This window comes from Pleurodeles waltl, chromosome 10 (genome assembly GCF_031143425.1).
Source record: "Pleurodeles waltl isolate 20211129_DDA chromosome 10, aPleWal1.hap1.20221129, whole genome shotgun sequence".
Lineage (NCBI taxonomy): Eukaryota > Metazoa > Chordata > Amphibia > Caudata > Salamandridae > Pleurodeles > Pleurodeles waltl.
This window is the reverse complement of record NC_090449.1, coordinates 112,639,207-112,783,385: the sequence shown is the minus strand read 5'-3', so window position 1 is coordinate 112,783,385 and position 144,179 is coordinate 112,639,207.

Here is a 144,179-nt window from a genome sequence, read left to right as displayed (position 1 = left end):
TGTACTAGATGGAAAACATATAGAAACAACAGCATCATTGTAAGTTTTAAAGTACCAAATACCTCAGAAACTTCAAGGTCAGGAAATATCTGGCATGCACTTCTGACTATTGTATTTAATACATTAAGGCCCTGATTTATACTTTTTTTGCGTCACATAAGTGTCATTTATTGACGCAAATGCACCACAAACTTACAAAATACAATTGTTGGTAATGCAGCACAGAAAAAAGTATAAATCAGGGCCTAAGTGTCTCTGTGGTAAACTATACATTGGTAGTACTATTCACATGGCAAAAAAGTGTCTCCTTGAAGATATGCAGGCTATCCAGCATATGGATAGACAATATCTGGTTGCCAGGAATTTTTATGGCCTACATTATTAAAACAGCAATCTGTTACAATTATTGTGATTGACAGGATTGAGATCAATATCACGGGTGGCAAAAGAATTGGCAATCTACGCAGAGTAGAATCCAAATGCATTGTAGATTGTGATACTTGGATTCTGAATGGTTTAAATTCTGAAGAATTGATGGCTATACTTCTGGGATGAATACGTAAAAACAACTTTATAAAGTCATTTATTCAGCAATGGATTTCCCTATATGCTATGTGTAGTATTGATGCTCATGTATCAGATTTTAGAAAATTTATTTTGTTTTGTTTTTATTCGCACAGGAACATTGGGATTTCTGCAAGTCAGATTTGAAGTTGGTTGAGCTAAGGAATATTACAATTTGTTTATTTATTGTGATTGTAATTGTAATTGTATTTATATAGCGCTCACTACGCCCTGACAAGCGTTGAAAGCTTTTCATCGAGTAGCGTGCTACTCCTGAACCCAAAAGGATGAGTAGTGGATTAGTATAGGGAAATATGAGTACAGTATTAGTATTAGGAGGAGTTAATTTGAGTGGAGGATATGTGAGTTTGTTAGTAGGTTTGACTAGAGTAATGGAAGGATAGAGGAGGGAAGAATCCAGAAGTGTTAATTGAGGGTTTATAGTAACAGGATGAGGCTTGGGATGAGGATGGAGGAGGAAAGAGTCTGTAGAAAGGTGATATGTAGATCATAGTAGTAGAAGGGGTTTTGGATGAGTCAAAAGTGAGGTAAGTGAGGCAGGATTTAGTAGGGTTGCTTGGGAGATCATAGTAGTAAACTGAGGTTTGGGGTTCGCCAGGAGCAATAAAGTGGAAAGAGTCTAGGTAAGGCTATTCTGGAGATCACAGTAGTAGAATGGGCTTGGGATGAGTCAGAGCGTGGGGATGGAGGATTTAATTGATAGAGGTATAGGGTGATGGGGAGACAGAGCAAAGCTTATGGGAGAGTAATTTTTCCCCCCTCTTGTACAGTAGGACTAAAGTTATAAAAAGTAATAAATAAATAGCTAAGTAAATATATAGTAAGGACATATATGTGTGAACAATATAATTATGGATATAATATTTTGAGATTTAAAGTTGTGTTGGATAAACATAGACTTTCAAGATTTGCAGTATTTGAAGTTCATTTATCTATGTACTTCTCTAACATTATTTTATCTTTACTCAGTTTTCAATAGCGAAATGCTTTCTGATAAAATAGTTAAGATAACATTTTCTCATTGAGATAGATAAAAATGAAAGCAGGGATTCATAAGTATCTAATCTAACAACGTATCTAGGAACCATGCAATGACTCATGAACATGTTAAGCATAGAATAATATACATATATATATATCTATATACATGCACATACATTGTATACACACTTATATATACATGTGTGCACACATATACACATACACACACATATACACACATGCATACACACATATATACATTTAACCATGAGTAAATATACATTTGTTAAACATGGTTAAAGAGCATGTATATATTTTATTTTTATGAATTAGTAATTATACATATTGCTTAAAGAAATACACATATCTAGATATTTACACAGAACCAGATTATAAATGTTTACCAACACAGGCATATGCAGTCCCCTGCAGTTTGGATATGGTGGTTATGAAGGAAAGAGCCAACTCTTAAGAAGTCTTCTGAAGACAAGATAGTTATCCATGGATCTTAAATTTAGGGGTAATGAATTCCATAGTTTGGTCGCTTGAACAGAGAAAGATGCACCACTTTTTGTCTCTTTCTTGTATGGTGGTGCTTTATGGCGGGCTGCCAATCTTGTGTGCAGGTTTCTTTGTTGAATGTATTTTCTGATTTGTTTCCTGATGAAAAGCGGTCATGTTCCATGTATTTGCGGGTGATACAAAGCAGCTTGAAGGTGGATCTTTTGGCAACTGTAACCAATGTAGTGCCCTCAAGGTAGGGTAGATGTGGGCTTGTGGCTTTACATATATCAGTAGTCTGGCAGCTGAATTATGAACGCATTGTAGTTTTTTCATAGTAGATAGAGGATAGTACAATAGAGATAGTAGCCTGGACCTTGTGTGGAAATCCAAGGAGGGGGAAGATTCAGCGCAGAGTTTCAAGGTAATGAAGCTTGATCGTTCTAATTTGTCCACTTGGGCATTCATTGTTAACTTGGAGTCCATGATAATTCCAAGGTTTTTAACTTCCTTAGATACCTAAGAAGGGGGGCCCAGATTGTCAGGCCAGGCACAGAGTGGGTCATAATTTTTCCAGTTTCCAGTAACTATTTCCGTTTTGGAAGCATTCAGTTTGAGTTGGCTCCAAGTCATCCACTGATCAACGACTCTGAGGCACTTGAAGGCTTGTGAGTTTCAAATGCCTTTTCAGCATTCCAATTTAAGGAGTATTTGTGTGCCATCTGCATAGATGTAACAGGTGATTTGAAATTCATTGATCAATTCTGGTAATGACATCATGAAGATGTTGAAAAACATAGGTGAAATGATTGATCCTTGAGGGACCACTGGTTTTGCAAAGTAGGGTTTGGATGAGAAAGGGGGTGAATATATGACATTTGTTGTGTTGTGAAGGTAGGATGTGATCCAATTGAGGGCAGTCCCTTTTATGCGGGCTTCGTGGAGTCTTTGAATTTGGGTTTCATGGTCAACATTGGCAAAGACAGCTGAGAGGTCCAAGAGAAGTAGTGCAGCAACTCCATTGTGGCCGACTGTGTTTTTATGATCATCCCAGGTTGCGATGAGTGCAGATTCAGTGCCTCTTCCTGGGTGGAATCCAGTTTGGTAGTCTGAAAGTATGGAGTTATCTTCATTGAATTGTGACATCTGGGTGAATGCTGCTCTTTATATCAGTGTTCCGAGGACAGGTCCATTTGTAATTGGTCTGTAGTTGTTGGGGTCATGTAGGTCCAGGCTTGTTTCCTTTAATAACGAGCATAAGTATGCCAATTCAAGGTCGTAAGGAAAGGTTTACTGGTGTGGTAGCAGAAGTAAATAAAATAATGTTTTTGAAGATGTGTGCTGGACAAGGGTCTGAAGGGCAGCCAGAAGGCCTACTTTCTTTGACCAAGTCCAGAAATTAACTTTGTGATATTTGTTTGAAGGAGTGCAGAGGCTGTGTCGGCTTACTCTTGGAGGGGATTTTAGGAAACAGGTTGCCAGTTTGTTTGTGTATTCTTGAGTAATGGGATGAGTTCCTTCCATGCTTTTAGGTTTTCGAAATTCGTTGAGAATTTTATAAAATTCATTGTTTGCAGATTTACCATTTTGAATTCTATTTGAGTAGTACCTTTTTTAGATTTTTTGATTGATGATTTGCATTATCTGTTAAGTTTGTGTAGGTGAAGTTTTTCTTAGATGTTGTTTGTTTTGTGCCAGGTTTGTTGCAGTCTTCTAATTTGTTGTTTTATCTTTTTTAGTTTTGCATTTCTCCAAGGTGTTGGTTTTCGTTTGTCTTGTTTAGTTTTTTTTAGTGGTAAGAGGATATTGAAAGCTTCCTGTAGCCACTCATAAAGTGTTTGAAAATAATTTATTGTGGCTAGATCCATGTTGGCTGTTAGTTATGTTTCTAAGTCTTTTCACAAATGAGTTGTTCCATGGTTGATAGATGGATCTAGGTATGGTGATCTTGGGTGTGTTGATTTGTGGTGTTTTATATTGTACAGTTACTAAATGGTGGTGTGACCATGCGACTGGCGTGATGCTTTGAACGGTAACTAGTTCTGGGTTTGCCAAAATGACTTCTAGGATGTGTACATCTATATGTGAGGGACTGTGTGCAATCTGATGTAGGTTCAATGTGACTCGGCCGGTGGTGATAGTTTTTGGATGTGGCATATTGGGTTTGTCAAACCAAATGTTTAGGTCCCTAAGAATGCTGAGGTTGGAGTATAATGTTACCAGGTTTGAAACTATGCCTATAAATGTGCCTGGGAATGTTGAATTGTTAGGCAGAGGTCTGTAAAGGGGGAGAGATTTACAGGAAGAAGTTGATGTAGGGTTGCACCTGATGATGAGGGTCTCACAACCTTGTATGGAAATGTTTTCTGTTTTGCTGGGATTTATTGTTTGTTTGAATATAATAGCTAGTCCACCTCCTCTTTTGCCTACACGTTTTTGTGTGATGGTTTGATAGCCTGGATGAACGGCTTCATGCAACACTGGGGCCATGTCATCTCCCAACTGTAATTGTGTTATGAATAGTAAATCAGGTTGCGTGTCAGTGATAGATAGTGATAGTCAGTCGTAGATGTGGTGCGCTTTTTTTGAGAATGAACTATACACTAACCAATTACCACTCTTTATGTCAATTGTTTAGGTGCAAGGAACAGTGCAGTCGCTGCCGTGCACACATTTCAGCACACTACTACAGTAAATAAGACGCTGTTATTGAAGACCTGTGTCATTGTGTAATTAGTCACCCATCATTTCCTACTTCCATTTCCAAAGACATGGCATCTTCTTACTCGAAGTGGTGCACATACACAGATCAGATTGAGCTGCATGTGAAATACACCTTTGCTATCGACTGTCAGTCTTCAGTCTCTGTAAACAGCTAGAAAATGAGGGAGCGATGCAAGCAAGGTGTATACAGTTTGACCAGTGCTTTAACATGTGAGTCCAATTTAAGAACTGAATGCCCATTTCTCACATGTTGGAAAATGAACTGGCATCAAATGAGTGACCAACTGCTTTTATCTGCCAAGCCAGGCTTTCAAAAGAAAAGCTGAATATGTCCAGGTCCATCACCATTTGTCATTGTCACAAAATACCAGGGCAGACAAATATGCATTTTACAGAGAACTCTTCATTCAAAGAGCTATTCAGAACATTGCAATCAAGGCTATAAGGCTTTGGAGGTAAAGCCATTATATTCTATGATGTATTCAAAATAAACCAGCATGGCACATGGCATGGAATGAAATAGCAACGTGTTAGATGCGTAGTAGAATGGGAAGTTTACCTAATTGGACATGTTTTTTGAGATATGCAAGAGCTGATGAAAAAGAGGACCCCCACAGGCACATGTGAAGTTTGGCTAGTGGCACCAAGATCCTTTTGTAGATATTAATTCATGAGAAATACGATCTTTGTTTGGTGCAAATCGTAAAAGCAGCAACACCTCGCACTGGCTTTAAAATCAGTTCTCACTGAGAGCCAGATAAAAAGATAAAGTGCCTTTTTATAAGTGAATAAATGTTATTGTCATCATTTTCAAGCTCTCTTAAGCCAGCTCTGAGGTAGAGCAACGAATATTCCAGACGGCCACAAGCTGTGGAATGTTCAGTGTGAGGTAGGAGTGATAAATGCAAAGAAACAAATCAACACCAATGTAAGATGAACAGATGTGGAAAGAGATATGTTATTAGCAACACACGCCTTTCCCATAAGATGAATTTAACCCACAAAGTGTCACTTTGGAAGATGACGAGATCTGGTGTTGGATGAACATAGGTTTTTTTGTTTCCCGTCATCCATACCTGCAAGTGATGAATCTTGAGTGGACTTTAGTACAAAAGGACAATTAGCCAGCCTGTCCATTCTCCACGTTTGCCCAATGTCCACGATAATCACATTAAGGCCCTCATTACAACCCTGGCGGTAAAGTAAGCTGACCGCCGTGCTGATGGCCGCCAACATACCATTCCCGCAGCGGAAATCCGCTACAGGTGTTATGACCTACACTTAGAAATCCTTCACAATACAGACACCCACACAAGTCCGCCACACCAAAAGTCAGTGATAAACTGGCGATAGCAAAACCCACACCGTTACGCCAACATGAATACACCCACACTATCACGACCCATGAATCAACGCGGCGGTCATTTAACCGAGGTAATCCATTGGCGGGACACACTGCTGCGCTTAAAATACACACACACCTACAAAACCACACCACATTGGACAATTCAAAATACACACACCTGATACACATACACACACCACACCCACACACTCATACCACTACAAAGTACACACCCACACTACCCACAACCCCTTACAACGACATTTGTGAAAGAAGCAGAGAGACAGAAAAGCTACGACAACACCAGCATCCAGAGGCACACAACTCCATCACTCATACACCAACCACGCACATCAAAGAACACACCCCAACACATCACCCCACACATCACATCAATCATCACCTCACACATCACCCACACCACATTATGGCACCTCAAAGACACCTCAGGTTTTCTGAGGATGAGCTCAGGGTCATGGTGGAGGAAATCATCCGGGTGGAGCCACAGCTATTCGGATCACAGGTGCAGCAGACGTCCATTGCAAAAAAGATGGAGATATGGCGGAGAATTGTCGACAGGGTCAACGCAGTGGGACAGCATCCAAGAACACGGGATGACATCAGGAAGAGGTGGAACGACATACGGGGGAAGGTACGTTCCGTGGTATCCAGGCACCAGGTAGCCATACAGAGGACTGGCTTGGACCCCCCCAACTCCTCCCCACCAACTTACAACATGGGAGGAGCAAGTCTTGGCGATCATGCATCCTGAGGCCCTCGCAGGAGTAGCAGGAGGACTGGACTCTGGTAAGTCATAGCTTTACTATTATATCCCCCCCACCCCACCTGCATGCCATCACCCCAACACTTCACAGATGCCCCACTATCACAACCCACACATCCCAATACCAAGCCGTGCATGTGACAACAATGCATGGACACCAATCACAGACCTGCAAGGGCACCCATCACCACAGCATGTCCAGTAGAGAGACTCAGCCAGGGCACACAATCACCACTCACACAAGGGCCTAGGCGATAATGCAAGCACAGGAGTAGAGGGAAACTCACCCACTGCACAAGATGGCACACACAGATACAATAACTATGCATTTACACCCCAACAGGACCCCTACACAACATCACCGGACAGGAGGTGCCAGTCATATCTAGCCCCCCACAGAAGAGGCCCACACTGACGTCAGCAGCTCTGCACGACTGGAGATGACCAGCCCGGCCCATCAGGGACCTCTGGACAGTCGTTCCCCATCCACAGTCCCAAACCACCACTGAACCTCCCCCTCAGGAAACACCACCACAGCACCCACCCAGCGGGCCCATGCCACTGTCCCCAGGACACGCCAATCAGCAGTGTGTCCACCACTGCAGGGACCCCAGGCAACCCCACTAACACAGGACAATCAGGGACCTGGGGTCTGTGGCAGTGGGCACACGGTTCAGGGGACAGAGGCACAGGACAACATGAAGCTGGGAGGACTGCTGTGCGACAGGGGGAGGACAGGCCCAGGGAACCCACTCTCCAGGAGGCACTCTCCAACATCATGGGAGCATACCACCATTCCCAGGAGACGGTGGGCAAGTTACTGGCCAAGTTTGAGGAGATCCAGCGGCTGCAGGAGGAACAGTACCTGGGGATCAGGGAGGACTTGAAGTCCATTAACACCACCCTGGTCACCATTGCAGGGGTGCTGGCAGACATGGTAAACACCATGAGGAAGACAGTGGCATACCACCGGGCTCCAGACAACAGCCCGAACGATGAACAGCCCTCCACATCTGCTGGCGCTAGTGGACAGGAGGTCCCGCCACAGGACCACCAGGCCACCAGCACCCCAACCCCTGTAGAAGGAGAACCACCCCACAAACAGTCCCTGCGATCCGGGCACAAGACAGAGAACATTGCCAAGACCCCCACCAGGAAATAACACTCTCCTGATTGTCACCCTTCGGTCCCATTATGTCACCCTGACCACCTTGAAGTGCCATTGCTCCACTTCCTATGCCCCATTGAACAATGCACCTGTGATAAAAAGAGACTGGCCTCAACCATGGATATTCCTCCAACATCACCCCAGCCCACTGCACATCCCCCTCCACTTATTAGCACTTAAATAAACACCCTTGAATCACAAAACAATCTGAGTCAGTCTGTACTTTCCCAAATGTGTTATTACAACCTCTTTGACAAATAGCATTGTAAATGTTCATTTGCACATACCAAAGTATGGCAGTTGTTGGGCAGCAATAAACATAGCAGAAGGCAGAATGTGGAATCCAGATCTGTGAAAAGGAAAGCCAAAGTGAACTGTCAGGGTCCATGCACAGAGGTAATAAGGCAGAATCATACAATGTCCTACAGTAGTCTGATATGAGATGAGCAGTGCCGGCCTCTTACCTGTGTCTCACTGGACGTACTGCATGATGATGTTGTTTCTGTTGTCAATATCTTCTTCTTCCGCCTCCTCTTCCTCACTGTCCACAGGCTCCACAGCTGTCACAAGACCAACATCAGGCCCATCCTCCTACAGAAAAGGCACCTGGCATCGCAAAGCCAGGTTGTGCAACATTCAGCATGCCACGATGATCTGGCACACCTTTTTCGGTGAGTAGTATAGGGAGCCACCTGTTAGATGGAGGCACCGGAATCTGGCCTTCAGGAGGCTGAAAGTCCGCTCAATAATCCTCCTAGTTCGCCCATGTGCCTCATTGTAGCGTTCCTCTGCCCTTGTCCTGGCATTCCTCACTGGGGTCAGTAGCCATGACAGGTTGGGGTAACCAGAGTAACCTGCTAATGTAGAGGGATATCTGTTAGACATACACCAACCCTTTGGGACTATCCCATACCCAGACACCTATTCATACTGTGTGGGGACCTTGGCCTCACCTATTAGCCACACACAGTGCCTCTGGAGTTGCCCCATCACATAAGGGATGCTGCTATTCCTCAAAATGTAAGCATCATGCACAGAGCCAGGATACTTGGCATTCACGTGAGAGATGTACTGGTCTGCCAAACACACCATCTGCACATTCATTGAGTGGTAGCTTTTACGATTTCTGTACACCTGTTCATTCCTGCGGGGGGTGACAAATGCCACATGTGTACCATCAATGGCACCAATGATGTTGGGATATGTCCCAGGGCATAGAAGTCAGCTTTCACTGTGGGCAAATCCTCCACCTGTGGGAAAACGATGTAGCTGTGCATGTGTTTCAGCAGGGCAGATAACACTCTGGACAACACGTTCGTGAAAATTGGCTGTGACATCCCTGATGCCATGGCCACTGTTGTTTGAAAGGAACCACTGGCCAGGAAATGGAGTACTGACAGGACCTGCACTAGAGGGGGGATAAGTGTGGGATGGCGGATAGCTGACATCAGGTCTGGCTCCAATTGGGCACACAGTTCTTGGATTGTGGCACGATCAAATCTGCAGGTGATAATGATGTGTCTGTATTCCAATGTCAACAGGTCCACCAGGGGTCTGTACACCGGAGGATGACGCCATCTCATCATCAGCACCAGTGGATTGGCCCTATGGAGGAAATGGTGAGCAGAGGGTCATGTACCACCTAGGTTGCACAAGGGCTTTGCACAAATTTGATATAATCGGTGTGTGCCGTTGTCTGTCCGTGTTCCTACCCAAATGTGCTGTGATGCAGTTAGGTGCCCTTCCATGTGCCACCCTGAAATGGCAGCTGCCTAACCTGTAAGGAGGGACAAGGGGAAATGAGGTAACTGCGCTGGCATTGTGCAGCGTAGCGGTAGGCGGTCAAAGACCACTGCGCAATTCAGCATTGGTTGTCATTGGGCCCTATGGGTTCCAGGAGCCAATGACGATGTACGCCGACGGTGACGGTATGCACCGCCGCGGATGTGACTTCCATTTTCTATCTATTCACTCACTTGATACCTGACCTTCAACAGGAGAGGACCTACACTGCAAGTGCTGCTGTGATCTCAGTCTGGAAGCGACAATGGCTCAAGTGTCTGGGGAAAGGGCCCCTGCCTTCACTTCGGAGGAGTTGGAGAGACTAGTGGATGGGGTCCTCCCCCAGTACACGCTACTCTACGGTCCTCCAGACAAACAGGGGAGTAAACTGTGAGCATGATGCATGGGACATGAATGTATGGAGTGGTGTGGATGGAAGATGCATGTTGGGGGGCTAAGGCCTGCATGTGAGGATGGTCAGTGTATGTGTGAGTCAGGGCTTGGGCAGGAACTGTTGGCCAATGAGTATGAAGAACCGGACGGGGGAGTAAGTTCCATTCTTACTTTACCTTTCCTCTAGGTCAGCGCCCACCAGAAGAAGGGTATTTGGCGTGCCATTGCCAAGGAAGTGCGGACCCTGAGGGTCTATCATAGACGGAGCACCCACTGCTGCAAGAGATGGGAGGACCTGCGCCGCTGGAGCAAGAAGACGGCGGAGGCCCAGCTGGGGATGGCCTCTCAACGTGGAAGGGGTGCCTGTCGCACCATGACCACCCTGATGTTCCGGATCCTGGCGGTGGCATGTCCGGAGTTGGATGGGCGCTTGAGGGCATCACAGCAGCCTCAAGGGGGTGAGTTCAGTCTCAGTCAGCTGACTCTGCGCGCTTTACGAGGTGTCTGGGTGGGAGATGTGGGCTGTGGGTTCACCTAGGCCAGGGCGAACTTGCTATGGTAGCTCCATTGTTAGGCAGGCTCTGTGGCACTCCAACCCCAATAGTGGTAGTGGCCATCTACAAACAGTCAGGCTCCTGTGGGTTCCAGGTGTGCAGCAAATGGGGTTAGGCATAATCCCCCATGGGCAGGTGATTTTCCTAAGAGCTGTTAGTGCATGGGCTAGTGCATAGGGCTGCTCCCTGTGTGTTGTGTCCGCCAACGGTAGTGGTGGTGCTGGCATTGACCATGTGTCTCCTCTGTCTCCCCCCCTTTTTGTTTTGTCACCCTGTCCTTGTGTGCATTAGCATCATCTGGCAGAGGAGCAGTGGCATCGGAGCAGGAGGGAACTTTAACCCACATGGCCCAGGAGGGTGAATGTACGGAGTCTGAAGGCACCAGTGGGACGGAGGGTGAGTGTAGCTCCACGACGGGGACAGAAGGGGACACCAGCGACAGCGACTCCTCCTCTGATGGGAGCTCCCTTCCGGTGGCAGGCACTTCTGTGCCCACCGCAACAACAGGTACAGCCGCCACCCCCCCTACCAGCACTGCCATCCCAGCAGCCCCTCAGCGTGTTTCCCGTGCCCGCTCACCGAGGAGGGTGGGCATTTCATTCGCCCCAGGCACCTCAGGCCCTGCCCCAGTCAGCCCTGCTGCCCTCAGGAGGCTATTGACCTCCTGAGATCCCTCACTGTTGGGCAGTCAACCATTTTGAATGCCATCCAGGGTGTCGAGAAGCATTTGCAACAAACAAATGCATACCTGGAGGGCATTCATTCTGGCGTGGCGGCCCAACAGAGAGCGTTTCAGGCTCTGGCCTCAGCACTGATGGCAGCCATTGTCCCTGTGTCCAGCCTCCCCCCTCCAACCACCACTACCCAGACTTAATCCCCTCAACCTCAGCCTATCCCACGCACACCATCAGACCAGCATGCAAACACATCAACACACAAAAGTGGCTCAGGCAAACATAAGCACCACACATCCCACAGGCACTCACTCAAGCACCATACCCATGCAGACACACCAACATCCACTGCCTCCACTGTGTCCCCCTCCTCCACGTCCTCCACCTCCCTCCCAGTCTCGTCTCCACTCACACCTGCATGCACTACGTCCTCAGCCACTACCTCCATCACGAGCATGCCCATCACCACACACCGCTCACGTGCAATCACCACCCCCACTACCATTCACACGTCCCCTGTGTCTTCTCTCAGTGTGTCTGTGAGGCCTCCTCCCAAAGTACAAAAACGCCGGCACACACCCGCTCAACAGCCATCCACCTCACAACAGCCTCCAACCCATGCACCTTCACCCAAACTCAGCAGAAGTACACTCCCTCTTCCTCCACTCCAAAACCCCCTCCATCTTCCCGTCCCAGTGTGTCTAAAAAAACTTTTTGTGGCTACCATTGACCTCTTCCCCACCCCCCCCCCGTCCTTCCCCTAGGGCCAGGTTGTCTAGAGCCCTGACCAGCACCTCAGCCACCAAATCCTCATCCAGTGTGGTCCCTGCAAGTCCGGGAGCATAGAAGGGAGCACCCATCAGGGCTACCAGTGTGCCACCTACTGAAGCCAAGGACCACCTGCCAAGGTAAAGAATAGGCCAGCGTGCAGAAGAGAAAAGCTGCACCACCCACCCAGCAAGGCCTCATCCAGAACCAAAGAGGACAGTGCCTAGGTCCCAGCAGCGACTTCCAAGGTGGGGAAGGGACACAGGAGCAAAGGGAAGTCACCTCAGGGCACGGAGCCTCTAGATGAGGGACTGGTGCCCCCCTTTCGCAAGACAGGCCAGCTACCTGTACAGCGGTAAGCACCGCCGTAATGCCTGCCACCTGCACCGCCATCTGCACCGCCACCTGCACGGCAGCTGCCTCAACTACAGTCACCAACATCATCCCCAGTGGGCAGCCTTCCGAGGCTGCAGGAGACGGCCTGGTGTCTCCCTCCACAAGTGCAGACACCTGCACCGCCCGCAGCATCTCCACCGCCACCTGCCCCGCAACGTGCCCAGCCAGTGCCACTACAGCGGCCATCAGCACCATCCCCAGTGGTCAGCTGTCTGAGGCTGCAGGAGACGTCCTGGACCCTGCACACAATACATGAGGCACCAGCACTGGCACTACCAGCAGTTTGCAGCCTAATTCGTCGCAAGGAGGAGTGTGGCTCTGCCTCCATGGAGTATCATGCTACCTGTTGCCTGAAAATCTCGTGGCTTAGACACCCAGGTGAGGGAATGGGAACTGCCACACCCATGGTGCAGCACCACTGGGCACCAAGCCCCCTCCAGAACCAGTGGAGAACAGCATCCACTACCCCAGTCCTTGGCAGGATGAAGCACTCTGGGCACCAGGCCCCCTCCAGAACCAGCTGAGAACAGCATCCACTACCCCAGTCCTTGGCTGGATGAAGCACTTTGGGCACCAGACCCCCTCCTGAACCAGTGGAGAACAGCATCCACTTGAGAGACTGTGGCTTTGCACTCCCCAGGACCAAGCAGTGGGCAGTGAATCCACTTGAGAGACTGTGGCTTTGCACTCCCCAAGACCAAGCAGTGGGCAGTGAACCCACTTGAGAGACTTGAGAGACTGTGGCTTTGCACTCCCCAGGACCAAGCAGTGGGCAGTGAACCCACTTGAGAGACTTGAGAGACTGTGGCTTTGCACTCCCCAGGACCAATCATGGAGCCCCCTCAAGGAGCAGGGGCGTCATCCCATGATCCAGCTGAGGTGCCCCCCCTCCCCTTCCCCCTGAGGTGCCTGTTTTTTTTCGACCTGATGCCCCTGCAGTGTTCTTTCCATTTTGAGGCAGGTGTTATGTGTGGGCTTCGCCCATGCTTTTTGGGACCACTGGTCCACGAACATTTAATGGACTGTGTACGGACTTGTGTACTTGCTGTAAATATTTGTATACACTGATGATTTAAAGTTATCTTGGGCTATCTGACTGTTCGATTATTACACTCGTTAAACTCATTTTGTTTGGTCCTTGCGTTCTTCCAGGGGGTGACGGGGTGTATCTGTGATGTTATTGGATGTGTGTGTGTGTATGTTGTTGTGGGTGGGGGATGGCGGTGTTGCGTTTTGCATGTGTGTGTCACTCTCTTTTTCCTCCCCTCCTGTGTACTAGGTGCAGTACTCACCGTCATCGTCGCCCCCGTCTTTGATGTTCCTGGTAGATGAGGAGGTAAACCAGCATGGGCAGGACCTGTAAATCGGGCTCCATGGCGTCCTGGTTCCTCGTTGAGTGTCGAGAGGTGAGTGGTTTCCCTTCTGTGTCCTGTTTCCGCCATGCTTTTGATGGCGTTGGTACAGCCCCGGAAAAGCTGACGGATTGGTGCCTTCTAATAGTGTGGGCGGTACATTGTCTTCCGCCTGTCTGTTGGCGGATACCGGCGTGGTGTTTGTTTCTACCGCCGTGGCGGTCGGAGTGTTAAAGTGGCTGTCTGTGTTGGCGGTTTCCGCCATGGTCGTGATTCCATTTATTTTACCACCGGCCTGTTGGCGGTATTATCGCTGCTTTATCACCGACCGCCAGGGTTGTAATGAGGGCCTAAGTTTGACCCAAGATATTTGAATAGGTCTAGAGCACACTAACTAACTTTTCCTTTTTAATTCTCTGGTCTTTTTTATTACCACATAATCACACATCTTCCACTGTTTACATAATGCCATGAACTCTATCATACTTCATTGTAAGTGTTTTGAGAGATTTAAGACTTATTTGTTCATTTCTGTTGATCCATATGGCTTCCCAGCAATCAACCAACTGGGTGATAACTTCGTGCTCAGAAGGCCACTCTTCAAAGCGATAAAAAGAAATACCTGTAATACTGTTGGAACTGGTGGGACAAGGCCATAACATTTACAGAATAGCTGTATCAATAGGAAGTTTGGATACACAGGCCCTTTTGGATAGATTTTTTCAACATACTAGTCACTCTTTTGACTGGTCAATTTGACCTATATATTATTATAGGACAATGAAGTGCAGTTCTCCTGAAACTAATAGACATATCTAGGCTAGCAGATTTTAGGTTTAAAACTATAAAAACTGATGAAAGCCCTCCGAAAGGGAAACAGCCCTCAACTGTGTAAACATATAAACAGTGAGAAACACCTGCACAACCACAAACTAAAACGTCCTTCAAAGAAAAGAAAGTGAGAAGGAATGAGTTATTTTTATTTGGTTCTGCAGGGGTCAACGCAGTGTAACTTTGTTATACAAAATAGCAGCAAGAAAGACTGGTCTAATTTTATTCTGCTTGAGTTTTGTTATTTAGGGCTGTCACTATAATATTGTTTCTTCATTTTGTTTCCTCCAGTTTTATGTGCTTAGATTAAATGTGTAGGGCTTAGATGTATGTTTCAGTCCTGATGTAATTATATTATACACTCCTGAGAGCCTGGGAATATTAAAATAATATTTGATCTTTTGACAGTGTTTAATCCTTTCACTGATTTGTAAAATGCCTGGCTCAAAAGAATCTTAGGCGATATGTACTATCACATTTACCCACAGATACAGAATGGGTAAAACCCTTTGATACATCAGCCACCTTTCCTAATACGTTAGTATTGACAGCAGGTCACTAGCCAAACACCCTGAGGTTTAAACTTTCCAAGCAAGATGTGGTGATGGGTATCTGTTAAAAGGGTGCTGTCACCATGCACATGTGGTAGTGGTGAAAACTTGACAAGACTTTTCACATGCATACTCAATTGATTGATTCATAGATTCAAGGTAACCAACTGTTATGTCTCATACCTTCGGCTAATTCTGGCTTTCTACCCAACTGATCTTTACAATGCTATTAGCTACATTTCAAGTCCGAGAATACAACGCGTTATCTTTTAAAAGGTCAGGGTGATCTTGAAGTGAGGCATTCACCACAGGGACACTTAACATTTGTGAATGTCCACACAACAGTAGTATAGCCTTACTGTAGTCAGGACACACCAATGCAGAAAAGCAGTAGTGAGCATGCTCAACGCATCAGGTTTCAAGTGTCTTAAAATTCAGGGCTAGTGATTAATCTGGTGTAATTGAACGTTGTAAAGATTTCACAAGGTAATACGCTGTTGGCAGGATTGACTACCCGATAATGTCATAATATTCAGTAAGGAGTAAGTGAATGACCCCCTACTGTGTCTAGGAGTTTGTTTATTAAAACATTTGTAGAGAGCACTCATATTTTTTAAATCCATTACTAGTCCTGTAAACCAGACAGAGGCCTGACAGAGTGAGTGTAAGGAGACAAGATGTGTGAGGGGGTAATGAGATGTGAGTGGAAGTACAACACTCAGATTGTCTATGCTTAATACAGTCTAACATGAGCCCATTGGACACACTGCCAATGGAAAAAGACTACATGCCCTGCATTACTTTTCCCTTGAGTCAACTATGTGCCTTATAACAGTCACTGCAAAAAAAGCAACATTGGAAAAGACAGTTTCTGTCTATTATGGAGGTTAAACAGCTGAATAAACACTGCTTTCAAATGTTTTTGAAAACACTGAGAAAACATCACTTAAGCCCAGAAAACATAAACACTGAAAATAGGACAGCCTATACATATCTTCAGAGATGTACAACTTCCCATTCTCAGTAATGAGAGTTCCAGATACTTCTTCCGTATAAAATGTGTCACATACAAATGTAATCACATTATTTAACATGTTAAGTGACAATTCAAATTGAATGGTAATCTACCAGAACTAACATAAGTCTTGTGTGCATTAGAGATTCAGAGGTCTACTGCCAACTTGCCCAATGTTTTTTGGGGCATTTCAACTTTGAGCAAGTGGTGTTTTTCTCTAGCGAACTTGGTTTTGTCATTCTACGCACAGTGATACAATCCTTGACTAACCCTACTATTAATGGATCCATACCTGGGAAAGAATAGTGTGCTATTGCTTTTGATTGTCATACTTCTACCCATGTGCCTTTCGTGTAATATTTCTTTATTGTGGTCCCGTAAAACTACTGATCTTTTTTCTCACATCCCAAAAGCTTTTAATATCATTTGGAAACTGATTATATTTGTATCATCCATGCAAAATGTTTTCTTTAACTCCAAGGAACACTGCATCCTTTTGCATGCACATATCCAGTTTATCCTTCACAATGACTGGAATGCTCATACCCAAAACAGTATCTACTTCGTTGTACTCTTCTTCATTATCAGGATAACAATGTTATTTGGGACAGAAACTTGGCGGCATATTGCCTATCTCCAGGAAAAAATTCCAGAATGAAATTATACCATTCTAGACCCAGTATCCATTTAGCTATTCAAGGAGTGGCATGTTGAACTCCTCTGGTGGTAATTTTGTAAATTAAGGGCTTTTGCTCAGTTTTAAGATTGCATTTCAATTGCCACAGGAAAAAAGTGAAAATGACAAATGGCTCAAAAACATGCAAGACCTTCTCACTCCATAGCTGAGTAATTTTGCTCTGCACTTTGCAAGGAACATAGGGAAACACTACAATTTTAATTCCTTCTCCTCCACTTGGGATAGAGTGTTCCCTAACCCTATTACGCTAGCATATGTGGTCAATATAGCTCTCAGACTGATGTTGATGGTACCCAATAAGGGCACTTTGATAATGAATTATTTAAGTAGATCAAAAATTGGGTGGCCTTTATCAGTCCAAGAGAGGAAACACCTTTCTTGAGCAGCATTTTTAAGGGGGCAGCGAGATCTGAAAACTTGTTCATAAATTTAGACATGAACTCCACAAGGCCAATTAATGGTCTTAATTCCTTATTATTTAAGTGTTATGGGGCAATCTGGACAGCCTCTACCAGACTGATTTTAGATTTCACTCCATGCTTAGAGATAGTGTGACCCAAATCTACAAACCCTGTTCTAATCTGGTATTTAGCCTTTTCTGGAGCAGAACCTGCTTTGAAGAGATTGAATTATACTTTTCTAAGTATGGCATCAAGTTCACTTACAGTAACTCAGCTCACTAGGATATCAATCTGGAAATACAAAGTGTTCTTAGCATCTTTTAAAATTGTGCATTATTCTGCAGACTCCAATCCAATAGTTCTTTCATAATCCCCATACCCCTAATGGACTGATAAAAGAAAGAAAAGTGGTCTTGAATTGGAGTGTAATTCTACTTGATGAAATGCCATAGACAAGATTAAAAAAGCTGGCCTTCCCCATAGGGCTCAACATGTCATCTGTTCTATTAAGAGGTTATCTGTCTATCCATATGCTTGAGTTAAGATCATGCAGGTCCATGCATAAGTGTCAGCTTTTTTCAGTACAACTGGGGCCAACCATTCTGAGCAATCAAGAACTTCTATAACACCTTGCGCCAGTAAGTTCTGCAGTTCTTCCTCAAGGGATTCTCTTTTTGGACATGCAGTGGGTCATGGCTGATGAACCACAGGTATCGCAACAGTCGTGAGCTTTTTTTTACATTGGGAATTTTGTAGTAGACATAAATTCACTGTTGTTTCACCTATGTCAGTGAGAAGAGGTGGTTTTGACACGCTAGCATCTGTCATAACTTTTAAAATGTGCTTAAATTACTAGACATATTTGCAATATAATTATTGATTGTGTGTTTAAAATGTACTTAAATTACTAAATGTATTTTCAGTATAATTGTTGATTGTGTGAAGATATTTCCAGTGCACAATATTGTTTGTCATTTCTAACCTTTTGTGGTCAATGTTGGTCTAGAAATATAAATTATTTACATCCGTTGTTAATATAGCTATAAGTAAAATAAGTGAAGAATGTAGACTTTTGTTTGAGGCAAATGAATGAGGTATGAAACAAAAGAATTGTTGATCAATTACTAATTTGTACTTAATACACTTTTATACAATTCTAATTCATTACTATGAGTCTGAGGGCCAGATGTAGGAAGCCTTTTGCGTCTCGCAAACTGCGAAAAACACAGTTTGCGAGGCGCAAAAGGCTTCACGCGATGCACAACCTCAAATTGCGAGTCGGTACCGACTCGCAATTTGAGGCTGCGACTCGCAAATAGGAACGGTTGTTCCCTTCCTATTTGCGACCGCATCGCCATGCAGAGTTGCTTTGGGACCGCGAATGCGGTCGCAAACCAACTCGCAGTTACCATCCACTTGAAGTGGATGGTAACTCATTCGCAAAAGGGAAGGGGTCCCCATGGGACCCCTTCCCCTTTGTGAATGTCACTAAAAATGTTTTTTCAGAGCAGGCAGTGGTCCTATGGACCACTGCCTACTCTGAAAAAACCCAAACCAAATGGTTTCGGTATTTTTTCTTTTTGCAGCTCGTTTTCCTTTAAGGAAAACGGGCTGCAAAAAGAAGAAAAAAAACTGCTTTATTCAAAAAGCAGTCACGGACATGGTGGTCTGCTGTCTCCAGCAGGCCACCATCCCTGTGAGTGCCTACACTCGCTATGGGGTCGCAAACTGCGACCCACCTCATTAATATTCATGAGGTGGGCCTTTGCGACCCCATAGCGAGTCGCAGAAGGTGTCTGAGACACCTTTCTGCATACCAGTTTGCGAGTTGCAATTTGCGAGTCGGAATGACTCGCAATTTGCAAGTCGCAAATTATTTTGTACCTACATCTGGCCCTAAGTCACAATGAAACTCAAATGGCAAAGGTAGTTGACAAGAATATTTTTCAAAAGTGGTGCATGTGTCACCATACATTTCAACTTATACCTTTGCATGCGTCACCGTAGTGAAATGCTAACAATTAAGTTGTTTAATTTCAGCTTTTCAAATTTGTGGTGTGCATATCACTGTAGTGACAGACTTAAATACTTGAATTCAGTCAATTTTGTACACCAGTTGTTTTACTTCGTATTAAAATAAGCGGTGTGTGTGTGTCAACATTGAGAGAAATACTGTTTTATAAGCATGTCTAGTCTAGGCGATGCAAACTCTGTATTATGGTGATTAAAGCGGATAAAGTTCCTTTTGTGTCAAACTTGAAGAGAAAACGCAATTGAAGCAGGGTCATCAGGAACCTGCCTTTTGATGTCTTCTCAGAGTGCGCAGTTGCAAAGCGGATGGGGATTGGGGTGAGGAGAGACACTTCCCGTGGGGGAAGATCAGTGATATTTCTAGGCCCAGTAGACACCAGGGAAAGTTTATGTGTGTGTGTGAACTGGAGTTCAGTAGACTGTCTGTGTGTACTGGCATTTAGCTGGCTGTGTGAATACTGGTATTTGGCTTGTGGTTTGTGTGGACTGGCACTTGCCTGGCATTGTGTGTAAACTGACGCTTGCCTGGCAGTGTGTGCGGACTGGCGCTTGGCCAGCAGAGTGTTTGAAGTGGGGATTTCGCTGCTTGTGTGTGTTGACTGGCTTCTGCCTGGGATGTGTGTGACTGGTATTTGGGTGGTGATGGGCAGACAGAGCTTTATAATGTTAACTGTTGTATTTATTGTCATCATTTGCATTTGTGATTGTAATGTTTTATTTTTATTTTTTATTTGAGTGCAAAACTTTTGATTTCCTTTGTGGCAACTCTGGCTTGCGGTTTTGGCATGGGTAGATCTGCAGTTTGTGTAGCTGCATGTGTTTGGTAAGAAAAACTTTGTAGTTCTGTGTACTCCGAATGAGTATCATTGCCCTGCATGAATGTGTTTTTTGTAAATGGTGTAATAGCAGCAGCGTATTTAGATTCTGTTTTATTATGTGTGAAAGTCTCCTTGGATTTGTGTATGGTGTGTATTGTGCTGTCTTGTGTGTAATTCTCTTTCTTTCCCTTTCTAGTGGGATATCATTGGTGCTTGCTGTGTTTGTGCAGAGTAGGTGCAGGTGATCCTGACTCTAGCTGTCTCTGGCAAGTGAGTGGTATCGTTTTTGAGTATACGGGTCTACTGGGGCTTTGTATTGATTGACTTTTCCTTCCAGATTACAGTATGCGGTAGTTTTACTTTCTTTGTGACAAAGCCACACTACTACTTATTTTACACAGTGTTGGTTATTGTTGATTTGTCAAGTTACTTTTATTAGTAAGGATTATGGCTAGCCGCAGGAAAACTGCTCAACATTCACCATGTGGTATGCTTTCCGACTCTTCCTCTGACCATGGTTCTGAGACTGACTCTGCATCCGAGGCAGAGGAGAACTCCAGGAATTGTTCAGGAATTGTTCAAAGTGGACCCTGTTGCTTGTGGCACAGTCATCCTTAACTGTAGAGGTTACCCTAAAGAGCTTGTAAAAAGCTTCAGAGGGGAAAGTGCAGTGCATTGCATAGTGATGAATTTCTAGCTGTAAAATTTGCAGACAGGAGAGATGTCCACGTGTCGACAACCATTCATGATGAAAGTAGTTCACCTGTGACTGTTTGGGGTCAGGTTGCTGAACAGCGCAAACCTGTGTGCATTTTAAACTATAATAAGCACATGGGTGGTGTAGATACAGTAGATCGGATGTTTGAACCTTACACTGCTGTTCATAAGGCATACATCTGGTTCAAGAAGTTGCCTATCCATTTGTCCCATTTAGTAACCTTCAATGCATTTGTAGTATTAAAGGATAGTTTTACAGATTCAAAGATTACATTTAATCTGTTTCAGCAGTCTGTGGTAGGAAACTTTGCTATACTGGAAAAGGTAAGTGTTCCTAGAGTTGGAGTGGTAGAGGATGTGCCCGGATTGAAAGATCACCACTTCCCTGATTACATTCCTCACACGCCCAAAAACTAAACTTTTCCTGTAGGAGATGTAAAGTCTGTATCGGAAGAAGCTTGCAGAAGGAGAGTTGTATGTACTGCTCTGAATGACCTTCTAGTCCTGGGCTACGTGTGCCCACGGCTGACAGTGTGATAATCTTAAAATGTACTACATGCAATGGAATTAATGGGATCAACCGTGAGCGTAAAAGTGAGATTTCACTTGCATTAGCTTGATGTGTTTAGTTAGAGCTGTTGTGTTTGTAGTTATAGTTTTTTTATCTACTTCCAATTGGTTTGTGTTTTTTTTTTGTTAAAGGAAAATGAGATGGATGTGTGCATGGACTGGTGCTTGACTGGTGGTGTGCGAGGACTGACGCTTGGCTGGCTGTGTGTGTGAGAAACGGCACTTGGCTGGCAGTGAGCATGGACCGGCGCTTTGCCGGCCGTGTGTGACTGGTTACTTGCTGCAGGTCTATACACACACTGCAAGCCGAACACCAATCCACACACTCTGCCAGTCGGTGTGATTGCTGTGTCAATCTTGAGGGCGCATGAAAGTGATGGGCCCTTGAATAGCACTGTCTGTTGATGTGAGTTTTGTAATGTGCTGGGTCCACGGCTGACAGTGTGATAGTCTTGTGTGTATCATACATGAAAGGTGTGTGAATGGCCTGTGTAGGGGTTGGTGCCTTGTCACGGCTTTACAGCTCATGAGCTGTAATTCATTGGTTCAATTTTTTCAACTTTCAATTATTAAAAATGCATTTTTGTGAAATCTCTTGTTGATAAAATTTATATTTTGAATCTTTCACTCACTCTTGTGCCAAATCCAACCAGTATGAATATGTACTAGAGGAATAGGTGGTTATGCAATAATATTTGTCTTTTCTGTCTTTCTCTGCCTGGGTATGCATTGTCTCTAGGCATTGTCACAAACTAGACACCCGGGGGAGAACAGGGTGGTGTGCCTCTGGTAGATCCCATGAATTATTCCCATCCAAAATGCCCCACAAACCTTAAGATGTGACCAAAATCCCACATTTTCCATGCATCTCCATGCCATATTCTTCCAGAATCAGAAGGAAATCATAAAATTCCCACCACCCAGCACTTTCCCACATGTCCCATCAAAAATGCTGCCCTGCTTGTTTAGGCGGACCCAGTGCCTGCGACAGAAGCTGACCAAACCAACATCAACACGAGTCCTCACAAAAAGACCCTCATTGACCCCGGTTTGATACGCTCCATCACAGACACCAGGTCCAGCCACACAAGTGAGGCACCATTTTCAGACCTTGAAAAATCATAAAAATGTTACCAGACCTACAGGTTGAGTAACTTGAATAATTTACTTGACCTAACTGTAAGGTACTTAACCCATAAACAGGTCTCAAATTGTGTGATCCTAGGCAAATATTTTACTTTACAGAGTCACCTCTATCTTCATTCTCATATAATGAGTATACCTTCAAACATGTGAGCTCATTTCTTTGGTACAAATAACACCTCTTGTTTGATTAAACAGACTAAACGTTTGCTCCATGTATAATGACAATCTAGGCCAAATATAGGGGAAACATGATCCACTATGTGCCTCTTAGTTTACTAATAGCATTGCTATCAGCGCATGAGTATTTCTCAGTTTATGTTTAAACACTCATTTTTAATAAATATATTACCAAAGCATGATGTGGTAGCACATTGTCATTTACAGACAGTAGATGTCCAAGAAATGTCCGAAAACCATGACTTGCAGCTTTACTAACAAAACTATCTAGTGTACTAACAATAATCTGTGAAAATTGGGTTTCAGAACATATATCAATCTTTTGTACATCACCACGTAAAGTGTTCTGATTTGTTTTAATCCTATTTAAATAGTTTTTTCATCACAGATAAGTACAAAAAATGGGTTTTCACAATTACGGAAATATATTTTTTCATTTTTTTACATTTGACTTAGTTATTTAAGTGTTATGTGTTAAGAAAAACCGGACACTCTAAAGCCTTTCATTTCACACTCTTTATACAGCAGGTCAAGGAGTTCAATTTACAAAATCCTGATACTCTGCAGTCGGAGTGAAAATTTATTGTAAGAAGACAAACTGACTTTTGACCTCTGTCTCTGAACACAAACAAGATAAGAACAAGATTTTAAGGCGTCTTTATTGCTCCTTCACTTTATGACTGAATAGAAAACCTGTTCTTTGTCAACTCCCAGAAGGGGTGAGTAGGTTCTAAAAATAGCTCGACCTGATAAAATATGGCTCGCCATAGCAAGTGGGGGAGTAGATTTTTTTAGCCCTGATTTTTTTTAGAAGACGTGGGGGAACGCTAGGTGGAAATAAGTCTGTGCCTCCCCGCAGGCTCCAGAACTTTCCATCACAGAAATGCCAGAAAAATGTGTCCTCCAGTCATGGTCCAAGGCCTGCAAAACATTCTCGGCAAACAACCTAATGGAAACCTCACAAGTCAACCTATCCAGGACTCCCCTAGATGTCTAGTCTTAAAAAATGTTTAGGTTTGCTAGGTTTTCTTAGGTGCCAGCTGAGCAAGGTCCTAAAATCGACAGCTAGGCACATTGCAAAAAAAGAAGAGTCCGTTTTCAGTGGAAAAATGTGATGTGTCCATACTGAGTTTTGGGCAATTTCCTGTCATGGGCACTAAGCTTGGGTGGAAGAAAGTTTTAACTACAATGTAATGTCTGTGCCAGAAAGGAAATGCATATGATTCATGTAATGTCACCAACTTCACATTGGTTGGAAGGGTAAGCCATCTTGTAAAGATAGATAATGTTAGGCTAGGGCCATTGATAAACTTTGGGTATGTCCCCATGGGACAAGGGGTCCAATTACAATTTAGTACTACTTATGAGGGGGAGCATAGTCCAAGAAGTGTATATATATATATATATATATATATATATATATATCAGCAAAGCATTCCATGAGATTCTTCATGAACGACCGCACTCGGGGACCTCGTATTTCAATAGGTTCATTTATTTAGGCTCCATTAAATTCGTTTTCAAGCACCATATATATATATAATACACAAATATGTGTGACAATAGTAATATTAAATCCCACTAGTTTGGAAGAATATACCTATGCAATATATGGTGACACACATAGACTATGTATCCCGGTAAAGGTGATATAATTGATGAGATAACAAAGATAGAAAAGATAAAAAAGTGTTAAGAAGTGGACCCATATGTATCCATGGTGAACAAAGTGGGGAAATATATAGTAAAAATAATGCAAAGACTATCTAGTAGATGGCCACATTGACAGATTGAGAGAATAATTGTAACGCTAACTGTCAGCTGACATACGTTTAATGAGAAAGCCGTGTATAAAATATAAGGTGGGGAAGGAGAATATGAACATCAATATCGGAAAGATATGGGGTACTGCAAGAGTGGTATGCGAAATGGTTTTAGTTGTGTTTAGGTTGTACATTGTTTAGTTGCACTACATTTCCCAGAATGCTGCTTAAAGGCAGGGATTGGAAGTACATATAAATAGGCAACATAAACAACGCACTCACTTACCGTGATCAAGACTGTGATAGTCAAAACACGTTGGTGATGAGGATGGTTGTTCTGAAGAAGAATAAATATTGATACAAAGTCTTTTTGGAGTGCTGTGAATTATTTTTGGAAGGAATTAATTACAGGGAATTGGTCCTTCCCTAACGCAGCCACCAGTCGAGGAGCGCGCTGTGAGAGGACTGCTTTGCTTCGATATATATATATATATATATATATATATATATATATATATCTGTATATATATGTGTATGTATATATATATATATATATATAGATAGATAGATAGATAGATAGATAGATAGATAGATAGATAGATAGATAGATAGATAGATAGATAGATAGATAGATAGATAGATAGATAGATAGAGGAAACCATAGGTCACGCCCCCGCCATGCACAGTTTTCTCAATAATAATTTTGTTTGCAAATGTTTCAGTGATAATATCAATGATGCCATAGAAGATGTCATCAAGGATGTGATATGTGGGGTAATTAGCTGTGCATGGCGAGGGCACGAGTTATAGTCACCTTAGGGCAAGAGTTATAGTAACTTGAAATAAATCTAACTTTAACAACTGAATATCCATGGATTTGTGCATGTAAATTCAGAACCTAAATATAACTTCCCTCTCACCTTTGTTTTTTTTCAGTGAATTTCTATGATTTTTAAAATACTAATTCCTAACTACAACATCCCTGTAACCTTTGTTTTTTCAGTGAATTTCTAGTTTTTTTTAATGCAGTGGGTGGTAGGCCGCAGAGCCTGCGGCCAACCGCCGCATGAATCCAGCCCCTTGCTGTGCACAGCCTTGTGCATGGAGGCGGTTGACCGCAGGGCCTGGCCACAAGCCCAGGCCAGGCCCTGCGGCCAGGCATCCAAACCTGCATCACACACTGCCTTCAGCCATGCACAGTGGGGGTTGGCCTCAGGGCCTGGCCGACCAGCACCCTGTAGGCATCAAAAACGGTGCCAAGCATGGCCTTTGGCCGTACTCAGTGGGGTTGGCTGCAGGGCCTGTGGCCAACCTCCTTTAGGCATCCTACCCATGCAGGGGTTGTCCACAGGGCCCGATAGTGGAGCTTCAACCAAGGCACCTTCCTTGTTTATATTTGTAATTGTTTACTGTTCATGTTTAATTTCTGTGAAATAAGCATCAGTGCCAGAAAGCATCCTGACCTGCTAATTTATCCCTGAAGAGGCCACAGTTTTGCGCAAAGTGCCTATAGAAACGGAGTACTTTCATGTGGCTAATTAGTAAGTGCTACCTCGTTGGGTGAATGTACAGTGTATATTCTACTCCGCAGCCGCGTAAAGGATCATGAAGTAATGTCTCCTCCTCGCACAACTTCATACAGAAACCTGCAATAGCATGAATCCTTGTATAGAAAAAACGACAAGTCTACAAAGATTTGAATCTCCACCAAACAAGGGTAAATTATATGAAATACATGCTTATTTGTTTGGTGGAGTCCTGCTCATATTCCTCTGCTTTAGAAACGAATCAGAAAATTGACACGAAACATGCTGAGTGGGCCTTTTGGTAAGCTGTCCATCATCCTGGAAAAAGGCAGGAAGAAGTTGCATCCCACTACCGTATATGTGGTGAGGCCAATCGGGCAGGGCTTTGAGGTCATTTTGCATACTCGTAGCAGTTAAAAAGGGAGAACATTGAACTGTAGTCTAAACTGGTGATGACAAAAAAGGATCCACTTGTGAAATCACTACTTTCAGACCGCGGGTGAAGCCTCATTACTCCGCTTTCCCTGTCGGCTACCCTCCTACAGCAAGAGCCAGCATTGCTCCCACACTCAGGGAGCAATCCTTTCAGCTGTTTCCCTGCCCACTTTGAGGTGGGAGTCCCCAGGGCCATCGGTCACTTCAGGAGGGGAGCTGCAGGGTTCACCTCCTTCACTGTGAAGAGGGCAAGCCGTAGGGAGGTGGTGGTCCCCAGAGCTGAAAAGCAGCCCAGGAGGGGAGCCGTGCATCCCATCCCCCTTTCCTTTTTTTTGCCCTGTGGAGATGGTGGTCGCTCAAGGGCCAAGGAGTGGGGTCTGCGCCCTCCTCCAATTTAGTATTAAAGCCCCAGGGAGGTGGTGATCCCCGAGGCTCCTTAGAGCCTGAGGTGGGGAGTCTGCGTGGCCCCCTTCTATGTACTTTAAAAGCCCCAGGGAGGGGTTGGCCCCGGGTGCTCCTTAGAGCCAGAGGTGGGGAAGTCCATGCGGCCGCACTTTTCTTTAAAATAAAAGCCTGGGGGAGGTTGTGGTCCCCGGGACTCACTGAATTATGAGTAGGGGGCCACATGTGCCCCATCACAAAATATTACCAAATACAATGAACTGTCTCACCCGGGGGCTGAATGATAAACAAGCAAGGGAGACATGCTTGTTTTTAAAAAAATGTTGCCACAGATTCATGGATCCTCCATGATTTTGTACCAAAATTGGAAAAAAAAACATTTTTTGCTCCCAGCGGGGTCCCTAGGGCACCCCAGCACCAGAGATATGGGGTCTGGATATTTCTACCCTGCCCCCTTTCCTTTATTTTTTACTTTATTTTTGGGACTCGACTGAGTCTGGGTCCCAAATTGGCTGCCAACACTTCCTGGTTGGAGTGTTGACAGCCAATCAGATGTCATCACGGGGTATGTTGGATTCACGGATGATCTGTGGCCCTACATATCTATATTTCTTTTTCCTTAAGTTTCTCAAAAACTACTGAATGGATTTACAGCAAATAACAAAAAGGACTCTTTCCGGGCAAAGAGTTACCATTCTGCTAAATTTGATGTCATTTCATCCAGAGATTCAGGCTAAAGTTGTGTGAAAAATCACTATTGGAAATTTATAGTGGAAAAAGTGTTTTGAAACCCACCCCTCTTTTCTCTGCCCCAGCTTGACGAATCACGCTGAAATTTAGCAGCTGAACTGACTGTTTTACTAGTTTTTTAAATTTCGGGAAGATTTATCAAATTATGCCACAGTTATTGACAAAACAGAAAATGCTTTCCCCATGGAAACTAGGTCCTAACTATATGTAGGTTTTATATATATATATATATATATATATATATATATATATATATACATATATATATATATATATATTACCTGAATTCTATTGTTTGTTTGACAAAGGGACCAACTCATAAACCAATCAAGCCAAGTGGCTCACCTTCTAATTAGTAAAGCTAAGCATCTCCCACCCTCCCTCACTCCTAATTTTAAAAGTGTCATACACTTCAAGAGAGGACATGATGTCCTTGGACTTAACATTACTTTGTGTGCTCTATTTCATGGTGGCACATGTGTGTTTATGCAGGGATAATGTGTTTGGGTTACTAGCCACACTATGTACTACATGTGTGTCTTTATTTGGGAACATCCAGAAAATTACAAAAAAGCATCTGTGTCCTCTACCTTTAGGTCTCACACTATTGTGTGAACAGGCATGTAAAAATGTAAGACAATGTTTTTCGTTCTTTTGCCTGATCTCAACAGACATTCTAACTATAAGACTTTGGGGAGTATATAGAGAACTAGTTAGTGTTCGTACAAAAATAAATCCCTGTCCTGATAATCGCCCTCCACCATCTTGGGCCCATCGTATGGGGAGAAACATGTTTCATTCTATTCATACCCAGGATCTGCGTAGTAAACGACCTTTGTTAATCCTGTTTTAATTGATGCGACTGGAAAGCACCAATAAAATTCATTAGACTCCCCAGATGCATTTTCAACTCTTTTGGTTCCTATATCACCTGACCCAATGGCTAGCAACAAAATGATACACAAAAACAACACCTCAAAGCGCTCTGGGTGAAGCCCATCGGAGTACCCAGAATAGGGATCCGTGATGAAAATGGACCAGATGATGAAGTATGCCACCTTGGTTTTGGGTGAGGGTCTTCGTCTTTTTTTGCTCATAAATACACTCTGGAAACATATTTAGAAATGTAGACTGTCAGTAACTTCGTAATAATAAACCTTGACGCTAAATGAATTAATTACTCTTCGCAGAGCTCAAACACCACCTCGTGTATGCACTGATTTTGGTAGGGTGCATCTCAAAACCTTTCTCCTGCCACGCCCCCTTGTTAGTTTTCACCTTTTTCCTTACAGCTCTATGATGTTGCATATTCAGTTTGTTTATGTCCATCACTTTGCCCCAAATAATGAGTATTTGGAAGACAAAGGCGTTTTATTTTTAACATTAACTTGTATTGAGATTTTATGCTGAAGCTTGTACATTTTGCTGGGAACAGGCGGTTCTGTTGCAAAGCATGAAAATCAATATACAATTAGAATAGCCTATGACATTTTCTCCAAAAGAGCTACTTCAGAGGTAAACAGCCCTTTCCATTGCTACCTTGATAGTTTCAGCCTGTGCATAGTGTACATTCCTCACATTTTACTGTATCAGTGCCTTTGTTCATAATTGGAATGTGGCTCTACGGCTCTGGCAGGCTTTAGCTTTTCTGCTTTTAAAGGAGTAACTGAAAAACCTATGTCATGGTACTCAGAGTGAAATAGGAAAACAACTCATACATCCAAAAAGAAAGACAAAACTTTCTAAAGTTACCATAAACCGACCTTGACAAGTGGGCATTTGCTTTCCCTATCAATGACAAAATTCAGGTTTTCATCGCAGAAAACACTGTCCTTGAACTTCGCGCAGATGTAACATGTTATCTACTGATAACACGTGCAGTCTTCCTCTAAGGTATTTTTGCTACCAGCTTTTGTCGAGTGGCTGCACCCAGCACAAATCAGATTCATGCATCATATTACAAAACCCAAATGTGATTTCACTGGGACAACGTAGTATACACGTGCGCCCCCCCCCCCACCCCCCCAGTGCCTGGGGGGAGGGTGCCCTTAGTTGCTCCACGGGCAGGGGCCCTCTCCCCCCCTCACCCAGAGAAGAGGCGGTGAAAATGACGAAGGGGCAATGTCCAGCAGGAAGCGCGTCATTAAGAAGCGCAGGGGACCCGCGGCATGGAGGATACTTAAGCGGTTGGGACCCTCGCCTCGCCCTCCTTGCCCCCTGCTCTCCAGAGGTACCGGATGTCGCGCCCTACAATCCTCTGCTGACTGACTGAAAAAACCCGGGTGGCGGTGCGTGTTAGGGCCTGCTGGCACAATGCTCAATGCAGCCCAAGCGGCAAGAGACTGTCTCCACGAGTGCTGTAATCAATCTCCGGCTGCTGTCCTTGTAATAAAATTGTAAATGCTTGAAGGCATATCTCACATATCTTGATGCCTTTCATATTTGTCTGCGGAAACAAGACCACTGGTTCTGGAGGGGGCAACATGCCTTGTGCTTGGTCCTTGGGAGTGCAAGGCCACAGTCTCTGGAGTGGGTGACTTGCCCACTGGTTCTGGAGGGGCAATATGCCCTGTGCTTGGTCCTGGGGAGTGCACGGCCACAGTCTCTCAAGTGGGTGAGTTGCCCTCTGGTTCTTGTGGGGACAGGCCGCACAGCAGCCCATGGAGGCTGGATCGTATGGCGTCTGCCGGCAGTGACGGATGCACTGTGGTGGTAGTGGTAGTGGGAGGCATCTACTCAGACTCTGCACCCTCCGATGTCTACACTGTGGTGGGGGTAGTAGTGGGAGGCTCCTGCTCTCTCAGATGGCTGCACTGTGGTGGTGGTGGTAGTGGGAGGCTCCTGCTCATCCCCTGCACCCTTTGATGGCTGCACTGTGGTGGTAGTGGGAGGCTGCTGCTCAGCCCCTGCACCCTCAGATGGCTGCACTGTGGTGGTGGTGGTAGTGGGAGGCTCCTGCTCAGCCCCTGCACTCACTGATGGCTGCACAACCACTGCTGGTGTTGGGGGCTCTGTGACAGATGCTGGTGCAGGCTCCTTGCCCTTTTTCCTGGCTGGTGCAGGCTCTTTCCCTTTCTGCTGGCTGGTGCAGGCTCCTTTCCCTTTCTGCTGGCTGGTGGAGGCTCCTTCCCCTTTCTACTGGCTGGTGCAGGCTCCTTCCAATTTTTGATGGCTGGTGCAGGCTCCTTACCCTTCAGTATTTGTGGCCTGGAATCCTTTCCACCATAAGGAGGTGCTGATGGAACTGGGCCCGTGGACTGTTTGGCTGAGGTGCTTGACTGGGTTATTGATAACCTGGCCATACATGCAGAATATGGGGGGGATGGGTAGGGAAGAGGTCAATGGTGGAAAGGAAAAGCTTTTTAGGGACATTGGGGTGGGAAGAGGGAGAAGAAATGGGAGTGGAGGATGAGGGTGTGGTTGTTGGAGGTGTTTGTTTGCTGGATTTGGGTGCAAGTGAATGGGTTGTATGCTGTTGTGAGGTGGATGGCTTTTGTGTATCTGTGTTCTTGCGTTTGAGTACTTTAGGAGGGGGGGACAGACACGGTGGGAGAGGACACAATGGACGTGTACATGGATGTTGTGGAGGTGTCTGCCAGTGAGGTGTGTGTTCTGCTTGGTGTGGTGATGATGCAGGTAGTGGATGATGATGTAGTGCATGCAAGTGTGAGAGTGGACGTAACTGGGTGGGAGGTGGAGGAGGAGCAGGAGGAGGAGGAGACAGTGGAAATAGTGGATGTTGTTGTGTCTGCAACTGATTGGTGTTTGTGTGAGTGCCTGTGGGATGAAGTGTGGTGCTTGTATTTGCCTGTGACACTTTTAGGTGTTGTCCTGTGTGCATGCTCGTCTGGCTGTGTGCTTGGGATGGGTTGGGGTTGAGGAGAATGGGACTGTGAAGTGGTAGTTGGAGGGGGGGCAGTTGAAACAGGGACAATGGCTACCATCAGAGAGGAGGCCAGAGCCTGGATCAATCTCTGTTGGGCCACCAATCCACTGTGAATGCCCTCCAGGAATGCATTAGATTGCTGCATCTGGGCTGCCAGCCCCTGGATGGCATTCACAATGGTTAATTGCCGTACAGAGATGGATCTCAGGAGGTCAATAGCCTCCTTACTCGGGCAGCAGGGCTCACTGGAGCAGGGTCTGAGGTGCCTGGGGTGAAGGAGATGCCCACTCTCCTGGGTGTGCGGGCGCGGGCAATTCACTGAGGGGCTGCTGGGAGTGCGGTGCCGGTACGGGGGTGGCGGCTGTACCTATAGCTGGAGTGGTCACAGAGGTATCCACCACCACCAGGGAGCTCCCATCAGAGGAGGTATCTGAGTCGGTATTGTCCTCTCCAGTCTCCGCCGTGGTGCTCCCCTCGCACTCCATCCCACTGGTGCCCTCAGCTCCCTCTGTCACCGGTGCCTCTGCTCCTCTGCCAGATGATGCTAATGCACTTAAGGACAGGATGACTAAACAAGGAGGGGAGGAGAGAGACAAATGATACACTGAGTCAATGACTGCACCAACACCACAGTTGGCGTAAAAAACACCCTCACAGACAGGGTACAGGCCTACGCACTATGCATTGCACTACCAGTGATATTGCTAGCCACCAAGGCATGAAGAGGAGCACACACCTCCAACTGCAGCACACCTGGGACCCACACAGCCCTGACCAGTAGTGGATGCTAACAAGCTAGGTAGGTAGTATTTCCCCTTCAGACCCTTAGCCACCAGAGGACCTACTCTGCTATGTCTGGCCTGGTCTAAGGGCACCCACTGACACACACCCACCACCCAGATACCACCCCTCCTGCGTTTCCTTCAATGATGGCCACTGTACTCACTCCCTTTTGGCTGCTGTGTTGCCCTCAAGCGCCCATCCAGCTCTGGATAGGGCACTGCCGGTATGTGGGCCATCAGGGGGGTCAGGGTTCAATGGGAACCCCTTCCTCGTTGGGAGGCCATCCCCAGCTGAGCCTCCATGGTCTTCTGTGCCCAGCGTCTCAGGTCCTCCCACCGTTTCTGACAGTGGGTGCTCCGCCTGCCATAGACCGCCAGGGTCCGCACGTCCTTGGCGATGGCACACCATATACCCTTCTTTTGATGGGTGCTGACCTGCAGAGGCAATACAGACAGGAGAACACCATTAGATAAACAGTCTAGCCAGTAACACAAATGTCCCACCATACCTGTTTCCAGCAGTATTGGCACACACATAGCCCAGCATTCAATGTGTGCCCAGCAAGAAGGACATCCCTCCCCCTTACACGATGCCTTCACACACACCTCCATACATGTATGCCACATGCATCGTGCCCACAGTGTACTCACCTGGTTGTCTGGAGGCCCGTACAGCAGTCCGTACTGGGGTAGGACCCCATCCACCAGTCTCTCCAACTCCTGAGAAGTGAAGGCTAGGGCCCTTTCCCCGGTCACATGGGCCATGGTAGGTTCCAGACACAGGTCACAGCAGCACATGCAGTGTAGGTCCTCTCCTATGGAAGGTCTGGAAACAAGTGAGGAATCAGATAGAAAATGGCGGTCACATCCTCGGCGGTGCATACTTTTACCGCCAGCGTAGATCACCATTGGCCACTGTACCCCATAGGGCCCAATATTAACCAATGATGAATTGCACGGCGGTTCCCGACCGCCTCCCATCACGGCGCACAACGTCAGTGACATTACCTCTCTTCCCCTTGTCCCTCCACACATGCGGACGCCATTTCAGGGGGGGCAGGCCTATGGAATAATGCTGCATCACAGGAGAAATAGGAACATACTGGACAAATCACACTGACCCATAACATGTTTACAGATTGCAAACTACTGTTGTGGCTCCATTGTTCAATTTGTGACAGCCTCCTCACTCTTTTGTCCCTTAGATTCCTACCGCTGTGGATGAATAGGAGATGGAGACATACCCCTGTGTATAGACCCCTGGTGAACTTGGCTACACTGGAGGACAGGCACATAATACTCACCTACAAACTGGACAGGGCCACAATCTCAGAGCTGTGTGCCCAATTGGAGCCTTACCTGATATCTGCTATCTGTCATCCCACTGGGATCCCCCCTCTTGTGGAAGTTCTATCAATGCTCTATTTCCTGGCAACTGGTTCTTTCCAAGTGACAGTGGGCTTGGCAGCAGGAATGTCACAGCCAATGTTCTCAATAGTGCTGACAAGAGTATTGTCTGCCCTGATAAAACACATGTGCAGCTACATTGCATTCCCCCAGGTTGAGGATTTGGCCACTGTGAAGGCCGAGTTTCATGCAATGGGACATATCCCCAATATAATTGGGGCGATTGACGGAACACATATTGCATTTGTCCCCCCCCCGCCAGAATGAACAGGTGGTCAGGAATCGTAAGAGTTTCCACTCTATGAATGTGCAGATGGTGTGCTTGGCGGACCAGTACATCTCCCCCGTCAATGCTAAGTAACCTGGGTCAGTGCATGATGCCTTTGTCCTGAGGAATAGCAGCATCCCAAATGTGATGGGCCAACTACAGAGGCACAGGGTGTGGCTAATAGGTGAGCCCTAGTTACCACCCAGTATATGTTGGTGTATGGGTATGGTGTTGGCCATATAGGATAGTGTGTGGCTAAATGTTGTCCCTCAATATTTGCAGGTGACTCTGGTTACCCAAACCTATCATCGCTGCTAACCCCTGTGAGGAATGCCAGGACAAGGGCAGAAAAACGTTATAATGAGGCACATGGGCGAACCAGAAGGATAATTGAGAGAACCTTTGGCCTCCTGAAGGCCAGGTTCCGTTGCCTCCATCTAACAGGCAAATCCCTGTGCTACTCAACCAAGAATGTCTGCCAGATAGTAGTGGCAAGCTTCATGTTGCACAACCTGGCCCTCAGACGCCATGTCCCTTTTCTGCAGGAGGAGGAGACTGGAGGTGCCCCTGTGGCAGCAGTTGACCCTGTGGACAGTGAGGATGAGGAGGCAGAGGATGAGGATGATGACAACAAAACAACTGTAATTCGTCATTACTTCCAATGACACAGGTGAGACAGTGTACCTTTACATTTCAATGACTATGGTTGTATTCTGTGTGGCATTGGCATGCTGGTATTTCCCACTTCTATGCCCACTTACTGTTCCTTCTGGCTGTTAATTTTGCAGATGTTGGTGATTTGACAAATACTCCTGGTGTGATCACAACAGCCAGCTACAGGTCATTAATTCTATGCTCATTCTATGTACAGTTCTTTTGCACTGTTTGTACCTGTTTCAGTCAATACATATTTGAAATACATGACATACTCGAAATCGATTTTGATCAATGGGTGTTTATTGAAGTGCTAACATATAGGAGGAAAGTGCAATGGGATGGGGTGATGATGGAGGAAAGTCCAGGGTATTGTTCCAGTCTGTTTGTAGCACAGGTGCATTGTCTAGAGGACATAGGAAGGGGAGCAATGGCAGTTCAAGGTGGACAGGGTATGTATGTATGTATGCCAAAATTTATTAAGCACATTCCTAATCAAGAGAGCATAGAAGCGCTAGAAAGAGAGAGCGTAAACAAGAAGACGCAATGAAGGGCACTACCCAAATAAAAAAGAATTATAAAATATAAAATAGACAGAAAAGAAGGGGCAGAAGGAAAAAAAAACGAACACAGGTCATAAACCACCAGGGAAGGATTTTAACGAGTGAAGATCCAAGTTTTTACCAATTTCCTAAAATTATTTCCTTAAAATTTCAAATAACAGGATTCTTGCCTGATGTTCAATGGGAGCAAGTTCCACCTTCTGGCAGCGGCCACAGTAAAGGCTTTATCCCCCTATTTAGCTTTATAGGTTTGAGGGACCTGTATCTGATAAGCTTGAGAAGATCTCAAATTTCTCTTAGGTACATACCAATGAAGTCTGGAAGTAAAATACTGTGGTCCAATCCCATGAGCTGCCTTAAATGTTAAACAGAGTGATTTAAACTGTATACGGTGAGCCACTGGCAGCCAATGTAATTGCTTAAGGCTCTCTCTAACAGATGTCCGCCGATGGAGGTTGAGAACCGCTCTGGCGGCGGAATTCTGAACCAATTGAAGCCTGTTAATCAGCACCTTGTCCAGATTAAGAAATAGGGCATTGCAATAGTCTACCTTCGACATCACCAGTGCTAGGATGGCAGATACTCTCCATTCGTATAACAACTAAGGAAAAGAAAGTCTGAGCATTTTGATGGACCATAGACTGATCTTTACCGTCTGGTGAACTTGCTTTTTAAAGGATAACTGATCATCAAACAGAATGCCCAAATTCCTACTAACAGTAGAGGGCACAGGACAAATGCCACATTCAGAGGTCCACCACAGTGAGTTCAACAGCTCCTTCCCAAGTCTGAAACATTATGGTGACTGTGTGGGACACAAGGGGGACAATCAGGAGAGTCTCATTTCCTGTCGGGGGTCTTGGCAAGTGACTCAGGCTTCTGTCTGGATCGCAGGGAACGTTTGAGGGGTGGTTCACCTTCTGCAGGGGGAGTGGTGCTGGTGGCCTTTGAGACCTGTGGCGGAGCCTCCTGGCCACTAGCGGCAGCGGGAGTGGACGGCTGTTCAGATGACTGGCTAGTGGCAGGGGCCCGCTGGTGTGACACTGCCTCCCTCATAATGTTGGCCATGTCTGCCATCACCCCTGCTATGGAGAGGGTGTTGTTGATGGCCTGCAAGTCCTCCCTTATCCCCTGGTGCTGTCCCTCCTGCAGCCGCCTGTTCTTCTGCATGTTGTCCAGGATCTGGCCTATCGTGTCCTGGGAATGTAGATAGGCTCCCAGGATATCGGAGAGTGCCTCCTGGAGAGTCGTTTCCCTGGGCCTGTCCTCCCCCTGGTGCACAGCAGTCCTCCCAGTGTCCCTGGTGGCCTGTGCCTCTGTTCCCTGAACCGTGTACCCACTGCCACTGACCCCAGGTCCCTGATTGTCTTGGGTGCGAGGTGTAGCCTTGGGTCCCTGTACAGGTGGCCAAACTGCTGATTGACGTGTCCTGGGGAAACAGGGGTGCCTTTGTGGTGCCATGGGTGTTATGTGATGTGTGTTGGTGAGGGTGTGTTGGGTAATGTGTTGGGGTGTGTGAAGTGGGGTGTGTGAGGGATGTATGGGTGTATGTGGTGTGTGTATGTAGTTGGTCAATGGTCTTGGTGTCAGTCTCCTGCCAATGAATTGTAATCATAAAAGGTTGTGGGTAATGTGGGTGTGTGTTTTATAGTGGTGTGGGTGTGGTGTGTGTTTGGGTGTCAGGTGTATGTTGTTTGAATTGTGCAATGTGGTGTTGTTTTGTCTGTGGGTGTCCATTGTGAGTGCAGCGGTATGTACCGCCAATGGTTTACCGCCTTGAATGTCCACTGTGGTGATTCGTGGGTCATAATGTTGTGGGCGTTGTTCTGTTGACGTAATGTTGTGGGTTTTGATACCACCAGTTTATCACTGACCTTTGGTCTGGTGGATTTGTGTCTGTGGCTGAATTCTGTCAGATTGGTGTGTGTGCGTCATAATATGGTGAGCGGATATCCGCTGCGGTAAGTTGGCTGCTGTCAGCGTAGCGGTAAGCGGGATTTACTGCCCATGTCATAATGAGGGCCATAAAGTTTAAACATGTATTACTGGAATAAAAGGGCTAAGCATGGGCGATCCACATATGTGAGTTGTCGCGAATCTTTCTGGAAGGGGGGGGGGGGCGAGTTCCACGTTGTGCGCACACTAAAAGGCAGAGCAGCAGTTAAATAACTGTCAGTCAACCTTCCAATGTCAGGGGACCAACTTGCTTTTACAGAGGGGGCATGAATGCTGACTCATGAAGGCGCTATGAACACCTACGCCCTCCTGTGGGGAGTGGCTCTGGTGTCTTTTTCCCCCTTTCCTCCTCCCATGAGATGTCCTCGGGTGGCGCACTGACTGTGCACTACTTCATATGTGGCTTACGGCCAGTTTGTATCCCAGTGGGCTGTTGCCATTACGCCCACATCTGTAACTCAGCATGCAGGGGCCAAGGTGTTCCCTCGTTTGCATGTGCCACACCCCCGCGGAAATGATGGAAACTTCTGCTTGAAATCGCACTGGTGCAAGATATGTGCTGGTGCAACACAGATTAAAGTGGGAGCTGCATGCGTGTCTGCAGTCCATTTTGTAATGCTGAATTCCCCGAGGGGTTAAAAAATGGGAGCAAACGCCTTTTGTAACCCAGTGGCATTTTGTGTAATATGTCCCCTGTAAATAGTAAAATGCTCCCATAACTTATGAGAATTTAAGCTCTGCCCCAGTGTCCTACGAATACAGCATTTTGCTGCCTTCATGAAAGTGACTATACAACCGCATGCATTTTTGGGTTAGTTATTGTAGTCTGGAGAGATCATGCAAAAGTACTGGTGCTGCAGATTCTAATTCTCTCTCAAACGTAGTCTAATTTCTCCCATAGGAAAGCCGACATCCCCTCCGTGATCTGTATCAAATGCAATCGCTTACAAGTAACTATTCAGAGGATAGAAGGAGTTTTTAATAATAACGATAAATGTCTTCTTAAATCCACCACTTTACCTCTCTGACTATTTAACTGGCATCTTCAGCACTTGACTTTTAGGGCCCGAGTTGGCTGGTATGGCATGTAAATGTGTGTTGATAGCATAGCTACACAAGCAGTTTTGTATGTATGCAGGTTTTTCGGTTCTATATCAGAATATTTTTACAAAAGTATCGCAAGACATATGAATCATGACCTAAATATAGTTTATAAAAAATATTGTTCCTTTGAATACAGTTTTTTTCTGTTATTAACTCCGATCTGGGGCTATTATTGAAGGCAAAATATAGTACACAATATTTTTGTCCAGTGTTATTTTGCTCACTTTATTCTGGCATCATGACCATTCCTCCTGGCCAGAGAAAGCAGTAGTGAAAGATCTCTTTTCAGTCACCTGCCACCAGAAACAAGGCTGTGCCATGTGACTGACTCAACAGAATGAGTCATGAACTAAGCTCAGACTCAAACTTTTAAACCCAGGTCTGGCTAAGAAACCTTCCACTGGATAGATGATCCATGTAGGGACTATGACGGCTCTTCCCCCCCCCCCCCCCCCCCCCACCACTACCGAAGAACCCCCTGCCTTTTCCTTGAGTTGGTTCCAGCTCTCGCGTCACGCTGGTTGGGAAATACCATTAAGAAAAGCCTCGGATTTCAGCTACAGAGGAAACCCCACTCTTAAACCTGCTGTCCCTTCACGATGGTTGGATTATACCATTAAGATAAACCCTGGATTTCAGCAGCAGAGGAAGACCACGTTTTCTTTACTTGTTACACTCTCTGCCATTATGCTGTTTGGGTGACACCAAGGATTGTTTTAACCCTTGTATTTGAACTGTTCAAAGAGCTCCACAAGGATTGGATTTCAATAAGGGTAGTGTTAGAGGGTATGAAACTGAACTTTCAAACAAGGTACAGTAATGTTTGGGGCACATTCCCTTACAGCATGATACAAGGTCCGCGTGAGTACCTTAGTGAATATACATTATATTCAAAGCTCCCTTTGGGTTAATAACCCTAAATCTTGGTATTTCGTTACATAGAGCTCTGCCTAGAGTTTCAGAGCTACCTGCCGTCCAAAATAAAACGAAAAGGCATTACTGATGCTCTGGGCTGTAGTGCCAAGACTAGCTACTCTGCTAAATATTGTTAGAAGTTGTTTTATGTCTTTCATTTTCTTGATGTTATTATTACATTGTGGCAATGCGTCCCCCGCCGCCGCGAGACTTTATATTACTTCATTAATGTTAATGCCTTGCCGTCAAACAGTCAGTGCACAGGGATGGTTTAGAGGTCCTCCTGCAATAATCAATCTGCGATAAGCTCCAGAAATCATATTTGATGTGATCAAATAATGTGCAGGGCGCGTGCTGCCCTTGCACTGCGAGGAAGGACCACTCCATTCAAAAGCGAGCAGGCGGATGGAGATGCCAACAGACCTGGGGATGCAGCCATTCTAATTAAGTCCCCCCTGCTCATAAACTCTAATGTGGTCCTGATGCTTCAGAAATGATGCTGAAATGTTGGCAGACATAGAGAAATGAAGTCCCTTAGAATTAGCGTCCAGCTGATCAACACATCCAAACAAATGAGGCCCGGGTCTGAGCACGATTAAAGGGACGGAGCACGTAGCGATCACTTGGCAGGACGGTGATTTCGCTTTAACAACTTTAATCCTAATCCCTCGGTGCCCTTCTCTGCTCTCCGGGTTTTGGGCCAAATTGCTTCCAAAATATTCTCGGGAGCTCGCGAAAACAGGATGACGTTGCATCTGAAACATTGATGCGGCGCAGGGTCGCCTGGAGAAATAAAACGAGCAGCACGTAATTAGGAAAAAAGGGAGAACATGGGTCTGTTAGACTGTGGTACAGAAAATAGCGAGCACTGTTACAGAGGGAAAGACTGTGAGGCTGATTACTACTTCGGAGGCTTTGGGAGTGCCTTACCGTCTTTGGTGGTCTGACAGCCGCCTCGTTGACGGTCCGACCACCCGATTGCAATCGGTGCAGTCGGAGTCCACAAGACCGCCGCCACTGCCGACATTTGAGCTACCGTGGTGGCGGTGGTAGGGACAGTGGCGGTCAATAGGTGCGGTACCAGCATTGGCACCGCCAGTTGTATTATGATACCTGCCTCTCCGCCGGCCTTTTCGTGATGAGGACACTTCCAAGAAAAGGGAGGTAAAGGGCCATAAAAAGAGGGCCCCAGGGCGTATAAACCCTTGTGGATGGTGGCCGGGGCATATGTGGTTCCCCCATGCCTGCAATGTTGGTGCGCGCACTGTTTGCCATGCACTACATGCAGTGGCGTAGCGTGGGGGGTGCAGGGGGGGCCGGCCTTACCGGGCGCAGCATCTGGGGGGGGCGCGCTCGCACTCGCGAGTGCTAAAATCCACGGGTTAGGGGGCGCAAACTACTTGCCTTGCCCCGGGTGCTGACAACCCACGCTACGCCACGTTGGTGCGCGCACTGTTTGCCATGCACTACATGGTGCGGGGAAACAGTCTGCCCGACTTGCTGGATGCACAGCAGTGCAGGCGACATTGGCTTCAGGCTGTCTACTAGAGCTAAAGCATGCCGCCGCCTTGACTGCTCCACTGACACACCACCAGCCCCGCAGGGATGTGGTAATGCAGCGGTTCCCCCAACCACGGCTGCTGTGGGCTGGCAGTGTGTCCGCCAAAGTCGAAATTGGCCCCCATGTAATTTCTAAATAATGTTTAAAGGTGTAGTGTCGCCGTGCCATCCTTACTGCACGTTTATTGTGCTCCAGTGTGGCTGATTTGTTAATGTTTTGCAGTTTCATATACCGCGAACTCGACCTGAAGGGTTTGGAGTGCTTTACTCAAACACCAGACAGTCTACACAAGGTCACATTCATTTTTTTTTATTTATTTGAGGCACGGGGAGATTTAGGCCCCCATTTTGACATTGGTGGTAAAAACCACCTACAGCTGCAGTGACGGCCGCCATGATATTGCCACCGCGGCTACCAGCCATCCACCATATTATGAGCACTACCGGACGTCCGCCACAAGAAGGCAGTGTTCATGGTGGTGGACGGTGGTAAGGTGGCACTGCTACCACCAGGACCGCCACACCAGTAAAAACACTACCAGACGTATTATGACAATTCATACGGCCTTGTGGTGTTCTGCTGACGGGGCACTGCTGGCGGTAGCAGCACCCCTTCCCATTCCCTGCCGGAAGACCTCCTCGCTCAAGGTAAGTCGGGCTTCCGACAGGCGAGGGTGGTGGGAGGGTGGAGGGTGTTCTGTGTGTGTGTCTGAGTGTGTGCATGAATGTTTGAGTGAATGTGTGAATGCGTCTGTGTGTGTTAGGTTGTTTGCGTGGTTGTATGCGTGTCAGTGAATGTGTGTAAGAAGGGTGAAGTGAATGTGTGTCTGCATGGCAGTGTGATCATTGTAAGAATGTGTGTGAGCATGTCTGGATGTATGCGTGTATGAATGCGTGTATGCCAATGTGTGTATGAATGCGTGTATGCCAGTGTGAGTGATTGGGTGTATGCATGGTGCGTGTCTGCGGGTGTGTACTTGTATGGGTGTGTGTGTGTGTGTGTGTGAGGATCGGAGGGGGTGGGGGTGTTTGGATGTGGGGGTGGGGAGTATGAGGTGAGTGTTGAGGGGGTGGGGGAGCCGCCTACAAGTGACAGGGCAGGAATTCCCTGTCACCGGTAGGGTCTACCGCCATGGTTTTTGTGCCGTTAAACTATGGCGGTAGGCAGGCTCATAATGCCGCCGGCGGTACTATGCCGGTCGCAGGGCTGGAGCTACACATCTATTATATAGATAAAACAAGTGAAAATGAGGCATTAACGTTTGATGATTAGTGGTGCAAAGTTATTGTAAGGCTGGAAGAACTAAAAGTGCAAACAGTGTTAATAAATGTAAGGTAGGGGAAAACGAGAAGACAAAATGAGTGGAGAACTTGGGTGAGAGTGAGAGAAAATGAGGAAGGTGAGAAAGAGAGGGGAAAAGGGACAAACTAGAGAAGAAGAGTTTGAGACAAGAATACATTTTAAGGGAGGGAAGAGAAATAAGACAAAGGGAGAACGTGAGAATGACAGAAAAGGAGCTGAACATATGAGGAAGGAATAGAGAGGGGCAGAGGAAGAGTAGAGCGTAAAGAATAAAGAGGATTATGCAAAGGAGTGAAAAAGCAAAAGCCATTTTTTTTATTAAACATCTTGATATTATGCGACCCTGCGACATAAGCAGTGGAGCTCACAGTTAAAATCAAGAATTCATGCAAGTTGACGATAAGGTGAAAGAGAAGTAGACAGAGAAAGAGAGAAAATATGTATGCATAGTGGAATTCAATAGCAAAGGATTTAGGTCTTTTGGAAGGGGAGCGGGTTGTGTTTGAGATTTAAGTTTGGTAGTTTGCAATTTTTGCCTCATGGCACGAGATTGCTTGATTGGGAAATAGAGTGGCATATTTACAAGAAGCTGGCACATTAGCACTGATGCTCCAGTTTTCTTGCGTCGCCCTGCCCCCCCTAATGACACCATGCTTGCACCATATTTAGAATACAGCGTATCTTGGCGCATGTTAGGCCAATAGCATCAACATATTTTCGCTATTGTGGGGCTTTGCTGCACTAGAGTCAAAAATGTTGATGCTAGTGCAGCAAAGTGCAAGGAGGTCCATTTATTACAAAGGGTGTCACACTTTTATGCCTGCTCAAAGCAGGCATTAAAAATGACACCGAAATGGCGCAGTGAAATTTTGTAGATTTCACTGCACCATTTTGGCAGGCCTCCTAATGCCAGAACGCCCCCCTTGCATACATTATGCCTGACGCAGGCATAATGTTGCGCATGGGTTCACAACTCTTTGTAAATATGGTGCAGTAAAAATGGCCTCCTTGAGCCGCATTAGCGTACAAAAATGACTCAAGTGTGGGGCACGGAGGCACTAGGGCCTTGTAAATCTGGCCCTTAGGTTTTTTATGGTTTTGATCACTTCTAAGAGGAGTCAAGACTTACCACCTGCATTTCTTTTCCACTTAAATACTTAAAATTTCCTCTCCATGAAGGTGGATTGTCTGATGTACCTTGTATTGTGCATGGTGCAGGCCATTTAAGTGGTAATTCTAGCATCAGGGGAAGCTATAACAGTTATTTTAGGACTTGCCGTCACTTTTTGCTGCCCCACCCCCTCTTCTTTCCCAAGCCCACTCTCTTTACTAAAAAAAATGAGCCAACCACCAGTGCCCACTTAATACCCAGGGTCCTTGTGCTCTCAGCACTGTGTGCTGGAGTAATGCAGGTAAGCCATCTTAAAATGAGTTAAAAACCATTCCAATATGGCTACCCAGGCATGAGCATGCACATGTGCATACAGTAGCTACCTTGGAAGGCGTTTTCTTCTGCTTTATGAAAAAACAATTCAAGATAGTTACAGCGCATGCTCATGTGTGCACGGACATACACAGCAGCTAGCTTGGAGTGATTTTGATTATGCTTTAGAAAAATTAATTCAAAGGGGCAACTATTTATTGGCGCAGATGCACAGTGGTGAACTTTGAATTACTTTTCTTAGAACAAGAAAAACATTCCAGGATGGCCATCGTACATTTGTGTGCATGCGCAGCGGGCATCTTAGTATATGTTTTCTTGTGTAAGAAAAATCATACAGTGTTGGTCTTGCACCTGCAAGCGTTGCATGGTGGCCCTGTGAGAAAAAGAGTAAGCAGTGACAAAGCCAGTAGGGCTTATGAGCAAGATCTCTTAGCATTGTCAATGTTTGTTTAAATTTGCAAAAATAAGGGGGCGTGCAGCCCCATCTCTTCTTTACTCCTGACATGGATTAAAGAAATTTGCATCTCAAGCTGTGGGTGGGGACGTTTGTTACCCTATATTGAAGAGGTATTTACCACAAATCATCTCACGTTAAAGTTAAGTTTAGTAGTTCTGGAGAGGTTTAAGGAACCATTTTGCATATTACACTCGAATGCCTTCGATTGCATAACCTTAGGTTTATTACTTACATAATTTATATTCTCAACTGGATTGTTTTATCAATTTTGATACTTTTTTTGCTATTAGGGTCTCCAAGACCAGGAAGACAGAGAAGGCCTGCCCTCCCTAGGTTGTATCTATGGTGGTAAATTTGACCTTGGGAACCGTAAACGCGTTCTGTGCTTGGCTGTGTTGGGCACTATTTGTAATGGAGGCAGACATGCAGCTGGGAAGATATACTAGGGCCGATTTATTCTAGCATGTAAACATCCACCATGCCAGCTTAAAGTTCATCCTTTGCTCGACTGGGAGGAGCCACCGGAGAGTACTTCTATCTCATGAAACGTGATCCCTTTTCCTGCGAACCATAAAGAGGCTACTGGCTAACTTGTGTTTTTTTAATGTTGTACATTTTATAACTGTTGTAAAAATGTTTTAATGAGCTGAAATATTTAAGTGGCTAATTGTTCTGTTAATATTGGAAACTGATGTAAGTTAAGCAAAAAGAAAAAAATAACTGATCTCCTTCCTTAAATTCCCAGAGGAGAATCTGTAATAACCAACTGTAATAACCAGTGTTTATTTAATAATGGATTTGTTGTGGTCATTGCTTGAAACGGTTGGTATACTTTTAGTGCTGTTTAAAATGAGTTTAAGGCCTGGATTAGTTCCGCCACATTTTCTGTGATTTTCCCAAATTCATTATTAACTGGACAATATTTTCTGTAGCACGTAAATCATCCCATCTCTTTGGTCAGCAAAGGAAAAATATAATCTCAATTTCATTGCTGGGATTAGGGATCCTGCCACGGGTTGGTGGATCATGAGTGCAGGAGATAGGAGATATCTAGAAAGGTGAAGTGTTGGGCTCTATAGGCGAATTTCTGCAAGAAGTGCAATTACCTGCGTTAGAGTGACAGGCAAAGAGCTAGTTGGCTGCCCAATTAATGGGGGTGAAGCCAGAGAAGTGACAAAGTACCTCCCTGGGTTTATAACTCCAGGGGATAATGGCTTTGGGGCTGAATTTTATTAATGCTTTTGCTCCTTGTTAGTAGCCGCTTTGACATCCTTCAAAAAAAGGGGTGGTAATTTTCTAAAGAAGGGGAAAGACAAGTTGGCTCCATCTTCATATCGCCCTTTAACACTTTTTAATGCAGATTAGAAAATGTTTACGAAAATGTTAACTGATCATATTAGTACTGTTATTGATAGCCTAATCCTAAGAGATCAGAATGCTTTTAAGGATGCTGAAGACTAACACATTTTATTTAGAAGAATTGATTGATCTGGCTGTGGTGGATACAATTCCTACGGCTGTTGTTCTGCTGGATGCAGAGAAAGCTATTGACTTCGTGAGCTGTGATTTTCTAGTTAAGATCTGGAGAAATGTACGTTTTCACTAAAGCTCACGAGGTCAATCTTTCAGCTCTATCAGAACACCTTGGCCGAAGTTATTATAAATAACACGTGCATGGGTACAGTATATCCAACCCAAGGTACTCGACAATGTTGCCCTCTCCCCCCTATTTTGTTTGCTTTATTTATTGACACATTACTTCAATGTATCCATTCCCTAAAGAGAATTTTACCCCCATGGCAGGTGGAGCTAAACTAAAACTACATGAGGACGACATAGCTCTCTTTTTACTTCCAAAAATAATTAACATTGAGACTGCATTACAAGCTACTAGGTGGTAACTCAGCTGGGGGGAGATATGAAATTAACAAATCTAAAATGGAGACTTTTACGTAACACTACTCTAGAAGTTTTACCATGCAAGCTTGCTCTAATTATGATTGGAATCCAAAAGTATATTAAGGTGTGCATTATTGAGATTTAACACTGGATCTTTATTATTCAAATTAAATCCCCCTTTTAAGCAAAATTCAGTCCTGTTTTGAAATTTGGAAATCTCCCCTCCTTTCTATTATATGTGGTACTTCCCTTATTAAAATGTTTATCTTGCCTCTGGTGTTATATTTATTTTTAAAAGTTCCTTGTAAAGTAGAGAATGATTTTCTTTTACCAGATTGGGTAGTATAATGACTTCATTTGTCTGTGGGAATAAGACCACTTGTGCTATTACAAACATTTTACAACGGTCTAAATCCGCAGGCGGCCTGGCTCTTCCTAACTTCAAGCAGTATTTATGGGCATCCGGTGCATGACAGATTAGAAGAGTCTCAGTGCATCCTTCTAGATTTGATGATTTTGTTACATTATACATGCTGAAGGATTATGGGTTTAGCAGCCTTCCCAAAACCATTAAAGAACCGAAATGACCAAAAAAGGTGACATATAAAATGCTACTGCTGCTTTGGTCTACTCGGGATCAACTGCTTACAGAGTACAAAACTGCTGCAGTCCATGCTGAAACACCCTTGACCAGTTGCAAACATTTATCATCTGTTTTTACAGGGATCTTATTAATCATTGGTGGGCTATCCAGATTAGCAATGTAGGTGATTTTAATATTAGATACTATAATTTAGTCCTAATAGAGCCCTGTCTGATCTTCTCTACAGTTCATTTTATAGGTTTTCGAACAATCAATTTATCTTGGTTTTTAAATCTTTATCTTTGGCCGATATTAAGGCATCAGAAGCCCCAGAAGTAGTAAGCTGTATGCAACAGGCAAGGCGGGAGATTCCCTTAGCTCATGGTATAAGGAACTTGGTTTTGACCATACTCAAGTCATTGAGGCGATCTGTGCTAAATCGAGGGGCACATGGGGTTTCATATGGACAGGGAAAGAAGGCATAAGTACTTAAGCTTTGGGATCTCTCTATTGATGGAGGCAACATTCACAGGATGGTGTTTTACAATGACTGAGGGCTGTATTACCCCCCTGCTAGACTCAACAAAATGTTCCAGGCAGTTAGTGGGAAATGCCTCAGGTGTGACCGATGAGAGGACCGGGAACCTGTTTTTTGGTCATATGCAGTTTTGGAAGATTATTGGACTCAGATCTTTGCTCAGATTTCAGTTCAATTAAGTCAACAAGTTGAACCATCACCTCTTTTCGCATTCTGTGACATTGCTACAGATTCCCTGTATGGGAAACAAGGTGCACAATTTATTTTTATATCAACGGTGATTGCCTGAGCAATCATTACTAAATGCTGGAAGTTTCCTATTGGTCCCATGTTTTTTGAATGGTCTAATAGGTTAGAGATAGTCAGTTAAAGGGAGCTTTGGTACCATATTTGGATGAATAAAATGACACGCTACAAGAACATATGATGTACTTTTGCCTCAGAGTAAGAAAGTGGGTATGCTCTCACGCAAGGTCGCATTGAGGATTATAGGTTGGAAGTCCACTCGAAACAGGTGCATGGTAACATTTTGGCGTGTCATGTTTGGACAAGCATGATTAGCACTTTCTTATACCAGACTGCAGGGTGCTTAATCAGGTTTCAGCTGCTTCTGGGATGCACAAATTAAACACTTTAGATGATAGCAGTTTAACAGAGTTCCCTAGGGAAACTGCTGGTTGGACGTCCATATGGTACAGAGGCATAGTGGCATTTTGGTTTGTTAAGCACTGACATGCACTACTGACAATTTATCATACCAGGCCCCAGGTTTTTCAGTTAGGTTGCAGGGGTTATGAGATTGTTCAATTATGCACTATAAGTGACACTCACACTTTATTGGAGATTTTTTCTGGGGTAACAGAAGACTAGTTAGTCGATGGGCTGCTTATATCAGTTTGTGTAAAATTTTGATAAATATAAGCATTACATTGCACGTATAAAGCTGTATTCCCAGCTTAATAAAAAAAACACATTTCTGTATATATTACATTTCATAACTATTGGGATCCACTTCTTTAACCTTGATGTGTAAATGAATGGTAAACAGTTATACATTTCACAACCTTGCATTTTCTGGAAGCACCTAATTGAATGTAACTGGATAAATATCTTTGGTGGAGTGAACACCAGATATGGACCATTCTACAAGAAAGAAATCAACTTAAGAGCAATGTTTCTGGCCACGCTGCTGAAGGTCCATTGATGCCAAGAACAGTACCAGGATGATCACTTTCAGAAGCAGATGGTAATGTAGGAAAAATAGGAGTGGAGCCAGCAAAAGTAGATCCGCTGCAGAAGCAGAAGCTGGTGTCACATCTGTGAAGATCTTGGAGCCATAAAGATCTATTAAGACTGGATCTTGCAAAGGCTCCTGCCTCGGTTAGTACTTGTTCATCCGAGCCTGTAAGGTTAGAGAAGTCATTGAAATAAAGTCCATTCAAGGCTCCCAGAATGTTCATACTTGGACAGGTCCTGTGTGTTAGCAGCATAATGATGAAATGACAGAGCAAGGCTCAGTAGCATTTGGAGTGGTGATGGGCCGTATACATAATGAAAACAATTCAGAAAGCCTCACTTCAGAAGGTCACCATTTAAAATGGAACAGCATGACTTGAGTAATATACTCCACTCCCGACCTCCATTTTAAGCTAATATTCATTCCTAGCCCTGTCACCTTCCAAGCTACAGGATGTAGTATTAGAAAAAAAGGGATAGTGCCTGGTCTAGGACAGGCACTTAAGGACACCCTTCCCAACCATCTAACAGTCTGTCCTATTGACCAATTGTATTTCCTAAATAGCCACTGTGAGAAATGGGTTCCTCCGTATTTAAACCCTGTGGATTCTTTTTAGACTACCTGGGTTATGGAATTGTTATGTCACTGAGTCTCTCTACCTGATCCTCACTCACATTAGGCTGTTATAATGGATTGGGAGTGCTAACTACCAATGCCTTCTTTTTAAGATAATGTTGGCTTCTGCACAGCTAGGGTGAGAGGCTCTAAGCTGGTTGCACATTTAATAGGCATGCACACACTAAGCTGATCTGGGCTACGTGTGTGAGACTACCATCTAGCTCAGCCTGCTGTCTGACACAGAAGGGACCATACAGGGATTGGCACTGATCATCGTAGGCCTTATCATATGACTGTGCATTAACAGTGTGTTTATGCACAGCTGTTTGCTTCACTGTATTATACTCTGTGGATGAAATGTACACTTAATTTCATGTTTGTCATAGTAAGGCCTAGAGACTGTGTCCTTGTCTGGGAGGGTCTGGGATCTCAAATCGCCTGTGCCTTTTCAACTCCTTCTACAAAGGAAATGAGTACTTGCCTCTTCTGCATCCGCATCGAAAGGAGAGTGCCACTGAGAGCGGTTGTGTGAGCTTGGGCTGTGGTACGGGCAATATTGTATGCACACCCGTGTGCCCGGAAGAAGGCAGAGGCATCAAGGGAAAATGAGAAGCACCGTGAGCACACTTTAATGCAAACAAAAAATACAAACAAGCAGTGTGGAGACAGAATTTAAATAAAAAGGAAGAAAACATGGCTGCGGCACTGGGGATCACCCAATTACCCCACCACCCCCATTGGCCTGATCAGCTCATGAAAAGGAGCTGCTGGAGTGCTTAATAGTTTGGAAATGTGTCTTTTGTAGTGCCCCAGGAAGGCAATGAGTTCTAGAGCACTCCTGTAGTTTGGGAGCATTTGCCCATTGTCTTCTTGTTAGTTGGGTCTTAAGATGCACTGCAGCATGTTAAGTGTAAAAGATTACTCATGCACACATTTTTTGAACTTCAAATGTTTTATTGACAATGACAAAGTTAACAGTGGTTCAATATATGTCTCCATGAAAGTTATGAAAATGCTTAATTGAAATTACAAGATTGTCATGACAAAGTTAACACTGAATCAATATATGTATTAATGGGTCCTTCTAAGATGATACCATCCATAATGATTTTGATGGTCTTGCATTGGTCTTGTACGACATATGTCTAATGTTATTAATGTGGTGACACACTGACAAAGCTAGCAGGCCTGTCATTTTATAACTACAACTCATTATATTCGGTGTGGTGTATTTTGTGGTATCTGGGCTTAAGGTTCAGGGTCCAATAGAATTGTCAACTTCTAGGAGGGTGTCACCATAGGTATTTCCATCTGGCATCATGTATATATTTGCAAATTAATGGATAGTGTTGGGTAGTCTATGCACAACAAAATATTTTTCCTTTTATAAGAAAAAATAATCACTAGACATTGATTTATTGGGTGTTGTTTGTTGTGTGCCTGCTGGCTGGGGTAGTACCCCGCTCCTTGCCTTGGACTGCCTCGCTAGTATGCGGCAGTCAACAACAACAATGGCCGATTTGTTTCCCAGTACACACAATGTTGCAGTCGTATTATTTTTAAAAGACCAAACTAATAACCCACCTTCCTACAGCAATGTACCTACATATTATAAGATATACATACCTAGTACATTGAAAAGTATTTTTTATCTGCGTCCCTGTAAAAGAAAAATATCCTGAGAGAGTTACTCTCTTTTAAAGACTTGAATTTGGAGGAGTTAATGTTTGGGTATTGTGTGTTCGTTTGGTGCCCGGTAGGTGTGGACTTCCACTCAGTCTGTTAGGACCATGGCAATAAATATTGGCAATTTGGTAATTTTCTTGGGATTATAAATTAAAAAGAATTTGAGTTTTCAAATTATCTGAAGGGATATTTAGTTGTTTGGTCCGAGGAACGAACAAACATTTTATGAAATAGAACTGTAATGTTCACTGTTGAATGATAGATGTGAATAGCAGCAGGACAAAGTAGTAACTGAGAGTCACAGGAATCAGCATTACCTCCTTAAACCCCTCCTCATATCAAACACATACTTGACGTCACCCACCAGACACTCTGTAACCCAAGAATAGCATAGAACAAATCTTTTGTTTTTCCGTTGCTTCCGTCATGCGCCTCCCCTGACAAGGTCTGGTGATATAACGGCAAGCCACACCCTATTTATCAAAGTACTGGGACAAGGATAGCAGACCAGTGTAATGAAGATTACGGAAGAGTAAACAGTAGGCCTGGGTGGAATTTCAATTATGCTGCAGTAATCCGAATAATTTTGGTAATTCTGCCTTACCCTTTGACATAGAATTACCAATAAAACTGATAATAATGTGATTATGCCCATTCGCATAGTTAATAGTAATTTGAGGGAACAAATCTTACCGCAAAAGCATGCTCGCAAAATAGACCGCCGAAGTCCCGCCAGCCATGAGACCGCCAGTGATGACGGTCATCAGACCGCCATATCATGACTTCTGGCGGCTCTCCGCCATAAATTGGGCGGAGAGCCGCCAGCAGCCATACTGGTGGTTGTCGGTGCAGTGGAGGTTGCTCTAGGGACCTGATTCACAAAGGTAATTTTATACTTTTGTATGAATGTATGTTGTTTTGGTATTCACAAGCTACGAGTTAATTGTAAATTTATGACTGCTGTACCTTGAAGTTGGGTGGGGAACTTATCACATTAAAAGATAGGCCTGTTCGATCTTTTGTGTGGAGTTCTCTGCCCCAGCAAGGCTATATGCAGTGTAGCCTGTGTCAAGAGAATGGAAACTCTGAGTTGAATACACTATAAGAAAGGAACAATCGCAAGGATATCAGGGTATATAACTATGAAGCACAAAGCATCAGCTTTGAGTAGCTTTCTTTACCATACTGTATAAGTGACCACTTTCAGAGAAACCCAGATGGTTGCACAGCATCCAGTCCTTATTTGTAAGTAACGTTTCTCTCTTTTACCCAGGTGGGATTTGTGTTCACATCTCTGAATACATTCTATGAGCTGAAAACACTTTGTTCTCCCTCCTTTGCTTTTGTGTCGCTGAAACAGTAATCAAATGCAAGAAAAATGTGTGAAAGGCAAAGCAGGGAACCCCTGCAGCTCTCGGCTTTGTCTTTGGCTGTTCAGTTTCCATGCCTAGCCCTCTCCACAGGTCTCTGGTCCAGCAGTTCAGCACCACAGCTAGAAAGGGGTCATTTTCAAGCTTTCTGCCCAACCGGTATTCATCCCAGGCTGTTTCTGCCATGTTGGGTTCCTTTTTTGTTGGAATAAGATGCCGAAGCTACTTGAGTTAAATACAATGCATCATATGATAATGCATTATTATGCGGCGTTGCAGCAGGGAGCCATTTTGTGCAAAGTGCGCATTTCAATTGGAGGAATTGCTCTGCTCCATGAACGGAAAGAAAGAGGGTTAGTCAATCTGAACTGTAACCCTGGGCCCACTTAACAAATCCCTGAAACCTCTACAACGAGGCACGAGACACTTCTTGGATCTTGTAAAGTAATACTGAAAATGCAGCTTTTTGACTTAACTTTTACTGGAAACTATTGCAAAAATAACTGTTAGTAGTGGGTCGAATTGTAAGTGTATTTAGAGCAGACAGCTCTATGTGCCCGTTTTCGGGTCGTGTGAAGGAAACTAAAAAGTCTTGCAACAAGTTGTGTCATATTTTTTTCTACATTGTATTTCAATTGGTTGGGAGAGCAGAGGTGTGTGATTGGAGGTGAGAAAATATAAACAGCAAACCAGGACACATCTGAACCACATGTTTTGGACAATAACACCTAATGGACGAAGTAGTCATTTTTGGGTAGGATATTGTTGAATTAAGAATGAAAAAGCGAACTCAAAACTGACTCAAATTTTTATGGGTGAGTACAAGCGCAAAATTGGTCTGTCCCCTTGTAGCTTGTATGCAATACATATTCGAATTGCTAAAAAGAGAATCCTGTTGTGTAAAATGTCAGTGAGTCTCAGGAAATACATGGTAGTTTGGCGATTATCATAAAATTAAACTGCTGTATTACAACAAAATGTCCATCTTGGCAGTCACCTCTGTTTGGATCATTAGCTCCCGCGTGGTGGGGTTTGCACATCCTTACTTTAAAGGCGTGCACATTTTAGAGACAAAACTTTTGCATTAACAAACCCTGCAATTTTCAAAATCACAGGGCTTGCAAAAGGAAAAGAGTTATGTGCAACACATTAAACTCATTTTGCAAGTCGGAAAAGCCTTTTCGACCCGCAAAGTGGGTTGTGCGATTGATTCCGAATTGCAATTAGGAAGGGGCGAGAAAAGGGCGCCCACTTCTAACTGCACATAACAATAGTATGTATTCAGGGTTTGATGTTATGTTTAGTTGTTTTATATTCGTACTTATATAACACTCGCTCACCAAAGTTTATTAATGCTGTAAATGAGCAGAACTATAATACATATTTAAAATGCACACATTTAATGAAGAAAGTTAAAAAAGTATTTCATGATTTATGAATGGTGGGCAGGGGGCTGGCAGAGCAGATATAGCACTGGAGATGATTCCATTCCCTAGCTGCAGGCTAGCGAGAGCTCTGTCACCTAATGGAGCTGTTTGGGTTTTGGGGATGACCAAAAAGAGTGCAAAGAGCAGTTTGGTGAGGAAAGATGGAATTTAGGGGCATATTTAAGAGCCACTAGCGCCACCGGAGCGTCACTTTTCATGACGCTTCGGTGGAGCTAAGCACTGCTCCATATTTACAAGGAAGTGCAACGCCAACTTTTGTTGCGTTACGCCTCCTTGTAAATATGGGCCCCTGAGACTCCGTTTTCACAGAGGGGTGTGCAGTGGGTGTTGCTGTGGGCGTTCCACCGCAACACCCATTGCTTTTGATGCTGCCTCAGATTTACAAGTTGTCGTAAACCTGAGGCAGCGCCAAAAACTATGAGGAGGAATGCTTTTATTCCTCCTCGTTTTTGCTTTTTCTATGTGGCTGAAGAAGCAAAATGCCATGGACGATTGTTTACGTGCAGTAAGGGACACCTTCCTGCACATAAACAATCATTCAAAATTACGCTTTGGTACTTCTATGTGTGCTACATTTTGAATTAGAGAAAGGTCAGAAAAAGTCATAGGGAACCCATTCTCTCAGCACATAAGGCCCCACTTTCGCATCTTAAGCAGTGACTCACATTGAGGGTCATATTTACAAGGATGTGGCACAGGTCAGCACAGCAAGTATCCTTGCTGTACTGCCCTGCATCATAGGGAAAGGCAGAAATGCACTGTATTTACAAGACATGGTGCATGTCTGTCCTTTCCTTCTGTACTGGTGCACAATTTTCTGCCTAGCACCAGTGCAGGCACTCTTGCACCACGGTGCAACGGTGCCTGTGTTGCCTGCAGGATTATTTTTGTGCCGGAAGGGGCACTGTTTGCACAAAAACAATCCTGGGGTGTGTTTTCCTCTTTCTCTGTGTTCTGCAGAAAGTAGCACACATACAAAGAGGAAAAACTAGGAGAATTAAAGATATTTCTCTTTATTGCTCCTGCCCTGTGGAGTTGTAGGATTTTGACGCATTCACAGGTTTGCAGATCCTGGTAAATCTGGGAATGTGTCAAAATTCATGAATTTTGCTTGGGAAAACCCACCGCAACGCCAATGGAACACCTTCCGATGCAGTGTGAGGCACCCCTACGAGGCCATTAAAAAGCCATGCAAAGTGGCTTTGCAGGGTCTTGTAGATGTGGGTCTGCACAATGTCCTGCCGGAGCATCAAAAAAAGTGACGCACTGAAGTGCAAGGGGCATGTCAATATGCCCCTGAGTCTTCAATCAGAATGCGCACTGATGCATCGGAGTGTCTTGTGCAGATTAAGGGATAATCATAGTTCCTTAAGTAAAATAAACCATCCCCTAAATTCCTTGTGATCATATAACAACATGTACCCCTTGTTACCCATAGTATAACCTACTGTGGACAAGCTCATCGGATTGCTTGATTACCCACTTCATAATTTTCAGGGCCATTGGCATTACCCAATTGTGAGGCTGTGGCATTTTTCACATAATCACACACTTGAGGTATTTGCCACATAATCCAGCATCTGCTGCATAATCTGCAGAGCTCAAACGGTTAAAAAGTTACTAAAAGCGCAGCAACACTAGTGCTCAGCCGAAAGCCCTTCGCACAGCTTGACTGATCATCTTTCTGTTGCTTATGACTATGGGGGTCATTCTGACCCTGGCGGTAAAATCCGCCAGGGCCAACGACCGCGGGAACACCGCCAACAGGCTGGCGGTGCTCCCATGGGCATTCTGACCGCGGCGGTACAGCCGCGGTCAGAAACGGAAAACCGGCGGTGTACCGCCGGTTTCCCGCTGCCCTGGGGAATCCTCCATGGCGGCGCAGCTTGCTGCGCCGCCATGGGGATTCCGACCCCCATACCGCCATCCTGTTCCTGGTGGTTTTGGCCGCCAGGAACGGAATGGCGGTATGGGGTGGCGTGGGGCCCCCGTAACAGGGCCCCACAAAGATTTTCAGTGTCTGCCATGCAGACACTGAAAATCGCGACGGGTGCAACTGCACCCGTCGCACCCCTTCCACTCCGCCGGCTCCATTCGGAGCCGGCATCCTCATGGAAGGGTGTTTCCCGCTGGGCTGGCAGGCGGCCTTCTGGCGGTCGCCCGCCAGCCCAGCGGGAAACCCAGAATACCTGCGGCGGTCTTTTGACCGTGCAGCGGTATTCTGGCGGTCCCAGCCAGGCCGGCGGCTTCCTCCGCCGGCCGGGGTCAAAATGACCCCCTATATTTGTGTTAAACCGGGACTAATGAGGTGCAACCGATGCCCAGACAGTGTTCGCAAGTGTAAAAATCACAAAATAATGACGTAATTCTGTCATAAAATTGCTGCATTACGCCACATAATGTGCCCTTTTTTTTAATTGCTGCATGCATTACTCAACTCAGTTTGGCCCTTGCCCCACAATCCTAGTGACCTTGATCATTTTATGCATACATGTACGGGCAGCATTCAAGGACAGTATTGCAAAGGTGGCTGAATAGTCATTTGTCAAGTTCTGAAAGTATTGATTCTTTTAATATCAGTAACTGCTCGAAAACACTGAGACGACGGAACCACATTAGCAGATTTAATAATACATATACCTAACACATATACGTAGTGCTTACTTTGTAAAAAGAGAAGGGCCCAGACGTTTTCTTAGGAGTCTGCTGCTGGTGCTCTATATGTGTACACTCCCCATCTGTCACTGCCCCACAGCCTCCGGTGTGGATGCCAATGTATGGATGCCAATGTATGGTACGCATACACAGCGACAGTGATATATTTTTAATCCCCATGTTTACTTAACCTACAGTAATGGCCACAAACAAACCCTTTCCCCAAATAAATGAGGACTGGAGTTAGAATAGTAAAACATTTTCTCCTCGAATATGTGAGGTATTTCTCGTCTCTGAGTTTTGAGAGACATAGAATACATGCATTCCAGGTGACACAGACCGGCATGGAGCTAGGATGGCTAGAACACCGGTGCCGACAAATGCTGTGGTTTACTTTTCCTGTTTCACTTATTTCTCTTTCTTTTTTCCCTCCCTTTACTGCTTTTCACTCACTTGTTGTGGGTTAAGGCTTAAAGTTTAAAAATAAGGCCCAGTCCCCAACAATGTATGCCTGTGTGCCACACCTGCAACCACCCACACAAATTAAGCACTACACGCACAAACACACACCCACGTTATATTTTCTAAAGATGCTTGTAGCTGCATTTTCTTAATTAAAATTGAAAGTTGTATAATGCACCAATAGAAGGAGGAAAATCTTCTAAATAAAACTTTACAAGCTCCAAGCTCCCCAGTTTGCTTGTAGAAACAGTGGTGTGATTATGCCTCCGTCCTCCATCCCCACAAAGCTCATGAGGAAGGATGAAGCAGTCTTCTTCCACTGTCATCAACATCAACAGAGAACTCTTAAAGTGCTGTCCTCAGTGGTGCCCTGCACTTTACAGGAACTGAAGTCCCTGGATCAATGGCCATGCATCATGTGGGCAGATCAGGTATATTTGTGAAGGAAGGTGCTCCTTCCTGCACAAAAACAATCCTCCTCCATGGTGAAAGGGTGTCTGGGTTGGCACTAGGCAGCCAAAATGTCGCCAGCACAGGGAAAAGGCAGGAATGTGGTGTATTCTTTTAAATACGATGCAGTCCAGCCCTCTCCCTGCCTTGCAGTGCAGCTCAGCAAGGTGACTTGCTGGACTGTTCAGAGCGACTTTCTTATAAATATATCCCCTAGTGCTTAGTTTGTAAAAAAAAGAAAGGCTTACTTTTTCTTAGGAGCCTGCTGCTGGTGTTCCATATGTTTAGGCTCCCCATCTGTCAATGCCCCATGGCTTCCGGCGTGCATGCCAGTGTTTATTTTATGCACCTATACTGACAGTGCTGTCAGGGACAAGTGATCAGTAATCATTGAGTGCAGCTGTGTTTACATGCACCCCCAAGTTGGGAGACTGCTTACAATTTTTCCCGAATAAAATCAGGCTAGTCTATCATAAATGGGCACCTCATTCCTACTGAGTGTAAAAGCTTGACTGAATGCTACCTCGGTTGATATACATCTACAGTGGACATTAAGGGAAGCTTGTTGTTACCATGGAAACCTAAATTACTGCTTATCCTCTGGAATACTGGTTTTCATTGAGGTACAGTAAGTTGCATTTGGTGCTCATTGGATCCCTACAAAGGTTGCAACTGGGTGAATTGTTGGGTCAGCTCCAAACCGCCAGTGTTTCCGAATATAAGCTGCCACTGCGAATTCAAGTTCACAGTTTGACTTCAAGGCGCTATGTACACCAGGACCAAGGAAAGGACTGAACCAGAGGCAGGGGCTCGGCTGTCTCCTTTCAAGCGATAGGGAACAAACGTCAGAACTGCCGAAATATTTGATGTTGTTGAGACCCGAAGGAGTGTGAGATAGACTTGCCTATCATGTTGAGAACCTGCCTTAAGCAAACTTGAAATGCAGGCCTCTCTGCTCCACGTGTGCCATGAGGACTTCTTTCTATGAAGATTTTCACAAGATGGAGACCTTTTGCCACTGCACACCCACCAAAATACAAATGAAAAAAGAGATCACTGGGTTCAAGAACTTACAACGTAGAGATCAACATAGAGTGTGTCCTCTCCCAAGGTATTTTGCAGAGAACAGTTCATTGCCAAATGAACATTTCCAGATAAACAAGCTGTCCATAGAACAACAAAGTTTATGGCATACTGTTGAGACCTAGACCCCAGGATGTAAAGCTGGAGTTAAAACGTAATTGGCACGTGCTAAACAACACATTGCCCAGCTGGGTCATACGTATTTATATTGGTGGTTGGCAGCTCATTCCTCGGGATAGGAGGGGAGCCAAAGCCATTTATGCCTTGCAAACAGTTAATCTGCATGTAGTTGTAAGTGACTGAATGACTGCTTAGACACTGACCAAGATGCTGAGTGAATTCAACCATTGATAATGAGCTAGGGTATGATCGTATCATTAGGTTAGTGGAAATATTACCTCAAGAGCCTATCCCTGTCAGCCACGGAAGATGAGCAACTGATTTATAAACATTTTTTGCACCTTAGGCAAATATAAGTTCATAAACATATCACTTCCAAAACACTGCAAAAAAACGAAATACCATTACTGAATGAGCAGATTCAAGGATGCAAGCTTGTGCCCAGTGCTTAATTTGTAAATAAAAAGGTGCCGGTCCCCAAAGCCCTCCTCTTAAGCACGCGGCTGCTGCATTTAAATGTGTGAGCACTGAATACCGAGGCAGCGTAATTCTGAAGCCATCTCGGGCCTCTTCAATCCATTTAAAGCCACTCCCTGCCCTTCAGCTCACTCTGGCAGCTTTCTACCTTTGTGAAGATTTTTCGTTTTTCTCTTCCTACGTCTTCCCCATATGTGTCTTTTGCTCGCAGCAAATGCTTGAGGCAGAAGAGTAAGCCCCGGCCCTCAAAAATAAGTGCCGGTGCCAGGCACCGGAAAAAACAAGCACAAATTAAGCACTACTTGTGCCCTGGTAAATGGAATTTGTGAGTAGAGAAATATAACATTTCTGTCGTTTTAAATTTAGTAGTAAGAACAGGTTTGTGTTCGTTTCCTGCGTGTTCACTCTTAAAAGTTGGCAAAAAACAACCCCTTTTTAATGTTGAGTGTTTTATTATGATATGCATGTCATTTGTCGCCCTGCAAATATTTGCATATTTACCTGTGGTCAAGGTAGGAGTTAGCTTTTATCAGGATTGGAATGGAAACGGAATACACCCAAAATTATTTAATTTGTGCGGAATGGTTTCCCACATGGAAACACGATTTCCCTTTGGTGAAATCCAAAAGTCAAATATAGAAATGCACATTTACAATCAGTTTACCGACACAAACAGTACCAGGTTTTAATTCCATGCAAAAAATACTTATGCATTTGAGCACACCAAAGATCTACTACTGACATCCATGTTCTTGTCTGCTATCTGAATTCTCTGTTGCATCCATGTAGTCGCCATTTAGGGCATCGGTTACAGTTTGGTAAATACGAGAGCGTCTGCCATAATATGACAGATGCCCTGTCGGGCATCTTTCTGGTTCCCCCATCCCTCCCACCACCCATTTAGTGGTTGGGGAACCACAAGATTTCTGACGGCGAAGCCTCAGGTGGCTGTAATGTTGGGAAGCCTTGGCATGATGGTATGCCCATCACCAGGCACCAGGTAACCACACTACTAAGGGCAGAGTGACCTTCAGCGCTTTTCTCTGCCATGGTCCAACATGTGTCTCATGACAGACCTGTGCCGAGAGAACCTACAATAGACCCCCTGCGCAGGAAAAAGCTTCCTGTGAGTCAAGGCAATTGTCTTTTCGTTTCACACAAATCTTTTGCTTTGGTGATATGTTTATATAAAAAAATGTAGAAAGGGGTAAAACAAAAAACAGGGCTCTCACTTAGCATACTGCTGCCCTTAAAAAGCATCTACCACACTTGACAAGTCCACTGCATGCTGTGAGATCCTCCTCCTCCCCCGCGCAACCAAGGAATCATGTGGTAATCGCAGACTATGGGATGGCAGTCCTCTCCAAGAGGGGTAAAAGCTAGAGCTTCTGCCGCATGAACAGGCTGGCAGTCCACTATATGTAGTGACACCCCCATAGAGTCATATGGAAATCGCAGACTATGGGATGGCGGTCCTCTCTGGCAGTCCACTATATGTAGTGACACCCCCATAGAGTCATATGGAAATCGCAGACTATGGGATGGCGGTCCTCTCCAGGAGGGGCTAGAGCTTCTGCCGCATGAACAGGCTGGCAGTCCACTATATGTAGTGACACCCCCATAGAGTCATATGGTAATCGCAGACTATGGGATGGCGGTCCTCTCTGGCAGTCCACTATATGTAGTGACACCCCCATAGAGTCATATGGAAATCGCAGACTATGGGATGGCGGTCCTCTCTGGCAGTCCACTATATGTAGTGACACCCCCATAGAGTCATATGGAAATCGCAGACTATGGGATGGCGGTCCTCTCCAGGAGGGGCTAGAGCTTCTGCCGCATGAACAGGCTGGCAGTCCACTATATGTAGTGACACCCCCATAGAGTCATATGGTAATCGCAGACTATGGGATGGCGGTCCTCTCTGGCAGTCCACTATATGTAGTGACACCCCCATGGAGTCATATGGAAATCGCAGACTATGGGATGGCGGTCCTCTCCAGGAGGGGCTAGAGCTTCTGCCGCATGAACAGGCTGGCAGTCCACTATATGTAGTGACACCCCCATAGAGTCATATGGTAATCGCAGACTATGGGATGGCGGTCCTCTCCAGGAGGGGTAAAATTTAGAGCTTTTGCCGCCTAGGCAGGCTGGCAGCCCACGTGCCAGGCCGGTCACAAGGTGCACGGCTCGAGAGGCAAACATTAATACAGCAGTGACACACTCAATCTGCAATACTGCAAATGAAAGAGGAAGTGATTCCCAACAGCAATCCAATCAGAAAATTTACTCCAATTGAACGTGAACTAAGTTGATACAGAATCCATAGTTTGGAACTTATTTTATAGCAGAGAGCGGCACACTGTTCACTTTGAAGCACAGAAATCTTCTACTGCCACGGGTAATAACACAAGCTGCAGAGCCAGCTCAAATTAATAGGCACTAGCACACCTACAGATCAAATTTTACTGACGCAAATCAAATATTATGGGCCTCGGAGCCAAACACTGTGACTCATGCAGGCAAAACCTAAAGCTGTTTCAAGAGAAAATCCTTCCTTCAGGAGATCCGAGAAGTGTACGATTGAAAATAGCACTCTAGTCGCACAAACTGAGAACCCATGCATCATGTGAGCAGACTGAGTAAAGATGCTGAGAGGTGACTGGACTGATTCCACGTCCAGAGGTTGCAAAGGAGCAGTCGCCGCACCCTACTGCCTTATTATGAGTACTGGGGTAATCCAGATTATTCAAATAGCGGGCAACAAAAAGACATGGATATTAGTGCGGAAACACTGAATACTGCATGTCCTCCTCAAATTAGGATTATTTCCGCCCCGCCTCAGCAATAACCATTGCCCCTGGTATTGGTAATTCTGAGGAGCCTAAACTTAATACAACTAGGGTCATTTAGCAGGAAGTTAGACATTTTAATACATTTATATAAAATATGTTTAGACTGGTACATGCTGATTGGGATGTCTAGACTATTTGAATGGTGGCTTCATTTCCCTCCTCTTGTTGTTGCCTTTGACGCGGTGGACAACTACACACCTGTGCTTTAGTAACATACAAGATATTGGAGGTGCAACACCTACTATCTAGAACTGGTTTTACTCTTTTGTAGCAGACAGAGTACATATGGTCACTCCTGAAACCCTTCATGGCACGCCTTCCGCTTTGACTTGTGGGGTACCACAAGGGTCGCCTCGCCAACCCTGCCTCTTTAACATCAATAGGAGACACTTGCTGGATATCATCAGACAGTACATATACCTCTAATACTTTGCTGGTGACATGCATGTGATGGTAAAGGTTTTAGAAGAGCAGGGGCCAGACCCCAAACTTATCAAATGTTTGAGGAGCTTCAAAATGTGGATGAGTAAAAGATGGCTCCAAGTGAATGTTTCTAAAATGTACTTGATCTCTGTAAAGGAGCCAATCTTCATCACCTCACCAACATTTTCAATTTGCAAGTGAAACTGGCACTCGGAGTGAATAAAGTTGCAGTAGGTTTAGATAAAGCCTTGACTGTGAGCTTCCAAGTTGACTAAGTGACTAAAAAAGTCCTCTTTCACCCTGCTCTCCTGAGACGAGTATTAGGTGTCGATCTCTTCAACCTTTGGTCCATCACTATCACATTAATTGACAATTTCTATATCGACTATGAAAGGTTATTTCTGGACATTTCCATTAATCACCAGGCAAACGTGCAAAGAGTCCAGGAAGGATAGGGACGGTTGAGCTCAGTGGTCATGGCGATGAGACCACGTGTAAAAGACCCGTCGCAAGCAGCAATGGCTTGCAATAGAAGGTAGACTACATTTAAAAAAAACTCTTATTCATCTCCAGATGCTGAGAGTAATCAACTGGACAGTATCTAAGGAACACTATTCCTACACAAATCTTTGTGACAGCCTCAGAGTCTGCAGGGCATCACATTTTTTCTACAGGCCAGTGTCTTACATGCACAGGGGTACAGGTTTCAGCCAGACTTTGGAATAAAAAAAACTTACAGCTAGCACATTTGTGGAGTTTGGATCTGTGCTAACATTTTTGGATCTGTTTTTTAGCACAGCAGCTTTCAAACAATCCTATTGGTAACAATATACAGAGAATGGGCTGTGGATCTTCCCCTGTCATCCATTGGCATCCTTGCTCTAAGTGAACTACACAAGAGACGAATTTACAAATATAGATCAGTCTGCCCACACCTGCTGGGTTCCTATCTTGTGTCTCGCTCTATTGTATTTATGTTGCAAGTGATAGCACATTAAAGACAAACCTATTGGCTTTGTAAGTGCTTGTTTATGTTGTATGTTTCTGTTAGGGTTTCAGTTGCCGGAAATCAAAGTTACAAAATGGCTATGGTCACACGCTGGTGTGTCACAAAACAATAATTTAATAAATAACCTAACACGTTGCATATTACGGGCCCAATTCACAAAGATAGACTTAGGCTTCCGTCTAAGTTTACTACTGTTGGGTATTCACAAATTTAAAGATAGGAGTAATAGTAGGTTCCGCCCCCCATGGTGGAGTTCCACCCCACATGCAGAGACTCCACACCAAGTGCGGAGACTCCACCCCATAAAATTACTACTAGTAACTTTACCTTTGTGAACACCCAAAAGTAGTAATATCGAAGTTTAACTTTTTGAACTGGGCCCTAAGTGTGTGGACTATTTCGCCCCATTTCTTTTGTTCCTTAATGTCAAAGCTGTTTTGAGGCAGCAAAAAAACCCATGCATTTTGTCGTTGATTTGACAGCAAAGAGAAATGGAGCTCTTCAGTATACGTAATTCAGCCCCTGGTACTCTCTAGTGATTTGTAAATCAAGCATTCATTCTTCGCGCCATGTGAATGGATCGAGCTCTCCCACCCTTCTCTGGCCTATGCAAACGTGCGCTCTAATTATACATTTTTAAATGTCACGGTCAAGGTTATACATCTGCTTAAACAACATACGAAAACGGATGTAACCCATTTCGCAGCCATCACTGTGATTGATGTGCCACAGGTATGAGGAAGACAAGAGTTAAATATATTTACATACGGTCTGTATTGATAATTTATATAATTATGATGAAGTGAATATTTAAATGTGATATCTGTGTGTAGAATTAATTCTCGCGACGCCAAATTGTGTTTCGCATCAATATTCATGAAGGTGATGTGTTAATTTGCAATTATTCCTTAATGAGCTACTGAATATGCATGATGCGGTGATATCCATGACATTGAGTTCTGATTTATTTACCCCTGAAGAAAGTAGAAAACAACGGCCAGGGTTGATCACCTTGTCTCAGCCCCGCAGTATAATTTTAGTGTGGTATGGTGCCTCAAAAAAAAAAAACGTCCACCATTTCGGTTTAGGATAAGTCCGAGACCACTTTATTGTAAGGAATGGGCAATTTTCCTGGGCCCCACCTCGCAAGCGGCTCCCTGCTGAAGTGACTGAGAGAAATCACCCTCGTTGTCAAATAAGTATTAATCTAAAAAGTAATGGATATATTTCAGCATTCAGTCCATAAGTAATGCACTTTTTTGATAGGTTTTACAGTGAGAAGGGAAGAGAGGTGGTGATGGGGCCAGAGCTGGCCACTTTGGAACTGGACAGCCAAGTTCTATCGGCTTGGGCTCCACAGCCTGCGATTCTCGGCAAGTCACTTACGTCTGATTACGACCTTGGCGGATGGGATACTCTGTCAAAAACGCGAGGGTTATCCTGTCCACCGTATTACAAGTTCCATTATATCCGATGGAACTTGTAAAACGGCGTGCAGGGTATTCATCATGTTTGTGACGGAGTATCTCATTCGCCAAGGTCATAATCAAGCCTTTGATCATAGCGTACCGAATAAATGGCCTTGTTACATGTAATCAGCTGCTGGGGTACAGGGCCAACTTTAGCACTTGTGGTGTCCTGTCCAACAATCTTTTTCGGTGCCCCCCTTCCCCTCAAAGCCTCCTCCTCAGTTTCCCACACTACCACCCAGCAAAAGTGCTCCTTATCTCTCCATAGCCCCCTTCTCACATAAATTTCATTTGTTTTAAAGCACCTGTAAAGTTTAGCTTTACTAATCCACTCAACTATCCACATAAAATACAGATCTGTTCTTTGCAGCAGTCATAGTAACTCTCTATGCTATGTTATGGTGGTCAAAACTGCCACTGGCCAAAACTCAGATTTCTCTCTGTCAGGAACATTAATCACAAGAGTTATCTTGACATTTTAATTGTTCCCTGAAAGCTTGATGCACAAGCAACTTTGCTTCATGTACTGATAATTGTAAATTATTAATAAACCCAGTGCCCCTTCCCCTGAGGTAAGCGCCCCCTCCAGGTTAGCGCCCAATGCAGTCGTACCAGTTCCACCCCCCTAGTGGCCAGCCCTGCTCGTTTAACGCGCTCCAAAGCCTTGAGCCAAGTACACGCGCGCTATATGTAATAGCCCACTCACTTTCCTTACTGCAATGCTCATTGCCCACTAGATTTGCAAGTTTCCCGTCCCTTCTGTGCGGGCGATTGTTATTCACATAAACCTCTCCTGCATTAGGTGTATCTAATGAGCTGCCCTATGATTGTTGCAGCAGCCAGTACTTTTAAAATCACCTGGAGGCCATTTAATTTGAAGTGCTACGGTCTACAAAACTCTAAAACAAATGAACTCTAGTCCCAGGCATGCAACTAAAGTCTTAACAGGGGCCTGAGGAAAGTTTGTTTTTAACCTTGTTAGGTTCCTAAAGCACATCAACCTGGCAGGATGGCTCAGTAAGTTGAACGCTCGCTGCCAAGCATGCAGTCATCTGGAGCTCACTAGTTTGAACAGGGGCAGTAGCTTGGTCAGTAAGATTGCTGGTGTGGGCTTCAGATTTTCCAGCAATCATGCTGGCATATAATGTTAAAATACAATATGCATTAAACAGTGTTGGAAATGGCCCTTTTTGCAGGGTTATCCCCAAACGTTTTGCCTTCTTCCTCCTATTTTTTTAGGTCTGTTTTTGCTGGTTTATTGTCTCTGTGCATTTTACCACTGCTAATCAGTGCTAAAGTGCAAGTGCTCCCTTTAGAAATTGTACTGTTGATTGGTTTATCCATGATTGGCATATTTGATTTACTAGTAAAGTGCATTAGAGGTGCCCAGGGCCTGTAAATAAAATGATACTAGTGGGCCTGCAGCACATTAGTAGCCCTGTAAACATGGCTCAGACCTACCACTGCAGTGTCTGTGTGGGCAGTTTTAAACTGCCAATTCGACTTGGCATGTGTACCCACTTGCCAAGCCTCAACCTTCCCTTTTACTACATGTAAGGCACCCCTAAGTTAGGCCCATGGCAGGTTGGAACTGGAGGGAGTGGGCTTGGCCTTGGACGTGGAGGGTGGGCTTCGCCTTGGAACTGGAGGGAGTGGGCTTGGCCTTGGAAGTGGAGGGAGCGGGCATGGGATTGCGTTTGGCAGGAGGAGCAGTGGATGTGACAGGGGCGGAAGTGGCAGGTGATGGAGGGGTATGTCAAGTAGCAGTGGTGGACTAAGAGGTGGAAGGCAGGGGCCTCGGAAGGGTAGCAGGGCGCTGTGGGGAACAGAGACTGGGGCAGTGGTGGGCAACAGGGAAAACTCTGAGGAAACGTTTTTTGGGGACACAATGGAGGTCAGGGTAAGGACATTTGGGATTGGAGGGAGTGGGTATTGTTGTGAGGTGTGTACATGAGGTGCCTTAGGTGCAGGTGCATGGGTGAATGAAATGTGTGTTCTGGGGAATGTTTGGTGGGTGAGTGTGGGCGTTTAGATTTACTGGGAGGAGGTGGGGAGGGGATCTAGGAAGATGGCATGGGGGACTTGTGAGTGTATGTTGGGTGGTGTCTGCAGGTAGGGTGGATGTGCTGCATGTGGGTGTGTTGAAAGTTGTGGTGTCTACGCCAGTGGTGTATGGGGTGTATGAATGGGGGTCAGATAATGTAGTGACGGTGCGAGTGAGGGCACATATGGCAGTATCAGTGACTGATGTTGTGCTGACTGCAGGTGTGAGTGGTGTACTGACTGTGAGGGGGAGGTGGTGGAGGAGTCGGTTCTGGGTGTGAATGTTGTCATGTCTGCATGTGTCTGTTGTGTGTGTGCATGCCGTTGGTGGTGTTTGTAGTGCTTATGTCCATGTGTACCATGTCTGTTGATATGCATCCATGTGGGTCAGTAGGTGTGCCCTAGAGGGAGAGGGATGTGGGTATGGGAACGGGTAGCTGGAGGGGTACGGAAGAAGAACGGACACTGGCTGCCATCAAGTAGGAGGCCAGAGTTGAAACAATCTCTGTAGGTCAGAGAAGGCGAAGGAGATGCCCACCCTCTTGGGTGAGCGGGCACGGGCAACTGGGTGGGGAGCTGCAGGGAAAGCAGTGCTGGTAAGGGAGGAGGAGGTCAAGGATGGTGCTGGGGTGGTCCCAGAGGGTCCGCCACTGCCAGGGAGTCGCCATCCGAGTAAGAAACTGAAGATGTGTGGTCGATCCTGTCTCCCCGTGGCACTCCCCTCGCCCTCCGTCCCACTGGTCTCCTCAGCTTTGCTGGTGTCAACTCCTGGGTCCCGTGAGCTGCAGCTTCCCCACTCGCCGGTGCCATTCCCCTTCACCAGATGATGCTGATGCACACAAAGACAGAAGAGGACAGGGAAGGAGAGAGAGAGAGAGAGAGATAGACAGAGAGACAGGGTGCAATCGGTCAACACCAGCACAACATTAACATAGGGTAGAACATCAGCACTTGATGCCATGCCATGATACACGATACCCACCCCTGCACATCCTACAACTAGGGAACACCATGGGGGAAACCACAACAATGCACATGTCAACGGCTGATGGTCTGGCGGATGCAAACATCTACATGAGAAGTGGCATACCCACCACACCTGTCCAGTACCTGCCCACTGCCCATGGCCATTGAGACAGGCATGTGATGGACTGCACACCCAACAGAATCCTGCATGGCTAGTTGGCAGGCCTACTTGGCTATTGTCAATTAGCACTCTGACCACTTGGAGAACCCAGCCCAACTACACATGCAGTGCCTGACAGCTGATTGAGGTCCCGGAATCAACCCCTGGCACAGTGTTTGCAAGGACACCCTGGGTCCAGTCACCCTGTTGCCATGAGCTGGCAAGCACACCTGGCTAGTAGGTGGCCACACTGTTTCAACATTGAAGGTAGCTGCCCGCTACCACTGACTGCATGGCCTTACCCACACCTGTGATGTTAATCCTGCCCAGATGGACACTACCCATAGTGGACATCATTGAACCAAGCACCCACATCAAAGCTACCCAGTGGTGCCCACTCAGAGCCACTATGGCAACGCATGTAGCAAGTGAGATTGGGTGCTTACCCCTATATGGCTGCTGTGCAGTCCTCAAGCGCCCATCCACCTCAGGTTATGCCACCGCCAATATGGGGGTGATTAGGGGGGTTAGGGTTTGACGGGCACCCCTCCCTCGTTGGGAGGACATCCCCAGCTGGGCCTCTGCGGTCTTCTGGGCCCAGCATCTCATGTTCTCCCACCGCTCTCTGCAGTGGGTGCTCTGCCGGGTATGGACACCCAGGGTCCACACTTGCTTGGCTATGACACGTCAAATCCCCTTCTTCTGATGGGTGCTGACCTTCATGGGAGACACAGACAGAAGGACACAGTCATGTAGCGTGGCATCCCTGGGACAGCAGTGGACAGCACACATCACACTTCCACATGTCGTCACCCAATGTAACCTTAGGCCCCTCACCCATGTCCATGCTCCACTGCCACGCACCAAGGCCCACATCCCCATGCGTACAACTCACATACAGGACAATGACATTGGGCTCAACTGCTGCTCTGCTGCCCCATACAACTGTCCATACAGGGGCAGGACCCCGTCCACGAGCCGCTCCAACTCTTCCTAGGTGAAGGCTAGGGCCCGTCTTCTGCGGGACATGGCATCTTGGCTACCAGAGTCAGAACACAGCACCACATGCAGTGGAGGTCTTCAGTGCATGAGGTTCATCAGTCAAGTGAGCATGAGCACATGAAATGGTGGTCACAGCCACCTCAGACATTACCATCATCCCGGCGGCGATCACCATTGGTTCCTGCCTCTCATAAGCAATAGTGTTAACCAATGGTGAGTTGCACGGCGGTCGTGACCGCCTACCGCCATGATGTGTTTCGCCGGTGGGATGAGCTCACTTCCACCTGTCCCATGCATGCAGGGCAGGGGGCTGCCATCTTACATGTCCAATGTGTGTTGTGGGTGAAATGGTAGTGCGTCATGGGTGACATTTGGTGACCTGTGGCCACATCAACACTGTCTACACAGTCTATAGTGCACAACATAATACCCACTCTCTCCTGTTCCCAGGTACAATGTAAGGTTGAGGATGAGGAATGCATAGGTGTACAGGACCTTAGTCGACCTTGCCACCCTGGAGGAGCGTCATGTCATCCAGACCTATCGCCTGAACCATGAGACCATCATGGAACTGGTGGCACAGTTGGAGCCGGATCAGTTACCTGCCATTTGCCATCCCAATACCATCCCTCCCATGGTGCAGGTGTTGTCAGTCCTCCACTACCTTGCCTCAGGCTCCTTCTATGTCACAGTGGGTCTGGCAGCAGGGATGCCACAGCCCATGTTTAGCAAAGTCCTGAGGGATGTACTATGTGCCCTGCTCAAACATATGGGCAGCTACATCCAGTTCCCCCAATGTGCAGGATTGCCCACTGTCAAGGCTGCGTTCTTTGGAGTGACACACGTCCCTCATGTCATTGGGGCCACTGATGGCACCCACATTGTCCTGGTGCCACCCAGGTGGAGTGAACAGGTTTATAGGAACTGCAAAAACTTTCATTCGGCTAACGTGCAGGTGATGTGTCTCACGGACCAATACATCTCCCAGGTGACGGTCACGTTCTCAGGCTCTGTGCATGATTTCTTCATCCTGCGGAACAGCAGTGTCCCACACATGATGGCACCACTTATGAGGGACCAGGCCTGGCTCATCAGTATGTACCCCTGTATATGTGTGCCTCTCAGATCTCTGCACTCTTCTGTCCCTGCCCTATAGCCCTCCTGGTTTTGACATACCTCTTACCTCTGTGCACACAGGTGACTCTAGCTATCCCAACATGCCCCGGCTTCTGACACCCGTGAGGCATCCAACTACAGATGCTGAGGCGTCATACCAGACGTGTCATTGAGAGGTGCTTCAGCCTGCTGAAGGCCAGATTCCTGTGTCTGCATATATCCGGGGGTGCCCTGCTCTACAACCCGCAGAAGGTGTGCCAGATCATTGTGGCCTGCTGCATGCTGCACAATCTGGCCCATGTGGCCTCACATCCCATTGCTGGATGCATAGGAGGGGGTAGCTGTACCATTGGCTGATGAAGGGAATATGGGGTGCGATGAAGAGGAGGATGATGAGGATGCAGCTGACTCCAGGGCAGAGCTGATTCGACAGTACTTCAACTGAGATACAGGTCTGTGTCAACTGTCTGGTATGTGTCCTCTACGACTGTCTGCCTTGTCCCTGCTACCACCTGTTGTCTGTGATCACTGACGGTATTGGTTTCAGCTCTGGCTGGGTTAGGGGGTGTCACATGTGCCCATGAATTAGGTAGTCACAGTCTACATGTCAGGCCTATAGTCAGGCAGCTGTTGTGCTGGTGCGTTAGTGCCATCAACAGTGTATGTACAATGTTCCTTGAGATGCCACTTCAAGTACTATGTGTGTGCCACACAAGGTTGTTGCATCTGTCCAGCATCGATCTTGGGAGTCGACTTTGGGTAGCAGTGCTACGTTGTTTTTGGTGGCAGTGGGTATGGGGTCAGGTCTGGCGCTGGGTGCTATGAGGGTGGTACCATAAGGTTGGTATGTGTTGTTTTTGTGTGTTGGTACTGGCCATGTGGTTTGGACTTGATTGCCATATGTTCATTGGATACCTCTTCCTACAGTGCATTTGTGTTGACTTGGCATCTGTGACTCCTACAGTGATTGTTGTACCTGTCTTGTTCTATTTATAGGACATTGTAGTAGTGTACTCTGGTCCCTGCCTAACCTGTTGCCTCCCTTGACACATATCTCCAGCCACTGGCTGTACAACGATCGACCTCCCTACATTTTGCTCCACCCTCTGTCACCCTCCCATGCATGTGCTGAACGATTGGTTGTTAGTTGCACATGCATTGGGTGTTCCATTCTTACTCATGACAAATAAAGACGTAGGCAGTAACTGTGCTCAATGGTGTTTATTTGGGAGGGACAGGTGCAAGGGGTGATGAGTGGGGTCATGGCGGCTGAGATCATCAGAGTGGTGAGTCCAGCTGTGGGTAGTCCAGGTCCAGTATGCTGGCCATGGGAAAACGAAGACATGAGAGTGGACAGTGGAAAGGGTGTCTCAGTCACACACAAGGGAGAATGTTCAAGGGAGGGTCACTTCTTGGCGGTGGTCGTGGTCTTGGCATCATGTCCGTCTGGATGTCTAATTGGACGTCCCCGCTTGCATGGGGGTTCCTCAGTTACAGGGGTGGGGATGCTGAAGTCCTGTGGGTCCTGTGGCGGGGCCTTCACACCGCTGGCTGCCTCTGACTTTGAGGGCTCTGATGGCATGTGGCCAGTGGAAGGGGCCTGCTGGTGGGTGGTGGATTCACGCATGATGGTGGTCAGGTCCTTGAGCACCCCTGCATTGGTGGCCATGGTGGCATTGTGGGCATGCCACTGTTGCATGGCCTCCTGATGGTATTCCCCCGGCAGCCTCTGGGTCTCCTGCATGTAGAGAGGATCTGGGGCACTGTGTTGTGAGTCGCTGGTATACACCCAGGACTTGATAGTTCTGGGCTGTCAGTTAGCGTGGCTGCTCCGAGCCTTGGACCACGGTTCCCCTCCCATTACCCCTGGTCCCCTGTGCCTGTGCCCCTGGCACAGTGTGGCCACTCCCAGTAGCAGCCGGGCCTTCATTGTCTGGGGTGTGTGCCCTTGACTCTGGCCCCTGTACTATGGGCACACCTCTAATTGTGAGGTCCCTGGGGCACAGGTTTTGGGGTTCAGGGGCTGGCTGTGGTGTTGTTGCCACATGGGTGTGGGCGTCCGGTGTGTCCAGGGTGGGTCTGCTGTTGGTGGACTGTCCAGGGGCCCCAGATTGCCAAGGCAAGTCATCCCCATCCAGACATCCAGTGGGGCCTTCATCCTGGGGAGGGCTGTCTGAGCCTGGCATCCTCTGCAGGGTGGCAGTGGCAGGGGTACCTGTGGATGGAAACGGTAGAGATTAGTTGTGTAACTGTACTTGTTATGTCCATGTTGTGATGCATGCAGTGCCTCAACTTGCTTTCCAGTGATTGCAATGGCAGCTGCTGCACTGCAGACATTGATTTGGTGAAGGGGTTTGTGGCATGGTTTCCATGTGGCCTGGTTGTGGATAGTAGTTGGCATTGCTGGCATTGCCATGTGTTGGGACAAGGTTGTGGCAGCCATTTGGTGTGGCCTGTGGTATGGTTGTCCATGCAGATGTTCCACTGTGCAGGGGGTCTGTGGAGTGTTGCTGGGTGGGTTGTGCTGGATTGTGGGAGCTGTAGTTCTCCACATTGTGGTTGTCATCCGTGCATTTGGAGTGAGTGAGTAGGGATGGTGGGAGAGGGGTGGTGTGGCATGCAGAGGAGGGGCGTGAGGTGTTACGGACGGGTTCAGTGGGGTTGAAGGAGGTTGGAGGGTGGTGGGTGGTGAGGAAGCATGCAGGGCAGGGTTTGTTGGTGCTTGGGGTGTATTGTTGACTTACCAGAGTCGAGCCTTCCACTAATGCCAGTCAGACCCTCGGGTTGCATGATGTCTATGACCTTCTCCTCCCAGGATATCAAGTCAAGGGGAGGAGGTGGGGGCCCACCGCCAGTCTTGTTGATGGCTATCTGATGCCTGGACTCATTGGCACGGTCCTTCCCCCTGAGGTCATTCCACCTCTTCCTGATGTCCTCCCTTGTGCGTGGGTAGGTGCTGACTTCGTTGATGCTGTCGACGATCCTCTGGCATTACTCCGTTTTCCTGCTCATCGGTGTTTGCTGTACCTGGACTCCCATGAGCTGTGGCTGTACTCTAATGATCTCGTCCACCATGACCTGCAACTCATTGTTGGTGAACTGTGGGTGCTTCTGGCGTGACATGTTGTGGGGTGGGTATGTGGTGTGCGTGTCTGGCGAAGTGTGGGGTGTTTGGCTGTGGGTGCTGGTGGGCTGTGGTGAATATTTGTACAATGTGTGCAGTATGATTGTTGTGTTTGTGGTGTGCTTCGTGTCGAGTGTGGCTGCTCTAATTTGTCGCTAGGGATTGTGGGTGTGTGTCGGGGTTTTATATGGTGGCGTGTGTAGGTGTGCGTGGTGTGTGTATGAGTTTCAGGTGTGGGATATTCAAACTGGCCAATGTGGTGTTAGCCACCTTCGGAAGTGCCTTTTCGTACTGCCGACTCGTGATCCGGGGGTCGCTATACCGCCACCACTGGCAGTATGGTGGCACCATTTCACATGGCGGTCTTGCCCAAAAACTGCCAAACTCGTAATGAGGGCCAATATTTTGTAAAGTAACCAACATTTTTGAGGACTTTCAAAACTGAGCGAGAGAGAGAGTGTGTGTGTGTTTTTTTCTGTGTGCAGGTAAAAAATTCCAGTTAAATCTGATAGACACCTCAACATACAATGAAAGCACATGTATCTAAATATTGACCAGAAAATATGTTTATTGGGGGGGGTGTAATACCCCAAACATCCCCCTAGAAGCTCCACCCCTGAGTTTGAACCCCAGAGAGGATTATTCAGCCTTCCATCCATCTTAAAAGGGTGAATTGAATACCTTAACATCAAGTATTTACATCGCTTAGAAGCACCAGAACTGGATTTGAATTTGAAAACACTGTTTAAAAAATACAAGTTATTATTAAATAGCCACCAACTTGTTGGAATATATGGTGCACACTTCACCGTTGTGTGTTATGCTATCCCAGGGTCTCCCACCTTTTCATAATAAACGCTACATATGATTAATGAATTGGCCTCTGTTAGACCTGACAGCCTTATGGTGGTCTTCCACCCAACTTTTTCCCTGCCTCCCTCCAGTTTCTGACATCGTTTGTGCTGGTATTATGTCTCTATGTGTTTTACCACTGCTAGCCAGTGCTAAAGTGCTTGTGCTGTCTCCCCAAAATCCTGGTAACATTAGCCTAACCCAAATTGGCATATTTAATGTACTTATAAGTCCCTAGTGAAGTGCACTAAATGTTCTCAGGGCCTGTAAATTAAATGCTACTAGTGGGCTTGCATCACACATTGTGCCACCCACTCCAGTAGCCTCCTAATCATGCCCCAGGCCCACTATTGCAGAACCTTTCTGAGCAGTTTTACTGCCACTTCAACTTGGCATTTAAAACTCTTTGTCAAGCCTTAAACTACCCTTTTATTATACATCACCCTTAAGGTAGGTGCTAGGGGCCCATAGGGCAGGGTGTTGTGTTAGTAAAAGGTAGTGAATACTCTTTTAAGTTTTGCATATCCTGGTAGTGAAAACCTCCCAAATTCACTTTTCACTACTGTCAGGCCTATCCTTCCACAGGTTAACATGCAGGATGCCTTGCTACCCTTTTAAGCTGTAATTCCTGTTTGAGAAGGAGTAGCTATGTCATGTTTCATATCATTGGAATGGTAATGGTAAATCCTCTTTACTGTTAAAGTTGGATTTAAAATAACTATTTTAGAAACACCACTTTTAGAAAGTGGACATTTCTCTGCTCGTACAGCTCTGTGTGCCTGCAGCCTGTCTCCAATACATGTCTGGGGTGGGTAGTAGCTATGCCTTGTGCATTCCCTCTAGACAGCCTTTAACATGGGAAGGTTAGGAGTGACTGAGCGCTCCTCTGCATTCTGATGGCCCTTCCGGGGCAGGAAGGGAGGGGAGGGCTGATATAGGTGGTGCCTGTCCCCACACAAAGGGCTGATTACCCCCTACTAATAGTCTGGAGCGAGGGCTGGGAAGAAACAACCTCTGTGTTCTTCAAAGCCTCTTATTTGAAGTCTCCCCTACTTCAAATGGACAACTGAGTACTAGACCTCTGACACCACAAACTCAGTACACATCCGGACCTATGAAGACTCTGCCAGGAAGAAGGACTGCTGTGCAGTTTAAAGGACTGTTACTCTGCTGAATCCCTGTCTTGCTATACTCTTGCCCTGCTGCCTGCTATCCCTCTGCCTGGGTGAGAAGGACTGGACCTACACCACTTGAACCCAGAGTGACTCCAAGGGCTTGCCGGCTTGCCTCTGTTTTCCGAAGTCTCAGGGACACAAACGACTTCCAACAATCCTGCTACAGCCTTTGGACTCTTCCAGCTGTGAGTCCTGTCACGTGCTGCCAACCCAGTCCTGGGCCCTTGGAAAGGGACTTTTTCTGGCTGCTCCTGCAAAGAACTGTGCATTGACCTTGCTGAGCTGATTGGAAACAATGCTCATCCGTCGGCGTTGACGCTTCACTATTGCATCACTACTGCTGCTAGGACCTAGGAAACCACAGGAGTGTCACTTACACATTACTAGAGAGCTACCAGTAGCTTGCGAGCTACTCATTTGTAGAAGCTTGTAATATGCCATAACATGTTTGTAAAATACTAGTCTTACACCTTTCAGTTGCTGACATGGATTAATAGGCACATGTACATGGAGTAGGATTTCAGAAATATTCAATGATTTTGTTTGTGCAGCACTACAAACGAACAAGTGGAAATATAATGTCGTAAAGCATAAAAGTCTTCAAGTTAAGCACCACATGTAAAAGCCTAAATTGTACATATAATTAACTCTGTCAGCCTAGCCAACTGTAGCACCTTGTATTACATCCAAATCTCTTCTATCACCCAAATTCTTTATCTATATCTGATTTCCCTCTTTTGTCTCCTTCATATCTGTAATTTCCCCAATCCTTCTCTTTCTTCATCAATCATTCCATGCTCCCATATCACTCCTTAAGTATTTATTCCCTCGCTGCCTCCAGTTCTCTTTAATCTTCTCGCATTTATCAATCCCTTACTCTTTAGTACCCCCATTCTCTGTTAAATCCTCACTTTTAACCTTAATAAAATCACTATTGAGCAGTTCCACCTCAAACGTAACTGGCACTGGAGTCTAATATTACACTCATCATTATTACCCACATCAACTGTACTCTTTTATCATCCTTTCAATGATGACACCCATGAGCACGACCTCAGATTCAAACCTGCAACCTGTGGGTTACACCTTCCTCACAGTTGTGGGTGCTACATGATCAACCCTCTAGGGATATGTGCTCTTTCCCCTCTTTTCAATTTCCCAATCCACTGTTTCACCCCTTCCCTTCTCAACCCTTCCTCAATTGTTGTATGGCAGTTTTGTCGTTGACCCAAACATATTGCACCCACTATAACCCTTCCACAGCATATAATTACTATTGTTAATTCCAAATCTTCTTATTTAGATGTAATGTATGTGGTAGCGGTTAAAGCTATGTAGTGTTTGAGATGTCTTGTCATGTGATACTGGGCATGAAATATAAAGGTTGTATACTCTCAATATGTATGTCATTGTTTTCCCAATGGTATTTTTGACTCAAATCCCTCATACATGTATAAATGCTATCACAATGAAATTCTTCTATTATTCATAAGATATACACATTTAGAAATTTTGTTTAAGATCTTTTGTTCTTTACAGGGTTAGCTGAAAGTTCTGTGAATAGGAGCAAGACCCCTCACACACACCCGGTGGATGTTATGCTTCATCCTTGGGCCTGCCCCTCGTCGGGCCGGTGCTGCAATGCCCGAAGGGCCCCTCATGGGGGCTCTTTGCCGGGGGTCTTTTGATAAGTAATCAGTGGTAGGGATAGACTCAACCCTCCATAGAAAAGTTACGGTCTGGAGGAAGTATGATAAAATTGACTTTGGGCCATCTGTCAATCAATTTATTAACACTACAGGGTCTAGGTCAAGGTCAAAAACAAGAGGAGTGATAAAGGAACTAATGTTCCTCCTCTCAACCAAAAGGAATAGGGAAAGGAAATCTTAGTCCTTTAACCCTCATTAACGGTCGACATATTTCACGCCTATATTCTCACCTACATATCAGTTGGCGTCTCTTCAGGACCAAAAGAAAGTAAGGCAACTCCTAGTCTTCACTTTGGGAACCTTAAGCATACTAGTGGTGCAAAAAATAAACAAAGAACTTACATAAATGGACTAATAGTCCTAGTTAAAAGTTGACTGGGGGGGAGAAAAGACAAAGAAATGCGATGACATAGTTAAAACACTTCAACATCTCTGTGGTGACAAAAACACACAGTGGTAGCATGCACACACACAAAGTGAGTAGATGTCCAGTCACGCCCATTCACAGTGCCCGCATGGTCAGTGTGCAAGCAACAGTATCAACAGCCCTCATAGGACATATATATAAATGTAGTGAAATTTATGTCTTACCCTCCTGTACTAAGGAAAGGGCCCTTGGGAAACTGCGAGCCGAAGGACTTCTGCAGAGCTGAGATAAATAAAAACTCAAAAGTGAAATACTGACATCATATCAATGATAGGAAGAACAAGGACTCAGAGATACATGCATTGGACAAATGACATCAGGAGCAGAATGTAAGCATACATCTCTACTGGTGATCGTAGGGAAAGGAGCACCGAAGTGACGGGCAATGTATCGGAAGTAACTTTTTTATAGTCGGGTAGAGGAAGAGCCGACAACGTAGGCGCGCCAACATAGCCGCACAGGGCTTGCATGAACCTGGAAGTACAGCCCACCATGTTGTATGGTAGGGACTAAGGGCCAGATGTTTCAAAGGGTTTTACCCATTCTGTGTCTATGGGAAAATGCGTTGGTACATATGGCCCTAAGAGAGGAAAACCTTGAGAGTAATACTGATCCCCATCTACTGTGGCTGAACAATGTGGAGCAGGAAATGCAGCGTACAAACGCTGATCCCTGTCTGGTGGAACATCGAGCAACGCAGCCGAGAGTAAAATGGTGAGAATGTCAAAAGCCTGGCCGGTATAGTAGTAAGTGTACTGCCAACTCTGTTTGAAAGACAGTAGAGGGAGAAAAAGAGGAACATGGTGGAGCGAATTGCTGCTACTTACATTTTCTATGCTACGTCCAGGCACCATGACCTACCCAGCGGCCGCTGACCTGGAAGTAGGAGTTTGTTCTGACCATCGTATTTGAGTCAAAGGTGTGCGTGATCGTAAGGGCAAGGGACTCATGGTCCTGAGAATGACTAGACAGTAAACAACCCTACCTTAGGAGTAGGAAAAGAGGTGGAAATGCCGCTATTGGTGATGTATGCTGGGAACAAAAACCTATGTGGCCAAACTGGTAGATGCCCAGGGGCCAACTAGACGGTTACCCTGCCCATATAAGAATATGTGGGGGGCCGAGTGTGGCATCAATTATAGTGTATGAGGCAAAATAGCCAAAGAAGGAGGGGGTTGGGTTGAGTCAATGCAGGTGTATCAATATAGCCGGTAGGCAAGGGACTCATGGTCCTGAAACAACTAGGGCGTAATCAACCCTACCTTAAGAGTAGGAAAAGGGGCAGAAATGCCGCCATTGGTGATGTACCCTAGGGAACAATAAACTGTGCGGCCGAACTGGCAGATGCCCAGTTTACAATCCCAATTTAAAATGCATAAAATCCATAAAGCAGCTCTAAGTCTTCTCCCGCACAATTAATAATTCTGAGAACCAAAATTAAAATAATTTAGCAGCACTACAATCCCACCCTTTCACTGAAGTAGCTTCCTGGCAGGTACATCAGAGTGCAAAATTTGCAATAATTAATAACAATAAACACATACTTTTAAAAACCCACTACTTATTATTTTATCAATGTGATTGTTGCCTCGGCTATATCATTTTCTTGTTAATCCAAAGATCTTTACCCTATTTACCTGATTATGTTACTGGTTCCTGTGTAGTCTTTTGTCAGAGATCATGTTTATGCCCTTTCACTTTCAAGTCATGCTCTTTGCTTCGCCACATGGCTTTGTTCCCTAAATCTGTTTCCTCTGTTCCACTCAGTGAGGTCGAACCCCAATTTGGCTATTCTTCAGAGGACTTGATATTTCTACTTTTTAGAATTTCCCCTACATGTGACCTGGTCTATTTGTCCTCTCTTAAATGCACTAAGGAAGTCATAATAGTGACTTCAGATAGCTTGAATTAATCTCAACCACTGGTAACTACAATCCATTCCATCACTTTTTTGCCTGCCATACCACCTGAGACAGCTGCCAGCTTTATTTTTTTATTTTCGGGACAATGGGACACCTGTTGGACCAACTGTCTAGATATACCCAACATTTCAACCCCTTCATGACCACCCTACCTATTTAAAAGTGAATTACTCAAAAATCGCTGAACAGATTTGCAGCAAATCATAAAAAGCACAATTTTGGAGTAAAGTTCTAACGTTTTGCCAAATTTGGTGTAATTCCAATCACTTATGTTTTTTCTGTACCTGGGAGCAAAGTTTCCTGTGGAATTAACATGGGAAATCAAAGCTTTGTGACCCCTGTTTTCCTTGGGTCTGCTTGCCGAATTAGAGCACCACTTTCCAGGACGGGGCTGAGGTGAATGAACTTTTCGTATAGAGAGTTTCATGCAAATTCATCATACTATGCCAAAGTTATGAGCAAAACAGAAAGCACTCTTCCTGTGGGAACAGTGACCTAAATTACACAATGGTGACTATAAATATGCAATATATATATATATATATATATATATATATATATATATATATATATATATATATATATATATATATATATTTCTATATATATAAATATATATATATATATATATATATATATATATATATATATATATATATGTATATTTATGTGTGTGTGTGTGTGTGTGTGTGTGTGTGAGGCAGTCACCAGTAGGTAGTTATAGTTAGCACCTGGTCTCCATAGGAAGGGCATTTTTGGTTTTGCCAATAACTTTGGTGCTGCTTGACAAATATTCCCAAAATTTTTAAAACTAATACAACAGTCAGTTCAGTTGTTGTCTAGAAAGTATCAGGGTGATCTGTCAAGCGGGGGCCGAGAAAAAGAGGGGGTCCAAAAAAATGATTTCTCTTTGCATTTTCCCATAGAACCCAACTACACTCCGAACCATTGGATGAAATTATACAAAATTTGGCAGGAAGCTAGTTCATGGTCCAGAAGGTATGCTTTTTGTGATTTGGGGTAAATTTGTGCAGTAGTTTTTGAGATATTAAAGTTAAAAAAATAGATATCCAGAAAAACGGATCCTCCACGGATCCAACTGTCCCCATGCTGATATCTGATTGGCTGTCAACACTTAAACAGGGAAGTGTTGGCAGCCATTTTGGGACTTGCCTCCAGCAGATTCCCACAAAAAAAGAAAAGGAACCAGGGTAGGGTTATCCTGAGCCCCAGCCTTGTTCTAGGGGTTCCTTACAGACCCCACCAGGGTTAAAAAGTATTTTTTTTAAATATCAAAAAATCTGTGGATTTTCCAGAGACTTAAACAAAAAAGCGGTCTCCCAAGTTTTTTAAACATTTTTCCTCTGGGTGGGCCAGGTCCCAGTGACATTAGGGGCTTAAAAAATGAGGGGGTGCACAGGGTGACACTCCTAGGGCTTATATTAGCCTCAGGGACCATCACCTCCCCAGGGCAATGATGTTAAAATATGCGGGGCGGCCATGTAGCCCCCCTCACCCCAGGTCCATCACCTTCCTGGGGCAAAATGTGTACTGGTAATCCGGGGAGGCCCGTACGGCCTCCCTCACAGCCCCAGGAACTGCCACCTCCCCGGGACTGAATGTGATATTTATGTGGGGGCCTGCACCACCACCCCTCACCCCCGCAGCCCTAGGGACCACCACCTCCCTGGGACTGAAAAAATAATAATGAAGGAGGTCCGTCCCTCCCCAGGGCTAAGTTAAAATGTTGGAGGGGACAATAGTGGCCCTGGGGACTACCACCCCCCAGGGCTGGCTCCTGCTATGACCCGGGGTGCCCACCCCCGGGACATAGCTGTTTGCTCTGACTTTGCGGGAGCTTTGACAGCTCTCGCCAAGTCAGAGCAAACATTGAGCTGTCAAAGTGCCCCGCCTGCTGGAAGCAAAGGTTACATCTCTTTCCCTGCCCACAGACATAGGGGCTTAGAAAGAGATAAAAAAATTGCTTTGGGAGACAGTGAGCTGCATATTTATCAGCTCCCTGTGTGCAAAAGCGATGCTAGTTCCCATAGGAGGTGGGGAGCTGGCTGGGACTGCAGGGGCCTTGAGGCTCCCCCACAGTCCCATTGCACACTGGGTGCCCTGGTGGCACCCAGGTGAGATGGCTGGGCCCTGGGGGAGATGGGGCCCCTGAAGCCGAGACCGGCCTCAAGAGGGGGACCGCATGGTTCCCTGCCTCCATTTATTTATGGTCAGGCCCCAGGGGATGGTGTACCGGGGCCAAAATTGGCCCAGGGAGGTGGGCCACGTGGCCCCGTCCTTCCCCTAATTGGTCTCCATTTAAATTCCTACAGGTATGTAAATGTGCAAATCACCTGAAAGTACTGCCCACTTGGCCCCACACTGTCTACCTTAGTTGTATGCAAAGGTCTTCCTGCTTTTACGAGGATGATGTGCATCTTACCAAGAAGCCCCCCATTGAGTTTTCTACCGACTCTGGTGGCGTGTTCTTGATGCCAAGGAATATGAGGACTTCTCCACAGAACAAAGAAGCACTTATGTCAAATAGCTAAGAGAAAGGACCCTGATGTGCTGGAGATTGATGTCTATGTAGTCCCATTGGCTTCTGTAAAGCAGGATTCATGTTATCACAGAATTCTGGATAAAGACGCACAAGGAACAGTCACATTGCAAAACACACACAAGGTCGCCTGGAGACATTTCTTCATGGTCCATTATGCAGCTGTAGTGTAGAATACACACTGGACATTTACCCAACGAGGTAACACTTACTCACTAATCAGTAGAAAGTACTTCAGTTGGGTAGACATTTTGTTCAAAACTGTGGTCTCTTGCTGGATAAGCGGGCAGGTGCAGTTCCTTTGTGGCCAAGTCACTCATGCAGCTAATGACACACCCCACCGACACTCACAGGCCTACTCAGAGACTCATGCACTCACTCACATACCTACTCAGAAATTCATGCACTCACTCAGAGATGCACTCAGAGACTCATGCACACACTCAATGATCCACTCAGAAACTCATGCACTCTCAGAGGCACTCAGAAACTCATGAACTCATGAGACCTAATTAGACACACACACCCACTCACAGACCCACCTAGACACTTACACAGCCACTCTCAGACCCACTCAGAGACTCACACACCCACTGATAGACCCACTCAAAGACTCATGCACCCACTCACAGACCCACTAAGAGACTCACGCTCTGACTCACCGATCCACTCGGAAAATCATGCACCTACTCGCAGACCCACTCAGTGGCTTGTGCACCCACTCACAAACCCATCTAGACATTCACACACCCACTCACAGACCCACTCAGATTCTCACACACCCACTCACAGACCCACACAGACACACACATGCCCTCTCACAGAGACACTCTTACACCCACTCTCACACCCAGAGACTCCTTCTCACACCCAGACACTCTCATACCTACTTTCACACACACATAGACTCTCTCACACCCACTCTCACCCCCAGCCAGTCACTGTCACACCCACTCTCACACTCAGAGACACTTTCTCACACCTATTCTCAAACCCAGAGTGACAGGGCCAACACCCGCTGCACACAGCCGAAGGCCACGTGCGGCAGTGGTTGGATTAACGCATGGTAATTAAAATTACTTTACGTAAAAATCTCATAGAAAATCTCAGAAAAAAACAAGGGTTACTGGGATGTGATAGGAAATTTTAAAAAATGAAAAACATAGAAATTCATTGAAATAAACAAAGGTTGAAAGGACGGTATAGTTAGGTGATGAATTTACTCATAAAAAAACTTCGAAATTCAGCAGTTATTTCAAGTAATTACATCTCGTGCCCTCCCCAAGCACTGTTAATTACCCCAGATATTACAGCACTCATGACAACTTCCATAACATTATTAGAAATATAAATGAAGCATTGGCAGTCAAATTAATGAATACAAAACTGAGCCTGGTGGAGGCACGAGTTGTTGTTACTTGAAATAACTATAACTGCTGAATTTCTAAGGTTTTGTATGAGCAAATTCAGAACCTAACCATAAAGTCCCTGTGACCTTTGTTTTTTTCAGTGAATTTCTATGTTTTTTGTGTTTCTGTTTTTTTTAAATTCTTTTACCTAACTGTAATGCCCTGATGCAGGCACTCAGGAATGGCTTCTTCAGAGCACAGCGGCCATGTCTGTCAGTGTGTTTCATTGTAGAACACCTTGGCCACACTGGGTTGGTTATACTACTCCGGGTTTTTAAGTGTGCCAAGAGATGGTTTCTGCCTGATTGAAAATTTAGACTTTTTTGATTCTTTTCATCATGTGAACTTCATGATCCCCTCTTGTTTTCGAGAATCATACCTTTCCCTTGTGACTAGTCTTTTTGGAACAGAGTTCATCACTAAAAGCTATTTAAAAAAACGTTTACCTTTCTAGATTTGTTTTTGGATTAAATAAAAACACAATCCTGCATTACATTCTGAAGCAGTGAATGCTCATTGCTAGTTGGACATCATTCTTTTTAGGCAAAGTTATGAATAGAGAACTTGTATTGAAGGTTCAAAATGTTTCGATTCCTCTGGGCGATTTATGGGTGATTTATTTCATAATGGATTTCATTTGTAAACTCATTGGTTGACTTATTGCTATTTTAATCAGAATCTTCAAGGCCAACTGCCAACGTAATTAGATTATAACTTCACTGTTTCTTGAGAACCATCACCAGCAACCAATATGCTAAAAAGCTTTAATTAAATAGCTTCCAACAGATATCCTGGAGCTGAAATGGATAAATCATTAATTAAAAATCAGCCATGGCTGAAATGGCGAAATAACTGATTTACAATCCATTTCACAATAAAGAACAAAGTTGTAATTGTACGCAAGATAATCCTTTGCACAATATCTAGATTTAAGCGATTGCTCTATAATGGGAAGAATATATAATGTAATACCCTAATTAGAATTAAGAAAAATAATGTAATAGCTCATTCTCTACATTGTTTGAAGAAGTATGTAGAACGGCAGAATTACAATGTCTCCATACTGTATTATTTAGGCCTACCAGAACAGTAGCCACTTTCGATACCTGCGTCTGTTTGCACAGTATAAACTTCAATAATCTAGGAATGTGAGTTGAGACACTAGGGGTCAGATGTATCAACTTTTTTTCAACCACGCAAGGCTAAAAGTCGGTGCGTGCAACCACAGAACAGGCGCTTGCAATTTACAAATTCCATTTTAGGAGTCGCCAAACTTTTACCAGCTCCTAAAATGTGGTTGCTACTCCTTAGAGATTCAAGATCAAAAAGAACAGATGATGGACGGAATGCTGAACAATGCAAATATACTTACATATAGAGCTTTTCAGCCATCAAAGCACCCCTATTTGAGGACCTCTAGCCACTCATCCACTGCTCTCTGGTCCCTCAGATTATACATTTTATTATTGTATATTACTCCAAGGGAAGCCGTAAATCTGAGCTAAACAGATAACCTAAACTTTTAAATTCCTCAAGCCGCCTCCCAGCTCCCATTGCTTGTTTATAGTTGCTCTGGACAAATCTGACCTGATCTCAATGGAAAAATCCTTCCCTCTTAACAATTCCATTTTTAATGGTTTTAGCAATATCTTTTCCTTTAGGACAAAAGTCTGGAAATTTAAAATAATTTCATGCAGCTTCTTTTTGTTGTCTCAGAAGAGGGTCCCTGTGAATCCTTTGGATGTCCTTTGCAATATCTTCCTGACTGTCCTCTATCAATATTGCTTCCTTAATAAATCATCCCCCTTCACCCCCTCTGGAACATTTAGAATTCTTAAAGTATCCCTTCTTGAACTATTTTACAACTGTTTCAGTTTGTCCTGCATTTCCTGGTCACTACCCTTCAGCAATGGAATTTCCTCCTTATTTTTCTCCAGTTCTTCTTTCATAACCCCTACTGTCTCTTTGAGGGCCTGTGTTCTGATGGTCAAAATATCCAACTTTTTCTCCAGCGCTTCACCGGCATTCCTTATTTCCCCTTGGTTTGCTTCAGAAACAGTGAAACCAGTTTTGATCTCGTTCGAAAGTGATAAGATCATAGACTCCAGGGAGACATTCGAATGAGCCTATAGGCACCAAGGTCATTAGCATAGATATCTCCTGAACCTCCTGTATAAGCTCCTGTGAGGTGCCCTGAGAAACTACAGGCCCCAAAGGGGCAGCTACTGTGTTGTTGCTGAGCTGGTTGTCTTTTGTATAACCCCTAGCCCCGCTTGCATCCTTTGGACTGCCTTCCAAATTTTCAAAGCCTTTGACTTAGACTTGGCCCACCGCTTCTCATCATTTCATTTCCACTCACCATAGATGGAAACGTTAATCCCTTCTCACTTACTTCTTCTTTGGTATCTCTAGGGATCTTCTGATATCCACCACTGTTGGTACGACCTTGAAAAAAGACTGCAGCAAAGGAGTAATTTTCAGTTTGGCTATGGAAATAACTATATTTCCTGCTTTGGAAGCTTTACCTACTTTACCACCAGTTAATAATTCACTTCTTGCATGGGCTTGGCGTATTTGCCGTCCAAAAGATACAGGGCGTGGCGAACACAGGAAAGCTCCCACTCCCTTAGATTCAACTGCTGGAAGAGTAGGATGTGGTTTTTGACAGCTTCTCCCCACTGGGCTGGACACTTTCCAGCCCCACCCTTTCAAGCATGTTCCCCCATTTGGGCGACTATTTCACCAGTCTCAAGTCTGAGGCCTACCTTACTTCGCTGACCCCTTCCCTTCACCTGCAGTGCCAGTGTGAACTTGTCCACTTCCTGTGACACTTGCTGCGACACCTTGATGCTCACTGGCTCTGCCCAAAGTCTTTGCCTTCCACCTCTGAAGCCAATGTCTTTGTGCTGACGCTCCGAAGAGGAACATGCGCTGCCACCCTGCTCGAAACCAACACTCTGCCCCACTAGACTGGTTTGTGTCCTTCAGAAATGTAAGACGCCACATTCAGCACCCTCTCAATGTATCAGTAGGCTTTTCTCATACCGAACACCGGCCGGGCTTCCCAAAAACACAGTGAAGACCTGGCCTGGCATTTCAGGCTGGACTGCTCCCCTGTGGAGCAGTGTCAAGACTGATTTGCATGTGGCTGGGTCCAAACCAGGTTGGCGTGGTGGGCAAAAAAACAATGGATTAAGCCCAGATCTTTGTGACTGGGGTGAGTGTTTGCATTGTTCAGTATTCCGTCCATCATGTGTTCTTTTTGCTTTTGGCACTCTAAGTTCGAAGCGTATGCACAAATGTGGGTGCAGTGCTCATAGTGCCACTGGATTCAAGCTAGCCTGTTTGATGAGGAGTGATACCCAGAAACAAGTCCCAGGATGCTTGTTTCTGGTCCAGTGAGGACTTGGCCTGGCAATTCTGGCTGAACAGCTCCCATGGGGAGCAGGGGCAAGACTGATTTGCATATGGCTAGGTCCAAACTTGGTTGACGTGGTGGGCAAAAAAGCAATGGATTAAACTCAGATCTTTGAGACTGGGGTGAATGTTTGCATTGTTCAGCATTCCATCCATCATCTGTTCTTTTTGCTTTTGTCACCCCTTAGAGATTGATAATTTTGAAAGAGTACGTTTTAGGAGTCTCTTCCATAAACGTAATCCTTAGGACAAGTATCGAAGTTTTGCACACTGAAATCCAATCTCAAAACAATAATGACTACCTAGTTTGAATGGTAAGCTATCTTCAAAAGGATGAGGACCATTTAAGACCCCTTCCTCCTTCTGAATGTTAAAAAATGTTGAAGAGTTGTCAGTGGTTCAATAGAAGACTGCCATTCTCAAACAAAATGTTAAAAAATTAAGTTTTCTTTTTTAAATGCATCCACTTTGCTTTTAAGGAAAACAGATTGCATTCAAAATGTTTACCCGTATCAAAAGGCGATTACAGTCATGCTGGCTGGCTGACCCTAGCAGGCTACCATTCCGGTGACCACCAATTAGAATGAGTCACAGCTTTTGAAATACCTCATTAATACCTCATTAAACACACTCAAAATCAGAATTTTATGAACTGACTTGTGAGTATATAGGCCAGTTCCTAAAATTCTTGCTTGGTTGCAAAAATAGTGCTTGCAAATTATGAATCGTTTTTTGTGAGCAATAGCTCCTCCATCTAGCCCCATGTTGCAATGACCTCCATCTAGATATATTCATAAGATTTCCACGGAGTGGTCTAATAAACTTGCATGAGGAAACATACAATTTTGTTTTTCATGTTTGACTTTAATGAGTTATTTATACTTACAATACTCTCAAACTGCTAAAAGGCAATAAGGAATCTCGAGAAACGCCTCATCCTGGGGACACTAATTGGGGAAAAAGTGGAGACATTAGAAGGAGAGTAACTTTAATGGATCCAACTCAATATATCCTTTACAGAGCTTATGTTAATCAGTATTACAGGTAGGGGAGGTTAGTGTTGATTCCATGTGAAGCTGGTATTGCAGAATGTACGAAACACCTGCTGGTCTGTAAGGGAGAAGGCATCTGTACACACAGGATCAGGACAGCAGAACAGTGAGAAGTGAAATCAACACCCACGTGCATAGAGAGACCATCGTCTGCATAAATGCTGTGAGAGCTGCTAATATGTGTATGGTGCAGATACATATAGCAGGTCATCGTATAAACTGTAAAATGCCTGGCCTTGGGCCAAAAACACTTGCAAACACAGGTAAGAAGACTTTTTCTGATAGCAGACATTTAACATACTTCATCTAGGCAAGACTGGCCATTCTGCCTTTTTTGCGTTTCCTCTGCTGGTTGCAGAGTAAGGGCTGCTTAAAGAGCAAGATAGGCTGCTGTGACCCAACCAAGCACAATTCTAGTTGTAGCTTCCAACTAGCTTTTGTAAATCAGGGTTTGTGTCAAAATACATGGGTGGATGCACAAGAATGCTCATGCTCTACTCATGTAACCCCTTCCCGTCAGAGATAGCGCAAAGCAAGACAAGAGGCTCTATTCCAATACTTCGTGGGTGAAGTGTCCCAAGGCCACATAATTATCAATTCCAGTTGCTTCATAAATATCAGTTAAGCTCTTGTGTTGCCTTGCATCGACTTGCATGATGCAAGGCCAATGCAAGTGCTTAGTAAATCTGGGCCTCTGTTTTCAGTATGGTTGAACCTTGTAATGGCCAGTGGCCTCAAGCACTGTTCTTTCTGGAATTTACCACTGAGAAGGCACTTTGCAACTGTATAACCTGTTCCAAATACTTATCTTTAATATTTGTGCTTTCTAAATTTTACCACTTATTGGGAATGTGGCCACTCCTGCTCAGCAAATATCTGGGAACTTTCACTTAGCAACTAGGGAAAAGTGTATTACTGTTCTCTTGTTGACCCAAGGGTAGGTCGCTCCCCCTGCCGCTGCAGCTCCACCAGCCCAGGTTCCTGAGACCTCCTAGCAAGCCCAGCTACCTCACAGTAAGTACCCCCCCCCACCGCCCAGCCCCTCGCCCTGCCCTGTGCTACTCACCTCCTCTCCTGCTTCTTTTCTTCTTCTCTGTTCTTCCTCTGTGTTCTTCTTCTGTAGTCTTCATCTGTACTCTTCTTTCTCTCCTGCTCCCCGTCTTCTGTCTTCATCGGTGTGCTTCTCTCTCTCTCCTTTGCACCGCGACCTGCGTGTGCCTCTTCTTCTCTGTCCCTCTGCTTGGCTCTTCCCTCTGCTGCTCGTCGCTCCTCTTCTTCTTCACCTTCTTCTGTATTCTTCTGTCTTCTGCGCTCCTCTTCTTCTTTACCTTCTTCTGTGTTCTTCTGTCTTCTGTTCTTCGGCTCCTCTTCTTCTTTACCTTCTTCTGTGTTCCTCTGTCTTCAGTCTTCGGCTCCTCTTCTGCTCCTCTTCTTCTTTTACCTGCTTCTGGGTTCTTCCAGCACCTGTCCTCCTGCTCCTGTCTCATCTCTCTCCCTCACTTGCCTACCCCTCTCTAACACCCCTATCTACCTATCTACCTATCTCTCTATCTTTCCCCCTCACTCGCCTCCTCCTCTGTAACCCCCCCATCTTCCTATCCTTTCACTCTACCTCTCCCCCTCACCCACCTCCACCTCTACAACCCCCCTCCCCTATCTTCCTAACCTTCCTCCTAACTCTCTTCCTAAACTCTTCCTAAACTCACCCCCCACCACCCTTAACCCCCCTCCCCCATCTCTTCTCCCCTCTACCTGTCCCCCCTCCCTCCGCTTTCCCGCCGCCACCTCCTGCATGCCCCCGCCCCTCCAGCTCCCATTCGTCGCCCCACTCCCGTCCCCCGCCCCCAGCTGACCCCTCCCCCTCCTCCTCCCTCTTATGGCGGCCGCTGCGCGACTGTGCAGCGGGCACGCGCAGCGGGCGCGCCAAAGGCAAGCCCGTCTGCGCCCGTCCGCGCCTGGCCCGCGCCCAGCGCCACGACCCCTGGTCCTCAGCACTCCCAAACCCCGCTACACCGCTACGACCCCATCACCCTCCACGCCCTCAACCCAGGGCACTCCAGCACCTGCTTCCAAGCTAACCCGAAACGTACCCATGGACCTTTCGCATGTCACACCTGCAAACTTACCTTCCACCAGGAAACTACCACGACCACCAGCCCACGCGCCATCAACCACCTCAAATGCATCCTGGTCAAAGCTCGATCCGTCCACAAGCACGCCGTTGAACTCTGGGACCTCCTGGACTCCACAGCACCAGACGTCGCCTTCATCACGGAGACCTGGATGAACGCCGCTTCGGCCCCCGACATCGCCATAGCCATCCCCGAAGGCTACAAGATTTCCAGGAAAGACCGCACCAACCAAGTAGGAGGAGGAATCGCCATCGTCTTCAAAGACTCCATCAGCGTCACCACCTCTACCGAAGACACCCCCCTCGCCGCCGAGCACCTGCACTTCCAGATCCGCACTGACCCCAGGACCACCCTCAGAGGATCCCTCATCTACCGTCCCCCCGGACCGCGCGCCCACTTCTGCGACTCCATCACCGACTTCATCTCCCCGCACGCCCTCGCCTCGCCAGACTACATCCTCCTCGGCGACCTCAACTTCCATCTAGAACAGAAGAACGACCCCAACACCACCGCCCTGCTCGACAACCTCGCCAACCTCAGCCGCAAGCAACTGGTGAACACCCCCACCCACATCGCCGGACACACGCTTGACCCCATCTTCTCCGCCAGCAAACACGTCTCCTTCAGCCACGCCTCCGCTCTACACTGGACCGACCACAGTTGTGTCCACTTCACCTTCCGACGCGAGACCCGCCACCTCCGCACTCAACCCACACCCCCAGCCATCACCCTCAACGCCTGGACCCACATCAACACAGAAGAAACCAAAACCACTATGAACTCAATCCACTCCGGTGCCCCCTCGCACCCCTGCCCACACTTCATTTTCAATAAAGCCGACGACATCATCGCCCCGCACCTCCAGACCATCATCAACTCCTCGTTTTCGTCTGCTACCTTCCCCGAAAGCAGGAAACACGCTGAAGTCAACGCCCTACTGAAGAAACCTACGGCTGACCCAAGCGACCTGAAGAACTTCCGCCCCATCTCGCTCCTCCCCTTCCCTGCCAAAGTCATAGAGAAGACCGTCAACAAGCAGCTTACCAACTTCCTTGAAGACAACAACCTTCTCGACCCCTCACAATCCGGATTCCGAGCCAACCACAGCATTGAAACCGCCCTCATCTCAGTCACAGACGACATCAGAACCCTGATGGACAACGGTGAAACAGTCGCCCTCATCCTCCTCGACCTCTCGGCTGCCTTCGACACCGTCTGTCACCGCACCCTAATAACCCGCCTCTGCTCCACCGGGATCCAAGGCCAGGCCCTGGACTGGATCGCCTCCTTTCTCTCCAACCGCTCTCAAAGAGTCTACCTCCCACCTTTTCATTCAGACCCCACCGAGATCATCTGCGGCGTCCCTCAAGGCTCCTCGCTCAGCCCGACACTCTTCAATGTCTACATGTGCCCCCTCGCCGACATCGTACGCAAGCACAGCATCATCATCACCTCTTATGCCGACGAAACTCAACTTATACTCTCCCTCACCAAGGACCCCACCAGCGCAAAGACCAACCTGCAAGATGGTATGAAGGACGTCGCAGATTGGATGAGACTCAGCCGTCTGAAACTGAACTCAGACAAAACGGAAGTCCTCATCCTCGGCAACACCCCGACCGCCTGCGACGACTCCTGGTGGCCCACGGCCCTTGGCACCGCACCTACCCCCTCAGACCACGCTCGCAACCTCGGCTTCATCTTGAACCCTCACCTCACCATGACCAAACAAGTCAACGCCGTGTCCTCCTCCTGCTTCCTCACCCTCCGCATGCTCCGTAAGATCTTCCGCTGGATCCCCGCCGACACCAGAAAGACCGTGACCCACGCCCTCGTCACTAGCCGCCTGGACTACGGCAACACCCTTTATGCTGGGACCAGTGCAAAACTCCAGAAACGTGTGCAACGAATTCAAAACGCCTCCGCCCGCCTCATCCTCGACATACCCCGCAACAGCCACATCTCCGCCCACCTGAGACACCTTCAGTGGCTTCCCGTCAGCAAAAGGATCACCTTCCGACTTCTCACCCACGCACACAAAGCCCTCCACAACAAGGGACCAGAATACCTCAACCACCGCCTCAGGTTCTACGCCCCCACCCGTCTTCTCCGCTCCACCAGCCTCGCTCTCGCCGCCGTCCCCCGCATCCGCCGCTCCACAGCGGGTGGGAGGTCCTTCTCCTACCTGGCGGCCAAGACTTGGAACACCCTCCCCACCATCCTCAGGACCACCCAGGACCACTCCATATTCCGGAGACTCCTCAAGACCTGGCTCTTCGAGCAGCAGTAACCCCTTCCCCCTAGCGCCTTGAGACCCGCACAGATGAGTAGCGCGCTTTATAAATGTTAATGATTTGATTTGATTTGATTTGATTTTCAAACTTGCTGTATGTAGCCCGAGGAGGTGAACTGAACGCTTGTGAGTGACAAAATGTGGTGTTTTAATGATGATGATTTTAAATCCCAACAAAGCAAGCTCAGCCTTCTATCCTTTCTCTAGTTGGTAAATTGATTACTATTACTTGACTAAAAGTAATCATTGCTCTTAAAATGGCTAATGTGAGTTATTAGGTGCTACTTATAAAGACATTATTAATTTTCCTATTTTGCATCAATGTAGGAGGCATACCCCTTGAGGCGTAGCTGTAATATGGCCCAGCTGAGTGCGTATGAAGCTGAGGTGTGGGGTGAGAGTGCATTCAAGAGAGGGGCTCAAAAAGTCACTAAACTGCAACTAATGATCTGAATGATATACAGTAGAAAGATACATGGACTTTACCTAAAGCATTGTTATTAGTGCTAGATTTGCCTCACTAATAAAGCAAATGGCACCTAAATAATCGAAATGGTAATATGTAATAAAAGGTATCTAGCCACATCAATAAAAAATTGATGTGACTTTATCACTTGGGGTAGGGTGTTTGGCACATACCTAGATACATAGGTTCTTCTTAGTAGAAAGGCATGTTTGACATATACTTAAAGGGATCATTTAAGAATCTATTGTATTTTACACATTTGTTATCATCATATTTATTTATGATTGAAATAACTATCGCACATCACTTGGTGAATCAATCAGAAACGTAAGTCTCTAGGGATATAGTTAAAAAAACTAGGGACACGCAGAGAAAAAGCGCTGTGGGCTGATGTGCTGTCTGGAGTGTAAATACCATAATAGTCTAACTTTTTCAAATCTAGCACTAAATTAATATTTGCTTAACAATTTGGTAATTGCATGTCCATTGTCGTATAAATGTTGAATTTTCGGGAATTCGTGTTATGCTAAGTCTTCTTCATCAGAACAACCATTCTATTCAACTCCACCCAAAGTCTTGTACATACACAACGTAATGGAATACAACTATAATAAATCTAAATTGTTTAATCAGAACTCGTTCGTACTAGAAACATAATCCCTGAGAAATCAACATAAATACCTATTTTTATGCCTTGATAAAACTGTAAAATATGTGTCTGATCCCAATCAAGAGAAATAGCTCATAAAGAATGATAATTTCATATCATACTTCCAGTCATTCAACTCAAAGCCTCTGCCACATATGTATTCATCAATATTGATCCTATCATTTATTGATTTAACCATTGGAAACAAATTAGCAAGGAGGAACAAACGGATAAATTACTGCTTTACTTTAAAATTAGGTCATGAGGGCTAAGTCATGGATCTGCTCCCACAGTAAATACTCCAGTAAAAGTTCACTCAGTCTACAGTAGAAATATCCTGTGGAGGACAAGTCCCTAAATCCATAGGTTGTGTCAAAGGATTAAATCAACAAAAGTGGTCTATACTTTAGGATTCAGTTCCATAAGGTTCGAAATCTTTTGAAGACACCATTGAAATACATATATGGCAGTGTCCTTGAAGTTGCACTGCTAGAGGCAGAATATGGATGTGTCTTCCATTGTGAGTTATCGCTGTCACATCAAGTTCAATTATAAGGCTAGATACTCATTACTATTTGTAACATATGTGAGCTGCCATGTGCTGGTATACATGCATGCTCTACATTCGTAGGGGTGCAAGTCACTTACTCATATGTGGCTATACAGGTTGGTGATCGGGAGAGACTCGATACTCAGGTTACTAGCAGACTGGGTTTCACTCAACCGATAAAACAGGTAGATTATATGGAAGTGAATGGAAGTGCCAGAGTCATGCCACAAACACTCCACACAATGAGACATCCTCTTCCTCACATTTGGCTTTGTGAATGGTGAGAGCACCATATCACTTAAAGCAGGACTACCTCCCCCATTAGGTAATGAAGCCCAACATAGTTTGGTGCCACATGTTAATAACAAAAACACAGCTAGGGGTGTGGTACAAGATTATTGTAATCAGAATATCGTCTGACATAATTATTGTGCTGTAACTGCAATTCAGAAAAATATCCTCATTGGAGTGTCTGAAAGAAAACCTACACCCAATGTGGGTGTTATTGTTAAACAAATATTTAAAACAATATTTATGTCATACAATATTTCTGCATGTGATATCCTGACATACAACTACAGGGAAATCTAAATTAGTGTATTTTCCCCCAGAGCTGCACGTTTACGATTATCGGCCTCATTATGACTTTGGCGGTCAGAATTACCTGACTGCCAAAGCAGAGGGAGGAGGTCACCATACCAGCTGCCTCCTACCAGTCGTATTACAATGCTCCTGCCGGGCTGACCGGCAGGAACATCGTTTTACGATGTTCCTGCCAAACAGGGCCACGGTATTGGGCTCAGCTCCCCTAAGGGAGCTGAGGCCAATCCATAGTACTGCAGTGCCCTCGGAATGATCAAGGGTCCTGGCAGTGGGGACCCGCACTGCCTTGACATGGATGTAGGCAGTGCAGGGGCCCCCTATGGCCCCTAGCACAGCCTTTCCACCAACCATTCCAAGATGGTTGAACTGCCATGGAAACGCTGGCGCAAAGGGGAATCGTGCTCAGCATGGCAGTGTTGAACTCAGCACCGCCATGGCTGAGCACACGTCAGCCCTTCATCAGCCCATTGAGGAACGAAGTTCCTGGCGGGGACAGAAGTCGCCTGGCGGTCTGACTCCCAGGGTCATAATGTGGTGGTAGGACCACCTGGAGTGCGGCAGTCCTTGGACTGGCAATGTCGTAATAAGGCCCTAGGTTGGATAAGGATCTCAAAATGTCAGATGCATCTGTTGAACCTCAGGCAGCTTACTCGGACCATGATCTGTTGAAATTACACAGGCCAAAATATCTGTTGTACTGAAGGAGAAAGTACGGACAATAATTATCATACAAAATGTCTTTCATTGACCTTCATTAATGCCCTTAGGATCCAAAATCTCAAAGACACCCCTCAGCCATTGCCAGTGGCAAAGGGTGATGTTCAGAAGCAGCACAGGAGGAGGAGTCAATGGGATACCCCTGTCCAGGTGCTCAGGAGCCAACCAAAATCTAAAGAGTAAGTTGAATCATGGCCCCCTGCTAGTCTTCTGAGAAGGTGCATCAGTAGTTTAGGAGATAATGGGCAGGGGGACGAAGCTGAAGGTGTGCCCACTGTCCCCCAGAATAAAGGCTGCCATTTCACACTGAAACTGCAGCCTATCTCAAGCAGATACAGAAAGGTCTAGTATGGCTACCAGATGGGACACCAGCATCAGCCTCACTGCAGGGGGCAGGAACACTCATCCAAGTCCACATGGAACTCTGTAACTAACCACCAACGGAATGGTTGATGTAAGCACCAAGTTGTAGTTGCAAAGTTGGGCAGGAAGTTGTGGTCTGAAGCACCTCACAATCTACTGCACAATTGGGCTCCTTAGGGAAATAAAGAGACTCATCAGACAATCTTCTTGTCCTGGGCACTCTGCGAATAGATCAATCCCTCCACGATCTTCCTAAAGATTCTGGAAGTAGAGGCTAACGATCTAGAAGCTCCAAGAACTGATAGTGTCGGCCCAAGGAACAGGACTAAAGGAACCTCTAATTGTGCTTGAAGGTTAGCATCTATCAGATCCAGGAAATCCAGGAAGTTCCCCGAAGTGATCAATGGCGGATGTCGTGAAGCATCGCTATTTTGAATTGTATGGATGGCAGTATGGTGATTACCATTTTTCAAATCAAGGATGGTGCTATATGCTCCAAAGGACTTCTGCACCACAAACAGGATTGGAAAACAGCTGTGTCCCAGTCCTTCACAAGCACCTGAACTACTGCCACTTTGGTTTAAAAAATACTCTATGGGCTGTGAATGAATCTGTTTCACAGAGTTTGAATACCAAGCCTTTGTTACTCATTGTATATTCTGGGCTCATAGTTAAGTGCACCTCATTAATTATCTGCACAGGAAACAGTAGGAAACTTTATTTTTGGTTGTCTTACCTTTAGTCCTTCTGTTTCTTTTCTTTAATAGTCTTTTGTTTCGTATTTTCCATTACCATGATTCTATACGTCTATCTTGATTACAAATGTTATAATTAAGTCCTATTTTGATTAATTTCTTCCTCTATATGGCATCTCCTTTCACTTTCATTCTCTTTTGCTTTGTCCTTCATCTGTTTTCATCAATTTATCTTGCCTAATCTCTCCTCAAATCCTAAAAGTTAATGCAGATGTTGGATTGGAGTGGGTATAGTGATTATTTCAGGGAAGGATGTGTGGGACACTACAATTGGATGATTAAAGCTCTTAATTCTCATCTTCTAATGTTGATTAAAAAGGAAAAGTGTGATTCATTCTAGGTTCGTTCATAAGAATATCATATATTTTATATGTTGTAATGTTTTAATCTGACATAAATTGTGAGATATCATTAAAGCAGCAAATATAGTGAATGCCATCAATGTTTGACAGTACCTGGCAATTGTTACACAAATTATCATGAAAGAATTCTGTGGTTGCTGTGTCCCCCACACTGAAGGGCCAGACTAAAACAAAGCAGTACCTTTGATCTCCTTATTCTATGTACTTCAAAATATACACCTATACATCACTTTGAGATATCTCTTCTAAGTAAGTGATACATCTATATCACAACTTCCTCGTCAAAAGCCTTCTCACCAATAGTGTTGAAATAATTATCATAAATTTAGTCTGTAAATAAATGTTTGCAGAAAATGATTAATTGCAGAATCCTCCCTGTCAGCATAGGTACCTTCTGCATCAGGGCTACTGCCCTTCAACTCCCGTTACAATAACAAATAATTCATAACGGCAGATCTGTTCACAGCAGAAAATTTCCCTCCTGATCTTCTGATTATTGCTGACACCCTAGCTGTATTAAATTTCCAATTTCCTTGAATTTGCCCAAGTAGCCTGAGCCACTATTGGTCTTGGCTTATCATTCCGCAGCCATCGCAGTGAATCACCGAACATCCAAACTATTCCTCCTGTTCTTTCTTTTAATAGTTCTGCTTTTCAGAGTTGATGCACTGATTTTGCACTTCCCAACATTCAAAGTGCTTACACTATACTCCACGTTTTTGGCCTTTCTCTTCGTACTACATCATGGAAAATCGATTGATTGAATTGTTCACTTGCCCTCCCCTCCCTTCAATGTGTCCTTACATGGATATTCCAAAATGAAACATATCCTTCTCAGGGCTCACTGCTCTCACCCTAACCCCTATAGAAGCCAGCCAATATGGACAATCTCATAAATATTGACCATCCTATAATACCCAAACGTATTAACATCCATGATTTCACAGCAGCTATCCAACATAATATTGATGTACTACATAATGACAGATCTGCAAATGCACACCACCCTCAAAGAACCACTCTAATAGCGATAGGCAGTGCGATGTCATGTGCATAATTAAGTCCTGGCTAAATTAATTCTCCTGAAACATTATGTGCTCTCTGGTTCCCCCTGGTCACAGAATAGTCATAGTCATAGTTGACATTCAATTTACCTCTGGTGGAGGAGTAATCCTAATCATCAAATAGATAATTGTTTTGAAAGCTGTACCCCCCATGTCCTTCTTTCTTCTTGAGATTCTTGAAAGCAGCCAGCACTACTGACCCATCTCTTACTTTTATGTACACAGCAAATACATAATGTCTAGGTGAGAATATTAAAAATAAACTTGGCTAACACTAAATCAAAACGTTTCCTGGAAATACAATGAAGTTATTCAATCTGAAATGTCTTATATCAGAATGGACGCATATCAAAGGCAGAGTATTAGAGCTACTCATTACCTCTTTTGGTGGCACCCCTTCTTGCCTTCTCGTTGAAGAACACTAGTCAGATCACTTTCCTTCACACTTCTGTACCCTAAGCAGAGTAGGACAGATCACATACTCTCTGTGAAATAAAAACAAAAGAGGTCAGAAAATAATGGAATGTCAAGGTTTAGGTCATCAACAGTCTCCTTATCCCCAATTCTGAGAGGCTATATTTTAACACCAACATGCACTCCAAGTTTGAGCAATACTCCTCTGCTGCTGAGGACTTTGTAAGCTACATTGCATCTAAAAAACAGAATTCATCCAAATCTTTCAAACTTAAACTCTGGTTCTATCCCTCTGTCTATTCTTCTCTCTTATGCACTCAATACACACCCTGGAGAAGATTTGGCAAATGAAAAAATCTCCCTTGAAAAAATCTAGTTTAAAGAAAGCAAGAAAATAATGCAAATCAAATATTTATTGTGCAGAAGGTTCCTCCATCCAGTCTAAAATAATCCACTTTAGCAGCCAGTAAAGGCTGTTTTCACTTTCATACAGGAAAAAGAACATCTGGACCCAATCCTGCTTTGATCACCACAACTGACTAACTCAATCAAAAAATTTAACCAACTTACAACATCGGAAAACCTTTTACTTACATGATCATAAAAGCAGATTTCCATCTGTTTGATTCCCACTGGCTCGTATAAATGCACCTTTGCTGCAAAGATCGTCCCCTACTCTCTCAGGGTTTACTAGATCTCTATTCTGAAAAAGCTAGTCATGACCCAGATATACTCAATACATATTGACGCCCGTCTCCTTAAAATCACTGAATGCAGAATGGGCCTCAAAGGCTCAGTTCTCAGTTGGGTCAGATCCTTCCTCACTGCATGTTTACACATCGTCACGTTAGGTAACTTTACATCCTAACTTGACTAGATATCCTACAGTGTCTCACAAGGCTTCAGCTTATTGCCTGTTCTTTTCAATTTGTAAGTTGAACCCCTCTGCCTCTCATTGAAAGAGTTAGGCATTAAAATACAATAATGTGGTACACCAATACAACACAACTATATTTAAAACTCTCTTCATTACTAGACATAGCATACTTCAAACAGTCTTGAATTGGATATGTGCCTTGTAGGAAAGTACCATCTTGCCTGGCATGTTACCCCCATATTTTACTGTATATATGTTGTTTTAGTTGTATGTGTCACTGGGACCCTGCCAGCCAGGGCTCCAGTGCTCATAAGTGTGCCCTGTATGTGTTCCCTGTGTGATGACTAACACTCTCACTGAGGCTCTGCTAACCAGAACCTCAGTGGTTATGCTCTCTTTTTGCTTTCCAAATTGTCACTAACAGGCTAGTGACCAATTTCACCAATTCACATTGGCATACTGGAACACCCTTATAATTCCCTAGTAGATGGTACTGAGGTACCCAGGGTATTGCGGTTCCAGGAGATCCCTATGGGCTGCAGCATTTCTTTTGCCACCCATAGGGAGCTCTGAAAATTCTTACACAGGCCTGCCACTGCAGCCTGAGTGAAATAGCGTCCACGTTATTTCACAGCCATTTACCACTGCACTTAAGTAACTTATAAGTCACCTATATGTCTAACCTTTACCTGGTAAAGGTTGGGTGCTAAGTTACTTAGGGCCGTATCTATACTTTTTTTAGCGCCGCATTTGCGCCGCTTTTTGACGTAAAACGGCGCAAACCTACAAAATACAATGGTATTTTGCAAGTTTGCGCCGTTTTTGCGTCAAAAAACGACGCAAATGCGGCGCAAAAAAAGTATAAATACGGGCCTTAGTGTGTGGGCACCCTGGCACTAGCCAAGGTGCCCCCACATTGTTCAGGGAAAATTCCCCGGACTTTGTGAGTGCTTGGACACCATTACACGCGTGCACTATACATGTATAGCGTCACAATGGTAACTCCGAACATGGCCATGTAACATGTCTAAGATCATGGAATTGACACCCCAATGCCATTCTGGCATTGGGGAGACAATTCCATGATCCCCGAGTCTCTAGCACAGACCCGGGTACTGCCAAACTACCTTTCCCGGGGTTTCACTGTAGCTGCTGCCAACCCCTCAGACAGGTTTCTGCCCTCCTGGGGTCCAGCCAGGCTTGGCCCAGGAAGGCAGAACAAAGGACTTCCTCAGAGAGAGGGTGTTACACCCTCTCTCTTTGGAAAAAGGTGTCAGGGCTGGGGAGGAGTAGCCTCCCCCAGCCTCTGGAAATGCTTTGATGGGCACAGATGGTGCCCATCTCTGCATAAGCCAGTCTACACCGGTTCAGGGATCCCCCAGCCCTGCTCTGGCGCGAAACTGGACAAAGGAAAGGGGAGTGACCACGCCCCTGACCTGCACCTCCCAGGGGAGGTGCCCAGAGCTCCTCCAGTGTGCTCCAGACCTCTGCCATCTTGGAAACAGAGGTGCTGCTGGCACACTGGACTGCTCTGAGAGGCCAGGGCCAGCAGGTGACGTCAGAGACTCCTTCTGATAGGCTCTTACCTGTGTTGCTATCCTATCCTCCTTCCTAGGTAGCCAAACCTCCTTTTCTGGCTATTTAGGGTCTCTGCTTTGGGGAATTCTTTAGATAACGAATGCAAGAGCTCATCCGAGTTCCTCTGCATCTCTCTCTTCACCTTCTGCCAAGGAATCGACCGCTGACTGCTCTGGACGCCTGTAAAACCGCAACAAAGTAGCAAAGACGACTACTGCAACCTTGTATCGCTGATCCGGCCGCCTTCTCGACTGTTTTCCTGGTGGTGCATGCTGTGGGGGTAGTCTGCCTCCTCTCTGTACTAGAAGCTCTGAAGAAATCTCCCGTGGGTCAACAGAATCTTCCCCCTGCAACTGCAGGCAACAAAAGACTGCATCACTGGTCCTCTGGGTCCCTTCTCAGCACGACGAGCGTGGTCCCTGGAACTCAGCAACTCTGTCCAAGTGGCTCCCACAGTCCAGTGACTCTTCAGTCCAAGTTTGGTGAACTAGACTGCATTGTTGGATACCACATGATTTGCAGCTGCTCTGGCTCCTGTGCACTCTTCCAGGATTTCCTTTGTGCACAGCCAAGCGTGGGTCCCCGACACACTAACCTGCAGTGCACAACCTCCTGAGTTGTCCTCCGGCGTCGTGGGATCTTCTTTTGTGACTTCGGGTGAGCTCCGGTTCACTCCACTTCGTAGTGCCTGTTCCAGCACTTCTGCGGGTGCTGCCTGCTTCTGTGAGGGCTCCCTATCTTGCTGGGCGCCCCCTCTGTCTCCTCACGCAATTGGCAACATCCTGGTCCCTCCTGGGCCACAGCAGCATCCAAAAACCCTAACTGCAACCCTTGCAGCTAGCAAGGCTTGTTTGCAGTCTTTCTGCGTGGGAACACCTCTGCAAGTTTCTTCACGACGTGGGACATCCATCCTCCAAAGGGGAAGTTCCTAGTCCTCTTCGTTCTTGCAGAATCCACAGCTTCTACCATCCAGTGGGAGCTTCTTTGCATCCTCAGCGGGCATTTCCTGGGCATCTGCCCAATCTCGACTTTGTCGCGACACTTGGACTTGGTCCCCTTGTTCCACAGGTACTCTCGTCCGGAAATCCACCTTTGTTGCATTGCTGGTGTTGGTCTTCCTTGCAGAATTCCCCTATCACGACATCTGTGCTCTCTGGGGAACTTAGGTGCACTTTACACCTACTTTTCAGGGTCTTGGGGTGGGCTATTTTTCTAACCCTCACTGTTTTCTTACAGTCCCAGCGACCCTCTACAAGCTCACATAGGTTTGGGGTCCAATCGTGGTTCGCATTCCACTTTTGGAGTATATGGTTTGTGTTGCCCCTATACCTATGTGCTCTCGTTGCAATCTATTGGACTGTACATTCCTTGCATTACTTCCTTTTGCTATTACTGCATATTTTTGGTATTGTGTACATATATCTTGTGTATATTTGCTATCCTCATACTGAGGGTACTCACTGAGATACTTTTGGCATATTGTCATAAAAATAAAGTACCTTTATTTTTAGTATATCTGTGTATTGTGTTTTCTTATGATATTGTGCATATGACACCAGTGGTATAGTGGGAGCTTTGCATGTCTCCTAGTTCAGCTTAAGCTGCTCTGCTAAGCTACCCTTTTCTATCAGCCTAAGCTGCTAGAACACCTCTTCTACACTAATAAGGGATACCTGGACCTGGTGCAGAGTGTAAGTACCCCTTGGTACTCACTACAAACCAGGCCAGCCTCCTACATGCCTGCAACTGAAACTGCCTGAAATTAATGCATAAAAGACTAAGGGCCTGATTACAACTTTGGAGGAGGTGTTAATCCGTCCCAAAAGTGACGGTAAAGTGACGGAATACCACCAGCCGTATTACGAGTTCCATAGGATATAATGGACTCGTAATACGGCTGGTGGTATATCCGTCACTTTACCGTCACTTTTGAGACGGATTAACACCTCCTCCAAAGTTGTAATCAGGCCCTAAATTTTTATTTAAATCCCAAAATCCAGTGAGAGGATTGACCACAACCTTGTCAAGAAGCATGTAGAATTTGGCTAATAACTGTCTTTATCTGTTACTGTGAAATCTCTAGGCTTCCTGTGAAAGACCGCTCTCACTACATATATATATATATATACATATATATATATATATATATATATATATATATATATATATAGTTCTTCAAAGGGACAAAATTGCCCAGGCTTCAAATATCCAGCTTTGCCAAAGGGAAAACAACAAATACATTCTCTCTATCAATCAGCTGTATATGCACTCATCATCTCCAGAATAACCTTGGTAACACCATTCTAGTTGGTCTTCAGCCTATGCATTATTGAGCTCCTAAAAACAGTTCTTCACTCCACCACTCCATTAGTCACAGAGCAAAGAATGTTTGAACACATCATACCAATTGCAATGTACTTCCACTTGATCCCCTTAGAAATTCAGATATAGTTCCAACTTTAAAGTCCATCATTTGGGCAAGCCAAGCTGACCTTCTGACAATACCAAGGTGTGCTCCAAAATGTGCCACAGCAAGGACTCTCTAAATCTTGAATCCCCAAACTTCAGATCCATGATAGCCAAGTAATAGAACGTATTTGGTTCTGCACTCACCTTATGGACCTCAATACCAATCGAACTAAGAATGGCTTCTGATATCCTGTCCCTCAAGACTGGACTTGAGATGTTCCGGTTCAGAAGACATCCAAGCAATGATCTGGCTGACTCTGATACTCATCCTCTTGGGGATATCCAACTTTAACTTCATTATCATTTATTGATTAACCAATCATTTGCACCCCACTTATCTTGCCCTTTTATGCTTTGTGAATCTCATCTCCTTCTTTTTTCCCCATCTATCTGTCCACTCTCCTACTTCCCTTTCGGGTCCATCTACCTTGCTTTGTGCCACCATTCTTTTTACACAGCATCCTCTCCTTGAATCCTCTCTCCTTCCTTGTATAGTACCAAAAGTAAATGTATTTCTTATCTTACCTTTGCAATTCCAGTCTCAGTGTAGTGGTACTAATGAAAAGTATGCAAATGGGGTGCATAAATTAATAAATAAATATTTAAATTTACTTCTTAATTCCGTTCTGGCATTAACAACAGAAACAGTCTAAGTGCCTCAAAAAACAATCTAACCATTTTGTTTACAAATTTCCCAAGGCCCCACGGAAGCAATCAAATGCAATTGAAGTCAGTTGTCAACAATACTGAAATCAGTACTAGAAGATTAGTCACAATAAAATAAAAAAATAAAAACTATAAGAATGACATCAAATCAGAAGAAAAACAATTGTAATCCAACAATGCCTACGTTAAGATGTATACCACTACTTTGGACTTCAAAATGAAGTCTCATGCGGTCAAAGAACATTCCATTGCCTGGGAACCCTCTGCTACGAATGAATGAGAGCATGGTCAATCTCCTCTTTCAAGCTGTTACAGTCTGGCAGGGGGCTTTAGAATAGAAACCCTGCATATCATATCCCCTAAATCTCGGTCAATTTATTCCAACAAATACTACTTGTACATTGTCCATTTTCTTATGTACCATGCGTTACATCTCATACACACACACGCACGCACAGCATTCCTGTAGGCCATCAGAACACATCCAACTCAAACAACCTCATCATCATTGCATTGACCACTGCACATGACAAACACACCAAACATACATTGAACTTCATGCTGGTAAACGTGTACACTACAACCACACATGCTGTAGGCACAGCTGACCACATTACTGACAACAACCTTCAGGACACCTTTCTGACTGGGGCCTAGTTCAGGTGAACCTCTGCAAACATTGTGGATGTCAGGGTCCCGTACAACTGCAGTCTCAAGCACATTGGCTGACCTAACTGAACTGAATGGTGTGTAATGCTTTTCCACTGCCTATCGTGGCCAACATGCCCACTCCAGCTGCAACTGACCATTAACTTCTTTAAGCTGCTCCCCTGTAACCCAAATTTCTTCGTCTACTACACCGATGACACGTTTCACAATCGTGCCCGCCCTACCCCTACAACATCAATCCCAACTTTAACATAAATACATTTTGACCTTGTTAAAGCAGCATCAACCAGCCTCATAAACATCTTCCATGTCACCATTGTTCATGTTGAGAAGTCTCAAATGTTACTTCCAAAAAAGGCAACAATTAAGACTGTTTCCAATATAAACTAAGGTGTTGCCTCTTTGCTCATAGTAATCCATCTTATGTCATCAAACTAAACATTGTTTCAGAAATACAGTTGGTAATATCTTCTATTACAGCTCTTCTTTTATTTCTTTTTTCTTTTTTCCACTTTAGTTCCTTCTTCGTCCTACAGATGCAAGGCACTAACAATAACCACTGAAACCAGACAACTGTGTAACACGTCAGCTTCCAGATGATAAAGGACATGGCAGAGAAGATGCTGTACACATTTCCTAGCTGTGAACTGAGGGTGTTCACGTGAAACGTTGCTTGTCAGACTTTTAGCTGTAAACTAACACACCAAGGCAGCAATCAGAAACCTATTGATCTTGGCTCCTGTACATCACAAACCAGAACCAAAGTGCGCTATTTCCACAGAGCATGCTATCCAAATAATCACTGAACATTGTAAATGAAGGTGTTTAAAAACAGACATTCTTGATAAATAACAAATGCATGCATGGTGGATGCTCGGAGGCTACAAGATGGCACGTTAAAGTTAGATTGATTGAGGCCCTCCTACACAGTTCTTCCATATGCTGTTCTGCATAAATAAAATATTTTATGTGGTCTGTTTTTCTCTCCCTTTATACTCGTTTGCCATGTAATGTCTTGTAATTTCCATTAAAGTACTCCACAACTATTTGCATTTTTTTAAATAAATGTTTATTTTTTATTTTACTTTTTCAGTTTTATATAGCTTGAACATGAGCCTAGTGAGTTGCCGAGAACATGGCCCAAATGAGTAGTTGAACGCTTTACAAAAGACATTACCACTGCATACAAGCAGTTTATATAAGATCAGTTTCAATGCAATTTAAAGAGCAACATTACAGTTATCAGACGTCTCACTCACAAAAAAACTTGTACCGAAATATATTGGTAAATTTTTAAAATCAGAATAACAAAACATAAGACCTGACGCATTACACATTAAGATATGCAAGGATTTGAGCAGAATAGATTTCCTCGCCAATAATTTACATCAACAACATGGCTGCCTCTTTGAGGACCACTGAGAGAGCAAAAGAAGAGGTTCCCTGAGACTACAGCATTATAGAAATAAACATACAACACGGATATCAATACCTAATAATTTGATGGATGATAGATTACCAACAAATTGTGTTGGATAGTTTATATTAAGTGTAAGAATGTTAGAATTGCTCAATTGATGAATGCGAGACTAATATCAAAATGTTATTAAGTACTAAATTACAAATGTTAAATGAATGTTATATGACAGCTGAATAGTTTTTGTAAATATAAATTGATATGATTAAATATGTATACAGTTATACATGCACAATACTTCTCTGAAATGTGTGGGTTTGCGTATGCGTGTGATCAGGCAAAAGAGTGGGTGCGTGTGTGTGTGTGTAAATATGCATACATTTAATCCAGATACATCCACCCAATATATTTGAAATATCTAATACATTTCCCTGGCTCAAGTGCAAATATAAAAAGCAATAATAATTTGAGGACTCTGGTCTTCTGTATGACTCAAACAGATTTGGAGGCCGGTATGGTTTTAACAAGAACAAAGGGAAGTGCAGCGAGGGGCCAGTTGCACAAGTCAAGCTGTTGAAGGGTAGGTCATACATTGGAATGTCATGATCACTGGTTCGGAACTGAAGGCTGTCATCATAACAACAACATGAAGTCCCTGTTGTAGGTGTAGAACAGAGAGACAGAGACTGAAATCTCAGAGCTCATGATATAAATGGAGGATCAGAAAATGCAGCTAGATCATATAAAACTAGAGAAACTATCGCAGAGCAAGTGGTTCAAATTAGTGTGCTTAACCAACAAACTTTACACAATGATTAATGTTCAACTTTATGTGTTTGTTGTTGCAAAAAGTATGTTTCATCACTGAGATTCAGTGATGTGACATTAAAGTAGCTGGACCGTTAATATTGTGGCGTGGGAGTAGTTGGCAAAGTTAGGGAAAATAGTGCATCAATGTCCCTAGGCTCTGACTGAGACAAATGTTTGCTGCACAAAGCTCTATCCAAAAATATCCATTGCCATAACCGTGGCAAATGAGCAATGAATAACTGATTACCTAATCCAGAGAGCACATGGAGAAGAGCTTTCATACTAATCTACATAAACCAATTCTAAACTCCCAAACACAACTATACATCAACAAGTGGGGCAGTTGATTAGTGGCTTCCCAAATCCACACGAAAGGGCGCCTGTATATACAAAACATGCTACGATGCCACCAATGGTGTTTAGCACTACGACAAATGCAAATTATGTAGAATAACAAAGCATAATACAATAGAGCATAGCACAATACAATATAATATAAGATAATGTGGGGCTTTCAACAATATAAAATTCCCTGCAGAAAGTGATTCTCGCTACTCTGCAAATAAATTAATTTATTCATCTAAATCTGGTCCTTACGATGGTGAGACTAAGCTAATCTTTTAATGGCAATATTTTGCTAGGTAGACACTGAATGCATTTCAAGATTATTGCAAAATATGTTTCTAATTTGGGGGTCTAAATTATGATTGGATATAAAAATACTTAAGGTTACCCTAATAGGTCATTGGCTACAAACACTGCACCGTCTATACTGATCTGGTGGCACTGTAATGTTGTAGCTCTTCACCAACACAAGAGTGCTTGTGTCAATAGAGATTAGTCATAACCCACCTGAGGCATGTATCCAACATAAATGTCAATGCGCATGAGAAACATCACTGGGCCTGAGAACATGGGGCAGTGGAAGAAGGTCATATCTATTGGTAAAAGGTTAACAAGGACAAAGCACCACACTGCCCTGCTGTTAAAATATAATATCAACAATTACACAAGGTATGTTTTTCTCTCACCCTATATCATGGGGTCTGTGTCAGAAACAGGAGATCAAAAATTAATTTAGAAAGAACACCGCATGTTAATAGGCCATCTTATGAATGTTTACTAACCAGATTATTAGTAGTTAGGTTACTTACGCAGTATTTTGCATGCTCTAATTTTTCACTCCCACTATATAGGAAAAGTATGGGTCTGCCTGTGCTTTTCTGCCCACATACTATATATAAGAGCTAGTTGGATTGGAACTCCAAATTCTTCCTCACCTGGTATCCAGGGGGGTAGCTTAGTCAGTGTGATCGGGGAGGGGGGAGGAAGAGGAGGGGTGAATCTCAAATTTCCCAACTAAAATAGCATTGGGGCACAGGGTGAATGCATGAGGTGACTGAAGTTTGTGATGGACTGTTTCCATGAGGAGCAGGCAATGCTGGCCAACAAAATCAAATTTGGCCCTCCCTTCCACTCATCATTTGCGTGTGTATTGAAAATGTGGGTGGAATGGGAGTAAGGGGAGAGTGGTAAGATGAAGGGGTAAGTTGAAAAATAAAACATACAAAAATCAGACAATGGCACCAGCAGCCCTCAGGAAAAAAGTTTGAGCACACTTTTGTTTGGGCCTATGACGTAGGCAGACTGCTGCATGGACCTCCAGCACCTATCTGGAGGTCAGTGCTCTGGGTGTAAGAACAGTTTGCACATGGTAAAGGTCAGCCCTGGGAGCAGGGTCAGCACTGATTTGCATTAGGTGGACCTCTAGGGGCTGATTTTGAGTTTGGCGGACAGGTACTGTATCGTAAAAGAGTACACTGTCCACTAAACTCAAGATCTGCATGCCCGATTGTGAGTCAGTGTACCCCAAGTTTCACACAGATGGAGCAAAATATACTCTATGACCGTAAAATATACTTCAGTTGCCCAACAAAGTAGTCATCAGAGGTAAACCACCTGACTATCCACCCTATTTCAAATAAATGGTGATATCGCTTTTTTTACTGTCCATCACCGCCAGGTATATCTAATAGTAAAAAAAATGAAAACTGGCCCTGACACCATGGGAGACGACTGGTATAGGGATCATTCTGTTTTTGCCCAAAAAACAAATTCCCTCTTTGGGAGTATGTTTTTGAAAAATAAAAGTGGAAAAGTTTGACGGCCTGCTGTCGTGTTTGACCCAGCCATTCTTTGCTAGCAGTAAAGGAACCATCATGACAGTAGTTCCTGACAATGTATATAGATGTCTACTGGGCTGGTGGACATCTCTAAGCTTTGAGGGCAAAGAAAAGGCTGCAAAGTCTTCCACCATCCTATCTGCCTTTACTCCATGTGCTGAATCTTAAATCAGCTCCTTTGTCTAGAGTGTCCCAGTGGGTAAAATACAATGGTTTGGAATGCTACCCAGAGAGATTGCCAATATTTGGACTACTTGCAAGCACTCTTCCCATCACCTTTTGGGTGTTTGTTTGCCACTAGTATGCTTGGAAACCTCAGAGTGTATAGCTTTCCATTTGTGAATTCTAAACAGTAGTAGTACATTTGCTTCCATTCAAGGAGTACTTCTGTGGGTTCAGATTTGCTACTTATTTGACAAACCATTCACTAATAAGTATATTTAGAAAGATGTGAAACAAAGCAGAAATGGTGCAGTTCTACTCTCTCCACGTGCTGATGGACTGTGGGCTGCCTAGCTACAGTGCAGACACACTTGCCCCATAATGCAAGGCTGTCTGCATTATGGTCAGGAGTACATTCCTGGGTAAAACCCTATCCTTGAAGGCTTGCTCCGCTTTGTATTAGCACACATGCAACATTGAAATAATAAAGAGAAATACAGATATTTCCCCTTGTTACGCCAACCTCAGACAGGCACACCATTTTGGCGCCAACCCCTGTCTACAATTCTTATTGTAAATATGAGTTTGCACCTCAATCCACGGATGGAAGCAAAGGAACCCCATGCACCACCCGTGGAACACCCACTTGACTCAAAGCAATGCAAGACAGCACAATGCGCTGTATTGTGTTACCTGTTCTTACAAAGAAATGCAAATTGACATTTGTGTACTTTTCTAAATGCTAAAAAGCATTTTGCCTTGGAATTGCTTCAAAAAAGTGATACACACTTGACAGAAAATCATTGTAAATCTGGGCCTACATATATTTGCATCCCTGGTCGAAAAATGAACAATTTAAAACCTCCTAGTGAAATCAGGATGACAAGAAAAACTGGCACAGACATAGAAGATCAGACTCAGGGCCCCAGACCTAACTACCAAGTTACCAATGCCAAGAATGTCTCTATTTGGAAGACGGGGTGTTACACCTGAAAACATCCTTCCCTGCAGCTACACCCTGGCTGATAATCACTCCTACTGAGATTCATTGTGCCTTTTTACTTCTTCTCTCCTGCACCATTCCTTACTTTAAGATGATGCCAATTAAATATACCGGCCCAATCTAAGCTTGACAACTTGTCACTAGTGGAGACACCTTGCCACAGGTATGTTGCGAAGAAGTTTGCTTCTTCCTATAAGGTGTCTTTGTGTCACGGTCTGTCACGGATTCAGGCGGGTCTGATCAGGACTCTGGTTGGGACACCCCTTGAGGTCGCCGAATATCCTACAGAGGTAGTGTACTGGGGCAGAAGAGCAGCTAAAGGCATACACGGAAAGGACAGCTATGGACAGGCACAGGAAACAGGCAAGTAAAAGCAGAGCAACCCTTGTGTGAACAAACAGGAAACGGATTACTAATGGACAAACATGCTGGGGTTGTACACAGAGTAAGGTGCAGAACCTCCCACAGTGACAGGGAATGTCAATACCTCTGTGCAGTTTGCTATTTCAGATAGCCGCCCTGCCAGCCCCATAGAAAGGAGGCAGCAGAAGTGATTCTGTTTCTGGACCCTAGAGCACAAACAAGGATAGTACTTACATACAGGAGAGACGCTCTTTTGGGTCCAGCTGGAAACACAGTGGCAATTCCTGGAAAAACAGCAATAGCACACTGTCACTGTTAGGCACGCAAAAGACAACGTATAGCACTAGACAAGGATGGGGCTGGAATTGCCTCCTGGAGACCAGGAGCCAACCCCAGTACAAAGGAGGACACTTATACACTGGTGAAGACTGATAGAACACTTACCAGACACAAATACCGAGAGGAAACAGAAACAGAAGGAATAAACTAAGAGGCAGAGGCAGGAACTGGGAACAGGCTCAGGCTGAAGCAAAGGCAGGACTAGGACTGGAAAACAGGGCACAATCTTCTGGCTGGAACAAACAGAGACAGGACTGGGAAACAGAGAACAGGCTCTGGCTGGAACAGGCAAGGACAGGGCTGGAATACAGGGAGTACGAATAAGCAGTAAACAGGACTGGGAAACAGAGAGCAGGTTCAGGCTGAAACAAGGCAGGGGCAGACAGAGAAACAGGGAGCAGGCTCTGGAAGAAACAAACAGGTACAAGGCTAAGAGATAGGGAACAGACTCTGGCTGAAACAATCAGGAGCAAGGCAGAGAAACAGGAAACAGGATCAAGCAGGAACAGAACAGGAACAAAACTGGAACACCATCCGATACGGGGTCTGTAACACAAAAGAATCAAACTCCAATGCACGATGGGGATCTTGAGGAAATGGCTGCTTATAAGCAGTTCCAAGCTGCAAAAAACCCCAGGTGGAATCACATGACTGGGCTGCACAGGAGACGTCTCAGGTGTGTGCAGTTTCAGACACTCGCAAGTCCTGGAGGAGAGGATCCGGTGAAAAGGAGCAACTGGACTTCTCCCATAGAAAACAATGGAAAACAGACTCCAGGCTTTCCTGGCTACCAGGCTGTGCATTATGGGATTTGCAGTCCCAGGAAGCAAATGTAGTATTACACAAGTATACCATGGCGAAAAGATAAACAAACAGGAGTAAGCAAGGGACTCTAGATAAGTGTTCAAGGTGATTCCCAGGCTAGCGACAGTCCCCTTACAGCGCCCCCTAGAAATGGGACGACAGAGTCGTAAAAGTATAGCCCCTCCCACCAGTCTGCTCAAGGAGAGAAGGTGATCTTTTGGCTGAAAAAAGTTGAAGAGAAAAAGCCACAGCAAGAAAATCCAACACCAGCCTTGGTTGATAAGTTTACAGTCCTGCCACAGATGAATCATCCAATGAGCAAAGCATGTATTACTACCCATATGGGCTCCGATGTCTTTCCTCTTTATTGTTTGATTGATATGGGAGGAGTCCATGGAGTTGGTTTCTGGTGAAGTGGATTCAGGAGCAAGGAGATCTGGAATTGCATTATGGGCGGTATTCTTAAGGTCATTAGTTTCCTGTTCAGAACTTTCTTCTTTGGAGGAGATAATTGGTGTATTAGTAACTGTCAGGGCTGTAACACCTTCCAACAAGCAGGATATGTCTGTTTCTGCAGCAGTATTTGTATGGATTGTGGTCTGAGGTTTGCAAAGCATAGAGACTTGGGAGACTGGGGTTACTGGTGTTCTCAAGGTAAACATGAAAAAGTCAGAATTTTCTTTAGTTTTGGATGACCTCGGAGTATCACATTCAGGAGCAACAAGAGTTTTTAAGCCTTTAGAAACTGGATTAACATCTGAAAATGTAGATGTTCCACAAGCTAACTCTTTAGGGTGATCTTCAGACAAGACTGAGATTTCTTCATTGCAAGTGCTCTGTGGTGTATTCGTGGGATCAGAAATGGTTTCTTTGCAAAGCTTTTCTACTACAGGTAGTTGATCTTCAACTCTGTTAACACTGAAAGGTTGTTCTTTGGAAAGAAATAGAACTGGAGTCTCTTCAGAAATCGCCTTTACACTGTTACTTATATTTTCAGCTCTAGCCTTTGAATTGATGATGGTTTCTTGCAATAAAACACTAAGAACAGTACTTATCATCAGATCTGCGAATACAAGATTCAAATTCAAGTCTTTAGTTTTAGTGGGAACTATTACATCTTTCAGTATTTGAGCTTCAGATTCAGATTGCTGGTTTTCAGGAGTCTTTAATTTCAGGGACACAGCAGGTGACGTTGGTGTGGCTGGTTTTACATCAAGATCAGATACCGGTAGATCAGAGATCTGTTCTTCACTAAACGTTGAGCTGGAAACAGGAGACACATTGGCAGGGATCAGCAGGTCAGGATCAGTGGTTGAGGCTGCAGCTGTTTACAGTTCTAGGAGAAGGCTATCATTTCTTATGACATACTGTTCAGTTTCAGGTTGCTGGCTTTCTTCCTTGTCTGAAATCTCCACGGTTTGCTTTGACACAGAAGAGATTTGTAGACTTTCTGAGAAGTCCATTACATTCTTAATAACTGCGGGTATTTCTTCACGGTCAGAAAAATCCATTAATTCACTTGAAACAGGAACTGTCTCTTCATTATCTGCAAATTCTATGATAGCATTTGAAAGGGCAGGAGTATCCCCACAATCTGAAAATTCCGGTGTGTGTGTCATTTGAACAGCACTATCTGCAGGTTTGTTCACCGCAGGGCATGAACTACTGTCAACACCAGATTCAGATTCTTCAACACTTTTGCACAATTTGCCCTTACTCTCCAGTAAAGTCATATCTTGGTTTCTTATGGTGCAGCTATTGCAGTCTGTAACAGCATTGTCTTCTTCCTTTGACTTTATTTGTTCTGATAGAGGGGCTGAGACACTTCCTTCTGAAGACTCTGATTCATCCTTTAAATCAAGAGGTGTCAAGTCTCTCAGAGATGTCAGAGATTCAGTCAACTGTTCAGGGATATTCTCTGGAGAACTACAAACTGAGAGAGAGTCTGAAGAAGAGGCTGATATATTTAAAACTGGAGCTGTCTTTTAACTGTCAATAATAGAAGGGACAATCTGCTCTATAGTAGGCTTTGGAGAGGCACATGAAGTAGCATACTGTTCTTTGTGCCAAAGCTGGTGATCATTTTCTTTTTTTAGGTTTTCAAATTGCCTTGCAGTAGTTTCCATCAGCTGCTCTGTTACTTCTTCTACCTTATAGATGGTTCAGGCAACAATTAAATATGCCTTGATGAAAAGAGCCCACGTGCAAGATTTCTTGTGTTTGTTACAACATATTCATCATAGAAGTCCGATATCTGCCTTTTAATCTGCCAAAACTGCTCTTTTAGTGTGCGTATGTCCATATTGTTATCATCCAGTTTGGGAAGAGCAAAAGCCTTTTGAGTGAAACTAAGGAATCCCACAGTCTTTACTGATCTCTTAGATACAGGCTCTATCCTGCTGGCCTCAAAGCTCAGAGGGACTGGTAGGTCTTTATAGGAATCAGCACAGCACTTTGAATTCTGAGAATCTGACCTAGATAGGCTGAAGCACACATCAGAAAACAAGGGAATCCCTAGTGTGGCTTCTTGGACAGTGTCAGGGTTCTTTGTTATGGCAGAGTCCTGGAAGTGAACTTGGGATGCACTAGCATGAGGCAAGGAATTAACCCGTTTTTCTTGAGAGTAAGTATCTTGTGCAGAGGTAGCAAAAGCACTTTCACTGTTAGGAACATTCCCCCCTTTTTGAGGTAATAGAATCTCCAAAAACTCACTATTTCTTTGTAATTCTTCTACAGACAGAGAATGGGGGTCATAATCACAGATATGATAATAGTTAAACATTGATGGATCAGCAAGCCAGGCAATGTAGCACTGAATTTGCAATCTTTGATTTTCTTTAACAAGTCTATTCTTTAAACTAAGGCCTTTTTTAGAGGTCTTCAGAGAATGTATAGGTTTAGAAAGGGGTGTCTTAACATGACAGGTAAACATTTTAGGTCTGTGTGTGCCTTTGCTGCCTGGAGAGCGATTCGGGCGGGTCTGATCAGGACTCTGGTTGGGACATCCCTTGAGGTCACCAAATATCCTACAGAGGTAGTGTACTGAGGCAGAAGAGCAGCTAAAGGCATACACGGAAAGGACAGCTATGGACAGGCACAGGAAACAGTAAAGTAAAACCAGAGCAACCCTTGTGTGAACAAACAGGAAACGGATTACTAATGGACAAACATGCTGGGGTTGTACACAGAGTAGGGCGCAGAACCTCCCACAGTGACAGGGAATGTCAATACCTCTGTGCAGTTCGCTCTTACAGATAGCCACACTGCCAGCCCCATAGAAAGGAGGCAGTAGAAGTGATTCTGTTTCTGGACCCTAAAGCACAAACAAGGATAGTACTTACATACACGAGACACGCTCTTTTGGGTCCAGCAGGAAACACAGTGGCAATTCCTGGAAAAACTGCAATAGCACACTGTCACTGTTAGGCACGCAAAAGACAACGTATAGCACTAGACAAGGATGGGGCTGGAATTGCCTCCTGGAGACCAGGAGCCAACCCCAGTACAAAGGAGGACACTTACACACTGGTGAAGACTGATAACACTTACCAGACACAAATACCGAGAGGAAACGGAAATAGAAGGAATAAACTAAGAGGCCGAGGCAGGAACTGGGAACAGGCTCTGGCTGAAGCAAAGGCAGGACTAGGACTTGAAAACAGGGTGCAAACTTCTGGCTGGAACAAACAGAGACAGGACTGGGAAACAGAGAACAGGCATTGGCTGGGACAGGCAAGGACAGGGCTGGAATGCAGAGAGTACGAATAAGCAGTAAACAGGACTGGGAAACAGAGAGCAGATTCAGGCTTAAACAAGGCAGGAGCAGACAGAGAAACAGGGAGCAGGCTCTGGAAGAAACAAACAGGTACAAGGCTAAGAGATAGGAAGCAGACTCTGGTTGGAACAATCAGAAGCAGGGCAGAGAAACAGGAAACAGTATCAAGCAGGAACAGAACAGGAACAAAACTGGAACACCATCCGATAAGGGGTCTGTAACACAAAGGAATCGAACTCCAATGCACGACGGGGATCTTGAGGAAATGGCTGCTTATAAGCAGTTCCAAGCTGCAAAAAACTCCAGGTGGAATCACATGACCGGGCTGCACAGGAGAGGTCTCAGGTGTGTGTAGTTTCAGACACTCTCAAGTCCTGGAAGAGAGGATCCGGTGAAGAGGAGCAACTGGACTTCTCCCATAGAAAACTATGGAAAACAGACTCCAGGCTTTCCTGACTACCAGGCTGTGCATTATGGGATTTGCAGTCCCAGGAAGTAAATGTAGTACTACACAAGTATACCATGGCGAAAAGAGAAACAAACAGGAGTCAGCAAGGGACTCTAGATAAGTGTTCCAAGTGATTCCCAGGCTAGTGACAGTCCCCTTACAGCGCCCCCTATAAATGGGACGACAGAGTTGTAACACTTTGTCCACTTTGTTTCTCAGGGGCTACTTTTTTGATCTGGTGGGCTAATAGGAATTTAGCATGTTTCACATTCAAGTGGAAGCAAGCTGACATGGGGAATAGTGGACCACCACTGTTTCCAGGAGTCCTCATTGCAACATTGCAGATGAGATGCTGGTTGCAATGCTCTCCCCACTGGTTTGAGATGCTGACTGGACATTTAAATATCCTCTTATGAATGATTGTCGCCAGTGCTTCCCAAACGTTTTTAGAACCATGAGCCACTTTTTAGTACAACAAACTTTTAAGACCCACCCAGCTTTAATGGGCATGAGGCAGGTGATTGTTAATGTAATGTGGTAGCATTTTGACATTTATTGACATCACATCTCCCATTACATTTGGCACTAAATCTGCACAGGCACACAGTTTTTAATAAGAAAACTATATTGCACACACATGATAATTTCTGGAAATCATATTTCACAGAATAGTTATTACTTGTGCATCACCAAGTAAAATTCCTTGATTTGTTCTTATCTTATTAAAATATTTGTTTCATTATGCTTCATATTTTTAAAACAATGTGCTTTAATGTTGTTTTCCTAACTGCTGAATGCCTACACCTCATTTACAGGTATTTACATTTTGTTGTGTTATTAAAAATGAAATCCTACAGCCTTTATTTTTACAAGTTAAGTATCCCAGCAACCTTGTTACATAATTCACTTTGCTTTCCTTTCTCTGACTGGAACGTGAAAGGAGGTTGTAACACATTAACAAAAACAGAAATTGATGGCGTGCACATTTATGGGAAATTGTGGAATTATTTTAAGAAATACATCTTTTGCCTTTATGCTACATCTAGAGTTACGGAATTCAGAATATGGACAATTTGAAGAATTTCATAATATACGCCCACTGAGAAGCATTTTTGTTTGTCAGAAACCAGAGCCTCCTAAAAAAAAGAGTCCATCGCAGTTTCAGAAATGGGTATTCACAGTATGCAGATATCTGGTGAATTCAGAGTGCACACATCTCGGGAATGTGTGGTGTGCAGAGACATGAGAGATCAACATTGTGTGCACACTTTTCATGAAATGGTGATAAAAGGCTGAGGAATTCACGGTAAACTCAAACCCTGTTGGAGGCTGACGCCAGCAGCCAATGAGGTAGGAGAAAGCAGCAAGGGCTCTCTGCTTACCTACCATTAATCCAACATAATCTCCTTAAACTGGTGAGGTAGGAGGGGCCCTGATTCCATGGCCAAAGTGAAAAATAAATAAAACACCAAACTCTGCAGACAACGAATGACTAGTTGATTTATGATCAGGGATGAGCAAAAGAAATCCACTAGAGGGGCTTGCGGAGTTTTGCCCACTCTGCTTTACACTTAAAGCATGAAGTTTCGGCAAAACTTCACCAACTGCTGTGTGGTGGAGCTTTTTCTCATGCGCACCTCGCCATTGTTAAGTTACTGAGCATGAGCGAGAACTTGTGTGCCCTTAGATGATTTTTAGGCACTAGAACACCTCCCCTTGCTAATTCTCCATGCGGGCAGTCACGGCAAGTCACTAATGCTCACATTGAGAGAGCTGCTGCTCGCTTTGAGAAAGCTGCCACTCGAGTAGAAAATCTACTCGAATCTCAGGTAGAAGCCCTTTGGTATACCGTGTAGTGGCATTCGCCCATATTTCACTATACTTGACAAGCTCCCGGCACATAAAATCGGCACGAGCAGCATGATGTACCGAAATTCCACCGCTCAAGTAACTCCACTGAATCTCACAGATTTTTTAGGTAACTCCACAAAATTCCAGGGAATTAAACTCCATGAGTTCCGCCCAGGCCTATTTATGATGAGAAAACTCTGCAGAGGAGAGATAAACAACAAGATGGCCAGGAAGGGATTCTATAGTTGGTGGTGCTCCCTTGGAATCAATGGAAGCCGAGTGTGTGTAGGGTAAACCGCATATAGACTGGTAACAGAGGCTGTTCCTTATTGTGGTTGACCTGAACTTTATATCTTTCAGCAGGCTGTCAGTCAAGTTGATGCACGGTGGATGATGGCAACGCCGCTTGGCTTGTAGGATCTATAGCCGGGATGAAGATGAGTGGAGCCCAAAATGAGGAGGTGTCAGTGAGGGTAAACATTCCGGCAGAGCAGCAAGAGACCTTGACCTCTCTCACTTCCCCCTCACATTAGACAGTGAATTCAGGGAATGGTGGGGGATGGGAGGCACTCTCAGTGAGGGAGCTAATTACTGATCTGAATGATCCACTGCTAATGATCGCATGGAGATGGCCATTTTGCCTGAAACAACTCACCGCAAAAAAATGCAATGCAATGGTTAGTGAGCTTTAACAATGGCAAAGACAGGTAACTGCAAATAACATGCAGGGGAACAATAACTGCTATTAAGCAATAGCGACAGCACAGCATTAGATGCATACACAGAGACATTAACCATCTAAAGCGACAACTAATGGCATTGGAAGTCAGCCTGGGCAATGATAGTGATTACTTGAGACTAAAGCTCCTTGAACAGAGCCCTTGAAAGAGACCAGGATACTGCAGTGAACTCAGTAAAGAAAAGCACATGTATGCAAACTGTCATAGGATGTTCATCAATTCCCTAGCAGCTTTCATCCCACACTTGATGACAGACAGCTTACAAAAACATTGGGTGATACACGGTAATTATGGGCAAACATGCATTATATAAAACAGCCAATAGTGTTAAGGATGGCACAGTATCCGCTTTGGACTTGAACACAACAGAGCACAAAGACCCTCAAAGGAATGGCATCCTCAGACTCCACAGTGTTTCCGTGGGCCACCGTCTACTGCTAAAAAATGTTGATAATTATTATTATTTTTTTTTTTTAAGTACATGTTATTTTTCTTTAAGGAAAATGGGCAGCATCTCAAAAAGCGGATTGCTTTAATAATAGCAGGCTGGGTGTCCTGGTAGGTCACATTTTGCAACCTACCTCATTAATATTCATGAGGTAGGTTGAATTTTGACCCATTAGGAATCAGTATTTTGGGACTCAAGCTATTAGTACATAGGTCAGTTCACGAAATACCACATTGGTCACAAAACTATTGGTTGCAAATTGCAACTGGTATTTTGCAACCAGAGGTACGAACATCTGGTGCCTTACCTGGAGCAGTGGGTGACTAAAACTGCTGAAGTACAAGGTCAAATGCAATTCCTTTCCTTGGAAAAGACCTACAGAGTCCATGCCAAGAGACATCTGCCTTGTGTCTCCCCAAGTCCAGCGATTGTGAAGGTGTTCCATTACAAAGATAAGGAACTAATCACACAAGCAGCTCATTGTTATAGTCCGGCATGTAAACAGCTCATTACATGCCGGACTATAACAAAGTATTAGTATTCTGGACTTCATCATGGCAGTCCAAGATACCCGTGCCTCCTTTGGGTTAAATTTGAAGTTCCAAGCAAAATTAAAAGTCATAGCAGACTAACATTCTCATTGTTTATGGAATTCAAAGCAGCCTGGGAATGGATTGAGAATTGACAAAGTTCACTTGGATCACAACCCCACCACAATGGCGATCATTTGCAACAAAAACGACGCTGGAGAAAATGGCACATCACAGCCCCAAAGCAGTTGTCAATCCACATGAAACACGCAGAATCAAACTAAAAAAAGAAAGCAGCTCTCAACAGTAACAACACATCATTCACGAAGTCTTCTCCCAGATGGAGATACCAAACAAAGGGACAATGAGCCTCAGTCCAAGATCACACCTCGCTCGGCTGATGGACTGGCTTGATAATATTGTTCACAAGTACATGTATAAGGTCCTAGACACATATTGAAACACAATAGCCATAAAAATAGCACAAGAGCTTGTTGGCGAAAAGTAAACGTATGTATGAACAAAAGGCAGTCAAGACTAAGCCGAATTCAAAAGGATATGTAGGTAGGAATCGTCCTGAGCCCTAAAGTAACCTGACAGCATGGTAAAAGGGGAGCAGGAAGACGGGCGGGTAGTTAACCTGGATGTTGACTGGTATCTATCCCTAACAACCCATTACCAACCTCATCGGTTGGGATTCGTTTGCAGTTAAAGGCAAGTGTGACAAGGACAGAAGGGTTTAAAAGTTAGTTTATATACTCAAATCAGGGGGTGGTGGGGGTGAGGGTCTTACAAAAGAAGTTGATCAAGTTTTACAGTTGTACAGAATGTGTACAACATGTATGAAATTCTCACACCAAGTGATGCTGAAGGCTAGAGGAGCATGACACGTGTTATACTTAAAGGATACTATGCGGACTCAGGGGTAATAGAAGGTAATTAGCCAATGCTCGAGGACAATGATAAGTTTTAAATCAACAATCCCTTTCCAGGCTAGTGAGGAAGTGATTGACAATATATATATATATATCACTTTTAGGGTGTTATACTCATCTATTTTATTCTTATACTGTTGCATAGGTCCTTGGGGAGGATAGCAGCGCACATATACATTCTCCTGTTGCTGAATTTGTGGGGTCTATTTATAATTTCCTAATCAATAACAATTTGACCTATGATATGGATCTATTAATTAATCTCTTCAGATTCCTTTTAGAATATATTAATTTATAGGACTATGACTTATTTAATGAATTATGATGATGAATATCCATTTATTTATTTATTTATTCCACGTTGAAATCGCTTTTACCTGTATCTTATTTTGCATTTTCAGAATTGACTGAATTTACTCTATTTATTTGTCATCATTTGTCATCTATTTATAGCCTTTATATGAAGTGGATGTATTGCAATCAATTGGCAGTACATATATTTATATATATTTATATATTTATATTATTAATTAATTGCATTTATATATTAGGCCTTTAAAATTAAAACTGAAATCAAAATCAAAATTAAAATTATTAGGTATAAGTGGGTAATATGTGGACATTAAGAGTAAAAGGAAAAAGGAAAAATGATAATTGAGAAAGAGAAGAGAGAGAGAAAAAAACAGCATACATGGGATTTGTTTTGTATTTAAGAATTGTAGACTGTGATTACAATTAATTAATTTTTTAGTGTTCACAGGTGACCAGACTATATTTGTGATAATGTATTATAATATGAGAGAAATATATAATGTCACATTTTTAGTTCATAGTTTATTTCAAAACATGCACAGGATTAGGAGTTTCTTATTTTTAAGTTAAAATTGTGACGTTATAAAATGGCCTCTCCATTTGCACCTCTCTTGAGCTATGCAATGAACATCAAAGAAGGACTATATGGTTTAAATAGTTGAGTGTAAAATGTCTGCCAATGTCCTGTTGAAGGCTTCGGCCGAAACGCGTAGACATTTGGTTGGGACAGCGTGTGTGTCTTTTGAATGGTGAGCACATTGTCGACCGTTTTTTTGTGCTTGTTGTACCAACTTTTGCTGGTGTGATTTACCTGCAATCTAATCTTTTTTCAATAAACAGCAGCCGATGAACCTATCGAGAATAAGTGGTTTTCTGAGTATTTTACCAGCTGGTATTGAATGATGTGCAGCCCTTGGTGTGCGATTTAAATACACCATTCTTCTGGATATATATATATATATATATATATAACTTCTTAGCATAAAGAAGAAGCTGGACTCCTTGGGACTGCAAAAGTGCTATTTAATGCGAAATCACAAGAGTACAGGCTCCCACACGAACACGTTTCAGCGTAGCCTTGTTCAATATATATATATTAATGGTGGTGAAGCTGGACAGCGCCCTTCTGTTGCCCAGGGAAATATATGCTGTGTTAGAAATTGGGTTACTGGTTGATTGAGATAAGAGCACTGGTCAAGCAGCCACCACAATCCTCATTAGGGTAAGCTCCTCCCTCCCATCCTGCCTGTGATGACCTGCCCAGACACATCTAAGCTCCTATCGGATGTGGCTGTGTAGGAGGAATACACAAAAGCCAACTGCCGACTACACCCAGTCATGTGACCAGAGACTGGCTGCAGGCACCAAACGGGTAAGGCAAGATAATGCCAAAGTGGCATTTTCAGAATTGTAGTTTGAATTCCGACTTCACCATGAGTTAGGATGTTTTATTAGAATTCCATAGACACAAACATGAACCAGTTATCTTTTTCATTTGGAAATTATACTAAAATGAAATAAGGTCATTCCAATTTCAACCTAAGGGAGAGCTAGGCCTTGCGGTATGTTTCCACTACCAGTTCAGGCTGACATGGGTCCCTTGCTCACTCTGCCACTGGATTCAAGCTAGCCTGGCTGATGAGGGGTGATACCTCAAAACTGATCCCAGGATGATTGTTTCCAGTCCAGGGAGGACCCGGCTTGGCAGTTCTGGCTGGACTGTTCCCATGGGGAACAGGGTCAAGACTGATTTGCAGATGGCTGGGTCCAAACTGGGGTGATGTGGTGAGCAAAATAATGATGGATTAAACCCAGATCTTTGACTGGGGGTGAGTGTTTGAAAAGTTTCAACACTCCACCCATTATTTTATTTTGTGGTGTTGGCATGAGCACATGTAGTACACATTACTAGGGAGTTACAAGTAAATGAAATATGCCAATTAGGTATAAGCCAATTATATAATATTTTAAGGAGATAACACAAGCACTTTATCACTGGTTAGCAGTGATAAAGTGTACAGAGTCCTAAAGCTAACAAAAACAATTTCAGCAAAAATGTGTGTGACAGCAAAATGTATGCTGGTGGCCCTGCAGAAACAGCCAGGTCCAACATGCTTTAAATGTGGACCAACCAATATTCTATACATCCCTCTCTAAAATGTTGACCACACAAACTGTGAATATTAGGAAGTAATTTTAGTGAGGTGATCAATATACAACTGCTTCGCTCATACCATCCTCTCCCAAGTGATTAAAATAGCAAAAAACCTAAATGACTGGTGGTGACTGTGGACCTCAATGAAAGTCTGAAGAACTTTCCACCCCACTCAAAGAGAGCACTCATAATATCCCCTGGCACACAACTCCACTTTCTGGACTGACTACTTAATCTATTCTCAAAACATACTTGGGAAAAGAATTAGGTGAGAATACTTGGGAACAACTTTTACCATAATCCTCTGTTGGCAGAGGTACAATGAGGCAGTCAATTGTCCTCAAAATCTACAAGGCAATATCATGTGACTGATGTAAAAGAACTGACCTTTATGTATGCTGTGATCGTTCATCTGACTAAAAGGCTACAATAATGGAAGTATTAAAGGAATATACAGCCATAACACAAGTACAGCATCTACTACACTGGTGGAATGGGAGGTAATTAAAATAGTAATGAGAGGTATCTCAATAAAGACAATGGATGGTCTTATGATCCAATATACAAGATGTCAAAGAAGACCTTAGTACAATTGTTTAAGTCTTTAAACAAGTGGAAGAGCTGTCAGGTCTAAAGTTCAACTGGTCAAAGTCCTGTCTTTACCCATTAGTTAAAGGTACTCCAATACTCATTACAACCTGACATGAATAATGAAGTGGGAACCATACATGTTTTGCTACCTAAGTGTACCACAAAAACATAGATATACTTAAAGGGTAACCTAGAAGCTGCTATTGCATCAATAGGCTCACAAATAAAGTTGTGGAGTAAGCTTCCCCTTGCACTAATTGGCCAGGTGGCAATGGCAAAAATGGTGATACTGTTGAGGTAGATGTAATATTTTACTAATTTAACAGCTGTTCTGCCCAGAGTTACATTCAAGAAGCTGGATAAATTATTGGGAGACTTGATACAGGGACAGGGTGAGAAGAGTATAACTAGCCAGCAGATGGCATATAGAGTGAATGGTTGGGCTGGTGTCCAGACATTGAGTTATTTATCGGCTCAGCTAGAGTGACTTACACCATGGCTTAGAGGTTGTGGCATATGTGTAACTGGCCTCTTACTGGACAGTAGTCCCAGCCCTTTGATATACCTCCGTAAAAAAATAGTTGCCCAGAGATTTTCATTTTTGATTTGGGTTTTTTATCACCAGAGAAGTAATTTAGCTTGGGTAGACATTTCTATCCGGGTCTTTTTTTTCTGGATGACATTTTATTACAAATGGCGGATGTGTTGCAATGATGATGTATTATTTCAGGACCCATGAGATCTATAGACTTCACTGTGGTCTCAAAACATGTGTTTTGGGGGTCAAGTAGTCTTATAAAGACATAAAGTAACTCCTCAAACCACCCCTTCTGCCATTTTCCAAAATTGCAGTTCTGTAATGATGTTATAGCCATCATATTGGTTATTCTAATATTGTTTTTGTTTCAGGGTTTCAGTTGTTTCAAATTTGCAAACATGAGCAAAGCAGATGGTAGCAGAGGATTTTTACCTCCTGACAGAGTGTTGCTAACTACAAACTCTAAGGACTTCTTCAGCAAAGAAAAATCTGTCATATGCCAAACTAATCCAAAAGAAAAGTTAACATCAACTGTGGCTGGGCTGAGGAGAGTACAAGATGCTGCAGAAATATCCAAATCTAAATCAAAATCCCAATTAACTTATAGAGCGTAACTTAACAGCAAACTGGAGGAAGCTGAACTTCGTGTTGTGCCACATGTTGAGTGGGCTGTTCGAAATCGTTCCAATCAAGTCATTGTATTGTCAAATGACACCCATGGTATTATTGTACTACATAGATTTTTTGCAATGTTCATAAATCAAGGATTGTCAGAGTTATGGATGCATTATGGAACAGATGAGAAAAGACACTTAGGGCTTCATTACGAGTTTGGCGGTCGGACCATCAGACCACCATGCTGGCACCTGCCAAAAGACTGCCATGCTGGCGGTCTCAGACTGCCATATTACGAGTCACACAGCCGTTCCCGCCAAAAGACAGCCAAAACTCGACACCGCCTGGAATCAGAAGGGTGGGAAATAGGATGTCCAATCCCCAGAAACTACAATCCGTCAACCTGCCACCAAACCTATTACAAGTCAAAAATCTGCATGGCAGTCATGCCACGGCAGTCTTCAAATGGTGGTGTGAACCACATTGGTGAGCTTTGAAAACCAAACAGCTGACACACATTCACAAATTGCACTATAAAACACACCCCTTCACACACCACAATCCTTTGCATCTACAACGGCCTACACAGAAGACAGAGCACCATTTAAAAATACAGTACCATAGAATAGGCACCCCTCCATGTTTCACTGGCCACACATCCCACACCGTAACAACACACCCACCACACATTATAACACCTCTACACCAGATTTGCTCCCCATCACCCCCTCATTACACGGCACCTACATTGCATTACTTTTATTGTTCCTTGTTTCCCACCACCATGTCACCATAGAAACATCCCCATTTCACAGATGATGAGTTAAGAGTCATGGGGAATAAAATCACCAGAGTAGAGCCACAATTATTTGGAGCCCCTGTCCAGCAGTATACAATTGCGAGGACAATGGAAATGTGGCAACGAATAGTCGACAGAGTGAATTCTGTTGGCAGTTACCCTTGCACAAGGGACAATGTCAGGAAGAGGTGGAATGACCTCAGGAGGAAGGTACTGTCCAAGGCCACCAGGCACCAGCTGGTGGTCCACAGACAGGCGGTGGTCCCACACCTCCTCCCCTACAGCTCACATCATGAGAGGAGAAGGTATTGGCCATCCTGCATCCTGAGGGCTTGACAGGAATACCTGGGAGAGTGGAGGTGGGTAAGTGACAACAATACAAATGGCACAAAAATGCACTGGCATGTATGTTCACTGATCACCTTTTGCCACTGGAACTGTCACTCCACTCACCACCCCTGTGTCCAACTGTCCAAATACCCCTGTCTGGAATATCACTTGTGAAGTAGACTCACATGGGGGTACAGCATCTGTATATAGTGTATGTAGTCCAGGGACTGACAGGACAACAACTCCCAGCAGATACTGTTCTGTCATGATAAAAACCACAACAGTGTACCACACCCAAAATCACCTTGTTGTGCAAATCACTTGTGAACATGTTCCATGACAGTCAGGAGTTGAGTTGGGGCCCAATATTGCGCCGTTTGGACTATAAACTTTGGACTGGCATATGTCCTTGGACAAAAACTCTTTTAATAGGCTTATTTATTATTAAAGCCAACCAGTTGTTAGTTTTTTGGAGACAACGTTGTCCTGTATTCCCTTCCCAAGCTTAAATTGGTTGTGTGTCTGTAGTTGTGTGTGATTGTGCTGCTTGCTGTTCCATGCTGTTTTTATTTGCAGTTTATTTGCAGTGCTGTTGGCCCCCAAGGTTAGGGTGTGATTTATGTGATGGGTATGTGTATGTAATCATGGCATTGTGTTGTGTTTGTAGTGGTATGTGTTTCTTTTTGTGATGTGCGTTGTGGGCATGTATGGTGTATGACTTGTCCCGTGAAATGGCTATTGTCTACATGTGGTGTATGTGTTCTTGAGTTTTGTCAGTGCAGACATGGAGTGTGTTGAGTTGTGGTAGTTTGCTTTCCATTTGTGTGCACATGTGTCTATTTAGGTGTGTATCCCTCCGACCTGGTTGGTGTAGGGGTATGTCCCATGGAGTGTGAGTTGTGTGTGCTTTGTTGCCTTGCCCTTCACCCATTGTGTGGCTGTGCATGACAATTGATGTTGGCATTGCTTGTTCCTGGGATCCAATTGTGGGCAATTCCTGTGTGCATGTTTTGTGGGGCCTTGTTCATCATGATAGGTGTCCCAGTGCAGCCTCCTTCCATGTATGGTCCTGCTGCTCCCCTCGCAGCTATGCAGCTCTTGTTGTGGTGATGCACTTTGTGTCATTTGTCAATGTGTCTCTGTGTGTATTGTGCATGGCATTGTGCTTCCATTGTGCAATTTGTAAGTGTGATGTGTGTGCTGATTGCAGGGTTGTTTGATGGTGGTGTTGTGTGTTCCATGGCACATGGATGTATATGTGTGTTGTATGTATGGGCATTCCCTGACCATTGTTGGGTGTGAGTGTGAAATGTGTTTGAATGTGTGCAGTAGCTGTGTTGTAGTTGCTGTGTGTGTGTATGTTTTGTGGCCTTCAGTGTCCCTGAGCCTGTGCTATGTAGCCGTGTGTATATGTATAGTATTGCTGTGCAGTGTGTGTGTGTGCTGCTTGAAGTGTGGGTGTTATGAATGTGAGGGTGCCCTTGTTACAGTATATGAGTGTGTGTGTCTAGAGTGATAGGTGAGCTGCTGCCTGTCGCCCCCCTATGATGTGTTTGCCAGCGCAGCATGCTGTTTTTCAATGGTTATTCTTACAGGTAGGCATGTGTACTTACAGTTGTTGTTGTCCATGTCGGTGTTGATTCCGTTGTCTTTCGGCGAGTAGGAGCAGTGGCATGACGTTGTGGAATGGTTCCATGGTGGCTCCATGCCAGCTCCAGACATGTATGGCTCTCTGCAGGTGAGTGTCTCCATTTATGCGGTTTGTTTTCATCTCCTGATACATGGTGGTTGGACTGCTGAGGTCTCATTGGTGGTGTGAATTCAAATGTGAGTACATCAAGATGTTACCACTACAAGTCAGAACAAGAAGGGTCCTACCATATGCTACAGGGATGCCCAAATGTCACACAACACTAGGATACATTTACATCCTTTATGATGGCGGTCACAAGCTATCAGAACCTATCCAAAGCAGAATGGGCCAAATGTCCAAATATAAGGAATATCAAGTTCCTAATTGCGATTATCTCAGAATCACAATTAGAAAATCAGCATTCCTAACGCATGAAGTACTTTTATTCCCAAGTAGTGATTCCTAGTAGATCGCAAATTTACCTACCTAATGATTAATAATGAGGAAGGCTGCTGTTCCATGCTGGGTTTTGTGACCCATTAGAAATTGCAGCCATCATTGGAATGGTGGCCTGCTGAGGCCAGCAGACCACCATGTCTGGGATTGTTTTTTAATAAAGCAATCTCTTTTTTAATGCAGTCTGTTTTCCTCAAAAGAAAAGGTGATGTATTTAAAAAGAGAAAAAGAAAACATAGAAGTTTAATTTTTTTAACATTTATTTTTAACATTCTAAAGGCGATGGGGTCCCCTGTAGGCCCCTTTTCCTTTGCGAATGGGTTACTACCACCTCAAAACTGGTGGTAAAGTATTAATGTTTTGCAACTGGAATCCTGTCATAATCCTGCCATAATCGTGTCATAAAACAGTAATATAAACCATGCAAATTCGGTATTGGGAAGAGAAGCCCAATCCAAATTGTGATTCAGTAACTTATCAGGTCACATTTTGTACCTTTGAAAAACCATTTTTACCATCACAGACAGCCCAATTCTGTAGATCTGGCCGTTTGCGACCAGAAAAATGCTTTGTACTTCTGGCCAAATTTTCTTTACAGGCTTATTTCCCTGTCCTGCATTTGGCAGGGCTATTGATAGGTTTCCAAGCCTATATTAGAGAATCAAACCGTGCCATTGTCCCATAGAAAGCTAGCACAGTTCCCTCCAAAAAACGATTTAGCAAGAACTGCGGAAATTACTGGTGCTTAAAAAGAAATCAGCCGGTTAAGAAAAATACCATTCCCGGAAAAATGGGAAGAACACCTTGAAAAGGTCAGAACTCTAACTAAAAATGATGCTAAACCAGCACAAATAAAGTGGCAACTAAATAACAGTACATAAACAGGCCTAATTGGAAGATATTCTGGACCACAGGGAGGATTTCGTTGTTAAATAAAAGATTAATCCAATCATTGTAAGTATAACTCAAGACCCATAGCGCAAGGACTAGGGATGTAAATTAGAATGCACACTAGGTACCAAGGGGATGATAGAGTGTAGAAGCAGTATGAAACTTCTGTAGATATAACCCACAGCTGACTGAGTATTCTCTCCTGGGTATGTTTTTTTCGTTGTTCTGTTCTGTTGATTAGTTCACACTATATTCCCAAAAACCACAATAAGCATATATTTGTATATTTTTTAATTCGATTGTAATGATACCCTGGTGGTAGATATCTCCACAATGTAAAAAAAAAGGTTAACAAACATACGCAAATACTAACGAATGTCTTTATACGTGCAAAATTTTAATAAAAAATATTTGAAAATAAAACTTGTATCCTGCGGAATGTGTAATATGCACAAATCCGATATATTTGTGCTAATGCAAAAAATTAGGTAGTAAATGCAAAGTGGTTTACACGGTGCATATTGACAAGATAAAGTGGCAAAATGTCAGTTTTTCAGTTTGTAGCGTAGATGTGGGGCTGGAATAAAAAATAAACTTCTGAACATACATGAGCTAATTTAACCGAAAGGTAGCAATACAATTACCCTTACGATAACTGACAAGAAACAGAGGTGCAGGAAAAAAATAACACAAGAAAACAAATGATCATTATATTATGAACAGAATGTGAAAAACACCTGAAGCATGGGTGTTAATGCAGGTGTGCACCAACACACACATACGTATTTCCAAAGGTATTACCGACTTTACTTCCGCATAAATTATATTTAAGTCAACATTAGTAATTATGTTGCAAAATAAGTAAATATCTTGCGTTCACGATCATCCACAGGCTCTGCTTGGGTGGTGCTTCAGAAGGGCTTCCGGCCACTTCCGGTGATTTACAACAAACACAGCATTTACAAGACTCCTTGCACTGAGCAAGGCTTAGTTTATGCCACAGGGTTACTTTACACTCTTTCCATGACCTACCTGTTGCTAATAGCTGTCACTGACACCCACCCCTGAAGTGGTAGCGATACTCTAGCGCGCGGGCGATACACAACCCCGAAGGCGCCCGCGCGCGCAGTGGTAAATATAGCACTATTCATGGAATATGGCGAGCATTCCTCTACGTTTGTGCAATATCAGAATGCATAACTGCTCCAGAAAGTATCGCTTATGGGAGGAGTTCACACCTTGTGAACGAGCAGGCATGAAGTATGTTTTTTTTAATGAAGAAAACAGTTAATACAATGTTGACCTTCTCAAGAATGACCGATGGAGGACTATTCCAGTATAATATATAACGTTTAAACTTAAAACCATAAATACAAAAAAGGGCATAGAGTAGCAAGAACCCTGCAATAAAACAAGCAGCCCTGTCTGAAGATCTCAGTCATAGCAGTTTAAAATTACACGACCAAATAACATGTTGCAGTACCTCAGTCTGACAAAGTGCCTCATCCTAGCAACAGTACAAAATAATTTAGCTGAACTGTAAGACAAAACAACACACAAAGCCGATCATTCGCTACAGAAATAAGTACAATGCCCTTTAATTTTCCTGGGCCAAATTGCAGAGTTCCAGTCTGCTATAGAAACCCCCGAAATCCTTTGCAGACCTGTGTGAAAAAAATACATGTGTTCAATTGTTTTCTACTTGATTCCTTCTGGACACAAGGTGGCATATTTATTCTTTTTGGTGCAAAACTGCACTAACAGTTTTGCACAAAAACATTTAGCACCGGGTTGCACCATTCTTGAGCACCAGCCAGGCGCCATATTTATGGAATGGCACAAGCTGGTGCAAAGGGTGGGCTAGTGTAAAAAAAAAAAATGAAGTTTGCCGGAGGGGCTGGCGGTATGGGAGAAGGGGGTTTGCTCCAAAAAAATCTGTTAGGCTGGTTAGCGTAAAAAAAGATGACTATAACCAGCCTAGCATCATTTTCTGATGCAAAACCACCCATACCACATGATTTCTGTCTTAGAAAAGACAGGAGTCATGCCCACCACCCCAGTGGCCAGCGCAGGGGACCAGTGTCCCCTGGGCCTTGGACATTGCACCCTGTGTCATGCAGGAGGCCCCAAGTTGGGCCCCTGATTGTACTTTAATTTAAAAAAAAAAAGACTCACCCCACTTAGCAAGTGTTAAAAGTGCCCAAATAAATGACGCAAAGAAATCTTGGCAATCATTTTTTCGGAACCCCTACCCGGGAACGCCCTGTTTGCATAAATTATGCCTGGCACAGGCATAAAGTAGTGCAAGGGGTTACAAAGTGGTGCAATGCATGTATTGCACCACTTTGTAAATTTGGTGCTGTGATTTTGGCCTTGGTGGGCTACATTGGCTTAAAAAAAAAATGCTAATGTGGTACAAGGAGGTGCTATGGACTCTTAAATCAGCAGGAAAAGGCAACAGCCGGCAGGGTCCATGGAATCTCTCAGTTCCACTCCATTGTTGACAGAACTTCCACAATAATTAGAGGTTCCTTCCTCCATGTTTTAATGGAACAAACTCTCAAAGTGGGAGTTTTGTACATCAGTATCATTGTTTGTTTCCCTACCTGGGAAACCATGCCCCTATGGCATTCCCAGATAGGGGAATCCAGTGACAGTGACCCACCCTAAAAGAGACTGGTATTCATCACTCTGACCTGCTACCCCAGTATTGGGCAGGTTGCTTAGACAAAGGATTCCACAGGAAAAGCCAGCTGAGCATGTGCTGGCAAAAATACTTTTGTTCCTCAACATCTAAATGAATCGGATGAACTGTAAGACTGGTGGACGAGATACTAGTATTGCCACTAAGTGAGGACAAAAGATTGCAAAATTTAGAGGCCTATTTTCATAGGGAAATATACATGTGTATATTTCCTCCGTTGTAAATGTACCCTTAAACTTTCTAGTAACTTTACTACTTTTGGCCATAGTATTCACTATTTCCCAGTGTAAAGTTACTACAAAGTGCAGACCTACACATTCCAACAACGTGATAGCAAGGTGTGGGGCCAAAGTTACAAGTATCACTTAATCAAACAACCAGGATTTATAAAGCGTGGCTAATCACCCAATAGGCTATCCATACGCTTGCTTGTCCTGGAGGCTTATTCAAACAGCCAGGTCTTGAGGGCCATTCAAAATTCTGGAAGTGTAAAGTCCCTACTAGTAACTTTTCATAAGTAAGCAGAAGTCTACACCAATGTGCCAGAGATCTTCCTGCTGTAAAGTATCGAGAACAATACAAAAAAAGCTTACTAAACTTAAAACAATACCAAAAATATTTAAATGTTAAATATTAATTAATTTTTAAAATATATTTGTTAGACCTAGAACAAATAGAAGAGAATGTCACAGCACTCTTTATCTTAAAGACATATTGAAAGATTAAGGGCCTCATTAAGAGGTTTGTGGGCCGACTGTCAGCCACCCCAGCCTCTTGGAGAGGAGACCGCCGCAGAGTTGGCGGTCTCCCTCCTGGACCATTGCATGGTTTCCACCGGGCTGACCAGTGGAAGCCTCAGAGCCTAGTGGAAACCATGTGGCGGCATTGCTCTCGGACCCTTTTGGAGGCCCTTGGAATACATACTGTCTGCTGTAACAGACACTGTGCATTCCAAGGGTGCTGGGCAGGGGGGCCACCAGCACTGGGTTTCTGCCATGGAAAGGCTGGTGGAAACTGGGGTCGTGATCAGCACTGTGGTACTGAGTTCATTGCTGCAGTGGCTGAGGTCAAGTCCGACCACCGTCAGTCCGTCAGGAACCATGTTCCCGGTGGTGACGGCAGTCCTCTAATGGTCCAACTGCCAGGGTCACAATGTAGTAGTCGGACCGCCTAAAGTGCAGCCGTCCAACTGCCACCATGAGTCTGGCACTCCTTGGACAGCCAGACTCGTAATAAGGCCCTTAATAATTTAAATATGTAATTCACATGAAAAGATGCATTTAAAAATACCTAAATTAAAATGTTAATTTGTATTGAATATGTATTAAAAAATTTTTTAATGTTCTCTAAGATTTTTTTTTAACCCCTTCAGTGCCATGGACGAGCTGGTCTCGCCCTCAGCCACGGTTGCCATGTGCCGAGGACAAGAACAGCTCGACCAGCACCCCGCCCACGGGGAGCGCTAGCACTCCCGTTGAGTCTCCCACACCCCAGCCCCCATTTTTTTTTACCTTATTTTTTTACAGATGGAAGCAACCCCTTAGGCTAGGGTCACTCCCCTGGGGGGCAATTTTATTTTAGTCCATTTCTGCCCACCTTGGGAGCAGATCGGCCTATTTTTCTCAGGCCAATTTGCCCCCAAGGGGGGCAGAAACCACTAGACACCAGGGATTTTTTTTTGCGCCAATTTCATGCAAGGGGAGAGCCCCCTTAGATAGGTAAGGGTCTCTCCCTTGGGGGACAATTTTGGGGCAGAAACCACTAGGCACCAGGGATTTTTTTTTTTACAGATGGGGAGCGACCCCTTAGGCAAGGGTCGCTCCACTGGGGGGCAAATTTATTTTAGGCCATTTCTTCCCCCTTGTGGGCAGATTGGCCTTTTTCTATTAGGCCGATCTGGCCCCGGGGGTCAGAAACCACTTAGGCACCAGGGATTGATGTGTTTGTGTGCTTTGTTTGGGGGGGCAGCCCCTTGGGTAAGGGTAGCTCCTCATGGGGGTACATTATTGTTGGCCATTTCTACCCCCCTTGGGGGCAGATCGGCCTATTTTTGGAAGCCCCATCTGCCCCCAAGGGGGTCAGAAAGCCCAGCAGTAAACCAAGGAAGAATTATTTTCAAAATACCCCCACCCTAAATAAATGGGGAAAAAGTTATTCTGCCCAGCCCACCAGTGGGCAGATGGGGCAATTACTCCCAATCCACTCCCGGGGGGGGGCAGAGAGCCTACTAGATGCCAGGGAATTAAAACAATTATAAAAAAGTGGGGTGGTGGCTACCAACCAGTATGGGCATGGTTTTGCCCCCACCCCAAGTAAAGGGGATAATAGTCTTTCAGCTCCCCCTACGCACACTAAAATAACTTATCCCAATGGCAAGCAAGAGGACATTTGATTATTTTGGGTTTGGTTTTACATTTGGGCCATGAGAACCTGTCTAACTGGTGCTTCACATGCACCCAGCATCATTTTCCTACCCACAATGCCTTCCAAACCTCCAACTTTGCTTAAAATCACACATTTTCTCAAGATTTTTGTGATGGAACCTTCCAGAATCTGCAGAAATCCACAAAATTCCTACTAACCAGCATTGCGCAACTGTACCGATAAAAATTCTGCCCCACTTGTCAGCCTAAAAACGTTTTTTTTTAAACTGGCCTTTTGGACCCCCTCTGGTTCCCCCTCAATTTCAACATGTTTTTGGCTCTTCCCTGTCACAGGCACTTGGCCCATCTACACAAGTGATGTATCATTTTTATCGGGAACTGAGGGGAACATTAGGTGGTAGTGAATTTGTGCCGGTGCAGTGATCCCACACGGAAATGTAGGAAAATGTGATTTGTTAGCTAAATTTGAGGTTTGCTGAGGATTCTGGGTAAGAAAACACTGGGGGATCCACACAAGTCACACCTCACTGAACTCCCTCGGGTGTCTAGTTTTCAGAAATTTCTGAGTTTAGTAATTTTCCCTAGATGGTTGCTGAGCCCAGGACCAAAACCACAGGTGCCCCTCCCCCGCAAAACAGGTAGTTTTGTATTTGACAATTTTGATGTGTCCATGTTGTATTTTGGGGCATTTCCTGTCGCGTGCAGGGGGAATGCTGGGTGAAAGGAAATTTGTGGCTCCTCTTAGACTCCAGAGCTTTCTATCACTGAAATTTGAGGAAAACGTGTTTTTTGCCAAATTTAGAGGTTTGCAAAGGATTCTGGGTAACAGAACCTGCTGAGAGTGCCACAAGTCACCCCATCCGGAGTTACCCTAGGTGTCTAGTTTTAAAAAATGAATAGGTTTTGTAGGTTTCCCTAGGTGCTGGCTGAGCTAGAGACCAAAATCCACACCTAGGCACTTTCCAAAAAACACATCAGATTTCAATGTAAAAATGTGATGTGTTCATGTAGCATTTCCTGTTGCGGGCATTAGGCCTCCCACACAAGTGAGGTACCATTTTTATCAGGAGACTTGGGGGAAAACAGAATAGAAGAACATGTTTTATTGCCCCTTGTCTTTCTCTACATTTTTTCCTTCCAAATGTAAGACAGTGTATAAAAAGACGTCTATTTCAGAAATGCCCTGTAATTCACATGCTAGTATGGGGACCCCGGAATTGAGAGATCTTGCTGCAAAAATACCACTTTTCCTCAATTCGATTCTAACACTAATTCCCGCAAATTTAAATGCAAATGTTTGTTAGTGATATTAGGTGCAGCTCAAAATGTTTGTAGTTAGATAACTATGCATATCTCATATTTTGAAGTTGATACTATATTTTTATTTTATAATTTTACAGTGTGTTTTTCCAGATTCTAAGTTCAACTATGCTTGTTCTTTTACCATGCGCACCGATCAAGTACTTACAATTTGCACAAGACCATGGGCCCTAGTATAAGCAAGATGAATGGTAATCCAGAGGGAAGCGGTGGGATACCATTCTGGCATTACCAGAATACCAGGTGCAGAAATACCAGGCCCCCTTTTCCTAGGGGCACATGAACATCTTGTAACCACCAGAAAGGCAATGGCAGGAACTCCAGGCAAAGCACAGACAGCACCCCACTGGATTCCCCTTCTCAGACCCTCAACACCTCCTTGGTCCTCAACGCCCATGAGCCACATGTTCTCACCAGCTCATATCTATTACCAGTTACTATTAGGTATAGTCAGAACTTAAAGTCCCCACAACTGGGGAAGACGTGGTTTTGTACTGGGGAATTCAAGGCCCATGTAGTAATTCCCCATTCCAGGGACTTCAGCTTATGCTGCTTGGAGGTTTAGGGGAGAAACTGTTCAGAGCTGGTAAATTCGGCCACTGTGTAATGGAGCACCAAGGGGCATTTTTATACTCTGTTTGCACCAAATGTGCATCAAAAATAATGACGCACATTCGGTGCAAACCGTGCCCCATATTTATACTTTGGCGCCCGACCCCGCGGACGTCAAAATTCCGACATGTGCGTCATTTATTGGAAGCGGGAAACTGCCTGGCGTTAATGATATGCAAGGTAGGCGTTCCTTTCGAAAAAATGACTTTAAGGCCTGTGCGCCTTATTTATCCCCCAGCGTCATTTTGACACACACGTTTTTTAACGCCTGGGTCAGGGCAGGCATTAAGGTATCTGTGGGCTCGGAAGGAGTCCAGAGGTGCCCTCCCCTGCCCCCAGGGACACCCCCTGCCACCCTCGCCCACCCCTGGAGGACACCCATGGATGGGGGGACCCATCCCAGGGAAGTAGAGGTAAGTTCAGGTACGTATTTTTTTCCATTTTTTTTAAGTGGCATAGGGGGGCCTGATTTGGGCCCCCCTACATGCCACTATGCCCAATGTCCATGCCCAGGGGACATAAGTACCCTGGGCATGGCCATTGGGCAAGGGGGCATGACTCCTGTCTTTGCTAAGAGTCATGTCAATGGGAATTGTGCGTCAAAAAAAGTGGCGCAAGTCCAGTTTGAGGCCTGATTTTTGCCTCAGACCTGACTTGCACCATTTTTTGACGCACAACCCCCATTTTCCCATACGCCGGCTAACGTCATTCCATAAATAAGGCGCCTGCATGGCGCGTTGGAATGGCGTTAGCCGGCGGTGAAATTTTTGACGCACGACTGCGTTGGCGCAGTTGTGTGTCAAAAAGTATAAATATGGCCCCAAGTGTTTCCGGTGCGGACATCAATGCAATGATAAACCAGCTCACCATTTATATCATTATACAAACAGTCAGTTTCAATGTTTTTATTTGAAGCTGAGAACATCAGTTTCATTTGTTTTATTTGACACTTCAGATGTTTAAATGATTGCTTATGTCAAAATGGCAATCAACAGTAATACAATCTAGCAGTTAAAATGATGTGTTGCATGTTTATTTGAGTTTATAGAAAAATTATATACAGCCTAACTTCTCTATACTGGGCCGTATTAATCACAGTTGAATATTAGTCAGTCAGTGAGTCAGAACAACGTTATTTGATTATAATAAATAATCATGAAAGTACATACAAATTTCAAAACAAAAAAAGTATTAAAAGTCCATACACTTACAACAGTAGGCAATACATTCCAAAAAGGATCATCGGCGAAGATGGTCCCATGATTTCTGAGAGCTTGCAAATAGGTAAAAGCCAGTCTATAATTTCTAATATTGCTAGATTTCAATGTGGGATAGAAAAAAATGTTTGCATAAAAAATATAAAATTAGCAAAAGAGAGTAAAGCGCATCAATGTTTGGTGGGATGTGCCATCCCCAAGGGGAAAGGTTAGCCCGTCCCTTTTGTAGTGCCCTAACAGAAAGCAAATTAACATACAGAGGGAACCTGTCCGGAAGCTGAGCAACAAAGCTTGGTCTAATTGACTAAGAATGAGCAATAAGTAAGGATCTATTCTCATCTATTCTCTTAATAGTTTTAAACTGGAAATATTGGGAATTTGTCAGTTTAGCGAACTCCTAACAATCCATATACTTGCACTTGGAATCTATAAAAGTGTGCTTCAGCCAGGATGTGTTGCTTTGCCTTATCAGGATTGGGTCAGTAGAAAGATAAGGCTTTCCCAAGTTGGTGAAGCAACAACCAACCAAAGATAACCAGTAGACATCCAGCCCTGAATCACAGCTAACGCAATCTCTAATAGCTTGCTGTTTAAAAGCGGCAGACCAGATGTATAGCCAAAACATCAGAGGAGATAGAAGAAAAAGATCATCAATGTATGGTATGCCAAACTCTTGATGGCAGATGAAATAAGGACAGCTAGGAGGTTGTGATAGAAGTTGCCGACAGAAGCAATTCTCTTCAGTTTGAATACACGAGGCTTGATCATATCCAGATTCACATACACCTACTCCATACATTGTGACAGGCACACATTGGGGTTTGTAGATCTTCAAGAACGCTGCTGTTGATTTGTCTCCAACTAAAGAAGTCAAATTGAAGAGTGCATACATTTCTGGCATCTGGCTTTGATGTTCAGACACCGTGTGCCAGATTCATTGAACCAAGCACCTAAATAGGGAAAGCTAGAAACTTTGGCCAGTTTACAAGAACTGAAGCTAAATGAACTCAGTTCTGGGCATTCTCGACACAAAGCTATATAATGAGATTTGGCATAATTAATATCCATGCCAATGCTGGACATAAAATTAGTTAATCCCAGAAACAATATGGCATTGTCCACGTAGAGTAGGCGGGGATGGGAGTATGACCAATCATTGGAACATCCTGCCCACACTCGATCAGCTCAATCAGGTGGGAATTCAGGCCATCATTTGCAGAAGAGAAGGTATTGTGGCTAGAAAGCACTCCTGCTGTACTACTGTTTCTAAGCCAAAAGCGTCTGAGCATTCTCCATTGAGCCATACTGTACTCTAGCAGATAGATTTCAATAGAAATCAAATAAAATGGACACCAGCACAGTGTTGATTCCCCAGCCCAATAACATAGGCCACCGCCATGACCTGTTAACGTGATCAAGGTGCTAGACTTGTTCATAAAAGCTAGGTACAAAGGGCTGCGCTTGGCAACAACAATATGCTTCCCAATGATAAGGTGAAGGTTCAAACACGCACAAAAACAAGTGTCCGTCTACCCTTACTTTTTTTGCACTTGCCTGGTTAAAGAACTCAGATAAGAACTATATTTGTCATAATATAGCCCTCACTCACTCTAGTAGTGAATTGCTTCATCATCAGGTTCATCCTGGCTGCTACTAGCCAGGATGGGCTTGACTATGTTCCAGGGAGCATTTTGAATTTAATGAACCGGGAGAAAAAAATGAAGGATTAAAAATGACTAACCCACTCCAAGGTGTCCCTGTATTAATGAAGTGGGTGGGCATGACTAAAATTAACTATACATATAGTATTTACAATGGGTGTACTACCCTATTAATGGTCCTATGACCCTCAAACCCTAACTGTTAACATGTTTCTGCCCTACACTACTGGCAAAAAACAGTCCCGGGCATTCATCAGGACATCACAAAAAAACATTGCCCCGGTGTGAGATCCAAAAGGAGGACTATGCCTGTTGAAAGTGCATGTGCACTATTAATGCATGCAAAATGTATAGAGGCAACTTGCCTGTCAAAGTGTATAAGCCCACATCACAGGGACATTGCACCAAATAGGGGTTTCCCATCAGACTCCTTAGGGTGCGGTATAGGTCCAATCCTGTAGTCACACTTACACCAATGGTCCCGTAACCGATGTTGCATCTACTTAGTGCTGCACACCTGGTTCACTGATTGAAACACTCCTCTCAAATGGCAAGACCTTTTCTAATCCATGCTGACAGGTACTAAGGATACTCCCATCATTGGCACAAGCTCTAAATTTGTTAAAACTACTCTGTCTAAGTCATTGGCTGGTGAGTCAATGAGGTAAATTAGCCTGTAATGATAAGGGTCTATCGACTGCCCTGATTAAATATTGGGACAGGCAGGGAAATTTACAATTAAGACGGGAGGTTGGAGGAATCATAGCTCTTAAAAAGGTTAGTAAGAAAGAGGTCCCACAAATCGTTATTACAATTTAAAAGGTTAATAGGAACCCCGCATAGCCCAGGTGCCTCATCCAGAGGGTTATTGCTTCAAAGCTTCAATAACCTCCCCTAGCTCAATTTTATGATGAGAGCTCCATGGTTTGGAAACACAGTGTGCAGATTGATCGCTAATGCAGGAAATGTGGGAAGTGGGCATCCCACGGTTTGGTAGTCCAATATTAAAGTGAGGGTGACCCCCAACAAAGTGCCTGGCAAAAATACTTGTCCTTTAATTTTAATTAAAATATGTGTACCTACTCTTAATTCAGTAGCAGTGCTCTGTCCCTTTTGTGTTACCTCTTTTCATAAGCAGTCTGAAGAGACTACACAGGATGGCAATGGGTGGAAGATTGTGACATGGGAGGGTCAGATATAATTAAAACTATCAGTGAGAAGAGCTACAGACAGTAGTATTTTCCGCAATTATGAATTTCACTCACTTCCCGCATAAACTTTACCTGCTGCTTACTTTCCTGATTGTAATAAAACAAATCGAGCTCTGATAGTGTTACTAAAATTGCTGTACATAGAGGTGCAATGCCTCACCAGCCACTTTACCCAAGATAACTGCCCCCTTCATCGGTTTATTTCTGTGCTTAGTCATTTGAAGAAGCGGCAACGTTGCCCAGATAGTATAAATACAGCTATTTGGTGGACTTTGGTCTGCAGTAGGAAACAACAACCTTAAATACTTAAAGGTAAGTCAAAGAGTGGGTGAAAATTATTCCTTCGTTGCCATTTCTTTTGAAATGTCACTATTAACATCAATTATTGTTCACTTCACAGGCAAGCAGATTGTAGACCTATGACAAGAATGCTGCATCTTTTTAAGTTCTCAAGTTGAATCCTAAAGTACCTCTCAGTGAAGCATGTGAATAATAAATATAAAATGCACTAAATTCTACAGAGATGTATGGAATAGAAAGAGGTGACAAGTAATTGCAGAAAAGGTTGCCTTCTCTTTTCACAATGTAGTCATGTCTGCTGGCCCTCTACTCCATCATGACACCAGTGGTCCTGTTGGAAAGTAAAACAAAAGTCAGCACTACTTTGCCTTCTTCTTTGTCACGGTCATTACTGATGTGAGGCTTTGTCAGTGGCATCCATTACAAAAACAGTATGATCTACAATGTATGTTTATTCACTGCACACCTTTAGTCAAACGCTGCCCCAATAGAAAAGTGCCAAGACCCATCCAGACAGTATTGCAGAGTAAATGGGACTGTGAAGCTAATCTAAACATCTCTTTTGATATCAATCACAATTCATCTGGTCAGTGGCACAGCCTACGGCCGGAAGAGGCACCTCTTCCTGCTTGCGGGCAGAGACACGCCCCCCCCCCCACTGCATCACCCTATGGTTGCAAGGGATGGCCTGCATCCAGAGAAACCAGTCCATATGTAACCAGCAGGGAAAGTCCTATCCGAAAAAGGAATCACTTCCAAGACAGTACAAAAGAGCTTGTTACCATCTTCAGTGTCACTGTATGCCCATCTACATGAAGAGCGTAGCACATATTAACCTGAAAATGAGACCTGAATTTAAAAAGTGTGAGAAAACTGTCGGTCATACGGAAAGTCGATCTTTGATAACTTCTGAGTAAGTTTCTCAGACGTCTACAGGGCTAATTCAATGATTTCACATTTGTGTCCTAATACATTTTAAGATTAAAACAACATTCCATTTATGGTTTCTTTATATGTTTTATTTCTTACCTAAACAATCCCAACTTTTGCAGTATATTTGTAGAATTGACAATTTAGTTCACAACTAAATTAGTGAACATATTTGTAAATATCTTTGGACATTAATATATCTTTAAAAAAATTGATGGTGCATTAAAGGGAATACGCCAGTCACAGCAATACTCAAAACAGGAATTCCCAACACTAGGGCTAATCCAAATAAATACGCACGGATCTAGACTGAGTCCTTCCATCCTGAGGGAGCAGAGCAAATTTTATCTCCATAATCCTACATTCTGTACTAAACGTGCTACAATTACTCGCACACTATTGTCTGTTGACACCTCAACGCAGAGCCCGCACTGCGAGGAGCCTACCGTGCTGAACCACACATAGGAGCTAGCATTGCTGGAAGGCGTTTCTTGGTCCGGGAATGCAAGGTGCATCACCTGTCCAGATGTGCCTGGAAATCAATGCACATATATTGTTTAATTATAAAATATTTTGAGTTTAAAAAATAATGTAACAATAAATGTTATTAATAACACTGCACTATTTTTATATAGTTAAAACATTAAATTATGCTTAACATATTTTTAGCTATTAAAAAATAAACACTTTAATATTATATCCTATGCATTTTATTTTATTCTATAAACAAATTTATTGGTTTGTTGCACAAGAAAACATAAACAGCAATAACCATATATTATCACCATGACAGGCCTAATTAACCAACCTTAGTTTAAGCTCCCCCTATGAATAAGCATTATCCAAACCCCAGTGCTTGCACAGGTAATTAACGTGTCTGAATGATATCAAGTCCTAATTGATCCCACCACTTGTCCCATATCTTGATGTGTTTTCTCAGGCAACCCCGGGCCTCACACACTGGCATCTGCTGTTGTGCACACCACTTCATGCCTCTCCACCATTGAGTCAATAAGGGTAGTATGGGCATTTTCCATCTCTCGGGCTATATCCTACTTTGCAACCATTGTAGCTACAGAGGGCAATGCCTGGTCAGCTCTCATTCCACCCTACATCCCCTCAAAAATCCCCAGCAGAACAATCTATGAGATCAACTCCATCTCCCTTCCCTAGGACCAGTGAAAGTGTCTGACCCACCCTTCCGCAATAACTGGCAATTAGGTGGCAGATACATACCATGTGGTAGAAGTGAGTCGGTTCGTGGGGACACCTGAAACATGTAGGCTCGGGAAGAGACTCACCCTATATAGGTGATTGAGACTGAGACAGGGGCAGAGGAGGGGATATGTCCTGAACAATGTATTGGGAACACCACAGACGTTTTCCACGCAAGAGTAACCATGCTTGCCGGAGCAACGGATGGCTTTATCTCTGCCTTAACCATGCATGTGTTGAACTACGCATATGCGTGGTTAAGGCAGAGAAAAAGGCAGACTGGATCAGGAAAGGACGTGGTAAAGTAAGTGGGGTTATGGCAGGGTTGGGGGTAGTTTTTAGGAGTGTGTGGTGGATAAAGGGCTTGGGGTGGGCGTGAGGGTGTTGGGCTATTTTTTTAACAGGCAGGATGGGGGTGTTTTTTTTTTTTTTTAAGGGTGGGGCTTAGAGTGGGGGTTGCGCAGCGTTGGGGGTTAGTTTTTAGCGGTGGGGTAGATAAAGGGCTTGGGGTGGGGGTGAGGGGGTTGGGCTGTTTTTTTTTTAGGGGTGGGGTGTATGGATTTGTTTTTTTTTGGGGGGTGGATCAGGAGTGGGCACGGTCAGGTATGTGGGATCTGGGACAGGGTTGAGGGGTAGATTTAGGGATGAGGGGGTGGATTAATGGTTTAGGGAGGGGATTGGGCTGTTTTTTTAGGGGAGGGGTGGGGTGGTCGGGGCAATTTTGTTTTTAGGGCAGGTGGGGGAGTAAGGGTTTTTTTGTTTTTCGGGGTGAGGTAGTCAGGGTAGTTTTGTTTTTAAGGTGGGTGGGGGGTCGGTTGTTTTTAGGGTGAGTGGGGGTCAGGGAAGGTTTTAGAGCTCAGGGCGGGTGGGGGGGTGTCAGGGTTGTTCAATTTTTAGGGGTTGGTTGGGGGTATCGGGGTAGTTTTGTTTTTAGGGACAGGGTGGGGTAGTTTTGTTTTAGGGGTGGGTGGGGGGTCGCGGTAGTTTTGTTTTTAGGGGCAGGGATGGCAGTCAGGTTACGTTTGTTTTTAGGGTGGGTGGGGGGGTCAGGTTAGTTTTGTTTTAGGGTGAGTGGGGGGTCGGTTGTTTTTAGGGCGAGGAGGGATCGGGGAGGTTTTAGGGCTCAGGGTGGGTGAGGAGTGTCCGGGTAGTTTGGTTTTTAGGGGCAAGGGTGCGGGCCGTGTAGTTTTGTTTTCAGGGGAAGGTGGGGGGGGTCGGGTAGTCTTGTTTTTAAGGGTGGGGGTTGAGGTAGTTTTGTTTTTAGGGACGGGGTGGGGGTCAGGATAGTTATGTTTTTAGGGCTGGTGGGGGGGTCGATTGTTTATAGGGAGGGTGGGGGGTCGGGGAAGGTTTTAGGGCTCAGGGTGGGTGGGGGGCCAGGGTAGTTTAATTTTTAGGGGCGCAGTGGAGGGGTCGGGGTAGTTTTGTTTTGAGGGGCAGGGGTGGGGGGCAAGGTAGTTATGTTTTTAGGGCGGTGGGTGAGGTGGTCGGGCAAGATTTGTTTTTAGGGGTGGGGGGTCAGGGTAGATTTGTTTTTAGGGTGGGTGGGGGGTCGGGATAGTTTAAGAATGAGGGGTGAGGTACTTTTGGGCCTTAGGGTGGGTGGGGGTGTCAGGGTAGTTTTGTTTTTTAGGGGCGGGCGGGGAGGGTCAGGTAGTTTTGTTTTTAGGGCGGGTGGTGGGTCAGGGTAGTTTAGGTATCAGGGGTGTTGTACTTTTGGGCCTTAGGGCAGGCGAGGGGTGCATTATAGAACCATGCGTGCTGTTCACACACATGCCTTTACTAGGCATGTTTTTATAACGAAAAATCATTGTGCGAGGCATGCATGGTAAAGGCATGTGTGGAAACAATGCGCTCATTGTTCCGACTGCGTTCTTAAGGAATGCGTGGTTCCTGCATGCGTTGTTCTATCACACATTTGGAGTGGAGGTAATGTACATGCACTCAGCTTAGTTTAGATTAAATTGTTATGGTGCGACCCGGGCCACATACACCGGCTTCTGCTGTTGTGCGCACCAGTTTAGGCCTCTATCTCCAGGCTATATCCCGCTTTCCCACCATTGTAGCTACGCCGGTCAATGCCTGGTCAGCTCTCATTTCCCCCATCCCCTCAGAACTCCCCAGAAGAGCAATCTATGAGGACAACTCCACCTTCTTGTTCAAGAACCATGAGAGGTCTGACCCACCTCTCCACAGTATCTGGTAATTAGGAACACGTCTATACCATGTGGTAGAAATCAGTTTATTCATGAGGACACCTGTAACATGTGAGGCTTGGGAGGCGATGCACCTGATATAGGTGATGGCGGGAGATAGGTACAGTGGAGATAATATACTTGCACTAATCTTAGTTTAGATTACATTGTTATGGTGTGAGGAGCGATCATGGCGTCTTCCAGTCTTTTTCCTCTATGGGTC